The sequence below is a fragment of the Dasypus novemcinctus genome, chromosome 3, assembly GCF_030445035.2.
Source record: "Dasypus novemcinctus isolate mDasNov1 chromosome 3, mDasNov1.1.hap2, whole genome shotgun sequence".
NCBI lineage: Eukaryota > Metazoa > Chordata > Mammalia > Cingulata > Dasypodidae > Dasypus > Dasypus novemcinctus.
In genome coordinates, this window is record NC_080675.1 from 183,119,071 (window position 1) to 183,263,249 (window position 144,179).

The 144,179-nt window shown below is 43.9% G+C and overlaps 1 protein-coding gene across 2 annotated transcripts; it reads right to left on the reverse strand.

The window, feature by feature from the left end:
* Positions 1-1,788: 1,788 nt before the first annotated feature.
* CHRNA7 (cholinergic receptor nicotinic alpha 7 subunit) lies at positions 1,789-120,873 on the reverse strand. 2 transcript variants are annotated; one of them, XM_071214398.1, is made up of 10 exons: positions 120,731-120,873; positions 120,067-120,206; positions 53,856-53,900; positions 44,915-45,024; positions 19,946-20,025; positions 15,876-16,043; positions 15,110-15,304; positions 14,091-14,177; positions 11,446-11,555; positions 1,789-5,100 (listed from the first exon to the last, which is right to left on the reverse strand). In XM_071214398.1, exons 2-10 carry the CDS (start codon positions 120,073-120,075, stop codon positions 4,585-4,587), a joined length of 1,320 nt encoding a protein of 439 aa, XP_071070499.1. In that variant the 5' UTR covers positions 120,076-120,206; positions 120,731-120,873; the 3' UTR covers positions 1,789-4,584. The 2 variants fall into 2 exon arrangements, with proteins under 2 accessions (XP_071070499.1, XP_058150804.1); XM_058294821.2 differs by lacking the exon at positions 120,731-120,873 and adding an exon at positions 120,440-120,586.
* Between the last annotated feature and the right edge of the window lie 23,306 nt (positions 120,874-144,179).

Here is a 144,179-nt window from a genome sequence, read left to right on the forward strand (position 1 = left end):
TGCTTCCGAGGTACAAGAAAGAAAGAGAAAAATCACATGCTTATCTGTAGTTCTGTTAAATAAAATAAGTTTTATGGTTTACAAAAAAACCTGAAATTATACAATACCTAGAAAATAAAGGTAAAGAAAATACAACAGACCAAATCATATGATATGGGGATCACAGTTAATACAAATTCAAGAATGTTCCTCTCTTACGAGGTGTTAAAAATATGGCAATACATGGGGAAAATTCAACTAATGTAATTTATAGATTATAGTTAACACTAATATTGTAATATTTTTGTAGTAAAGGCTAAAAAGGTACTATAGCAATGCTAAATGCCAAAAAAAAGTATGGGACTTAGTTTTATGAGATATGAATATGATCAAGCATTTTTTTTTCATTTTCTTCATTAGCAAAGAGAACTTGGTTATGTCATTTAACTAATCTGTGCACATTAAGTCATCTTTTGGAATACTGGAGAAACAACTGAGTTTTTTTTTAGGATTAAATAAGATAAATGTGCCTAGACAGGATGTTTTCCCTAATTTGTTAATGTGATTTTTGTCAATTATTTCAGTTTTTGAAGTTGAAATATAGTTAAAAAAATAAGGATAACTGCTAAAGCTTTAATCAGAAGAAAATTCAGAGCCAAAAGTACTTCTGCATTAATAAATAAGAATAAATGGAAATAAATGAATTAGGCAACAATTGAGAATTTTAAAAAAGAACAAAATAAAACTAGAAGAAAGGAAACAAAATATTTAAAATAAAGGCAGAAATGTAGGAATTTCCTAACAGTAGAGTCTGTTGATGGGCAGTACTTCCTAGAAGGTCAATTCACAGCAGAGGAGGGAGTGACAACCAGGTGGTCAGCAGAAATATTAGACCTGAGAAAATCGTAAAATTTTTAATGAGACAATGCAGAGAGACCAAAGGGTGAAGAACTGGACAGAATTGTGGGACATTTTGCATTCCGGCGATTCCCGAAGTGGGGCGTGCTGAGGACAAGAGGGCATTTGACCACAACGGGGTCCCCGAGCCTGGAAGAGCAGGCTCCACCCCCCAGGCGCCATGGCAACGCGCCCCCTCCCCAGTGGATGACAACTGAGGCTGTTAGCACGTGGAACCCACGTGGAAGGGAGGTGGCGCTCTGGTTACCGTGTGGCCGCCTTTCCTCCTCTGGGCGGTGGTGGTGAGTGAAGTGACCGGCCACGTCCAACACGCCTGTGCTGTCTTGTCCGCCGTGAAGCTGTCGGCAACAGGAAAAGACTTCTAGAATTTAACAAAAAGGACTGTGTAGCTCTTGGCTGAACACAACCATGAGACTTCCTGAGTGATGCACGGTTAGCCTTGCATCAAACCTAGACTGCCATGTTGCTAAAAAAGACGACTCACCTATTTGAAGATGTCCGTTTCCCCCATATTAATCTACATGGCTTCACTGTTACCCCAATTTTAAAAAAAGATGTGTGTGAGTGTGCAAGTGTAAGTTTTAAGGGGAACATCTACTTGAAAATGTCCAATAGTAATATGAACAAAGCTACAGTAATTAAAGGCATGTCTAGAGAGATAATCAATAAAATAGAAATAGACCAAAACAGCTTAATTTACAAATAAGGTAGTATTTTGAATGAGTAGGGGAAGATTATAAATGTACTGTAGGAAGTCACTATTATGCATTTTGTTAGGAACAATTGACCAATTGTTTGGAAGAAAGAATTAGCTATTTACCTCCATTTTCTATAGTAAATAAATTCCAGAGAGCTAGAAGATATAAAGCTAAACAAATGACACCTAGAAAATTTTAGAAGAAAATATGAGAAATTTATTTATAATCTCAGAGTGGGGAAGGAGCTACAAAGGAAAAATAAATTAATTAATTAATTAACAAGATAAAATTTAAAATTCCTGTATGCCTATAAAGAAGCAAATTAATAAATAACATAAAAAGACAAATGATCAACAAATAAAAATATTTTCAAGGCAAAGGACAGAAATGTCCTAAAGTGCACAGGCAAATTAATTACATAAAGGCCAAATAACCTAATTGAAAATTTATGTAAAGGATAAACTTACAAATTACTTAAATTTATAAAAAATAGACATTACCAAAAAAAAAAAAAACATTTGAAAGGATATTCAACTTCATTCATAATGAAAGAAAGTAAAATCAAAACAATTTACAGTACAATACCAGTTTTCACCAGTCACATTGGAAAGAAAGATACATTTGATAATATCAATATGTGCTGAGAAATTTTGAGCAATAGGCCCTTTCACTATATTCTTGATGGTTATAATGACTGATCAGTTTTTGGAGGATAATCTTACAACAGCTATCAAAAATTTAAACGCACATAGCCTTAAACCTGCAATTCCATTTCTAAGCTAGAATTTATACCAAGATATAGTCACAGAAGTATGCGAGATACATGTATGTATAAGGTTGCTAAATTACAGATTTGTATATAAAAATAAAAAGTGGAAATGCTCTGTATGTCCACCAACAAAACAGCAATCAAATAAATTATAGTCCGTCCAGACAAGGAGACACCAAGCAGCTCTTAAGAGGAATGAGGTAGATCTTTATGTTACTATGCAAAGATCTCTAAGGGAAACACTGGGGGAAGCAAGGCAGCGTGTGCTGTGGACAGTGAGTGCCAGAAAAGCTGGTCTGTGTTCCTGCCTTCCCCTTGCCCCGTCCCTACCTCGTTCCCTTTCTTTCTTACATTCTTTCTAGAAGGGTCCCCAGAGAGGACAGAAAAAGGGGTGCAAGAGGCTGATGTTTTTAGCCTTCATACTTTGCCAAACATACATGCATCCATTCCTTACTATTATTTTTAATGACAGACTATTTGGGTGGTCAAAATATGAACTATATAAGCATTTTGCTTGCTTTAAATATATAATAAAAAACACAAAACTCAAAACTTTTTCAAGCAGAAGTCCGGTAGAGAGCCATTTTTAGATAACTATAAGAAATGAAGCATTCACTTTACAGATCAAAATGCTTCTACTAGTATTCTCGACACCTCAATACAAAGCAGAGAAAGTAGCGTGTGCCTCGCTCGCCTGTACCATGCGGCATAGGTGAGCTCCGCCGCTGAGCCTGCTCCGGGCGGGACACTGAGATGCCGTGATTGCTTCTCTTTGAAAGCAAGGCACACACGCAGGTGCTCACTCACAGGCACACACTCATGCAACCCCTACCTTAGTGCAAAGGAATTCACGCGCATGGCCTAGAAATGAGCAAAATAAATGGCTGAAGAGCTGTGTGCAGCGTCTTCTGCTCTGAAGGTCTAACTCCTCTTCCCTCCTGATGGACCCATCTGAGTGTCAGCAGCAAGTTGAAGTCCCTTAGCAGCTCAGGAACCTTTTGCAGTTTGAGCTCTACCCGTTGCTGGATGACACAATAGAACAGGAGAGCTTTTCTTGCTGTATGACCCTCTGATCTTGTTAAAATATAAATATGGGAAGGTGACTATTATCAGCAAGATAATCTGGGCCAAGAGCTGATCACTGTAAGTTTAGAAATTAAAGTTTCTCTTTCCCTGAAATCACATATTTCCAGTGAATCTACCTACCCATCCTGAGCCAGCTTTCTGAGCTGAAGTTGGGGAGGGCGGGCTGTAGGGCAGGAGATCCCCCAAACCAGAACGGGGTTACTGGCTGTGCTAGCTGTGAGCTACTGGCTGCTACTGAGCTGCCACCCAGCAAGTCGGCGGCCACCCACAAAGCCAGGAGAGCCCTGGCCCCAGGTCCCTGGCCCTGACAGAGGGAGAAAAATGCCAAGGCATGCTTCCACTTTTTGCTGTGCAGGGATCTAAAAATTTCTAAGACTCATGGACCCCAATACATTTGAAGCATCTAGTGCATTATTTTTTTTTTTTTAACACATCAATGGTTAATTTAACTTTAGCTCTTATTTTGGGCTAGTAATTCTAATAGAACTCTATTTGTCCTTTGGGTTTTGCAGACTAGAACAGACTCACTCAAATCCCCAGTGCCCAGGGGTGGCCCCGAAGGCTCTAGAATTGACGGGGGGAATTTAGGAGAATGACTAAAAACCCGCACCCACCAGAGTCCCTCCTGATCCCCTGGACAGGGTGGGTGTGCCAAAGAGAGTTTGCAAGACCAGCTATGTCTTTTGTTAATGGAGAAATAGCATAAACCTGTTCCTCTTTCCCACCTCTCTTTGGAGGAGAAAAAAAAAAGTTGATTTGCAGGAAAGCCAGGTATCAGGCTTTTAGTTTTTAGATTTTCTTCCCCTTCACCAGTCAGTTAAGTGAATGCAGCTAGTGTTTGGTTCACTGTCATCACTCCACCTAGGTTCACACAGGCTAAAGCAGGTGCTGATTGGAACGCGGGTCTTCTCGGCACAGGAGGCACAGGCGCGCGCCCCCAGCCCCAGCGCCCACGCGTGCCTCGACCCCCTCGGAGGGAAACGGGCAGCAAGACCTGCCCCCAGGCATCCATTCACCCAGCGGGGAGGGGGTGAAACAAAACCCGGCTGCTATCCTACCACGGAAAGTCACAATGAAACTGCCCCATCAAACGCCAGTGGGGTGGGCGCCCGCGCGCTCCCCGGCCGCGCCCGGCTAGGCGAAGTCCTTGGACACGGCCTCGACGAAGTTGGGGGCCGACATGAGGATGCCGATGGTGCAGATGATGGTGAAGACGGAGAAGGCCATGAGGCACAGGCGGTCCACCACGCAGGCCGCGAACTTCCACTCGCTGCACACCGCCTCGCTCTCGTCCTGGCAGCGGAACCGGCTGGCGATGTAGCGCACCTCCTCCAGGATCTTGGCCAGCTCGGGGTCGCCGTCGGGGGCCGGCGCGGCCCGCAGCAGGGGCTCGTCGTGCGCGGGGGAGCAGGCCACGCGGCCGCACACCACGCCCGAGTCGGGGGTGGGCGCGCAGTGCAGCGCGTCCAGGCCGCGGAAGCCCAGGTAGAGCAGGTTGCCGTTGGCGGCGGGCGCGGGCGGCGCGCTCAGCTCCACGCTGGCCAGGCTGCAGCGCCGCTGCTTGTGCTGGCACGCCGGCCGCACCCTGTCCTCGCCGGGCCTCTTCATGCGCAGGAACCAGGCGCACCAGTTCAGGAGGACGATCCTGGTCTGGGGGGCGACAGAGGGGGAGCGGGGGGCGAAGCTAGGTTAGCGCGCCTCCCCGAGCGCACCGAGACCCTGTCCTCTGCGGCTGTGCCGGCTGGTTTCAGCGGGGGAGCAGCGCCCACTCGTGAACACGTCAAATGCGACGTGAGAATAAAACCAGTGCAACAGACCACCCGGGGAGAAACTGTCCTGGGGCCAGGGGCCCTGGGCCGTGTGCACCGGGCCAGCCGCACCCCCTCCCAAGCCTTTCTCATCCGAGCTACGGGGGTGATAATGCCTGATCAGCCAGTTCCAGGCTCTGTGTTGCGCTGCCCCAGCTGCCAGGGTGCCCTGGGATACCCTAAATTTCCTAGGGAAATGCTGTGGCTTCCGTCATGCAGCCCACGACCGCCAGCTTGAGATAGCTGAGCGTTTCTACATTGGGTTGTGCCTCCCCTTGATCAGGTCCCAGCTTTCCAAAGCTGGTCTTTGCAGTTGTCCTGACAAATCTCAAGCACCCACGCAAGTCAGATGGAAACCTGACCCCAAGATCTGAGATCCGGTGCTGTGCCCCAGGGGACAGTTAGAGCATATATGAACTTAGTACGCTGTTTTGACCTATTTAATAAACCCGCCTGTTGGGTATTACTTTTGGTCTAGGAGTTCTGTGGAAAAATTTCTGAGAACCTAATGGTGCCACGAATGGAGAAAGTTCCAGAAGCTCTAACCTAATGCACTAAGCTGCAATGAGGAGGGAATAAGAGCGTGTTTGCGGAAGTGCTCTGAAAAGTGTAAAGCAGGCAGAGGCAAACTTGCTGCCAAGCGCCAGAGAGTAAATAGCGCAGGCTTTGCAGAGCACACAATCTCGTTACGACCGCTCAGCGCTGTTGTTGTAGAGCAAATACAAGCGCAGACGTGCGCCGTGGAGTGGGCGTGGCTGGGTGCCAATAGCGTTTTATTTAGTAAAACGTGACAGGCTAGGTTTGCTAAAACAAGTGGCAGGCTGTGTTTGGCCCATGGGCCGTCATGAGCAGAGCCCTGATCTAAAGTGTTTTATAAATGCAGTGCATGGAGGAGGCTGGGGAGAAATAACGGCGATGGTCTAGAGCGTTCTGGCTTCTAATGGAAAGCAGTGAAAAACCTGAAGCAGCCATCCAGGTCAAGAGGCATTCTTCAATTCCTTTCTAGATGTGTATTTGCAGCACGGCCCTTTCCCTGAAATTACACAGATACGAATTTCTTTTCAATTTTGTTTTACGATTCTAGACAAATTCCATCAGCAGCATGGTAGGTCCGCTCCCCACCTCTGAGTACAAAGAGGGGGCTGTCTGGCTCGTCTGGGCAGCGCCTGCATTCCTGGTGACCGTTTTTATGACATCTTATCAGAGACGCCTGCAGTGCACAGGCCGGGTCACAGGGGACGGGAACAAAGAACGCGCCGGGGGCGTCCTTGCTGCTGTGAAGCTGCCCTTTGTTCCGCGGCCCTCAGGAGAGCAGATGGCGCCCCACACACCCAGCCCCGGCCCCACGGCGGACCCCAGGGTTCTGCTGACCCCTGCAGGGCCTTCCATGGTGGATGTAACCGCTTGAATCGCAAAGTCCTGTTCAGGCCGTAACCTCCAGGCCCGTGGAGGCAAAGTTATCTGTGTCTAGGACCTTTGAAGATATCAGGCTGGGTGAGAGTGGGCCCACTGGGGTCCTGATGAGCAAATTCAGGCACAGGGTGAGAAGACAGGCAGGGAGAGAGGCTGCGGGACAGAGGTGACTGACTTAGGGACTGCTGAGGCCCCCCAAAGGGCGTGGCCCTGCGACCCCTGGAGTTCGGGCTTCTGGCCTCCAAAGCTTTGAGATAACAAATGCCCGTGGGTTAAGGCAACTAGCACTTTGTGACAGCTGTCCTGGCAAACCAGGGTAAGGTGCAAGGACACGTGGCCCCGTGAGTCCTCAGGCCAGTTCTGCCCCCCACACCAGGCGCACCAACCACGCCCTCTTAGCCCCCAGGGTTCTGTGAGGTGGGCGTGGCCCCCGCTTTACAGACAAGGAGGCTGAGGCTCCAGCTCTCACTGCAAGCGGTTCGGTGGCCGCACATGCTGAGACTTCTGTGGCCTCGAGCAGGAGCGCCTCTGCAGCGTTCTGGGAGGGCCGGTGGTGGGGGAGCACGTGCCAGCAGCACGTGCGCCCAGGCCCGAAGCAGCGGCCCATGTGGCGGGCCGGGCGGGGGTCCAGCGGTTCTCCTCCCACCTGGCCCCCATCGGGCCGGCACTGGCCACACAGCCAAGCCCGTTTTGAATTTCAGGGCCTGAATCTATAGCTCTCAAGGCTGAAGAGCCTCAAAGGATGGAATTATCTGCTCGGCACTTACACTCTCTGCCCGTGACCCCTTCTCTTAGGCGACGGTTTGCTTCTGGCTGTGTAAATGTCACGTAATACCACCACACCTGAGAGGAGCTTCCTCACGACTGCAGGTCAGAAGCAAAGGCCCTCGAGGACGCTGATGTTTCAGATACCCATGGAAAGGAGGAAAAAGGCAGGGCCATATAAAATGACAGGGGTGTTCCAGCTCCATGTCTCATTTGAGCCATCGATTTGAACATGCTCTTACGCTGAAAGGTGCGCAATTAGCATTTCCTCAAGATTTCCCCCAAAGAGCCAAGTGCTACCAGGTCATTAAAAATGGCATCATTTCTCCACATCTTCTTTCCTTTATCTTTAGTCAAAATGTGCATCAGAAGTAAGAATATGTGTTTATATTTTTTGTACTTGCATAAATAAGCATGGGAAGGAAAAGAGGGAGCTCATAAAAATGGTTATCTGTCATAAAAATAGGGCAAGGAGCAGGAGAAGGGACAAGAATTCCTTAGGAATAACTTCTGATTTTCTTTTGACTTTCAAAACATGTCAACGTATGACCTATTTCAAACAGATAGAAGGATAGAGAGACAGAAAGGCTTACAAATAAACAAGGCCCCAGCTCTCACCCCTGACTTCTTGACATCTTTCCTCAGCATGCCATGGTTATAAGACAGCCAAAGAATACAGGTGAACATGTGCAAATACATCCTAGCTCTTACAGGGGAAACGAACCCTCTCAAGTCTCACGGAGGTAGTATCGCCGACAGCACGTGAGGCAGAGCCTTCAGCTGGAGCTCATGCTTCCACCAACAAGAGGGCTACAGGAAGAGTCTTTATTAAGTTTATGAGGGGAGCCTGCCAGGGGAAAGAATCTGATGGGAGAGAATAACTTTGTAAAGCAATCTTCCCCAATTTAACTTACGGGTAACTATAAATTATCTCGAAAAATGATTATTTTTAGAAGGCCTGGAAACTTCTTGAAATTGGGAGGGAACTAAATATATCTCACAGCTTGCATTTAGCATGCTGGTGACTCCCAGTCTCTCTTCTGAACATGAATGCAAGTTTATGGCTCGCCAAAGGGCTGGTTTGGGCATGAGGGGCGTGTTTAGTTTCCCACCATCCCTAGGCCATCTTCTCTGGACGGGGAGATGGGAAAGGGGTGCAGGCCGAGGTGAGGGAGTGGGCCAGCTAGCCCTCCCCTGCCATGGCCTTTGTCTGCTGAGGTGGGTAAAGCTCAGATGCAGGTCAGCCCAAATCGCAGTTTCCTGACTTCAGGGCGGGGGCTCTTTCGGTGACTGGGGACCTTCGGCGCTGGACCCAAGGGAGTTTGGCCCGTGGATGTGGCAGAGTCAGCAGACATCACCCAAGCGACTGCGCAGCAGGTGTTGGGAAGGTCTGCTGGGGCCTTGGCCAGGAGCACAGGTGAGAGCAAGGAGGGAACTGGCAGGGCCCCTCCCCACGAGAAGCTTCAGGTCTTAAAACTCCCCTGAAGGGAAAAGGTTTTGTGGTGGATGTGTGGGAGTACTGTATATTGTATATATGAATTACCGTGATCTAGGGCTCTTGTGAAGAGAAGCTCAATAATTAGGAAAAAAGAAAAGAAAAAGATAGGATGTAGAATTTTTCCAAATCAATATGTATTCTATATCTAACCTTTAAACTCATCCCTATATTCCATTTTACTATTAAGGGAACCTGGCATTATATTGAGCTTCACTTTTCAGGAAGTTTGGATCACAGAGAGGTTCAACAATGGCGGCGGAGGAATACTGGTGTGGGATGTCATTGACAGGGGACATATGGTTGACAGGGAGTTATACAGGGCATGTGTCCAGGGTGCATGGAAATGTTTGGATATACTCACAGTGGAAACAATTAAAAACAACAGCTGGGGGGGTACTGGGTTCCTGGCCAGGGGGGACTCTGTTGTGGTCCCTAGGGGAGCAGCAGCAGTCCCCCAGGTGCAACGGCAAGGACCAAAAAGGAATGAGGGTCCAATAGTGAGCCCCTGATACTAATGACTATGCTTGTGAGCCTATACACCTGAAATAAGAACAAGGCCTAGAGCAGCACTGTGCCTAGGAGTTACCTCCTGACAGCCTCCGTGTTACTCAAATATGGCCAGTCTCGAAGCCAAACTCAGCATGTAAACGCACTGCCTTTCCCCCAGTGTGGGACATGACACCCGGGGATGAGCCTCCCTGGCACCAAGGGATCACTACCAAGTACCAGCTGATGATGCAACTAGAAAATGACCTTGAATTAAAGGTTCAATGCGGACCAGCAGAATATCCCTGTCTACATATAATAACAGGAGTTAAAAATGCTGTTTGACCTAAGTAAGGGGGAAATGGAAAGGACAAATGAGTTCATATGGCTATGAGTCTCTAAAAAAGAGTCTGGAGGTTGTCAGAAGGATTGCCCTTATGCACACCCGAGCAGAGTCTCAGAGACAGATAAAGTAGATACAACCCCAGGTATTGGTTCTTTTGAGGGCTAAAGAGACCCACGGGTTTTATGGTCAAGGCAGATGGAGTTCACTGCCATGTCAGTTGGCCCTTCTTTGGAGTTGGTGTTTCTGCGTGATGGAGCTAGACTCAGATGTGATCTCTTTTCACAAGCCTTTCATGCTACTTTACTGGAATTGTAGTTGGTGCTGGGGTTTAAGATATATCTAGGGGATTTGAATCTCTGGACTGACAATATGATAGCCAGGCCCTGAGCCTCAACAGACTTCAGCTCCTACACTCTGATTTATTGGACTTACCCCACTCAGCTAACATGGAGTTGAAGAATGTCAACCACCACACCATGGACCCTAGAGTACCTACAACTGAAAGCAGGAGGATTGCATCCAGTATCCATGTGGAATCTAAGCCCCCTCTTGACATAGATGTGGAATGGACACAACCAAGCCAAGGTCCACAGGAAGGAGGAATACAGTAAGGATTAGAGTGGACTTAATGATATCCTATTCATGAACTATTGTGGTTAATAATTGAGAAAATGTGGCACTGGTGTGGAAAAAGTGGCCATGGTGGCTGCTGGGTGTGGGGAATGGGAGGAAGAGATGAGATGTGGAGGCATTTTCGGGACTTGGAGTTGTCCTGGGTGGTGCTGCAGGGACAATTGCCGGACACTGTATGTCCTCCCATGGCCCACTGGATGGAACGTGGGAGAGTGTGGGCTATGGTGTGGACCATAGGCCATGGGGTGCAGCGATGCCCAGAGATGTACTCACCAGATGCAATGGATGTGTCATGATGATGGGGGAGAGTGTTACTGTGGGGGGAGTGGTGGGGTGGGGGCGGTGGGGGTGAATGGGGACCGCATATTTTTTGAATGTAGTATTTTTTAAAAAATGAATAAATTAAAATAAAAAAAAACACAAAAAACAAAACTCCCCTGGAGCCATGCTTCATTCCTCCATTCGCTCACTTCCTCCCCCGCTAGTGACTATTAACATTTATCCCACAAGGCCACACGAAACACTTTCCTACATGTAGTTCTTCCCTCTTTTCATTCCTTATTATATTTTGAATATCCAACCATGTTGCTATGTGTGTATCCAGTTTGTGGTTTGCTTGCCACTGCTGCAGATACTCCATGTGTGCATTCAAATAAAGTTTTTAAAACACTCTGCTAGAAAAATACACAGAGAAGCCAATTTGTAAGCCCTGCTCTGGAATAGCAGATGAAAAAACAGTGCCATGGTATACCGAGGAGTATGTTTATCATAACTGTACTCAATACAAAGAGAGGTGAAGTCAGATAAAAAAAAATACAGCTCTTTGTCTAGGAAGTGTAGGTTCTTATGTGATTTTAAAAATGGATAATTTAATCATTTTTCTTTCATGATAGAATATTCTATTTCCTACTTGCAGAATCCTTGAAACGAGCCAGCCCATTACCATGGCAGCGCACCGTCTGGCTGCAGTCAGCCCCGGGCCAGCCTGCGCCCCACGGGGGTCTAGGGAGGGCGCTGGCCACGGGAGCGGCGGGGCGGGGACGTACCCACTTGGGCATCTTGCCGCCATCAGGATCGTGGTGGTGGTACTGCAGCACGACCACCGTCACGACGACGGAGAGGCCCACGATGATCATGGTGCTGGCGAAATACTGGGCTGCAGAGAGAAGAGACACAGGTGAGGCCCGAGCGGGGCCCCTGCTGGGGGTCCCCAGGACAGCGACCTGTGCCGAGGCCTTCCCTCCAGCTAGGTGGCCTGGATAACTAATTCTACATCCGTCTTTTGGGTAACAGTGCCTGGCTCTGTGATAAAAGTCATTCCCATGAGAAATCATGGCGTATGTTTTCTGAACAAAAAACTTGGGCAGAGATGGTGAGGTCGCAGCATGATTACAGAGGTTGTGCTTGGGTAAACCTGCATGTCGCCAGCCCTGGACACAGAGGGTATCAGACGTGGAAAATAAGAGTCTGGCGCCATCCATTAGACGCTGGGGGAGACCAGTTGTCCGACCTGAGGAGGATGTCGGCAGCAGTGACTTTTCAGAAGGACGACATCAGATTCACCCCTAAAGGACCAGGGTGAGTCTCTCCACAGGCTCCACCATGCAGGAGAACCTCGACCCAGCTGAGAAGCAGCACGCTGCATCTGAAAGCGACTCACCCTGGGCTGCGGCCGGCCACCTGTGTGAGCTTGGACAAGGTAACCAGCCCCTCCCGGGCTCAGATTCCTCACCAGTTAAACGGGAACGGAAACCCCTTTCTTGCAGGTTTGATGCAGGAATTAGAGAATATAGGGGCCAAGGGTGCAGCATGGAGGAGACATTCCATAATTGTCAACTATGACAATGAAAGCTTTGCCGTCGCTGTCCTCCTAAGGATGCTGAGCAGACGCAGCCTGGAGGCTCAGTGCAGGCCCAGACACCTGGCTGAGAGCACGGCCTGCTGTCAGGCCAGGCAAGAGCCCACCACCCTCCTATAGGGACCACGCAGCACCTGTGAACATTCTGCCAGTAACAGATCCCTACCAGAAGGGGAAGGTGAGTGGACCAAGCGGTGGCTCATGGAGGGACCCAGAGCCAAAGGATCCCACAGTTAAAATTCCCTCGGAATAGGGCAGCCCAGCCAATGTCATCATGACAGCCAGTGTCCATGTGGCCAACAGTGTGGCCTCCTTCGAGGTGTGAGCTGTACAACAGCCACGTCCTTCTGGGGGCTCTGTAGGTAAGGACAGCACCAGCAGCAAGGGGCTTCTGTTGCACATTTCCACTGAAAGCAGCATGTGGAAAGGTGGAAGGCATGGGCTCTGATCTGACGGTCAAGTTGAAAGGTGGTCTCTCGCTATCTGGATGGAACCAAGAGAAATACGACACGCCCAAAGGTTTCTGGTTTTTTATGCTCATAGTTCCTCTTCTCAAAACAGTACACATTCATGGAGCTCCACAAAGCAAGGCTTCTTGGCTCACTATGCTGGGAGTATCTAAGTACGACTCCCACCAGCCCTACCCAAGCCTAGTTACGCAGAGGATGGGTATTCAGGAGACGTGGGCCAACCAGCGTATTCACAGATGGATTCTCATGCCTGACCTTCCCCACTCGTGGGACTTTCACATTAGACCGACTTCCCACAGCAGAATATTTCCTTTCCAGCCTCATGGTGCTGAGCTTGGCTGGCTGGTAGTCTTGGTCCCCTGAGGAAGCACAGAAGCCAGGCTGCAGGCATAAGAGCCCTGGACCCTAAACCACTAGCCCACCCAGCATCTCTTTGAAGACTTCTATTTATTCCAGCCCAGGAAGGCGCTTAGTAACAAGCGATACTCTCCTGTTTCTGTCTTCCTTCCCTGGGTGGAAAGCCATGCCTTATATGTCTCCTGGCAAAATGTACTTGCCCATGTCACATTCCCTCAAACACTTTTGTTTTATAAGGAGACTAGTTAGGCTGAAAGCTAAAGTGTGAGTTCCCCATTTTATCAAGGGATGTGTGGAAAACAATATCTGTGACAGTTTGAAGCTGTACGTTCTGAAAGCTAGTTCATTTCCCTGGGTGAGAACCATGGCAAGGAGGGCCTTGCGATGAGGTCACTTAAGGTGTGGCCCAGGGTCACTCCTAATCCTCTAACTGGAGTCCTTTATAAGAGAGAATGAAATTCAGATGGAGAGAGAGAAAGCCACCGAGCCAGAAGCTGAAAGCAATGAAACCAGGAAGAGGTGGGAGATGCCGCCATGTGCCTTGCCATGTGCCAGAGGAGCCCAGGACGGCCAGCAGCTGGTATCCAGGGAGAAAGCATCACCTGGGAAGGCCTTGATTTGCACATTTCCTGAACTGTAAGCTTGTACGCTAATAAACCCCATTGGAAAAGCCAACCCACTTCTGGTCTATTGCCTTTGGCAGCCTTAGCAGACGAAAACCATGTCTTGGACAGAAATAACAAATCTCTACTGTAAAATCTCTGGCTCTAGTGCAAGCCTGAGTGGGAGATGCACGGGATGAAGGGGGCATTTCTGCACCTTAAAACCAAACCACCAAGGAGTCCTTTCCTGTCACGGCTGAGCTGAGGCCCTGGGTCACCTGCTCACAGCAGGAAAGGGGGCAGCACCACTCTGGATGGTTGTGGGGGACCCGTTCCTGCTCCCGCAGGCACTGGGGAATACCGGGTAGTCCCAGCCCGACCGAGAGACGCCGCTCGCGCCTCACCTATCAGCGGCACCGAGTCTGACGTCGCAGGCATGATTTCAGCTACGAGGAGCATGAAGACGGTGAGGGAGAGCAAGACGGTTATCCCTACGGCACAAACACATGGCAGGTCGTTAGGCAGAGGGGAGGGGAAAGCCTGTGACAACTAACCGAGGTTCCGACCTGAGCTGCAAAGAGCTAGGCACGGTGGGAACATGGGAAGTCCACGAAACCCCGAACGGGGTGCGTGATTTTCTGCTCACAGAGCTGCGTGCATTTTCCTGGGGCAAGTCCATGCCATTTACCAGAAACCCAAAGGTGTCCCTGGTGAGGACGAGCTTAGGAACCAGAACCTGATAGAATCAGTGCAAAATGATCGTTCACTGTAGCACAGTCATTTCCCACTTTTGGGATGAGGTTATAATTGAGGGGCAGCTCCGTGAAGCAGAAAAAAGAAAACAGAAGGCAGAATGACCTTGACTTTGCTATTTCCATGTGGCTCTGGATGAGTCGTCTAAGCTTTCTGAGTGTCAGACTCAGAAGAGATGGGTTTGACGATGAGTTCTACAGACACTAAATAGGATCTCTAGCAAAGCTTTGAGACCCTGATACTGAGGAGCTCATCCCACCATTCTAGATCTTGTACTGGAGCTCTGGTAAGGACAGACACCGTGTAAGGCACAGCACAAGGACAAGCTGACGCTGAGCTGAGCTGCCTTCTGTCTTGAACGAATGCTGGCCGCTCACCACCAAGAAGCAGGGCAGAGGGGTGGGGGAGGAAGGCAGGACCTTCAACCCAGGCTCCAGCCAGGCCCCTCTGGGTGTCCCCTCCTCCACGGCAAAGGGCCCCACATGCAGCTGCCGAGCGTGGGGCCCCAAGGCAAGGCAGTAGGCTCAGGAGGGCACGGCCCCGGCCCCGAACCTCACGCAGGAGCTCCTGCTGTCGTGGAGACGGATGCCGGCCACACGCCTTGTGCCCTGCGGTCAGCGCGGGGTGAGCCGAGCGGCTCGGCTGGCCACGCCCCAGGGGAGGCGCTTACCCAGGGAGATCTTCTCCCCGGAGTCGGCGGGCAGCAGGAACACCAGCAGGGCCAGGGCCGAGATGAGCACACAGGGGATGAGCAGGTTGAGACCGTAGTAGAGGGTCCTGCGGCGCATGGTCACGGTGAAGGTCACGTCGGGGTAGGGCTCCTTGCAGCAGTCGTAGAACCGCTCGCTCCTCTTGCCCGGGATGCCTCGAGGCAGAGGAGCAGAGCGTCAGTGCCCGCTCGGGGAACCGCCTGTCTGTGTGCTAATACCCGGGGGGCCGGTGTTTCCAGATGCCCCCGCCCACTTCTTAGGGAGCTGTGCATTTTAGTGAGGGCTGAGCACGCTGGTAAGTACTTTTGGACAGATTGGAAAATCCATTTTTACGAGTGCATTTATCGTTATTACGATATTGTAAACACAATTTTTGTTTTTCCATTTAAGGTAATCAAGCAGAGGCCCTTACCCAATTGAAATTTGCTCTCCAACCTGATTTTAGGGACAGAGTAGATTGACTAATACAGGGATTCCTCTGCTAGCACAGTCTAGTGTAAAATCAGTCCTCACCATAACTCAGGTTCCTCACGGACAGCACCGTGCTTCCTAATTGTTTTTGTTCCTCATCCTAGAGCTCTCAATAAATTACGGAAACTGCGTCAGAGGTCCCTCAATGATCCAGTGAAATGGGGAATGGAAAATCACCGCCTTTTCACGGGAGCACGAGGGTGACACAGCACTCCTCCGGGCCGCTGGCCGTGTGTCTGGGCGTCATGGCCTTACCCACAAGATCCCACTCTCCATTGGGGATGTAGCCACTGATATCTGCCTCCTGCATCTGCAAGTCCAGCGACCACCCTCCGTAAGTCCAGGACCCGAACTTCAGCTTGCACTGCTGCACGTCGAAGGGGAACCAGCGCACGTCGATGTAGCACGAGCTCTTGAATATGCCTGGGTGGGGGCGGAGGCGGCAGAGAACCGAGGGGAAGCTGCCTGGAGGGGTGGTCACCACACACGCAGCCCCTCCTGGCGACCCCCTCCCCTCCCCATGGTAGGCAGTGCCCACGGCACGGTGTGCCCGCCTGGAAAGGGCGCGAGAGCCCCGGGTGACAATGCAGGGCCGCTCTGCGTGTCCTTTCAGCCGTACTGAGGGCTCCCCTGCAGGTGCAGTGAAGCGGGCGGGCTGGCAGGTGCAGTGAGCCAGGACCTCTGCACTGGGAGCAGCCGGGCTTCCTGCCCAGTCCCTGCCCTCCATCCTACCACTAAGCCTGTCCAGAACAAGCAGGATTTTGTTTGTTTTGAAAAAGTATCTAGAAAAGCAGCTCGGCTGCAGCTTCACCGTCTTTTGAAATTCAAACATAACCCTGACTCGCTCTGTTGAAGAAGATGGTTCTATCGGCGCCCTGTGCAAACGTGCGAAGCTCTGTAAACTTCCATTTACCGTGTGCATCTTGAGTCTCCAAATAATGAGAAAAAAGTTGAGAATGGAAGCAATCTCAGGGATGTCAATAACCACGATGATGGGGCTAAAAAGAGAACCTGCAATACACAGCTGCATGTGAGTGTGGGTGTGTGTGTATTTGGTGGGGAGAGGTATGGTATTTTCCTTGGGTTAAAAATTGAGAAAATGCTTGGTTATCAAGAAATGTAAGTGGAGGGGATAATTTTAGCTAGCTAGAACAGAAAAGAACGGATGGCATTCAGGTGACGCGCTCTTGCCTGGATGTCTTGCCTGTCCTGGCTCCGGCCCAGACAGGTTGTAGGTGAGTTGCCCGTGAGGTCACCCAGTGGAGAATGGATATGCCACCGCAGTCACCGATGCCAGGGTGCTCCTCCCTGCCCACTGGCCCACCGGGACCCCCTGGAAGCAGGAGGGGCTAACGGCCCAGTGCTAGGTGGGCAGGGCAGGCTGTGGTGTCCTGGGGCTGAATGACAAGAAGAATGGGTGTGGGAACCAGGAGGAGAGAGGACTCGGGGGTCGTGCCACCACGGATCCTCACTCCACCTGCACCAAGTCGAGGAAGGGTCACAAGCTTCTTTCCCCTCAAGTTCCTTTACATACTTGAGAGCGTTCTACTGACGGTTCAGGGAATCTGAAGTCAGTACAGGTCCCGCCTACTCAGGAACAGGCTCCGGCCGCCAAAACCCACCGTGCCGGTTAGTTAGGACGCGTGACCCTGTAACTGTAGGATTCCCTTTCTGGGAAGAGCCAGAGAAGAGTCTCCAGGGCCAGCGGGCACAGCAGTGGCCGCCTGGGGCTGCAGGCGAGTAGGACTGACGCAGATGAGCAGAAGGGACGTCCTTGAGGGAGATGGGAATGTTCCCAGACTAGAGGATGGTGATGGTTTGCACAGCCCTAAATTTACTAAAAATCAGAGGTGAATTGCGTGGTGGTAAACTAGACCTCAATAAGGCTGGTAAAACCTCAACATGAATGGGAAAAAAAGTCATTTCATAATCACTGTCTCTATTTCCAAGTTGATATCCTCAAAACACTCTTTTAAAAAACTTTTAGCTGTACTTTTAATTGTAGTAGCATATATGCAATTCAAAAGTTCCCATTTTAACCACTTTCAGGAGTGATTCAGAGGTATTAATTCCATTCAGCAGTGTGCACCCATCACCAGCTTCTACTGCCCAAACATTTTCATCACCTCAAACAGACCTGTGCACCCACTAAGCACAGCTCCCATTTCCCCCTCACCCCCAGCCCCTGGCAGCCTGGAAACTGTTGGTGTCTCTATGAATTTACTTCGAGGTATTTTTTTATACGTGAGATTATAAAGTATCTGTCTTTTCGTATTAGGCTTATTTCCCTCAACATGATGTCTCCAAGGTTCATCCGTGTGTTTTACATGGATCAAACGTCATGCCTTTAGGAGGATGACTCTCTGCCATGGGCTGTATATACACCTTTTTGTTTACTCCTCTGCCAAGGGCAGAGCAGCCTCCCAGGGACAGTTCTGCACTGGCCCAAGCCAGACCCCTCCAGTTTTCCTCCAACATCAAAGGGGATGTCCACAGCCCTTCAGCCCAGTGAGGACTCCTGGGGGTGCTGGGCTGGGAATGTGGACGGGGGCTGCGGACACAGGCGGCTGGAGAGTCAGGGACTGAGGCTCTCAGAGCCCGTCACCACCCACCGCACCACATCCCTTTACGACAACGGCTCCTGGCCGTGTCTCCTGGAGCAGCCCTCCCGATAGAGGCTCGGCTTCCAGGCCAGGTGAAAAGAGCCTGCGTGGGACCGAAAGGTCCAGTCTGCTGGGGTGCTGGGAGGACAACGTGTGCCGGGGGGTGGGGAGGCGGGGGAGATGCCGCCCACAGAACCTGCGGGGCCAGCACCCTCCCCCTAAAAGAGCACTACTGGGAGGTGCTGGGAGCTGTCTGCTTTGCCTGGTTCGCTCACCCCTTCATTCACAGGTAAGGGTTCTTGAGCAGGCAGCGTGGGCCAGGCGTAGGCTGGCCCGGCGGTGATCCTCAGGTGAGTAAACAGGTTCTGCCCGTGGGAGGCATATCGTCTGCTAAGGGACGGGGAGCACGCAGACAAGCTCAGCGGACACAGGCAGCTTGGCTTCGTGCCGTGAGATGAACCAGAAGGAGCGGTGTGAAGACGGGCAGGGCGGCCAGAGGGGTTAAACATCGGATCTGGGGCTGTGGGGGGGGGGGGGGCGCAGATTGCCTGGGAGCAGGAAATTAAACCAAAGAGCTCATCAGGCCTCCTGCACCAAGCAGGTGAGGCACAGTGGGGGGTGGGGGGGTGGGATCCTGAAAAAGCATCTGTTTTAAAAAGCACTAATAGAAGAAACTGCATCACTGACGGGGTGAAAGGGGCCACAGGAGTTGCGGAGGGCAGGGAGAGGGAAGAAGAGGTGTGGTGTGGGGGCATTTTGGGGACTTTGGAGTTGTCCCAAATGATATTGCAGGGACAGATGCTGGACTTTATATATCCTGCCATAACCCACTGAATGTACCAGGGGAGAGAGTGAACTACAGAGTAAACTATTATCCAGGTGGTGCAAAAAATAAAATAAAATAATAGAAAGCATCTAAAAGATGGAAAAAGCAACCTGTTAAGTTCCAGGTGAAAACACACCCACTGTGCCCAGAGGTCACAAAACTGGTATCCCACCCTGCCGCTCACTCGCTGAGCACCAGGGCTAAAAGATGGAAAAAGCAACCTGTTAAGTTCCAGATGAAAACACACCCACTGTGCGTGTCCCACCCTGCCACTCACTCGCTGAGCACCAGGGCTCCAGGGCTGTGATTCCCACTGCCAGGCAGGACACGTGTTTCCCAGGACACAGGTGACAGTTGGGTCAGTTGAGAGAGGAGAGAGAAACTTTCAGGATCGAGCCCCTTCTCAGGCCTTCTTTACGGCACGCTGAGCGGTCATCCGCCCACCCCAGTAGAGGGTCACAGCCTCTTAGCGTCTTCCCCGCCAGCCTGCGAAGACTCTGAACCTACCCGAAAGGAAACGCTGAGCTGCAGCGACACGCGCGTGGAGAGCCGGCTGCCGGCTGCCAGGAGAGCTGGAAATCAGCCGAGGAGGGCAACAGTCTTTACTCCAGGCTCACTCCACAGAACACGCGGCAGAAACTAAGAGCGCGCCGTATATTTTGGCAAAGGCAGTTTGAGCCGTGATTCCAAGACAGAGGGGGAAGACAGCATTTTCAATTTCAGGAAAAACAAGGAAGCCCAGCGGAGAGGAGAGCAGCTCGGAAGAAATGAGGCCGGAGAGAGTGAAACTCAGCGCCGCACTAGGCGCCACTCGTCTGCGCTGCGCCGTCGGGACTGGCGCCCTGGACGCGCTTAAATGCTCTCAGTTCAGGAGGACAGACGGAAACGGAGCTTACCTGGTGGGAGGTACTGACAATGCCCGGTGGAATTCACTAGAACGTTGGTGTGGAACGTGGCATCGAATCGCTCGTCAGCGCTAGAAAGAGCAAAAGGATTTCATGAGCCAATGGCGCCCGGCGCTGTGATTTCCCAGGGCCCCGAGCCTGTCCCTTCCCAGGCGGGCCCAGGGCCGCTTCCGGCCTGGGTTTGTACCTGGGCAGCCCAGCCCCCTGCACCTGCCTGGGGGGTTTCCTCGACCACAGCCTGGAAGGGGCCAATGTCCAACCACCACCCTTCCCACCCCACCTCCATACGATTTCATAAGAACCCTGTTTTTTTTTCATGTGCCTATGAAACAGAACTCTTAACCAAAAAGAGCGACCAAAGTAAAATACTTAGGGCACTGCAGATGAGAAATGTTGAGATATCTGAGGGAAGAGTAAGGAGCTGGCCGGCCCCGCGAGGGCAGGGCTTTCGGCCACTCTGCTCGTGACTCATGTTCCATCCCCCCGAAGGTGCCTTCTGCGGGGCTGGCGTTTCATCGACACAGTGCCGAGGCCTGAAGCCGCGGGGCGCGGCGGGTGCCGGGAGGGGCGCTGGGGCTCCTGGGCTCCACCACGAGAGGAAGGGATGGAGGATGGGGACGGCAGAGCCGGGCACCCCTTTATGTGCACGAGGCCTGCCCTGCGCCAGCCTCCCATCCACCAGTGTGGGTGAGAAACACACCCCGAAGGAGAAGCAACACTTCACAGCTCTGCACGCACAGGACGGTCCCACCACCTAGAGCAGAGAGCTCAGGGGCAAGAGAGCTCCCCTTGTTTTGGTCCCCGGGGTCTCCTGGCGGCAGAGCTGCCGAGGGTCCACTCGCCTGAACTGGAGTCCCTGCCCACCTCCCAGAGCCTGGGGCAGCTTCTGACCTCCTCTAAATGGGAAACTTGGAATCACAAGATATTGGAGCAAGTTTGTAGCCCAAGAAACACAGCCAGGACAGACACACACAAACAATGTGCACACATCCACAGAGAAACGGGCAGAGAATGAACAATTACTTCTAGGAAACAAGCACACTCTCCTGTCTTCATAAAAATCCAAGAGGGTAACACACTTAGAAGGGAGGACTAGGTAAACCAAATATGATTTATGAAATAGGTTTTTAAATATCGGTAGGATGTTTGGCTCCCAGGACCCCGTGATATGTCCGAGGACGCGAGTTGAAATGAGGACAGAAACGTGAACGCCACGGAGCCCGAGGGAACTCCCTTCCCCAAGGGACGCTCCATCAAGACACAGCGAGAAAAGTGGGAGGAAGACGATCCTCAAAGAAATAACAGAAACGTCCTAGAGCTGGAAGAAGCCTCACAAGATGAGGGCAAAGAAACGCACTTTCAAGGCTTCAGAGAGTTCGTTCCCATGTTAATTTAATTTCTTGGGCACGAACGTGAGCATGTGCTCCAGAAAAGTGAGAGTGAAACCCAAGAAGGAGGAAATAAACTATGGGACTAGCCCTGGACACCAGTAAAGTGGGTTGCCGTGAGGGGCTCTGCGGTAGGCATGCAAAACGGGGATTGTCATTAGAACAAGAAACTTGTTTTTGAAAGTCTTAAACCATAAAGATGGAAGGCAACCAGAGTTTCTAGGAAGAAACCGTACGAGAAAGTCATGGTTTGTGTGTGAAAGGAAGAAAGCCATAGTGAACCGGGAGGGAGGCTGGGCAAGTGAGCTGTGGTGAGGGGGCCGGCTGCGGCAGGAAGGAAGACACGGCACTCCCTCCCCCGCAAAGACACGGAGGGCAAGAGAGAGGGATGCAGGACCAAGACGCAAACATTATTTTCGACGGCAGTCTATACCCGTCTCTCTTACTGAGTCAAATAAACTGGGACTCAGGACGAAACGGCTGAAAAGGAGACCTTAACTGGCCCCTTCCCGGTTCCCTTGGGACACTGCTCCACTTTCTAGACAAGGTTCTGTGGAGCCCTGAGTTAACGGTGGAGTTTCAGGGTTTCTGCAAATGCTTGAGTCCAATATTTTTGTTTCTTTGTATTTAAATTGGCAATAAGTCAACACATGCTCAAATGTCTTCTTAGGAAATTTTTAACTCTTCCCAGACTACCAATGTAGAAATTTATGGTGCCTGGATGAACTCCTTTTTGGGTGCAAACTAAACTAAACTTTCTCTTGCCATGAATGTGCATGAGTGTGAACGTCTAGTAAATGAGTCACCAAATAAGATTTCAGCAGGTTTGTACTCCTATTTTAAGGAGTAAAACCAGTGCCTATGAGTACACCACAGTCAGCCTTCAGCAGGCTGTGACGTCGTCAGTGGTAGCCTGCGATGATGCGTGCATAGAACACTTCTTTTTTGGCTTAAGTTTGGGTTCTTTTACTCTCACATTTGTAATAGAGACTATGATTATCAATTAGATCAGTGATTAAACTCTGAAAACAAAAACAATTCCTAAAGCTCTTCTTCAAAGCATTTGGACCAATTTAACTGAAGAGGCTCTCAAGACTATAAGCAAATGGGTCAAAACAAAATAAAAAATCGGTGCCATTAGCTACCTGGGTGATATTTTTAACCAAAAGCAAATGTTGAAATAAATGGCACTATAGCACTGCGGCTACCAGCGAAATTCAAGTTTAGTGTTCATATTGGCAGGTTTGTTGTTCTTTCCAATAGGCAAACTAATTTTATAAATAATATCTACATAAACTCTTGTAATAAATTTCTGATTAAAAAAACACTTTATCTCGACTATTAATGTTGGAGAAGGTGGTGCTGCAGGGACAGTTACTGGACATTGTATGTCCTCCCATGGCCCTCTGGGTGGACTGTGGGAGAGTGTGGGCTATGGTGTGGACCATTGACCATGAGGTGCAGCGGTGCTCAGAGATGTATTCACCAAGTGCAATGAATGTCTCATGATGATGGAGGAGGTTGTTGTTGTGGGGGGAGGAGTGGGGAGAGGGGGGTGGGGGTATATGGGGACTTCATATTTTTTGAATGTAATATTAAAAATTTAAAGCAAAAAAAAAAAGGACTCTGCCCCTGAAACCTGAGTCTGAAGACAGCTCTCCGAGGCGGGAGGTGGATCCCACTCCAGGGACTGCAGTGAGAGCAGTATCAGCACAGTTTCTGAGCAGCCCAGCACCATGTATACAGTAAATGCCCAATGCATGCCACGTGGCACTGACCACAGTGCCCCATACAGCTATTAAAAGCGGGATGGGTCCTTGGGGGTTGAGTTCCCTTTTCTGTCTGCTCAAGTGTGCATTTGAACCTTCCAATTCAAAGAGCTTGCTAAAAGGACAAATATGTATTTTTCCCCGGTGACTAGAAAATAAAACATATCCGCAGAGGTCTGAATGACACGGCCCCTCTACCCCCTTGAGCGCTGCCTTTCTCTGGTCAGGGATTCTGGCTGCTCTCCAGGGCGATCGGAGCTGGCTCCTGGTGTGGGGAGAGCTGTGAGGCCAGCTCCACCACCGGGCGGGGAGCAGGGGTCAGGGCGGGGGGCCTGGCACTAGAGCCTGCCCGTGGAGAGGAAGGACCGGGCTAGACTGCCACAGTGGACGCGAAGGGCGGGTGCCCCGGTGGCATGCCGGCGAGACCTGGGGACCCGATCTTTACTGGATTCCAAGCGGTGGCAGCACGGGCGGGGTGAGCCCGCCGGGCAAGGTGGAGCCTGCGGGACTGCCCCATGCACGCTTGGTCCCCCTGGGAAGGGCTCCTGGGAGCAGAGCCCAGAGATCCCAGCCTCTGCAGAGCGGGCCCCTAAAGCTGAAGACGGGGTGACAAGAGGCTAAACCCTAAGCCCAGAAAAGGGAGAAGTGTCACCCATAAAGCGGAGAGCCGCGGACCCAGGAGCCCAGCTGTCTGCGCCTTGGGGGGCCCAGGCATCGGCCAGATCACCCCCTAACAGGGGATGGCGTTCCCCCAAGTGAGACTCCGTGTCCAATGAAAGAGGCGGCATTAGGAAAAGTGCAGGCCCCTGGCGCTGCTGCAGAGAGGACACTGTGTGCCCCAGAGCTCTAACGAATAAGCTTTCATTTCCCAGCTGAGCCCACTCCATCCCAGAGAGGGGAGAGGGAAAGAGGAATACATGAAAAGGACATCTAGCTAAAAATGTCACGGACGACGACGACAGCGATCTACGGTGCACTTTAAGTTAAGAAAGAAAAAAGCTGCCAATTTCATCAATGACACAATGTTCAGATACTACTGATGGAAGATATCCCGGATCTCAGAGGAGAAAGATGTCTGCTTAGAATATACGGATTCTCCTAAATGAGAGAGAGAAGCCCTGCCGTGGATCTTTTGATTTAGTCTGTATTTCATTCTCAACCAAACGTTATGGGTATACAACCAGCCACATGGACTGTGACAGATATACAGCCAAAAAAATCCTGAGGAAAACCAAATTTTCATGGTCGTTTTTATCTTCGAGAGATCCCAAGGCAGATGTTTGAGATATCAGCAGACTTCCAGAAGAATCCGTTGAAAACCCAAATTTATTGACATAAACTGGCTCATAATGCTCTCAGTATTTAAGATAATTCTGTCTATAGTTATAAACCCCTTTGTATCTAGTAAATGTCTGAGCCTTCTCTATTTTCTCGATAATTACTCCCTGAGGTGTGTTTATTTTATTAGGTCTTTTATGCCTGCTTCTCCTTTATGGATCGTCTCTATTTTTCTTATTTAATACATCTCTACTCTTAGCTTTATTTTTCCTTACTTTTATTTCCTTTGACTTTAATGTTATACATTTTCTAACTTCTTCTCTAATATAACCATGTAAGGCTCTCTCACTCTTGAGCTCTCTCTGAGCTAAACACACACAGAAATGTCAAAGATTTTTCATTCAAATTTGGATATTCATGTCTCCTGATAATTATTTTTTAGTGGAACAAGGTTACATCGAAGTCCATATCTGTACATGTCTTTATTTGTAGCTGCATGTATAATGTGGATATTTTTTTTTTTTCTGGCTTCTCTTGTTGCCTTTAAATGGTATGCAATCCTAATCGTCATCTCTTTGCAGCCAGCTATCTTTTTTCCTTAATTATTTCTAAGATCTCCTTGGGCTTTGGGTATTCTGAAGCTTTTAGCACAGAATACCTAGGGAATTATTTCTTATGTATCATTCCTAAAACTTGCTGCATCTCCTGATGCTCTTTATCAATATAATTAAATAGTCAGCCATTCATTTGGAATATGACTTCTGCAGGGGAAAAATGTGTTTCAACAGAAAGCCCCATTTTCTTTATAACAGTATCTTGGGAGTTACGGTGTTCTAGCCCTTTGCATTGTCTTTGAGCTGTTTTGCAATTAAGTAACTGAGAGATGTGTAAATTCTGTGCTGAGTGGTAGTGATTTAATTGTTTCCCACTGCTGTGGATAAACAAATTTCCTCTCCATTTACAAATCACCTCATCATTTTTCTACTCCATTATAATTTTGTCCTGTTTTGTCTTTTCCCTGGTACCAGTTATAACATACCCGGTTCCCTCATACCAGATGTGTAAAATAAATTTTTGGACATGTTCATTTGTATATCTGTATGCAAATCATGATTTTACTTTTTCTGAAATTAATCTACCACTTCTCTCTCCTTTTCTCTATGATTTTCTTCTACAAGTACCAGCATGTATGTAGACGTGTATCCTGTGTCCGAGAGGAATCTGTCCTCCCTGCATGCGGTACAGACCACTCCTGTTCCCGCTCTCATGTGACCTCACATGCACTGCCTGTTTCAACTTACCCAAAAGGTGGTTGTATACATGTGTACACGTACGTATAACTAAGTAGGCATTTAGTTATAACTCTCAAAATTTCTTGGCTCTGCCTCAGCGTCCATCTTACTTTGGCTCAGCCCCCTGGTCTCGATCCTGCCCTTTGACTTAGTTACTAGGTGGCTTCCAGCCTGCGCCCAAGCCCACGTCTGCAGCCACCCCCCACTTCCCCCACACCCCTCACCCCAAACCCAGAGCTGGTCCCAAACGATAAGCTCGCCACGCTCACCACTCTCAGACTCCCAGCCCCTTTTCCAAAAGGCACCTGTTTGCTTTAAACTGACCAATCCTTGACTCCATGGAAAATCCACTAACCCCCCCCCCCCCCAAGCAGGGCAGTGAAGGCACAAGCCCATGGGGCCATCTCGCTCTGCATGGGTGCCCCCCCTCGCTGGCCGAGCCCCCCCAGCCAACTGCGCTTCCCGCCAGCCCCTCGTCCACTCCTCTCTCTGGGGCCGAGTTGGAAAGAATTTTTTCTCATACATTATGGTCTCAGCTGCCCATTGTGCTGCAACTGACCTCCTCCCAAAGGAGGTCAAATTTAAACTCCAACTTAATTAAATGCTATACACATATCATTTGGAACAGGACCTGCCACACAGAAGCACTGTAATTGGCGTTGGAAATCATTACTAGGGTTCTTTCATATTTTCCATCTATTCCACTGCCTATGGTTCATCCCGGAAACTGGCCCCATTCCTTTCCCTGAATTTAACCCCTCCTCTGAGTTTTAGAATTCCGACGACTATAATGCTCATCTCTATTAATTTCACTTGATTTTTCCCAAAGGTACTTTTTTAAAGGGAGCTTGCTCTTTCCCACCGTTATCAACTCTGACTCTGCTTTAATTATAATAAAATTATTCATGAGTTTCTTTATCGTGTTTAGAGGCCCAGATTTGCCCTCTGCTGATGCTTGCTCACATGAGCTGTTTTTTTTAAAAAAATACGTTTTGTGTTTTTAGTTTTGAGCTTATCTTCAGGCTTTTTTTAACTGAGCTATTTCACTCCTGATTCATTTCTGATAGCGTCTTCTTCTAACATTTTCTGTAAAACCTAGTGAAGGGCTCCCAGATCAAGAGTTTAGAAGACACGAACGCAGGCAGGAGGCTGGGTGGGAGGAGCAGAGAAAGCGCGAGGAGAACCCTGGAGGAAGAAGAGTGGACTCCGTGGCCCGCCTCTCATGGCGTCACAGCCCCGGCGCACAGACGCATTTGCTAGCCCCAAAGGCAGATTCACTGCCCGAGGCGCTCGCTCCTGGCCTGCACGGAGCGCACGGGGTGGAGCTGCCTCCTTCACCAGCGGGGCGGGCTGCTGCAGGTTTCAGTGGGACTCCGGTGGGCCTGGCTGGAGATCTTCTCCCCAGCATGCCCGGCGCGCGTCTCTGCCCCTCGCTTCCAGGGCATCGCGACATGACGCCCCTTTGCATGCTGCTGTCCCTGGAGCTGGAGTTCCTGGGTGATGCTGGTTATAGAAAATAAAGCCTGAGATCCTCAACGCACAGGCCTGTTAAAAGCAATGAGCCCTCTCCTGGCACAGCCTCAAACGGCCATCTCCAGATTCCTCTTGCCGTGCTGCAGAGGTGATTTTTTTCCCTAGTCCACCTTTTCCACTGGCTCTTCCATTTCCAGGACTCCAGAGCTCTCCTTCCATGGAAACAGGGGCCTTCATCATACCTGGGAAGAGAGGCGGCTCTGTGCCCCAGGCCTTGGGGTGATTTTTTTTTTTTTTTAAGGTTTTTAAAGTAACATTTATTTTTTTTCAAACTTTTAATTGTGCAATATAGAAAACTGAAAAGCACAAGAAGCAAAGAACACAAAAGTCATCCAAAAGTCCTCTTGCAGCCTCCTCATTCCTTCCAGCTCAGGGCTTCCAGGTGGCCCATGCAAATCGATGTGCTGGTGTTCATAAAATAAAACAATTATTTCCAGTCTGAAATTATCCTCTTTCTGGCTCTAAATCCATGAAACAAAGAAAATGTAGAAAGCAGGTCACTGCCGCCAGGGGGAAAACGTTTTGCTACTATGAGTATGCTGCTCATCATACACGGGCATGACTGTAAGAATAAATGCTCACTCCACTCATCTAACATGGAGGTGAAGAAGGTCAACCACCACACCAGGGAGCCAAGAGTGCCTACAACTGAAAGCAGGAGGATTGCATCCAGTATCCATGTGGAATCTAAGCCCCCTCTTGACATAGATGTGGAATGGACACAACCAAGCCAAGGTCCACAGGAAGGAGGAATACAGTAAGGATTAGAGTGGACTTAATGATATCCTATTCATGAACTATTGTGGTTAATAATTGAGAAAATGTGGCACTGGTGTGGAAAAAGTGGCCATGGTGGCTGCTGGGTGTGGGGAATGGGAGGAAGAGATGAGATGTGGAGGCATTTTCGGGACTTGGAGTTGTCCTGGGTGGTGCTGCAGGGACAATTGCCGGACACTGTATGTCCTCCCATGGCCCACTGGATGGAATGTGGGAGAGTGTGGGCTATGGTGTGGACCACAGGCCATGGGGTGCAGCGATGCCCAGAGATGTACTCACCAGATGCAATGGATGTGTCATGATGATGGGGGAGAGTGTTACTGTGGGGGGAGTGGTGGGGTGGGGGCGGTGGGGAGGAATGGGGACCTCATATTTTTTGAATGTAATATTTTTTTAAAAAATGAATAAATAAAAGAAGAAAAAAAAAAGAATATAGATCAATGGGAAATAAAAAAGCAAATGTCTGTGAGGTCCCCTGGGGCTGATGCACCCCCTCCAACCTGCCCTCCCGTGAGGCCTCTGACCCATCTCCTGGGCAACCTTGAAAGCCCTCTACCTAAAGCGGGCCAAAGTCCATGCCCAAGGCCAATCTGTAAGTGGCTGAAAAGTTACCACGCTAATTGTATCTTAAAGGGAGCTTTTCCCTTCAGATTGAGTATAGTTAAAGACAGTGATCAACATTAATCTGAGTAAAGCCTAAATAAGCTAAGAATATGTTTTGAGAAAAATACCACTTACTGTAACAGTATAAATAAAAGAAAAGAAAAACAAAATGGAAACATTGTTTTTGTCCTCAAGGAGCCAACCTCAGGAATTTGTGCCCCAAATTATACAAAGTAGATCCACCAGAAACGGAAGCCGAAAGGGTAGCGATGAATTATACAAATTTAACTTGATTCAGATTGGGGAACATATAATCCAGGATTAAATTTCCTTTATGAATAACCCAATTTGGTATAGTCCCATGTTTTCCCTGGAAAACTATTTAAGAGTAAAACAGCTACAGTCACGAATATGTTGTTAACATTTCTGATGCAATAAAATTAGGTTCAGACTTTTGGTTATAGAAAGATAGAAATGACACACTTTTCCCTGTTCCTCCCCCTAAGAACAATGAAAACGTAGATACCATGTACGTAAATGAACATAAGGCAGGCTCTGAAAAGTCGAGAATAAAAGGCGGACCAATCAGCGCCAACAGGACCCAGGGAAAGTGGAGGGAGTCGCCAGGAGTTTCTTTTTCTCTCATATATTCCAAACTGGGTGCTGAAGAAGCTGGAAACCTGTAAATACTAATGGGTTCAGATGAAAAAAGCCCCCCCAAAAGCCTGCTTTCTCCAGTCAAAAGGCCAGGAAAGGGGCAACTTCACAGACAGAAAACTTCTGGACACCACCTGCCCCCACTGAACACCCAGGCCGGGGGGGTTGGAAATGAAACAAACAGGAGCCCCCGCAGAGACCGGGCAAGCACCTGCACTTCCACCCCAGCAAGCCACAAGGAGCTGGGATTTGATCTTCTACTTGAACTGTCTCCCGGGGACACAACTCAAACTATAGTAATAATCTACTTCATTAGCAGACTAAAGAAAGAAAAGGCACGTGATGCTATCAATCGATTCAGAAAAATCATCTAACAGTATTCAGTATATATCCATGAATAGAAGGGAGATTTTCAACCTGATAATAACATCCACAAAACACCTGCAGCTGACATCATGTGTAACGATGAAAGACTACATGTTTTCCCCCTCAGATCAGGAACAAAGCAAGAATTTCCACTTTTGACTTTCTTATTCAACATTATATTAGATGTCTTAGTCAGGTAAGAAAAGGAAATGAAAAGTATAGAGATCATAAATAAACAGAACTATCTCTATCTACAGGTGACATGATATTCTAGATAGAAAATCCCAAGAGATCTTAAAAAATAAATAAAACCTCCTACAACAAATGAATTCTGCAGTGAAATAGGAAAAATATCAATATTAATAAAATGAACTGTATCTATGTATACTAGGAATGAACATGTAGAAACTGAAATTTAAAATATAATACCATTTATAATCACTCAAATTAATTACTTAAATACAAATCTAACAAAACAAGGATAGGACTTGCATACTGAAAATTATAGAATGCTGGTGGAAGAAATCATAGAAAACTTAAATAAGTGAGACCATACCATATTCATGGATTGGAAGATTCAATATAGAAAATATGTCAGTTTTACTGAAAATGATGGGTAGGTTTAAGAAAATTCTATCAAAATGTGGCTCAGTCAGTTGGGCTCCCGTCTACCATATAGGAGGTCCAGGGTTTGATGCTCAGGGCCTCCTGGTGAGGGCAAGCTGGCCGACGTGGAGGGCCGGCCCATGCAGGAATGCCACCCTGCACGGGAGTGCCGGCTGACAATGTGAGCTGGCTCAGCAAGATGATGCAACAAGAGATACAGAGGAGAGAAAATAAGAAGACGTAGCAGAACAGGGAGCTGAGGTGGCGCAAAAAGAGTAATTGCCTCTCTCCCAATCTGGGAGGTCCCAGGATCAGTTCCTGGAGCCAACTAATGAGAACACAAGCAGACACAGAAGAACACACAGCAAATGGACAGAGAGAGCAGGGGTGGGCGGCGTTGGGGGAGTAAATAAATATTATTTAAAAATTTAAATTTTTAAAAAATTATATAATTAAAAAATAATTTAAAAAATATTCTAGCAAAGGTTTTTGTAAACAGAGAAGCTCAATCTGAAATGGAAATGTGAAAGAATTAGATTAGCTAAAAACAACTGAAAAAGTAAGAATAAAGTGGGAACTTTATTTTATAGAATAATTATATAATAATAATATATTATACTATAGTACAGTATAATAATAATATAGTATAATAAAACTTTATTTTATAGTATAATAATAGTATAATAATAATATAGTATGTATTGGTAGAGGGATGGACCCATAGATCATGGAACAAATAAAGAATCCAAAAGTAGGCCCACACAAATATACTCAGCTGACCTGTGCAGAGGGACTAAGCATTCAATGGTGGAATATAGCCTTTCCACAAATAGACCTAGAGCAATTGGACATTTATAGGGAAAAAGACTGACTTCTACCTAAACCTTACACCTTATGTAATCATTTAAAAAAATAATTCAAAGAGAATCCCAGAATTAAATGTAAATTGTAAGTCTAGAGTAACTTTAGAAGAAAACAAAGGAGAACATCTTCTGTCCTTACATTTGTCACATAAAGCAAAATCCACAAAAGGAAAATTTGATAAATTGTACTTCAATCAATTTAAAAAAACAACAAAAGAAACAAACTTTTGCTCTGTGAAAGCACCTGATGAGAGGATGAAAAGAGTAGCCACAGAAGGGGAGAAAGTATTTTCAAAACACATGTTCAACAATGGGCTAATGTCTAGAACATATAAAGAACTCTCAAAACTTAACAGCGATAAACAACCAATCCAATTAGAAAATGGGCAAAAGACATAAACAGATATTTCACCTAAGATTATAAGCAGATGGCCAATAAGCACATGAAAGGATGTTCAACATCATTAGCCAGTAGGGAGATACAAATTAAAACCAGAACGAGGGAGCACAAACTAGTTAATGCCAGGGAGGCGCCGTCACCTGGTTTAAACCAAGTTCCGCTGGTCTCTTGCGTAAGGCGCCCCTGGCGAGAGCGTCACTGCACCGTCGTTCGGTCAACATTTCTCAGGACAGGAGGAGCGAGGCAAGAGGGTAAGGGCTGACACTGATGACGCCCAGGCACCAAATCCTTCCCAACTTCTGCCTCACGGAAGGACGGCAAGCGGGCGCCCAGCCCGGCAGGGAGAGCCTTTGACAGCTCGGGCGCGACCGGGTGGCAGATTCCTACCTGCTCCCGGGCCGCTGCCTCGACGCTGGGGAGCAGGAGCGTCCTGGCACAGCGGTCAGTCAGGGCAGGGAAGTCGGCACGGGCAGCGGCCTCGAGTGTCCACGCTCGTCCCAGGCGCTGCAGCAGCCAGCGTGCCCGGGGCCTGCCGGCTTCCTCAGGCCAGCACAGGCCCCGGTGGGCCTCCTGGGAAGGCCCCTGGCCGCGCCAGCCCCGGCTGGTTCAGGGCCCTGACCGCTGCCCGGGAGCCCCTCCACCTCCCAGGCCGGTGGCCGCGGGCAGAGCGAGGGAAGCACGGGCCGCGGGCTCCTGCCCCAGCCGCCGGCGCCTGGGTGAACGTCCAGCTTCCCCACCAGGGTCCAGGGGTGCCTTGGTACCGGGAAGGCCCGCAGGCACTTATGCTTATCCAGCCTGTTGCGAGTCCTTTCCTACTTCACCTGACTCCTATTCACCGACATCAGCAATTCATTTTTAACTCTCTGATCTCGGCTTCCTCACCCCTCAACTCTATTAGTTCAAAGGTGCCCGGGATTCTACGTTAGATAAATAATCAGCAAGAGGGAATGACAGTGCCTCGCTTCCTCTGTAGCATTTCCAGCTCTGAATTATTTTTAAGCAAATCGATTTTATCGATACACAGCAATAAAGCAAACAATTCATCCAAAGTGTACAATCAATGGTATCTGCTGTATTCACAGAGCTGCGCTGGATCACTTCAATCGTTGTTGGAGCATTTTCATTACTTCAGTCTCTCTGGATTTTAGTGGGCACTCTGGCTGGGGTGTGCATCAGACAGCCACGGGGCAGGGCTACGCCGTCCGGCCCTGACGGAGGGGAACCGGCTAACTTGTCAGCAGTTTCACGTGTGCTGTGGCTTTCCTGACGACAAGAGTTCTTTGATTAGGAAAGTTTTCTTCTTAGTTTAGAACATGTTTAGACCAGGAATTGTCCCCGAATTTCATTTTTCAGTGTCTATTGAGAGTTTGTCTGTTTCCTTTCTAACATGGATATGTAGGAAATTCCATTAATAAAATCTGCCAAGTTAATCCATCCTTGCATACATGGCATAAACCTAACTTGATATGTTTCATTTAAGGCACCACTGCCTTTCATCTGCTAGTATTCTATTTAGGATATCTCGATCCATATTTAAATGTAAGACTTTTAATTGAAATATCTTTGCTGTGTTACCTTTGCTTTAAAAAATTGCCATCTTTAATCCATGTTTATATAATTTATATAACAGATTTATCTATTCCTTGATGATGTGGTAAAATTCATGTGTAAAAATGTACCTTTTAAAATGTAAATCTTTGGCTATACTTTCCATTTTGTAATGTATTTTTAAAAATAGATTCTGATTTTCTACCTCTTCTTACATACATTTTAATAATTTGTATTTCCCTAGAAAATCATACATTTCCAGTAGGTGTTTCATTTATTATTTATTCCTTCATTTATTCATTTAGCTTTTTGATTTAAATTACTGATTTCCTTGTTTTTAAAGTAAAAATGCATTTGTTTCTTAAAATTATTTATATTTGTGTCTTTACTAAACCCTTCCCTTTATTTTATTTGGCTTTATTTTGATATTCATTTTCTAACTTTCTGAGATATAGTCTTAACCAAATTTCAAATCAAACTCTTTTGTTTTCTAGATTATAAACTTTGTTTCCATTTAAGCCAAGATTAACTTTAGAGTGTTTTTGTTTAACTTTCAGAGTGAAGATTATAGATACATATATACCTGCATCACTCTATTGCTATCCTTCTGTTATTAATTTCTACTATTATAGCATTGTGGCCAAAGAATATGAACGATATGATACCTATTTTTTGGAATACAGTAGATATTTGTGGTTCAACAAATAAGTGTTGTCTGTGAAAGTTTCAAATGTGTTGAAAAGAAATGTTTTATTGGGTACAAATCTCTTTCATCTCTTGGGCCAGTTCTACTGAATGTTTTATTCATCTCATCTTGAGTTGAGAGAAAATGCTTTGAGAGTCCTACATTTGGTCCCTTCCAACATTTTCTTCCGCCCTCCCTCTAAGAGCCGTGAGTCTCCACCTGCCTCACCTGGTTGTCCTAGCCTCCCTGGCGCCCGGCCTTCACCTAGCTGCGTTCTCCATGGAGCCTGCCCGCCCTAAGGCCAGGGGCCACCAAACCAAAGTCCAGCCCAGGTGACTCCCAAACGTGAAGGGGCGCGATGGGCAGTCAGGCCCCGTCACCTGGAATAAACCAGGACGGTCTCGGGCGAGGCAAGACATCGGGCCGCCCTACCAAGAACAAGTTGCCCCCCCCTCCCGTTGGGTGGGGAGCTCTCTTTTCCCCGTGTTTCAATACGCCGCAGCCCTGCCGCACGCCATCTGCTCCGGGCGATGTACTTTTGTCTTACAGCCAGGAGGACGGTGCCAAGGGCTGCGGGAGGCGTGAAGGGTGGGGAGTCCAGCCCCTGTTCCTCGCCCTGCAGTCTCTCCCAGAAACAAGCTCTTCAGCTGTGAACAGTCAGATGACTCCACTGACTTAGGAAACCAGATCAAAGGAGATGCCCAGGCTACAGTGACTGTCCCCAATTATAAACTCCTGAGGACACGGATCTGTATCTTCCCCTTGAACACACAACATCCTGATTCCCACGAGAGGGCCGCAGAAAACACCCCTGGGCTGAGCTGACAGCATCGGCTACCCATGTCCAAGGCCTGGACACCCATCGGCGAAAGCCCCTTCCCTGCAATCTGCCAAGCTGAGAACGGGGGCAGGGGACAACTATCCCCTTCTCAGTGTCTTACCCATGGACCACAAGCCCCTATTTGCACATCTCCTTGCTGTGGAAACACACAGGGACCCCCAGAGCTCGTCCCGGGAACGACCTTGGCTCCCACTGTGGGATTCACTCGCCCCACCCTTCCCAGGCGGCCCGCGGTGATGAGTGGATTTCCAGTCGAATTCTTGTCTCAGCTATTTATTACACAGGCACAATCGTGTCGGTGCCGCGTCGACGCGGTGGAGATCAGTACGCTCACCGCCAGAGGCCGTCCTCCCGGGCAAAACGGGCCTCCCAGCCCTTGGGTGTGGGGGTGGGGGCTGCTCGGTGGACTGACCGGGTGCCAAACGCAGGCTGGGGGTTGGCCGGCCCAGGCATGGGGGCACGGCCATCGCCAGCACACTCCGCTCGCGCAGTGCCTGCTCCTCTGTTTGAAAAGCGGCTCGAGCTCGGGCCCGAGGGGTCTGGATTTGGTCATTCTGTGCCCTTGCTGTCAGGGGACTGGCTCAAAGAAGAGGCGGAGGTCAAGTGCTGACACGAAAGGGAGATGTGGAAATCCCACAGCAGCTCCGAAAGAAAAGAGACCAGCTCCCAGAAGGTACGAAGCGAGAGGCAGAGGTGGCCTGTGACGGCAAGCAGGTCAAGCGAGGAGAGAGCGAGCAAGAGGAATTTTTATCCTCGTTTAACTTGCAGGAAAATGAAATGCAGGCAGTGTTCAAGCCACACTCTTCAGGCGTGAGCAGAGGCAGCGGCCCGAGGATAAATCACAGACCCTGCACTCGGGCAGGTCTGGGCTGCCCAGCTCAGGGCCTCAGGCAGGTGACCTAAGCTCTCTGAGCAGCAGTTTCCTCCCCTGGATGCCACCAAGTCTAGAAGAGAGCAGTACCCGGCACTTGGGGCACTCAGCGCAGGAATCTGGGCTCCAATTGGCAGAACTAACGAGCGCTGCAAGCTGAGCCCACCTGTGTGGGACACACGCAGCCTTTGGGCCCTTCGCAAAAAGAAGGGAAGGAGGCGGGATGCTAAAGGCTAGCAAGCGAGTCTGCCCTGGCACAGCCTCCAAGCTAATCGAAGGCAGACACATCGGCTGGGCTCACAGTGGCTGCCTGGTGACGCGCACTCACTTGTCATCCCGCCCACATTTAATCTGAATTCTCCACTATTGTCAACGGGGAAGAGTGTATGGGCAAAGAACAGAGAAGAACTCCTGGACAAAATAACCAGATGGAATCTGTTAATGGAAAGGCAGGCAGACAACAGAAGTAAGTAATTTTTACAATTATTTAAAGCCAAAAGGAAAGGATACAAAATTAAAAAAAAAAAAGAATCAGAACCCCTCCCATCCGTGCCACGGCCAAAGCCAAGACCTCCAAGACGTGGTCTGCAGCCCCCTTCTTCCTGCTGAGTCCTTGCCCACTGCTGCCCCCACCCTCACTCCAGGCACGCGGGCTTCCCCTTTCCCCAGGAGAGAAGCATTGTGTGTTTAAAAAGATAAGATCACGGTGCCTGCGCAAATATCAGATGGACACACGCCAAAGATTTTATTTAAGCTATTAATTAATTCATTGCTAAACACCAACTCAGAGGTGCGTCCTGAAAGCAATGCCTGCGCAGACAACCAGGGGTGCTGAGCGGAAGCTGCTCACGGAGGAATCCACCAGCCAGCAGAAAGCAAGCTTTTGCTGCTCCGTAGACCTGGGATCATTTGCATTCCTGTCAGTTTTCCGGAACCTACAGAGTTTGAAAAACAGTTCAAGACAACAAAAGACACAGAGGCAGCCCAATATAAGATCAGATAGCCAAGAAGGCACATGCTCCCAGGTACTAGCTGTCCCCACCTGCCCAGGAAGCAGTCTTTGCTTCTCCTCTTCCACCACCTTTCCTAGCAGGTCTTCTGCACAGGCTGCCCTTTCTGTCCAGATGTCTCACCTCCCAGGTAGCACGCGCCCTCTTCTTTCCCCTCCCAGGTAGCACACGCCCCGTTCTTTCACCAGCTTGGAGGCTTTGTTAGTTTCATCGCCTTCCTCTGGCTCTAGTACTCCCTGACCCCTGACCCAGCCTTATTTTCCTTAGAGCATCTATGATCAGTCAATCGCTACATTCCTCTCCTGTCTGCTCTTTGTCCCTCTCTCTCAAGGGCTTAATTGCCGATGTATCCCGAGATCCTAAAACAGTGCGGGATAAATATGTAAAGCTGCACCAAATACTGGCTGAATGAATGAGCAAATTAAATAAGAGACAGCAGAGGGGTGAAGTTTGACGGGCGGTTCAGAGGCGGCTTTGGGAGATGCGACCATAGATCGACTGCCTCCACTCACTTCTTGAAAACAGGCTCCTTACTGCACCACCCCCTCTTGCCAATACGCATTTCGTAGAAACAGCCTCTCCCCAGCATTCGGTCTGATACCTGACAATGAGGGGGACTCAACAGCACATCCTAAAAGCTCCTTCTCCGAGGTCCACAGCAGCAAAGCTACCTTTGCTCGCCTGAGCACTCCTCCCGCATCCGAGAGCTGCTCCCGATTTCCTTCCTCACGGTCCCATGACGGCCCCGTGACTGCACGAGGGCCCCTGAGCACAAAGGTGCTCCTTTCAGCCAGGCCCCTGGAGACCACGGCCCCAGCCGCCCTTAGGGGGGTCAGTGTCAGCGCTAGGGACCGCTCCCTGCACTGCCGCTCCGCTGGAGGACGGGCGTGAGCCCACTGCCCGTCCACACGTGGGCAGCCTGGGCTCCTGGGCAGTGCGCCTGCCGCTGTGAAGGAGAAACCTCGCGAGCTGGGACGGCTCCCCAGCACCCCAGCACCCCAGCACGCGGCGCCGCTGTCCTCCCCTGCCCGCTGGCTGCGATCCTGCGGGGGTGAAAACGCTGGGAAGTGCTCGCCTGCGGGGCAGCAGAGCACATGGACGGCCACGCTCCCCAGGCCGGGGCCTGCGGCTTCCTACCCACGTGTCCGTGGCCCCGTGAGCCTCTGTCCTCAGCCTGAGCGCGGGGCGGGCACGGCAGGTGCAGGGCACGGGCTCCTGAGGGGCGGCTTCCCACCTGTGCGCAGGCGACAGGCAGAGAAACGCGCTCCAGGTGGCCTCCTGGAGGTCCCTGCGGGAATGGGCACCGCCTGCCCCCCGGGACTTGCTTTCGCACCCTCGATGGGCTTCCTCCCCTCCCTGTCCCCGTCCTCTGATGATGCTCCGCAGATCTCCTCCCAACAAACGACTTACACTGACATCCCTGCTTTGGGGTTGACTTCCAGGGAACCCCGACCTAAAGCCCGGGGGAAGGGAGTAAATGATGTCGTTCTGGCTAGTCACTGATGAGCACAGCTGTGAGCCCTTAACGCTGGATCATGTTGCGCTCAGGGGTGTCGTGCACACGTCCCTGCCCCCGCGCCCAGGCTTGGCCATCAGCCGCGCAGTCACAGATATCTGGGAAAGAAAGAGCCCTGTGCCCGGAGAACCGCGGCTCCAGAGCCATCTGCCAGCCTGCAGACGTGCCAACTCGGTCTGTAAAAAAGGATGATTGGTACCTAGGCACTCCTAAAACTCCAGAGCCAATAAAAGTACCTTCACATAGCGTAATGGGATTTTCAGAAACGGAGCAGCTCAGAGAGGGGGACGCACTTGCCCGCAGTTGCAGAGTGCCGAGGAAGTACAGGCAGAACCGGGATTTGGGAGCGCACTGCCGACACCAGCGAGGCCCGTCACTGCAGCCAGAGGGGAAAGTCGTGACCGGCCATCCACCATGGCTACTCACTCTAAGAATATGACTCTGTTCAGAAAGACCCTTGAGCTGCAGGCTTTAAAGGAAAGAAGAATAAAGCAACCAAGAAAGCACCGGGGTCAGCATTAAGGCGGCGGTGCTTTGATTAGCGTCCCGTCTTCTCCTCAGAGCACACAGGCCAGCTGGCCGGTACCCCGGTAACTTGTTCCCCATCCATCAAGGCAATACAGCCGCCTGTCCCAGCAACGAGGCAGACACAGCTGCTCTGCAATGACCCAGCCTCTTCGAAGCACAGGAAACACATCATATCTCAAAAGCCATTAGTGACTCACACATGGACCCTAATATCGAAATGGAATAGAGCCAGGGCCGAGACAGGCATGTTTGTGATGCTTTCCCCAACCATAAATCACTGCTCCTTAAAAAAAAAAAAAATGACTAATACAGAATAACATTTCCCCCTCTTTAAAGAAGACTCCCCCTTCTACACACTAATGAGCCTTTGAGAGTAATGCATCACTCTGAGTGCCTGGAAGCTGGCAGAAATTTCTAAGCTCGGTATCTCTCAACAGCCTCAATAATGAATATCAGAAGGTCAGGATCATACTAAATTCAAACCTATTTTTGCTGCAGCCCATATCAATTTTTTGGCTCAGCCACAGTATTTTCTGTGTCGCCGGTATGACTTATTTCCTTTCGTTTCTTCCTGTTCTCAGCAACACTGACATTACACTGACCTAACTCCAGTTCCCACACCCTCCCTGTCATCAGGCAACCGCTGCGAGCCCAACTCACTTGTCACCTTCGATTATTCATAAAGTGCTGTGCTAGGCTCCCAAGAGTGAGGACAGACACCAGGTGTCATGATGAAGGACGGGGGCGCCTCTCCATGGGAGCGGGTGACAGAAACACATCCCAGACCCGGCGTCAGTGGGTGCATCATAGGGACTTCCCTGGAAACAGAGTTCAGCTGAAGTCAGGCGGATGAGAAGAAGGGGTGAGCTTTCCATGCAGAGAGGGGGCTCAGGACATGGCCCCCTGGTGGGAAAAACTCAGAGAATGTTCGTGAAATGGAAAAACAAACACAGGGGTTGGAGGGCTGCAGGTGGAAGGTGTGGCTAGAGGGGAAGGTGAAGGCCACGGCATACAACAGGTGGACAACAAGGGGAAACCAACAAGTGGCCTTCGAGCAGGGGTATGGTGGGCCAGGTTTCCATTTGGAAATTATGTCTTCCTGCCCGTTCACCCCCTCTCCTGCTTCCACCGGCCCTTATAAAATGCACTTAGCTTCATGTTCCTGTTGACCTGATTCCTCCACTATGTATGTTCATTCTGGTCTTTCATTTCTCCTCCGATCCCTCCAAGTCTTTACTCTGACCTTGGCAGTTTTTACCACTTTCCTTTCTGGTCTTTGAAAGTAGAAGGCTCATGCCCCATCCTCTTTGAGATATGTGGGTTATTTCCCTGTCCTCAAATCTGGGCTGGCCCGTGACCACTTCGACCAACAGAATGTGGGGCAAGTGGTGTTTTGGGACCCCCATGCTTAGTCCTTAAGAGGCGTGGAAACTTCCACCTCCTTCCTCTTGGATCCTCTTGGATCACTCTCGGTGGATTCCAGCCTCCACCCTGGGATAAGCCCTGGCCTACTGAGAACAGTTGCATGGAGGAAAACCAGGTACTACTGTCAACAACCCAGCAGGGAGCGAGTCCTCTCGGCACCCCTGTGTATCCAGGTCCCCAGAACACTGCCATCCACCTAACATCAGGGAGGACAGAGAAACAGCCACATGGGCCTGCTTGATCCAGGCAACCAGGAAAACAATAGTTGTATATTTTTTAAGCCATCAAGTTTGATATGTAGTAATAGACAATCAACATTGCATATATGACCGGCACAAGTATTTTCTGTAATGTGTTTATTATAAGCTGACACGCAAGCCAACTATTTAACAGTTTGTTCAGAACAGAGTCCTACATCCCCTTTCTCAGTAAAACTAAAGCAGAAAACAAGGCTGCCCACGTAGGCTACATGAGTCTGGTGGACGTGCCCATGGAAATACGGTGAGAAATGCAGAGACCATGAACAATAGCCCAGGGGGACCATGAGAAGAAAGGGTTTCTGCAGCCGTCAGTGGCACTAGAACGGAAGGAGACACTTAGCCCGAGAGCTGGTCCCTGGTGACATTTGTCAGAGCTATAGCTTTGTTCCCTGAATGCAAATCATATATAGAATACTTGTGCGTCCTTAATTAGTCAGAACAATGGAATGATCAGACATTTTATTTATTTACATGTAAGCCATAAAAGCCATCTATTATGGCCTCATGGTTAAGAGAGTCCACCATATTTATTAATTTCAGATAAAAAACCAAATTGGGAATGTTTTAGTGCCCTGGGTTGCTCAAGCAATACCATTCCACGGATTAACTTAAACAATGGGAATTTATTAGCTCCCAGTTTTGAGGCTAGGGAAAAGTCAAGTCAAGGCATCATCAAGTGATGCTTCCTCCCCTAAGACTGTGGCATTTCAGGGCTGGCCACCAGCATTCCTTGGTCCTGGGCTCCTCTGTCACATGGTAACACACACGGCAGCTTCAGCTAGGCTCTCCCTTCCCTTCCAGGTTCCACTGATTTTAGCTTCCAGCTGCCCCTAGGAACCTTGTAATAGGATTAAGACCCATCCTAATTGAGGTGGGTCACACCTCAACTGAAGTAACCTCGTCAAAAAGCCCCATTTACAATGGATTCACACCCACAGGAATGAATTAAGTTTAATAATATGTTCTTCTGTGGTACAGAGCTCCAAACCATCACAGTCCACCCTCTGGATCCCAAAAAGACATGTTCTTTCTACATACAAAATACGTTCATCCATCACAGCACCCCCAAAGCCTTAAGTCATTTCAAAAACAATGCTCAGTAGAAACTCAAATCACAATCATTTATGAATGTGTGATCTGTCCCAAGGCACAAGACCCCTCTGTGGACCTGTGAAATCTAGAAAACAAGTTATCCGGATGCCAATACACAATGAAGGGACAGGCATAGGATAATTTGTCCCATTCCAAAGAAATTGGAAGGAAAACAGGGGACAAGGTTGTCAAACAATTCTGAAACCCAGCAGGGCAAATTCCATTCAATTTCAAGGTCTGAGAGTCAACTATCGAGCAATGTTCTGTCATCTGGCAGCCCCACCCCTTGCAGGTGCTTGCGCAGGAGCCGGGTTCTCCTTAACTACTGGAGTGAAGGCTCCAACCTCTCCGAGCATCAGTGAGGTAGAACATCTGCCCCCTCCAAGCCCAGGGGTGAACCTGTCCTTTCCATACATATTTGTGTGGAAAATCACACAATTCTTGGGCCAAGGGGATATCTTCAGTCCAGAACATGGCCAATTGAAGTCATTCTCCCTTCAGTTTGACCCCTCTCTGCCCCTTTCTGTCCAGGCTGGCAATGGTTCTGCTTATACAAATTTCACACAAAAAATGTGTCAGCTATACAGGCAATTCACTGGGTTCCAACCCATCAGAGAATAGAGATTTTCACAGCTCTTTTCTGCCTAACTGAATTTAAATCCTGACTCCCACAGAAAGGGCTGACTGGATCTGTGTTCAGTTGAACACTCACAGGGAGCTCTTTGCTCCGGGACTCACTTCTAGAAGCTTAGGGAGGTCCCCAATAGAGCGCTTCTGGCCTTAGTCTCACACCATACTACCTGGACAGATTCGGAATTCTTTGAACCATAAATTACTGGTTTCTTTGTGTTTAAGAGGTCATTTCTCAGCTTACCCCTGTCCTCTCTCATTTTACAATAAGCTGCAAGGAGAAATGAGGCTGCTCCTTCCACACTTAGCTTGGAAAGCGCCTCAGCTAAATATGCAAATTAATCACTTTCAGGTTCTGCCTTCCATACATCAGAACTCAATTTTGTCATGTTCCCTCCCACTTTCCAACATGGATTTCATTTCCTTCACCTTCCAATAACGCATTCATCATTTCCCTCTAAGGCATCATCGGAAGAACATTTAGGATCCATATTTCTACAGTCTCTTCAAACCAAAGGCTTTTTCTGTCAAGCAGCTCACAATTCTTACAGCCTCTCCCCATTACCCAATCCCAAAGCTGTTTCCACATTTTTAGGTATTTGCAATAGCACAACCCCACTCCTAGTACCAAAATCTGTTTTCATTTCCTTGGATGCTCAAACAAATATCATGCGACGTGTTGCCTTAAATAATGTGAATTTATTAGCTCATAGTTTTGAGGCTAGGAAAAAGTCCAAATTAAGGCATTATCAAGGTAATGCTTTCTCCTAAAGACTGTTGCAGTCTTGGGCTGGCTGCCAGTGGTCCTTGGTCCTTAGTTTATCACATGGCAATGTACATGGCAACCTCTCCTAGCCTCTCTTTTCTCATCCAGTTTCCGTTGATGTTCAGCGTCTGGCAGCTCCCTCTGTGATATTCTCTTTCTCTCTCTGAATTTCATTTTGCTTATAAAGCACTTCAGAAATAGAATGAAGACCCATTCAGTGAAATTGGGCCATGCCTTGCCTGACATAACCTCATTAAAAGGTTCTACTTACAATGTGTTCACACCTACAGGAATGGATTAAGTGTAAGAACATGTTTTTCGGGGGTACATAGCTCCCAATCACCATAGGGAACTATGAAATATATTCTTGCTGTTTCTTTTTAAAGTGTCCTACCATCCTGCTCTGAGCAGAATCCTCATGATCATGCCTGTAAACACCCAGCTGCCTCTCTGAATGTTTACTCTCTAACTAGCCCCACACTAAACTCACTACATACATCTGCACAGTTATCCTCCCAAACTCTGTGATGCTGGTATTTCCCCCATTTTGAAAGGAAGAGTCTGAAACTCAAAGGTTACAATGGACAGTAAATATTATGGTTAAGATTTACACCCAGACTTGTTCAACCCTAATCTTTTACACATGCACAGTCAAGTGTAATGCCTCCAGGAAGCATGATCCCGAGTCCAGGCATGGAAACTTATTTGCTTTACCTACTCACTCAGGGACCAATTACTCTGACATTAGAGATCATTTACCAAAGCTTGTCTTTCTGAACTAATTTATGAAGAAGAGTGGCAGCAAATCAGAAGGGGATATAATTCTAGAGACAGGCCCAATGATTCAAGTAAAATGTGACTTCTAGCAGCAAAGACAGAGAAAGAATGAAAAGTCAATACATGAAATTGAATCACCCAGTGTAGGACAAACACATCAATTGTCTGGGAGGGGGGGAGAGGGGAGAGGGTCACTGGGTGACCATCAAGGGCGGCGGCTGATGGTTGCACTGTTTCACTGAGTCAGGGAGACAAAGGCTCCCTTCTCTTCTCTTTATGGGGCGAAATGCAGCTGTCATCATTAGTAAATGACTTTCTTCTGTGTTAAGCTGTTTACCACATTTAGACCTTATTGGAAGGTGATGTACTGGATTCCTTTGTTTGACTATGTCGCTTGATGAAGGATTTTACTGCTTCTAGAAATTTACCCTGCCTACACACTTGGCTTTTGGGGGTCTGGTTTACTGAATAATCTCTTCTTTCTTGACCTCAAGGGAAGCATTAATAGAAAATGACTCTCCTCTTCCTTTTTTTTCTGCAGGGAGACGACTTGCACTGCCAGCTTCTGTGTGAGAATCCTCATGCACTCACTCACTGCCTTTGCAGCAGAACTCTCCCACTGCACAGCGGGTCACATGTCAAGTGTGCACCTGTATCAAGACGATGGACTCCAGCAGCACCTCCCACTAGCTGCCAACTTCTAGTGCTGTTGATTGCAACTGCAGCTGTCCTGTGAGCATAATGACTGCCCCATGCAGGGATGCCTCAAGGCCCAAAATGCAAAGACCATGCTACACACCTTTAATGTGGGTATATGTGTATATAGTCTTAGGCAGTATGCTGGGAGACACACAAGACCGAGAACGCTGGCACAGAGGGACAGAGCTGCTTTTCAAAGGACTAGCCACTTAGAAAGCCCCGTGGGGGGAAGCAGACTTGTCCCAGTGGTTAGGGCGTCTGTCTACCACATGGGAGGTCTGCAGTTCAAACCCTGGGCCTCCTTGACCCGTGTGGAGCTGGCCCATGCACAGTGCTGATGTGCGCAAGGGGTGCCCTGCCACACAGGGGTGTCCCCACGTAGGGGAGCCCCATGCGCAAGGAGTGTGCCCCATAAGAGAGCAGCCCAGCACGAAAGAAAGTGCAGCCTGCCCAGGAATGGCACCGCACACTTGGAGAGCTGACACAGCAAGATGACGCAACAAAAAGAAACAGATTCCCGTGCCGCTGACAACAACAGAAGAGGACAAAGATGTAGCAAACAGACACAGAGAACAGACAACCGGGTGGGGTGGGGGGTGGAAGGGGAGAGAAATAAATAAATAAATCTTAAAAAAAAAAAAAAGAAAGCAAGCCCCGTGGGGAGTAACAGTCCCAAATAATAGATCATTTATCCAGCATTTCTGGAAAATACTCCGATGGTCTTGATTGCTAAGGGTATGCAAGCACAAGGTTATTTTGTCTCTTGTCCAGGGTGCTTACCTGTTATAGAGAAGAATATCTGGTTTCCAAATCTGGCCGTCTGGGAAACGAACGGTCTTCACTCCCGGGTACTCGGACACATTCCATTGTAAGTAGTGGTCTGTCCAAGACTGACACACAGACGGGTCGTTAGCTTTGCTGTGCCACTTAATATTTATTGTTAAGAGATTATTAGGTAAGTTTAAGCCCAAACAAGTTCTGGACACTTATTTATATAACTGAGTTGTCATCTATAAAATAAAAGGAAACTGGAATTTATAATCCTTCCAAAATGACTGTGAATAGCATAAAAATCACACTTAAGTCTCTGTTGTCTCCACGACCATGACCCCAGGGTGGCAACAGTCAATACTGCCCACTGCGTGCCCAGAAGCTTCTACTTCTCAGCTGATGGTTTGGTCTAGCCAAACAAATAACTGCTTTGCTTTCAAAGTTTTCGCTGTAAGAAGACTTAAAAAAAAATTGCTTACTTCAGTCGGAATAAGAGACATAATGGAGAAATGTAGATGATTTATTTCCCTGAAACAAGACTGTGCAACTGCATGGGAAGCACTTACAGCTTCTAAGGAAAAGCTTTCGGGTTTGAAATTTTATGTTGTTGCCGGGGCAGGGCATCTGATGCCAAAACCGGATGGCGCAAACCCTCGGCCGTCAAACGCTGCATCTGGACACGGATGCTGGGGAGGCCTCAGCAGGCGGGCAGGAGCAGGGGCGGGGCTCCTCGGCGTCGGGTTCCCATCTCGGTTCTCAAATGGACCTCGCCAAGAAAGGCCAGTGCCTGTGTCCTCCCTGCCAGGCCCACCGAGCCCTCCAGAACCACACTGCCCGTGGAGAGCCCCTGGTGGAGTCATGCTGCAGGTTCTGCAGAGCTGGCACCACCTCGCCAGGGCCTCAGACCAAGAGGCTGGGACTTCCCTGCTCCCAGCCAAGCCCCCTAAGCAGGCTGGACCTAGGGGCAGACCCCATCCAGACCCAGCACCTGCTCTTTATCACCGTCTTATACCTCACCCTAGAAACTCCTCTGGGTCTGGTAACTCATGATCCCAGCACCTGCCAGGTCCACGTGGCTGACTGATGAGGGCTGTATGTCCTAAGACTGGCCCATGAGAGGGGTGTGGTGCGTGCTGAAACAGCGGTCACGGGCATGCCCCCTCCACGGGCCAGCTGCAGGTGCTTCCCCAACAACATCCCGCTCAGCTGCCCGCACCCTGGCCCGTGGCACAACCACTTTGCTTGCTCAGGGCTGTGCATATTTTTACCAATCCACAGACGTCAGCATTATCCTTGTTCCTCTTTCCAAGAGGAGGTGGAGGCACAGAGAAGCTAGATCTTTTCCTTATGCCCCTAGATCTGGGCTCGGTCACACTACTTGAGTTCAGGCAGAGTGATCCGGCTCCACCAGAACCGGCCCTTCCATCCCAGCCGCCCCCTGCACGCAGGCCTGCCACAGCATCGGCACACGGGCCGTGTGTCCTCCCAGGGCGCTGCCGGGCTCGTCGCTGTCTTCCCCGACTCCAGAGCGGCGGCGTCTCTCCCCTTGCTCCATGCAGAGAGGTGGGCTGCGGAGAGCTTTGCAATCAGACAGGGGTGGTTTGCACCGAAGCCCCCGCAGAGCTAGCCGTGGGAGCCCGAGCAGTGAGTTAACCTCTCTGAGCCAGGCGCCTCAAAGGGCAACGCTGCAAGGATGAAATGGGATTGTGTGTGGAGCAAGCAGGTAATAACACGGCATGCAGTAAAGGATGGCTTAAAATAAGAGGGGTTCCTTCATTCTATGAAATCCTGCAGAATGCAAGAGCTGTCTTAACCAGCACTGCCTGAGGTGGTGAGACAGCAGCCCCTTGGTGGCAGGCGGAGGCACCTGCTGTGCATCCCCCTCCCCGCCCCTCAGAGCTCTGAGCCCTCGGGCCCTGCCAGTACCCCACCCCCAGATTTCCATAAAGATCTCCTAACAAGCCACGTGGACAAGAATCTGTAAACCATCCAGTCCTCGCTCCTCGGACTGCAGGGCCAAGGGGCAGAGGGCACCCTCATGCTTCCCCTAAGGAAGGTACCTAGAAATAAGCACTAATTACCAAAGAAGCCCCCGGAAACGCCAGGGCTCCCAGGCCGCCACGGCTAGAAGCGTCTTGCCTCCCCGGCTCTCCCTTCCAGGCCTTTGTGATTCCTTCTCATTAAATCTTCAAGAGGGGAGGGGGCAGGTTGTCAGGGGCCAGGCTAGGGAGAGGGGCTCAAGGATCCAGAACACACAGTGAGAATCCCAATTCTGCCAGTGGGTGAGAGCTGGGCCCCTGCAGGGCCTGTCTGGAGCTACTTGAGCTGCAGGAAACTCTTTAATTGTGTGGAAGTCTGTGTAGTGAAGGGGAGGGGAGGAGAATGACAGAACGGGGGAGGGAGAGAAGGAAAAAGAAGATAGGAATAAATACGATTAAGGCAAGAAGGGAAAGTTTTCTTTGCTTTTAAAAAGATAGTTTTCAAAACTTCTTCTGTCAGCTCTTTTGATCTCAGGCCCCCTCTGCCTCCTGCACTTTTTTGTCTCCCTCAATGAGGCATAATCCTTAACCAGGAGACGCTCTTCTGGCCTGAAGAAAGCCACCGGCTAATCTATAAGCATAAAGTACAGCATTTCTGTGTGTCAGAGATGCAGCGATAAAGAAAGCAGAAAGTCCAAGGTAAGCATTGTTAAAATAAAGAAGGTTTAGAATCTAAGATTCTATGATGTGGCTGTTGTTAGCCCCATAATTAGAATCAGAAGGCACCAAAATAGAGACTAAACACGAAAAGGCTGGAAAATCTCAAACCAGAAGAATGGTGAGGATTCCAAAATAAGACAGATTTTTTAAAAGAGCAAATGCAGATCTCTGCGTAGCTGAAATGTCTCTTCAGAAACTTAGACGAGTTCTGTCATCGCTTCTCGTGGGTGAAATCAGATCACGTCTGACAGCCTCTCCAAATCATAAAACTAATGGGCAGAGAAAACACGCTAACTGCTTCTTCCTAGGAATGCGAAGAGGTACACAGGGAGATCAGCAGCCTTCTGTTCTTTCAGGTTATCCCTGTCCTCCAGAAGTCCTCCAAACCAAGGGTAAGAGAGAGGAAGGAAAACAAAATCAACAAGCTGCAAGTCAAAGAGGACTTGAAATTTATTGCTTTTTTACCTGTCTCTTCTATTTTCAATGAATAGAAAATCTATCCTTTGCAGGGAATCGACCTGAAAGTTTAAATTCCCTGAGGGAAAAGATTCCGTGGATTCACAGACTTTCAGAACAGAAATCCAGCAACACGAAACTCTCTGGGAGACAAAAGCCAACTGCTGAGAGCAATTTTCTTGGCTTGCTCTCCACCTCCTGCTGCCTTTCTTCGCTGTGCTCAGAATCACGGCCGGTCAGCCTTCAGCGTCAGCTTCAGGCTGGGGTCACACCAGGACGGGCAGGGACCAGCACAGGAGCCCCGGATGGCCATCCAACAGGTGGCCGCCGGTGGCTTCCCGGGGCCGGAACTTGGGAACAGGTCAGCCCAGTCCGTCCCCCATGTCCAGGCTGAAACACTGAAACGCCGGGCAGGAGAGAGAGCACAGGAGAGCCCAGGTCTTTATTGGCTAACTCCTCAGGTGTGCTTTAAATCCAAGAGAGTCCTTACTGTTTCAGTTGGGGGATAACATTACCAATTTGATGAGCTACGGGTGCCACTTTCCAGCTACATATATCACCCCAGATTTATAAGGGCACCTGCGAGAATCTTCCACCTGTGAGCCCCACTGTCCACGCTGCCAGCCTACCTCCTACGGCAGCTCTGGTGAGCTGCTTACTTGGTCCTGTAACTTTAACATTTTAAAATGTGTAAATGACACAGCCTGAGTGCCAGTGGCTTAAATGTAGATAGAAACTGGGTCTCGTACATCACTCAGCCTAGCCCAATGCCTTCCACAGGTTGGTGCTGAAAAAGATGTGGTCAACAGAGATAAGTGATAAAAGGTGAGTTTCTAAACAAACGCAGCTGCAGACACTTCTGTAAATGCAAGTTTAAAGTAAAAATAAGCTGTGTTTGAGTGAACTTTAGAAGTCTCTGGTGATATCCTCCAAAGCGAGGGTGTTTTATTTATAGAGCACCTGAACTTGATGCAGTAATTAATAACACCGTTACAGTTTCCCCCTGTAGCTTTTTTTTTTCCTCAGGAGGCACTGGGGATTGAACCCAGGATCTCATACATGGAAAGCATTCAACCACATTGGGATTATTCTGCATGACATTGCAATGACGGCTACAGGCCATTATAAATTTTGTCAAAACCTACAAGTGTATGGTTCAAAACGTAATCCATAATATAAACCATTGACCATTGTTAGAAGCAATGCTTCAGTATTTGTTCATTAATTGTAACAAATGCATCATACTCCTAAGATGTTATCATTAGGGGAAAATGTTAGAAGGGGAGCGGCGGGATATAGGGGAATCCCATATATTTCCTATGTGACTTTTCTGTAACCTAAAGCTTCTTTGAAAATAAAGCAAAAAAAAAATTAAAACACCAGAGGAACTTATAGAAGAAATAATGAAAACTTATTGTTTCACTTTTTATTTTTGTATTTTGGTTTTTAATTATTATTTTTTTATTTTCATTCATTTTTATTTTGGCTTTGTTTCTTGGGGGAGCTTTTGAATTGCAGAAAGGTCACAACTGTTGCAGGGGAGGCTCACTAGTGCGGGTGTCAGTGATGGGGGGATGTGTGGGGAGGGGCACACCTGAGGCATGCCTTTATGGAATATAAATATGTTCAAGTGGTCATGGGGTCTTGGTGGGCAGAAACCCACACAATAACTGAAAGAATATTAAATTTCCATCTGGGGAACTTCTGACGTATTCTCTAAGAGAGCAGCAAGAATCCCCAAGTACGTGGGCAGTGCCTAGGGAAGGAGGACAGACCAATACATGAAGCCCTTGATGCTGATGGTTGTGCTTATGAACCTTGTTCTTGTGAAATTGAAACTTAGCCTACTAGTATATATTGACTAAGAGTTAGGAGTTACCTCCTGAACACCTTCTTATTACTTGACTATGGCCTCTTTCTAAGGCAAATTCAGTATATAAACTCACTACCTTCCCCCTGGCGTGGGACCTGACTCCCGGGGATGAACCTCCCTGGCACTGAGGGACTATTACCAAGTGCTGACTAGTGATGCATTTTGAAAAAGATCTTGACCAGAAGGGGGAAATATTAAATACAAATGGGTTTATATAGCTAAGAGATTCCAAAGTGAGTTGGGAGGTCATTTCAGAGGTTACACTTGTGCAGGTCTCAGCAGGATCTATTTGACTGTCACAGTAAACAGTGCCTCAAGCAGGGGGTCCCCTGAGGGCTCTTGAGACATCTGGACACTATAGGCAGGGAGGACAATCTCAAGAATTCAGTGGGCCTTACCTTGGTATACATGTTCCCCATTTTAACAGCATTAGACTCATTTATAATTTCCCTGTACATGGTTCATCTGCCCCTTTTATTTGAACATATGATTAGTACTATACTCATTAAATACATATACCAGAGACTCGAAGCTTTGCTCTGTTCATATGCTGGGCGAGTCCTGAATATCAGCAGAGTTGCAGCCAATACCTACCCTCCAGTTCACTGGATTCACCCAGGACAACTAACAAAAGGATGATGATGGACAACACCCATCCCAAACAATAGAGTATCTACAACTGCGAGCAAGACAGTTCCATCCATCTGCCCATGGGATCTAAGCCCTCTCTCAGTCAGCCACACAGTGGGCATCACCATCCTAAAATCCTCAAGATTGAGGAAAGAACAAACCTAAGGGGAGAGGCAACTATGGACTAAAGGAGACTTATTATTAATCTAGCAATGCAAGCTCTTACATCATTCATCTAAAGCCAGTGGTCACCAGAGGTTCTAAGGGGACAGAGAGAGAAGAATAGGTGTAACATGGGGCATTTTGGAGACAGTGGAATTGTTTTGAATGACATTGCAATGAGGGATATAGGCCATTATACATTTTGTCAAAACTTATAAAATTGTGCTGTGAAAAGTGTAAATTACAATGTAAGCTACTGACAATGGTTAGTAGCAATGCTTCCACACGTGTTCATCAATTGTAACAAATGCACCCCACGAATGAATAATGCTGTTAATGGGGGAAAGTGTGGGAGGGGGAGGGGTGGGTATATGGAATCCTCCTGTATTTTTGATGTATCATTTATGTAATCTAAAGTTTCTTTAAAAATAAAATAAATTATTTGCAAATCATCTGTGTAGCTGAAGATCTATCACTTCATTAGGGAATCTTGGTGCCATGGAGACAGACCTGTCCATGACATTTGCCTCCCTCTACGTAAGAAAAACATCAAAAGTAGTTCTGTACCTTAGAGGGCACTGGAAATGGGTAGTTCTGTGTAAAAAAGGCACGCCTTTGTTTCATCCCCAGAGTTCCCAGGGTTTGCGCTTACGTAAAGCACTCTAATGTTATTTGGGAGCTGGCTTTACTTTGTATCACGATAGCTTCGTCCCTCCTAGAAGCACCTTGAGTTTTGTTTCGGGCAGTCACTCAACAAACAACATTGCAGCGCCTTCAACGGGGAGCCAGGGGGCCAGGCCTTGGGGTGCAGCATGAAAACTCAACCTGGAGCCTGCCCTCCCGACTGCGGGAAGAGCGGAGGGAGAGAGGCTCGGATCCAGGGATAAAAAGCCAAGTAAAGACGAGGATGCCGGGGAGTGATGGATGCTTTGGGGGGAATGAGGCAGGGTGAGGAGGAAAACATCAGGGGAGAGGTGGGGAGGTGGGGAAGTCAGGGAAGACGTCCCTAAAAGACGATATGAGGAAGGTACCAGTGAGAAATGAAGGAGCAAATCTAGTGGCTCTGGGGAAAGAGCCATCCTGGAGAGGCACGGGAGAGGCACAGGCCCTGAGGTGTGTAGATACCTGGGAGATGGGAACGGAACTCAGGAGGGCAGTGAGCAGAGCAGGCAGGGAGGAAAGGAGAGGAGGCAGAGACTCCAGAAGGAGGGTCTAGATGGGCCGGGCGTCGAGGCCCGGGGGAAGCAGGGGCCGGACCTGCATTTTCTGTCCCTGGAACCAAACGGGTTGCTGTGTTGAGAAGTGACCGGTCAGGGAAGGGACAAGGGACGGCTGAAGCAGGAAGCCTGGGGGGGAGGCTCCTGCGAGGATCAGGGTGAGAGATGACGCTGGATTAGCCGAGGACGGGAGCAGGGGAGGTAGAATCGGCTCCCTCCCACTGGCAGAACTTGCTGATGATCTGAGGTGGGGTGTGAATGTCAAGAGTTAGGGGTGACTCTGAGGTTTCTGGCCTGAGCAAATGGACAAATGGAGCGGCCATGTGTCCGCACAGCAATGGGAAGGGATAGGAGGAGACGGCTTGGAGAATATTAGGTTTTCAGGGGCCTTTCGGGCACCCCTGTGGACACTGCAGGGAGTTCTACAACTGGTCTGCACACCAGTTACGCATACCCCGGGAGCAAAGAGCTGATGGCTGTACGCGAATGGATTTTCTGTCCCTCCGCTCCCATGTATTCCCACGGAAAGAAGCCTGCCCAGGAACTGCCTGGGAGAGCCTCTGCGCCCACTCTAACTCCACCCACTCTCCCACTTTACAAAGAAAGATGCATCTCCTTCATCCCAATTCTTATCTGGGGACATAGCTCTAAGACCCAAACAATGGTTTGATTCAAGAAATGAATAACTGTGTCTGTGGGAATTATGACAATGATTAGGTAACAAATACTTTTACAGGTCAGGTGGGTTTTAAACATTTTCTTTGCTTTCAACAAAATTGAAGGAGAAACAAATCAAGTTATCAGCTGATACATCTTGATAAAAACTATATTACATTTAGCATATAATCTGGAAATTCAAAAAACTGAATACTAGTGTAACAAAATGCCTTTCATTACTTACTACACATCTTACTACCTTTATTTTTAAAAACACAGAATTGATGGCGAAACCAATATCATTTTCTTATTTTTAGTAAGAAATACGCATCTATTAATACATAAGTTAATTTAAAATAAAGCCCATCCTTGCCCAAAAGAGATGAATTTCCCATATTTTTGTTAGATAATTATTTTATCAAAATTTATAATTTATGTTGCCTTGATGGATTATGTTCTAATAGTCACTATCATACTAAATCATGTAGGGAAAAAAAAAAACTTTAAAACTTATGGACCAAAGGAATAATTTTTATGTAAACATTTGCAATTGAGAGAACCAAGATGGAGTGATTAATAAAAGACTTCCAAAAATAAAAATTATATTACATGAGGATGAAAGGTGCAGAAAAGTGAAATTCAAATGCAAGCACAAAGAGAAAAGGGACCTATGTAAAACACTTGACAAGGAAGGACTTCATATATCTTTCAAATGAATGCTATAGGTATCAAGTTAATATTGTATTCAGATTTCACTTAAAATAGAGATTGACAGTTCTATTTTTTAAATGCCAATATTGATTTTCTGGAAGTCACGTCGTTTGCAAAGAATTAAATTTAGTTTAGAAATGTAGATGTCCAATTAAAAATGTGAATGGAGTAGAGTGTTTCGGATTTCTAGAATCAGCCTCACTGGTTCAGACAAACCCTGGGTAGGACAAGAGGCAAGGCAGGGGCTGCATAGCCCTGGAGGCTGGGACGGAGGGGAGTAAATTATGCGGTAGGTTAGGAGCTAAATACAGCCGTGCAAGTTACAACTAGACTTGTCCCGTGTGAAGTGTTTTTGAAATGACCCCAAATAACCTTGCCATAAAATACAGGCATGTGCCAAGCACTGCAGAACGAGGGCCATGGGGTGGCAGGTGGTGCAGGGGCAGGGGGCGGTGAGCCCTGGTTTGCTCTCGGGGCCTCAGCTCTCCCTGCACATCCAGCACCAGCACCGTAGGAGCGAGAGGACGGCCACTGCCTTGACTTACCATCTGCAGCCAAATGTTGGTGGTCAAAACCTGGTTCTTCTCATCCTAGAAGAAAAGAGAAGCAACAGTAAGACGCATGATGCCTGGGAATGGCAGTGGTTCCTACCGGGATAACTGCTTGTTGGGATGGGTGGGGCCGGGGAAATTAAAATGCACCGAATGCTTCCAAACTACGCAAGCAGCTAAGCCTTCTGCTTCCCGTATTTCTTCAGAAAGGGACACACGTTTATTGTATGCATTTACAAAAGACAGATGCATTTACAAAAGACAGAAAAACGTAAGAGAATTAAGATCCCGAAGATGATGCCTGCTCACATTTAAGTGTATTTCTTCATACATTTTGTATAAGTTCTCTACTTTAAAAATCCCAGAAAAGAGGGTACATATTTCAATATTTTAAAGAGTCTACGGACTTTGCCATCAATATTTTACCCTTCCCTCCCCAGGCAAGGGGCGTAGCCCTGCCCTGAGCTGCCGCGCCCGGGGGACCGCGCTCTCATTCTTTCATGCCATTCCTGTTGACTTTTCTGCCTTCTTCCGTCTGCGGGACACACGGACACCCTGCAAGGGAAGTCTGTCCAGGTGAGTGAAGAAGGACGGGAGAGGTGAAGGTGCTTCCCAAGGGCAGAGGGCCTTGGAGTGCAGAACCTGGGACTCCAGCTTGGCTCTTTTGCACTCCCAAATCCATCTTCCCACTGCTCCAGAATAAATGTGGGGCCCAGCAGGACACTGACCCTATGCTTGACGCCAGGAGCTTAGGACAGACCTGAGTGTAGAAGAGCTGCGAGTCAGATCTGCCTTCCAGCTGGAGAGCAGCCTGCGTTCTAGCACGGCCGAGCCAAAGCCGGCTCGAGGAGGCCTCTGAGCGAGGTGGAGGCAACAGTTCTGAGAACGAGTCCTCCGTGCTCAACCTTCAGTGCCAGCATACGGCACTCTGCGGATTAGCAATTGCCACTACTCCGGGAGAAGTATTTGTCAACGCCACTAGGGAGCCCTGCCCTGGAGGTGACACCGGGAGCTCCTCCAGCAGGGGAAGTCCACCTGGTGCTCAGGGCCATTCCCGAAGGAAGCCGCAGTGACGGGAGCAGCAGGGCGTCGCGGCCTGGACAGAGGGCGGGGATGCAAATGAGAAAGAGAGTGTGTGAGCCGTGGACCCCACTGGCCCTGGTACCCTGGGCACCTCCAGGGTGACGTTGGGTTGGAGAGTCCTTCAGAGAAGATAAAGCTGCCTGGGGAAAGCAAGGGACAACGCCCCCCGGGGTCCCAGGTCTGGGAAGAAGCGGCCAATTCAGCGCCAGGAAAAACGCATCCCGTTTTCCCAGCTAAAGCGTGCCAGCATTTTCTCAGTGGAAGACGTTCCAGAGCTCACGGCTCTCTGCACTGAGCAAATGACCCCCGGCGGGGCCATAAATTGAAATCGCACGAGTGCTCTGCTTCCAGTTCCGGCCCCGATTTCATTTGAAAGCGCTGATCAACCCTTTCAGGACAGATATCAGGGGCCTCAACGTATCCAAGAGTTGTTGTTTTTAATGGACTTACCGTCAGCAACTGTTCCGTTTGGGTGCCTTCCCTTCTTTTAATTGCATTTGCATCTTTATCTTCTGAGAGAAAGGCTTCTGTGGTTTGGGATCTCAATTACTACCAATCTAATTAAAAGGCTTTCTTTCTCTGCCACGTTCCAACTAAAACCTCATTAGAGCGACACTGGGTTCGGAGGTGTGCGGCAGCACGGGGCCAACGCACGGCGTTCGAACTGTAATCAACGAGGAGACGCAGCCCGCCCGCACCAGCAGGCACAGAAGGGCCGCAGGGGAGCCCCGCCTTCCGGGGGGGCACGGCGGGTGAAGGGGAGCTCCCTTGGCCCCGCAAAGGAGTCTCCCCGCCGCTTCCCACGGTGTGCGGCCGCCCCCAGGACCCCGCACACTGCCCGCCCCCACCACACAGCCTGTCCTCCCCCCTGTCTCCAGATGGGGCTAGCTCATGTCCATGCCAGCCTATCACCTTCCTGTTTTTAACACTCTGACCTTTCTCCACTGCGCAAAGCATCACGTCAAAAGTCCTTCGACGCAGCCCCCAAGCCCTTCCTGTGGCAGTGTGGTCCAGCCTCCGGCCACTCATTCAGTCAACTGACACTTACAGAGCACTCCCTGTCCCCGGCACTGGGCGGAGGGAACGGAGCCTAATGCAGGGGAGGGAGGACTGCACTGGCCACCACCGTCCAGCTATGAAACGGCGCTCCTGCACCACGAATGGTGACGGAGATCAGCTATGGGGAAGGACGGGGCAGCAGGGAGGGAAGGGCAGTCGGGCTCTACCCAGTGAGCCGAGGCACAGAGCCGGGGGCCGGGCAGCCGTGACTGCGTGGCCTCATAGCCCCAGGGACGTGGAGCCCCCACACCACCGCGGGCACCCAGCCCCCGGCCTGCCCCAGGGGTGTCCGCCCCAGCCCCCAGCCTCCGCCCCGCTGCCTGCCCCAGGGGTGCCTGCCCCAGCCCCCAGCCCCAGCCCCTGGTGCCCGCCCCAGCCCTGCTGCCTGCCCCAGGGGTGCCCGCCCCAGCCCCCAGCCCCCGCCCCACTGCCTGCCCCAGGGGTGCCTGCCCCAGCCCCCAGCCCCGGCCCCTGGTGCCCACCCCAGCCCCCAGCCCCAGCCCCTGGTGCCCGCCCCAGCCCCGCTGCCTGCCCCAGGGGTGCCCGCCCCAGCCCCCAGCCCCAGCCCCTGGTGCCTGCCCCAGCCCCGCTGCCTGCCCCAGGGGTGCCCGCCCCAGCCCCCAGCCCCGGCCCCTGGTGCCCGCCCCAGCCCCCAGCCCCGGCCCCCAGCCCCGGCCCCTGGTGCCCGCCCCGGCCCCCAGCCCCGGCCCCTGGTGCCCGCCCCAGCCCCCAGCCCCAGCCCGCTGCCTGCCCCAGGGGTGCCCGCCCCAGCCCCCAGCCCCAGCCCCGCTGCCCGCCCCAGGGGTGCCCGCCCCTGCTTGGGGAGGCCTCACCGGGGCCCACCTTGCAGGGAACCGCAGGGAGGGCCAACGTCTTCAGGCCTCAGTGTCCTCAGCTGCAAAACAGTTCTTGGCCGGGGGTCCCTGGGAATGCCAGGAGGCTCTGGCCGTGAAGTCTGTGTGGCACCTCTCCTTCCTGCACCCGCACCTGGAAGGGACCCCCGAGTCCCACAAGCTGCCCGGCGCTCCACGCCCCCAGTCCACCTGCCTGTGCAGGACGCCCGGTGGCTGTTCCTTCCTCGTCCCCCTCACGTCCAGCCCCAGCCCCGCCCTCCCCAGCTGCGCTCAGACCCCACCTCCCCCTTCCTCCCAGGCTCTGGACATCCTCCTAACTGCGGCCGACCCCCGTCTTGCCCATTGCCGCACTCCTGCCAGCACGATTCCCAAAAGTTCAGCAGAACGATGCCCCGGCCCCCCGACTCGGCCGTGCCTTCGGGTTCGTGGGGCTCATGAAGGCGCCCTGCCTGGCTGCGGCCTGGCCCCCCGGGGACTCTTTCCAGGCGGCCCTGCTCTCTGCTCGCGAGGCCTTGGCCAGTCTGCCTCCAGATGCCCTTCCACCTTCTTTTCCGGGCTCTTGTCTCCAGAACCTCCCGGGGGCCACCAGGGCCGCCCCAACCTTCCCTGGAGTTCACCAGATCTGGAATGCACCTCCCTGCACGAGATACCCACATACCTCGGAGGAACAGCAGGCTGGTAACAGACCCCTGCGAGGGTCTTTCGGAACACTGGAGGAGCAAATGAATTTGTTTTTAGGATTAAATAAGAGAAATGTGCCTGGACAGGATTTTTTGAAGTAATGCTTTCATAATCTGTTAAGCTGCCTTTTGTCTGTTATTTTACTTCCTGAAGTTGAAATAAAGCTTAAAATTTAAACTTAAATAAAGCAAATAACGCACTTGTTGTTTCCCAGTGCATATAAAAATTATGTCCACACTATAGTATATTACGTATGCAATAGCATTATGTCTAGCAAAAAGCACATATCTGAATGAAAAACACTCTATTGCTAAAACGTATGTTAACCGTCATCTGAGCCTTCGGCGAGTCGTAATCTTTTTCCTGGCAGAGGCTCTTGCCTCGATGGCCACTAACGGATGAGGGAGATGGTTGCTGAAGGTTGGTGGCTGCGGCCAGTTCTTAAAACAAGACAGCAATGAAGCTGGTTACATCAACTGACTCTTCCTCTCACAAAAGATGTCAATGTTGCATGCGGTGCCCTCTGATAGCATTTTACCCACAGTAGGACTTCTTTCAAAATGGGAGTTGATCCTCTCAAACCCTGCTGCTGCTTTGTCAACATATTTACATAATATTCTAAATCCTTTGTTATCATTACAATTCACATCATCTTCACCAGGAGTAAATTCCATCTCAAGAAACCATGTTGTCTGCTAATCCATGAGAAGCAACTCCGTCCCCTTTCAAGTTTTATCATGAGATTGCAGCAAACCAGTCACATCCTCAGGCTCCGCTTCTAATTCTAGTTCTCTTGCTGTTTCCAGCACCTCTGCAGATACTTCCTGCCCTGAAGTCTTAAACACTTAAAGTTTTCCATGAGGGTTGGAATCTACTTCTTCCAAACTCCTGTTAATGTTGTTATTTTGACCCTATTCCATGAATCACAAATACTCCTAATGGCATCTAGAATGGTAAATCCTTTCCAGAAGGTTTCCAATTTACTTTGAAGGTCAATCAGATGAATCACTATCTATGACAGCTAGAGTCTTATGAAATGCATTTCTTACACATTAAGACTTGAAAGTCTAAGTGACGCCTTGATCCATGGACTGCAGAAAGGATGTTGTGTTCTCAGGCATGAAAACAACATTCATCTCGTTGGAAGTGCCCCTCAGAACTCTGGGGTGACCAGATGCATTGTCAATGGGCAATCATAATTTGAAAGGAATCTTCTTTTCTGAGCAGTAGGTCTCAACAGTGGGCTTAACATAGTCAGTAAACCATGCTGAAGACAGATGTGCTATCATCCCAGCTTTGTTCCATTGATAAAGTACAGAGTACTCTAGCATAATTCCGAAGGACCCTAGGATTTTCAGAACAGTAAATGAGCGAGCCTTGACTTCAACTTAAAGTCACCAACTGCATTAGCCCTTGTCAAGAGAGTCAGTCCTTTTACGCTTTGAAGCCAGGCATTGACTTCTCCTTGCTACCCATGAGAGTCCTAGATGGCATCTTCTTCAAATAGAAGTCTGTTTCTTCTACATTGAAAATCTGTTGTTCAGTGTAGACACCCTCATCAGTTATCTTCATGATCACTTGCAGCTTCACCTTGTACTTCTATGTTACAGAGACAGCTCCTTTCCTTAAACTTCATGAACCAATCTCTTCTAGCCTCAGACTTTTCTTCTGCAGCTCACTAACCTCTCTCAGGCTTCATAGAATTGAGAGTTAGGACCTGGCTCTGGATTAGGCTTTGGCTCTAAGGAGCGTTTTGGCTGGTTTGATCTACTCAGACCACTAAAACTTTCTCCCTAGCAGCCGTAAGTCCATTTGCTTTCTCTCATTTGTGTGTTCACTGGAGTAGCACTAGCTTTTGGCCCATCCATGCCTTCCTCACTAAGCTGAATCATTTCTACTTTTGACTGAAAGTGAGAGGGCTGTGACTCTTCCTTTCACTGGAACACTTAGAGCTATTGTAGGGCGATCAATCAGCCTAATCTCAACATTTTCGTATCTCAGGGAATACAGAGGTACGAGGAGAGGGAAAGAGATGGGGGAACAGTCAGTGGTGGGGTAGTTAGAACATACACAACATGTATCAGTTAAGTGTGCTGTGCTCTCTTGGAGTGGTTCGTGGTACTCCAGAACAAATATAGTAGTAGCATCAAAGCTCACAGATCCTTGTCATCATAACAGATATAATAATAACAGGGCTTGGAATACAGTAAGAATTACCAAAACATGACACAGAGACGTCACGTGAGCACACGCGGTTGGAAAAGTGGCACTGATGGACTTGCCCTTTGCAGGGCCGCCACAAACCTTCAGTTTGTAAAAAGGGCAGTATCTGTGACGTGCAATAAAACTAGGCAGACCATGGTTCCTCACCTCCTTCTTCCTCCATCCCAGTCCTTACGGACTCCAGGTGGCTTAATTCAGCAAAGGAAAATATTTGGAACCAAGTGGTCCTAACAGCAACCTCTAAATCACTCACCCATCCCAGTGATCAACCCCACCCCACTAGCCTCCAAACCACTCCCAACTCTTAAAAACGTGCTGTCCTTTAATTCAACAAAGTGAGTTCTACTCTTTCTCCGCTACCAGGGCAGCTGTGAATAAATCCACCCTTGTCTGTGTCACACTGTCAGTGAGACTCATTTTTCGTTGACAGGGGCCTGCCCTGCCCCATTCTCTCCTTTATCCTGCTCAAGCCCAAGGCCAGGGTATCCACCCTTGGCTGAGGGTGTCTCCTGACTTATGAGGGGATCCCTAGAAGGCAATAGGGAGCTGGCACCTTAGGGGTGTGCTGGATAAAGGAGTGAAGGTTTAAGGAGAAGCTTGGAGCTGGTTCTCCCAGGGAAGAGAAACGCCTGCACACTGGGAGTAAAGTAAGGGGACTGAGGAACGGCCGACCAAACTTTGAGTTTGGAAAGTCTACAGACAGGGCTGTGGTTTACAGATGTTGCAGCACATGTGTGTGTGGGGGGGGGGGCAGTGAGGCATACTCCAGTTCCTTACCCCAAAAAGAATTTGACTCAACTCTACCAACATTGCCACCAACCTCCTGTGCAGCACTCGAACTTGTTCAAAATCATGAACCCGAAGATGAACCAAACTCAACCGTCCTTTCATTGACATGTCCAAACCTGGGATCAGTGGCTGGGGGTGGGGTAGGGTGACGAAATCTAAGCCCTGCACCCGGGACCACTAAATAGACAGCCAGGTCCCAGCCCCGAAAGACCCCAGGCCTGGTGAGAAGCAAGCAGCACACAATCAAACTGGGCCTCTGTGATTCCAGACCCTCAGGCCACCAGCCAGGCCATTACCTCTCTACCTCAAGAGAGCAGGACGGAGGAGAGGAGCAGCTTCCTGTCGGTAGAAGACCGAGGCTCCCATCGCAGCTCCTCAACCCTCAGCCTGTTGCTTTTTCGGGTTCCAAGTTCTCGTTAGGGAAGTGGGGTGATAGCAGCTGTCCTGACCACTCTCTAGAGCTGGTGGGGAGAGGCGCAGAGTCATACAAACCCCTAAATGCTACTCATGGCCAGAGGCTGCTGCTGTGTGGCTGCTTGCGCACACATGTACACAGGCACACACGTGTGACCACATACACATGGAACATCCCACATGACTTAAGCTGCTTTTCACCTTTGGAACAAAGACAGGAAACAGGATCCACATATTTAATGGAATCAAAGTGTCCAGGCTAGCAAAGCACACCCAAAGTCAACTGGTCTACCACCCTTCATTTTTGCAGAAAAGGAAAACCACAGAAGGTATGTTGTTTTTTCTTATCTGAATACTTCAGTTAAGAATACACTGGTTTAAGTGAGCAAACTTTTAAAAATCAATGTCTCAGGATCATTATTTATTTAAAGTACGAATGCTCTCATGATAAGTAATGAGCTACTATAGCAGTGGTTCTTTGGGAAGTTACAGAGCAATCTTATTCAACATTATTTTACAGAACTCCCATCATACATTCTTTGCTTTTGTGCAGATGCTGAGAAAAATAAACAGATAAGAAGAGATCTAAATGTGCCTAAATTCATGTTTGCAGAAAAAAATAATCACTGGACAAGCATAAATTCGTATTTATGCAGCATACTATCAGTTATAATGGAGATTACTTCTATTGTCTACTTTAATCTTCACTCCATCTATATTTTTAACTGCATTGGTCTGTGATTTCTCCCTGAGTCAGACAGCTATCAGGTCTGACAAAAGACTCATATACAGAAAAAGAAATAAACTACTACAAAATCAATAAGAAAAGGGCAGACAATTCAATAAAAAATCTGAAAAAGATGAACAAGTCCTTCACCACAGAGGATATCAGTAAGTGATATATGTGATAATAAAATAGCTAATCCTTAAATAGAATTTGCCTTCTTCCAAAGTCACACATGTGTGTAAACACACACATACACGCACACAAACTTCAACTCATTTAGGCCTTGGAACAAAAATCCAGCAAGTCAATACTATTATTATTAATTACAAGGATTAGAAGGGAAGTTCCAAGTTTATCTTTACATATCTCTGTTCTATTTGAATGTTTTACAGGGAGCAAAAGGGGAGGGGCATAAAGATATCGATAGTGAAACCAAACAAAATGAGCTCCTGGCAATAGGTCACGCAGCTAAGTATAAAAGCTGAGATTCAAACCCTTATCTGGGTTGGGTTTTGAATCATGTCTCCCTGCCTCCAAAAAAGAATGGACAAGACTAAACCCTGGCCCTGTGGGAATGAGCCCATTTATAGATAGGACTTTGAAGATAGTATTAGTTAAGGTGAGGCCAACTCGAATGAGGGCAGATCTTAATCCAATATGTCGTAAGTCCTTAAAAGTAAAGGAAATTGGACACAGAAGTAGAAGCCAGAAGTTAGTGGAAAGGTGAACAGGCAAAGGAGGGAGAGAGGCATGTTGGGGGAAGCTTGCTAGATGCCACAGACTCCAGAAGAAAGCAGTTGTAGCCTCCAAACCCACAGGTGAGACAATAAACTGCTATTGTCTAAGCCAACCCGTCCTGTGGTGTTTTTCTTAGCAGCACTGGCAAACTAAGACAGCTGTCACAGCTGTGTTCTGAATCACATTCAGATACTTGGAAACATGAAGCCCCTTGGTGATGACAACAGAAAATAATTCACTTTGGTATTCGTGTAGGACGGAAGTTCTCAATGGATGATCCTGGAATCCTTGGAATTTCCATGATTCCTTGAAGAGATCAGTGAGGTCAAAACTTTTCTCTTAATAGTTACAATCCATTTGCATTTTTCATCCTCATTTCTTTACAAATATTCAATAGAACATTCCGGATGCTATAAGGAATATAATATCAGCATTTTAAATGTACTGATAGATAGAACCAAAAAAAAAAAAAAAATTGGGGGGGATCCTCAATAAATTTTAAGAGAGTAAAGGGATCCTGATACCAAAAGTTTGAGGGCTGCTAGCACAGGGCTCGGCATGACTAAAACAACAGGTGCTTGTACCTCGGGGCTTGGCCATCGCAGATGACAAGTCCTGCTTCACCTCTGCTGCCATTTTGTGGTTGCTCAGATCTACATCTTGGGGATACCATGTGGTGCACGAAGTTAGACATCACAAGCAGAATGGGGATCTGCTACTCACTAGCTGTGTGACTTGAGGGAAATATTCTAAGACTTCATTTCCTTATTTATAAAAACAGGGGAATATCTTTCTGGAATATTGCAAGGATTAAATAGACAGCACAAGGAAAAGTGCAGGAACTGAGAAAGGTTCGCAATCTTTCAAGTACCAGAAAAAAGTTCTCCGGAAGCACAGGTGCTGAAAAGGCCTAGAGAATTGCTCCATGCGGTAAAACCTCCTCTCGACCCTGACTGCCGACCTTTGGGGGTGTCACATAACTACATGGATTTCAGATTTTAAAAACGTTTATGTGTTAGGGAAGAAACATTCCTATTTATTTGTACTGAAACCATGGCTTAAATGTTATTTGTCTAGTTGTCAACATTTAACTTTATTAATGGATATTTTCGTTCTCCAGGCTGCTTGAACAAATGCTAAGTAATGAGTCAGGTTCAACAATGGGATTTTATTCACTCCTGCTTGTAAGGCCAGGGAAATGCCCAAATCAAGGCATCATCAAAGCAATGTTTTCTCCCCAAACACTGCGGCGTTCTGGAGCTGGCCGATGGTGGTCCTGGGCTCCTCTGGCAAGGCACATGGGGCATCTCCAGGTCTCTTCCTTCTCTTCTGGGTTCCAGTTCAGCTTCTTGCTTCCTGTGGCTTTATCTTTCTCTGTGCCTAAATTCCATTCCCCTGTAAGACCCATCTTAATTGAGCTGGGTCACACCTTAACTGAATTAACCTCATCAAAAAGTCTTATTAATAAAAAAAATAGAAAAAGAAAAAAAGAAAAAGAAAAAGCTTCTTCAAAAATAAATAAATAAACAGAAATGGAAACCTACTAAAAAAAAAAGTCCTACTTACAAGGGACTCACACCCACAGGAATGGATTACTTTTAAGAACATATTTTTCTGGGGCCCATGTAGCCTTGAACCACCATGATGGGTATTATTAGTCAGCTAAAGGAGTACTGATGTAAAATACCAGAAATCTGCTGGCTTTTATAAAAAGTATTTATTTGGGGTAGAAGCTTACAGTTACCAGGCCATAAAACATAAGTTACTTCCTTCACCAAAGTATTTTGCCACGTGTTGGAGCACGATGGCTGCCAACGTCTGCCAGGATTCAGGCTTCCTGGGTTCCTCTCTTCCTGGGGCTTGCCTCTCTCCAAACTTAGCTGCTCTGGTATCTCCACAAGGTCAGCTGTAGATTATTAGGCAAATGGCTTATTTCTCTTCCCAGGACATTCTCTCTTTCCTCACGACCCAACTCCTCTGCGCGCTTATTTCCCGGGGCCCCAGGTCTAGACTTCAGCCTCCCCTCTCGGCCATGCAGTTCCTCCATGAGCGCCTGTCCCCTTGGTGCGCAAGGTCTCAACATCCTACTGACGGGACCCAATCAAAGCCTTAGTCATTACTTAATTAACTAAAAGTACAGCCTCTGAATCCAATACACTGAGAGGAAAAGACAAGTTTACAAAGATAATCCAAAATGTCTTATTGAAATTCATCAATAATATCAAACTGCTACAATGGGTTAATGGTTATTTTGTGATATATGAATACACAGATGTGAATCTTTTTGCTGTGGAAACTGATCCTTTAACACTCACCGTTCATCTTGGCAGAGGGCTCTCCAAGGAACTTTGTTATTTTCTTTGTAATATTCTGGAACTCCTTAATCACAGCTGAACTGTTAACAGATATCTACTTATTTCTTACTGTACTGTTATATGCTGACAAATTAAGGAAAAATTACTCTATGATCCTCTAAAGCACAGCGTGGGAAAAGCCCTGGCACTGCAGACTTGGCACCAAAGATCTCTACTGAAGCAGAAATTACAGTCCTTGGAAAAACTTCTGCACCTAGATCACTTTAAATTGAGTGACTTTTTAAACTTAATTCTATTTTTAACCACCAAATTTAATCCCAACCAGTTCTAGAATGCAATTTTCTATTCGGGAAGGTTGTTTTCAGGAGAAGTGCAAAGAGAAAGACGAGATTTTAAAAATTCAGAGCAAAGCATAGCACTTTTTGTCTCAACAAAACTGTGTGTAATTCCTTACTGACATATATATAGTAAAGACATGTCTTTGCAAGTAGTGGAAGGTTGACCAACCAAGCTGGCTTCTTTGAGAAGTACAAAGTATCAGTTGAACAACAAGGGGTTGATATGTCTTACTAAGCATATCAAACTAATTTTTCTTTCTTCTATGAAACCCAATGCACAATTTCATATTGAAGGTAAAGGGAACTCATCCCCCTCTCCCTCTGGCCATTTGGTTTCTTCTGGGTGGACCCCACCCCAGTACAAGGGAATAGGGAAATTCAAACATACACTTTTAACAATGACAGGGCTCCATGGACTGGAAGCTTTTCTTTCTACTTCTATAAGAGGAAGGGCTCTCTCTCTCCCAAGTGACCCTACAACTGGGAAGCCTGGGGAGTGGAAGCAGCCATCTTGGAAGTCTGGGAAGTGGAAGCAGCCATCTTGGAAGTCTGGGGAGTGGAAGCAGCCATCTTGGAACTACGGGAAGTGGAAGCAGCTGTCTTGGAATCATGAGAACAGAACCAGCCCTGAGTTAGCAGGGGAGGAAGAGGGTTCAGAGGACTTGGTTGGGAGAAGAGAGTAGAATGCAGGAGAGAGACCCGCGAAAGATCCTGGGTTCCAGTCATATTGCGGAACCATGAATCACATCTAACATATCCCTGGAGAAAATCAATATTTTCTATTTTATGCTTAACCTATCATCCTAACCAAATCAATTACCAAGCATTTCCTTCATTGTTTACAACAAACACAGAACATGGAACAAGGTATGTCTGGCCAGACTGAAAGAAAGAACTGCACACACAGAGGCACCCACCCTCACGTGCCTGAGTCACTGAAATCCATGTGTGGCGCTTCAGCATCGGCCCCACTCCTGCTTTGCCAAGGAAGTCCTGGAAGTCCCATGGATCATTCACTCCTACGGCATGTACAAAGCATCTTCTTGCTCTTGGAGCAATATGGGTGTGGATGGTAGGAACATGATTTAAAAGCAGCAACTTCTCTTTTTCTATTATTTGAAGCTTCTAATATTTCTACAACTAAATGAGAAAGAATAAATTGGGCCACAAACAAGGAGGGAAGGATATGAAAAATAATTTATCCCAATTGCACAGAAAATGAACATTAGATGTGGGCAGACTCTCCAGAAGCATAAGCAAGGTGAAAAAAAAATTGTAGTGACAGCTTCACGAACATGGTTTGGCTGAATGATTGGATGGATTAATCAAGTAATGAACAAATAAACAAATAAAGCAAGCAAATACAATGAAGGAAGCAAGACAGGCAGGCAGGTACCACTAAAGTACAGATAAAATATTCTGGAAAACAAGAAGTGCATGTTTCCCATGAGTTCTCGATGCTATATAACTTAGTTAAAAGCCTTGGATATATAACACATGATCTCAAAGACAGGATTATAAGCTAACAGAATGAAATAAAAGGGAAGATTACAGAACTAAACAAACTGAGAACCAAAGCAACACTATTACAAAGCTAATAAATAAAAATGGAAAGGAATAAAACAGACGCAGCTGAAAATTGAGTTACTGGCATGAAGGCAAGGCATGAGATAATCAAAGTTTGTGCAGAGGAAAAACACAAAGAGATTAAGTCAATTAGAGAAGGGGTTGGAGATGGAGGTGAAACAGACAGTACAAGCAGGGACGAGATGGAGAACAGACACATGTAAATAATAAGCATTCCAGGGAAACACTCAGGAGACCTACTCCTGGTTCTAGCAAAACAACAGTCTATAACCTGAACGCCACCCAGAAATGCTGGAAGAAGTCAAACAGAGTTTAAATACACACTTAAGCTCACAAGAAAGTCAGGGAAATTCTCAAAAAATAAAAATTAAAAAAAAATTTCCAAAGGACATTAAAAATAAAAACAAACAAAAACTATAAAACATGAGTTCACACTAAGGCAGAGCTGGGGACAGAGTTTGCACAATGCTTAAAAGGGACTGGATACCAGCTGCGCTTCCCCAGGTGCAGCGTCCTTGAACCACCCCACCCCACAAAAACACCTGACACTGGGATTGTGCAGATCCCACCAGCAGAGAGGAACAGAAAGGAACTTTGTCTTGCTCAGTCTAGGCTGGGGGGAAAAAAAAGGAGTTCTGTGATTTCAAATGTAAACTACCCGCAAAGACCCTTACCTCCAGGCCACTGAAACTTCTGAGGCCATGCTGAAGCAAAGAGAATAGGGAGGCAAACAAACCAACGTGAAGCCCTGCCCAGAAACCACAGGGAAGAGTATGCCCTCCTGATGCAAAGTATAAATAAATAAGTGAAAAACCTCCCATGCGTCAGAGATAGAAAATCTTATCAGCAAGATTAAACCCCAAAAATTCCAAATAAAAGTGAAACTTCTCTTACTGAAATGCAAAGAGAAAAAGAAAGAAACAGAAAAGGGACATTAGGCAAAATTAAGGAGATCTGAATAAAGCATGGACATTAGTTAATCTTGACATATCAATATGGATTCATTAGTTGTAGCAAAAGTATGTAACAATGTAAGATAATAATAGAAGGAACTAGTTAGCAGGTAGGGTTTTCTTTTTATAAAGTATCATTATTTTTGAAAAATAGACATATATTCATTATAAACGATTTAAACAACACAGAAAAAGTACAGTGAAAAAAGCAAAAAATCATCCCATATCCTACTACTGAGAGTTAATCATCAGTAATGTTTAGCTTACATCCTTCCAGACATCTGTGTGCTTATAGACACATTGTAGGTCTATTATTATTTTTTTATTACAAAAGTATACATGCTTATTGTTGACTGTTTGGAAATATGGGAAAAAACACAATAAATAATTTATAATTCCACCACCCAGAAATAAACACTATTTATATTATGCTAAATATTAGTCTTAGATATAAGTACATGTGTGTATGTTTATTTAGTGTTTGTTTTTCAATAATTTGCTTCATATATATACTATTTTTTCACCTAAATTTAGAAATATAATTGGATTTTTCATATAATACATGGCCATCTTGGTACAACTAAAAATGTCATACATTTGTTATAACTGATGAGCCAATATTGTTACATTATTCTTAACAAAGTCCATAGCTCACATTTGGGCTCCCTCTTTGGGTTTTACAGTTCTACAGGCTTTGACAAATGCATAATGTCCTGTTACCACCAATACAGTGTCATACATAGTTTCACTCCCTAAAAATGCCCTATGTCCACCTTTTCATTGCTTCCCCTGGAACCCAGGCACTGTGCTGGCCTTTTAACTTCCTGTATTGTTTTGCTTTTGCCAGAATGTCATATCTTTGGAATCAAACAGCCTACACACACTGTTTTTAATTTAAGATATCTTGAACATACCCCCCAATATTAATTATTCTTCTCCAGAATCAATTTTATAGATAGATATTATTAAAGCATAACAATTCATGCAAAGTATACAATCAATGCTATTTGGTATAATCACATAATTGTGAGTTCATTACTTCAAACATTATTAGAGCATTTCCATTTGTTCAATAATAATAATAATAATATAATAATAAACAGAAAAACAACCCCCAAAAAAACCAAGAAAATTCTTCACCACTCAATCTCTGTTTTCCCTGCTATACTTAGCTGCTATTTCTCACAATTTTTGCACAATTATTTATTTATTTATTTATTTATTAAGCAGTTTTGAGATATAGTCACATATCATACAATTATTTCCAATATAAACGCACTTTTGTACATTCAGCACCAAAAAAAATTTTAGAACAATTTCAGTAGTCCAAAAAAGAAAAACTCCACATCCTTTGGCATTCCTTCTCCAGCCCCACCTAACCACTAATCTAATTTCATCCTTATAAACTGATTTATATTTACTTTTATATAAATGGAATCATACAAAATGTAATACTTTGTGTCTGGTTTCTTTCAATTAGCATAATTTTTGTCTGATGTTAACATTTTATAACATTAGCATACAGTTCAGCTTCAAAGAAAAACAGACATATATGTAATTTTACACATATTCATATTTCACATGTGGTTTTACTCTGCTATACAGTTCCATGTTACATTTTTTAGCTTTCCTTTTAGTAATATACATATCCTTAGATTTTCCCTTTAAACCACTTTCATACACACAGAATAGTACTGCTAGTTACAAACATGAAGTTGGACTTTCACCTTTTCTATTCATTTCCAAAGATTAACACATTCTATTTACCAATTCTTCACAAGTAAAACCTCAGCTTTCCATTCTCTAAACTCGTTCTATTTTCTGGTGGCCCATATTCAAGTTAGTAATTCCATGAGTTTAAACAATATATATGTAAATCATAGTAGTGCAATTATACAAATTTGCCCTTTTGTGTCTGGCTTGCTTTGTTCAAAATAATGTCCTCCAAGTTCATCCATGCTGTCATATGCTTTGTGACTTCACTTCTTCTTACAGCTCCGTAATATTCGATTGTGTGAATACACCCCAGTTTGTTTATCCATTCACTGCTTGATGGACACCTGGCCTGTTTCCAACTTTTGGCGATCATGAGTAACGCTGCTATGAACATTGGTGTACAGATGTCTATTCGTGTCACTGCTCTCAGTTCTTCCAATTATATACCCAGTAATGGTATTGCAGGGTTGCGTGGAAAATCAATATTCAACTTCTTCAGGAATTGCTGAACAGTCTTTCACAGTGGCTATACAATCCCACATTCCCACCAACAGTGAATAAACATTCCTATCTCTCCACATCCTCTCCAACACTTGAAGTTCTCTGTCTTTTTAATAACAGCCATTCTTTTGTGTTTGTTTTTTGTTTCATAGTGGCCATTCTAATAGGTGTAAAATGATATCTCATTATATCTCATTATAGCTTTGATTTGCATTTCCCTAATCACTACTGAAGTTGAACATTTTTTCATGTGTTTTTTTGCCATTTGTATTTCTTCTTTGGATAAATGTCTTTTCAAATCTTTTGCCCATTTTTTTAATTGGGTCATTTGTCTTTTTATTGTTGAGTTGTAGCATCTCTTTATATATCATGAATATTAAACCTTATCATATATGTGATTGTCAAATATTTTCTCCCAATGAATCGGCTGCTTTTTCACCTTTTTCACAAAATCCTGTGAGATGCAAAATTGTTTAATTTTGAGGAGGTCCCATTTATCTATTTTTTTCTTTTGTTGTGCAAGCTTTGGCTATAAGGTTCAAGAAACCACCACCTACTACAAGGTCTTCAAGATGTTTGCCTACATTTTCTTCTAGAAGTTTTATAGTCCTGACTTTTATATTTACATCTTTTGTCCATTTTGAGCTGATTCTTGTATAGGGAGTAAGACAGGGGTCTTCTTTCATTCTTTTAATTATGGATATCCAGTTCTCCCAGCACCATTTGTTGAAGAGACTATTCCATCCTGTCAACATGGACTTAGTAGATTTGTCAAAAATGAGTTGGCTATAGAGATGAGGGCTTATTTCTGGGCTCTTAATTCTATTACAGTAATCAATGTATCAATCTTATGCCAATACCATGATGTTTTGACCATTGTAGCTTTGTAATATGTTTCAAGATCTGGCAGTGAAATTCTTCCCATGTCACTCTTCTTTTTAGAATGTTTTTGGCTATTTGGGTGCGCTTTCCTTTCCAAATGTATTTGGTATTTTTGTAAAGTAGGCTGTTGGAATTTTTATCAGAATTGCCTTGAATCTATAAATCAATTTGGGTAAGATTGACATCTTCACAATATTTAGTCTTCCAATCTATGAACACAAAATGTCTTTCCATTTGTTTAGGTCTTCAAATGATTTCTTTTAGCATTGTTTTGTAGTTTTCTGCATATAGGTCCTGTACTTCTTTGGTTAAATTGATTCCTAGGTATTTGAGTATTTTTGTTGCTATTGTAAATAGAATTTTCCCCTGATTTCCTCCTCAGATTGTTCAATACTAGTGTACACAACATTACTGATTTTTGCATGTTGATATTGTACCCTGCCACTTTGCTGAACTCATTTATTAAGTTCAAGTAGTTTTGTTGTAGATATTGCAGAATTTTCTAAATATATGATCAGGTCATCTGCAAATAGTAAGAGTTTTATTTCCTCTTTTCCTAATTGGATACCTTCTATTTTTTTTTTCTTGTTTAATTGCTCTAGCTAGAATGTCTAACACAGTGTTGAATAACAATGGTGACAATGGGCATCCTTGTCTTGTTCCTGATCTTGGAAAACTTTCAATCTTTCCCCATTGAGTGTGATGTTGGTTCTGGGTTTTCATATATGCCCTTTATCATATTGAAGAATTTCCCTTCTTTTCCTATCTTTTGAAGTGTTTTCATCAAGAAAGGATGCTGGAATTTGTCTAATGCTTTTTCTGCATTGATTGAGATGATCATGTGGGTTTTTTTCTCAATTTATTAATGTGGTATATTATGTTGATTGGTTTGTCTATTTTGAACCACGCTTGCATACCAAGAATAAATCCCATGTGGTCATGATGTATAAGTCTTTGGATATGTTGCTGGATTCTATTTGCAAGTATTTTATTGAGAATTTTTGCATCTGTGTTCATTAGAGAGATTGGTCTGTAATTTTCTTTTCTTGTAGTGTCTTAATCTGGCTTTGGTATTAGGGTAATGTGTCATTAGGTAATGACACATTCATAAAATGTGTCACATAAATTTCCTTCCTCTTCAATTATTTGGAAGAGTTTAAACAGGTTTGTTGTTCATTCTTCTCAAAATGCTTGGTGGAATTCACCCATGAACTCTCTGGTCCTGGTCTTTTCTTTGTTCGGAGATTTTTGGTGGCTGATTTCATCTCTATCTCTTGTAGCTTCTGTGTAGGTTGTTTGTGGATTTCTAAGAATTTGTCCATTTCAACTACGTTGTCCAGTTTGCTGGCATACAGTTTCTTACAATATGCTCTTATGACTCTTTGTATTTCTGCAAGGTCAGTTATAACTTTGCCCCAATGATTTCTGATTTTCTTTGCTTGTATCTTCTCTTTTTTTCTTTGTTAGTCTTGCTAGGGGGTTGTCCATTTTATTGCTCTTCTCAAAGAACCAGCCTTTGATTTTGTTGATTTTCTCTTGTTTTTGTTGTTGTTGTTCTCAATTTCATTTACTCCTGCTCTAATTTTTATTATTTCTTTCCTTCTGCTTGCTTTGGGAATGGTTTGCTGTTCTTCTAGTTTCTCTAGTTGTTCAGTTAGATCTTTGATTCTAGCTCTTTCTTCTTTTTTAATATAGGCATTTAGGGCTATAAATTTCCCTCTCAAGACTGCCTTCATTGTATCCCATAAGTTTTTATAAATTGTGTTCTTGTTTTCATTTGTCTCAATACACTTACTGATTTCACTTGCAATTTCTTCTTTGACCCACTGATTATTTAGGAGTGTGTTGTTCAGCCTCCATACATTTGCTAATTTACCTCTTTCCTGCTGATTATTGATTTCCAGTTCCATTCTACTATGACCTGAGAAGCTGCTTTGTAGAATTTCAGTCTGTTTATATTTATTGAGAGCTGCATGTGCCCTAACATGTGGTCTATCCTGGAGAAAGATCCATGGGCACTTGAGAAGAAGGTATAACCTGCTGAGTTTGGATGCAATGTTCTGTATATGTCTGTTAGGTCTAGCTCATTTATCATGTTGTTCAAGTTCTCTGTTTTCTTATTGATCTTTCGTCTAGTTCTTCTATCTAATGATGTGAGTGGTGTGTCGAAGTCTCCAATTATTATTGTAGAGATGTCTATTTCTCCCTTCAGGTTTGCCTCACATACTTGGGGCACCCTGGTTATGTGCATAGACCTTTATAACAGTTATTTCTTCCTGGTGGATTGTCCCTTTTATTAATGTATAATGGCCTCTGTATCTCTTACAACTTTTTTGCATTTAAAGTCTGCTTTGGGGAGGGAGCTGTCCAAAGGCTGATACCCTGAGGAGTTAGGTGAATTTCAGGGATCAGACATTCAATATAGAATTCGCGGATCTGGCTTCCCCCACGGGGCAGGCACCCAGCTACGGGGATCCCTGAGGGCTGTGTTGCACTGCGGGGCTCCTAAGCTTTCTGAGGACCAGATTTGAGGTTGCCAGGTCTGGGTCCCCTAGACTCTGGGGGTCCACACCCCAGACTCACACCTCTTGAGTCTTCAGTGTCTCAGACTTTCCACCCCTGAATCCATCATGCCCTGGGGTCTACCTGGGGTCCTTGAGTGCCCTGGACCTTAACGTTTGCGTTTTATCTTTATTGGTTCATATTGTTTTGTTTTTATTTTCACTTTATCTTATTTTTTACTCTTTTTGACGCCCTGATTGCTAATATTGCATTATCCCCTAGTCTTTTCTCCTAGCGTGTCCCCCAAAGTCCTTTTTTTTTTTATACAGTTATTTAGGGGTTTTTTTGGTTGTTGTTTTAGATAGTGTTGCAATTGTGACACGTGTATACCTGTATCTCTCTTCCCCCTATCTGTTCCCCACCGTTTGCCTATCCTCTTTTTCTTTCTTCCTTTCTTCTTGTCTTTCTTTTTTTCTTTATTATAATTAATGTTTTTTTTTTTCGGTTTTCTCTTTCCCTCTTGTCCCTCATTTTCCACTTATTTTATTTTAATTCAAGTACACAATAGGTGCTACAGGGAACACCTCACATTTGCTGGGTTTTCCCATCTTCCACTGCCTCATTTCTGTGTGAACTGATTTAGGCTACCTACACTATCCCCCCTCCCCTGCATCTTGATATCCACTATCATCTACTGTCTCTCCTATATTCCACCCCCCACCTCCCATTCTTTGATCCACAAAGTGTCTAACTCTTAATTTCTAATACCTTTGTTCTGTTTTCTGTCTGTTATCCACTCTTGAAACTATTACCTTTCTTTTCTTTTTCCCTCTCTCATGAAAACAATAGCTTTGTAGTTCATACCATATTCCGCCCATATTCAGTCATCTACTTCATAAAAGGTACTCTACCTACAGCTATAACTCTATACAATCTACATGAATCTAACCTCCATCCTCCCAGATCTCATATTCTTGCTTTGTTAACATACATTACCAATACTATTTTACACTTTTCCCTTGCTGACACAATTGCCTTTCCCCAACACTAATACTTTCTTCTAAAGTGAACTTAACCAACAACAAGTAACTTGAGTAAGAAGAAAAAAGTGACAAAGAGAAGATATAACACCTATGCAAAAATAACAACTAATTAACCTCCAAAAGCAGACAAAGAAGCTAAGGAACTGATTAAATTCGTCAAAATAAAGAGATGACCAGAAAGCAACAAAAATCTACAAACCAAACCAATAATCAGGAAAACATGACTGAATCCAATCAACAAGCCAATAATCACGAAGGGGAGCAAAACTTGGCACAAGCAATGAAAGAACTCAGAACATTTATCACCGACAAATTTGATGCAGTAATGAAAGAGGTTAACAACATGAAGACATCACTTGGAGGGGAAATTGCAGACATACGCAAAAACATAACAGATATGATGGGAATGAACACCACAGTTCAAGAAATCAAAAATATACTTGCAGCAAATATCAGCAGACTAGAAGAGACAGAGCAGAGAATTAGTGATGTGGAAGACAGTACATCAGAAACCAAACAGATAGTAGAAGGGGTCAATAAGAAGATAGAAAAAATCCAATTAGGATTTAGGGACCTGAATGACAATGCAAAACGCTCAAACATATGTATTATAGGCATTCCAGAAGGTGAAGAGAAGGGAAAGGGGTCAGAAGGAGTGTTGCAGGAAATAATGGCTGAAAACTTCCCAAATCTACTGAAAGAGACAGATGTACATATCCAAGAAGCACAGCGCACTCCACAAGTCATAAACCCCAACAGGCCCACCCCAAGACATATACTTATCAAATTATCCAAGGCTCAAGACAAAGAGAAAATCCTAAAAGCAGCAAGAGAAAAGAAAACCATCACATACAAGGGAAGCTCAATTAGATTAAGTGCTGATTTCTCTTCTGAAACCATGGAGGCAAGAAGACAGTGGTATGATATAGTCAAGGTACTAAAGGAAAAAAACTTCCAACCAAGAATACTCTATCCAGCTAAACTAGCATTCAAACATGATGGAGAGTTCAAAATATTCACAGACAAACAGAAACTGAAAGAGAATACCAACAAGAAACCTCCCCTTCAAGAAATTCTAAAGGGAGTTCTGCAGGAAGAAAGGAAAAAACAGGAAAGGCAAAGTTGGAGGAGAGTATAAGACCAACAACAACAACAAAAAAGACAAAAAAAAATATACAAACAAAATATGACAAACACAAATCCAATCAAAATATGGCTAACACAAATAATTCCTTGATAGTAATAACACTGAATGTCAACGGATTAAACTCACCTATCAAAAGATTCAGACTGGGACAATGGATAAGGAAATATGACCCATCCATATGCTGTCTACAAGACACACATCTTAGACCCAGAGACGCATGGAGATTGAAAGTGAATGGCTGGAAAACAATCATACAAGCTAACAATAACCAAAAAAAGGCAGGAGTAGCTATATTAATATCAGACAAAATAGACTTTAAATGTGAAACAATTGTGAGAGACAAAGAAGGATACTACATTTTAGTGAAAGGGAAAATCTGTCAAGAAGATCGAACAATCATAAATATCTATGCCCCTAACAAGGGTGCCTCTAAATACGTCAGGCAAACGCTGGAAAAACTAAGTGAAAGAATAGATACATCTACAATTATAGTGGGGGATTTTAATACACCACTATCAACTCTGGACAGAACATCTCAAAAGAGAATCACCAAAGAAACAAAACATCTGAATAGTATATTAGAGGAGCTCGATCTAATAGACATATATAGATCGCTACACCCAAACACAGCAGGATATACATTTTTCTCAAGCGCACATGGATCATTCTCCAAGATAGATCATATGCTAGGCCACAAAGAAAGGCTGAACGAATTCAGAAAGATTGAAATCATACAAAACATTATCTCTGACCACAGTGGAGTCAAGCTGGAGATTTGCAAGGGACAGAAGCCCAGATTTCACACCACGATTTGGAAATTAAACAGCACACTCTTAGAAAAACAGTGGGTCAAAGAGGAAATCTCAAAAGAAATCAATGACTACCTTGAAACAAATGATAATGATAACACAACATACCAAAATTTATGGGATGCAGCAAAAGCAGTACTGAGAGGGAAGTTTATAGCCATAAATTCATATATCAAAAAAGAAGAAAGAGCAAAAATTGAAGAACTAACTGCACATTTGAAGGAATTAGAAAAACAACAACAAAGTAACCCAACAGGAAGAAGAAGGAAGGAAATAACAAAGATAAGAGCAGAACTAAATGAAATAGAAAATAAGAAAGCACTTGAACAGATAAACAAGACCAAGAGCTGGTTTTTTGAGAAGATTAACAAAATTGACAAACCTTTAGCAACACTAACAAAGAAAAAAAGAGAGAAGATGCAAATACACAAAATAAGAAATGAGAAAGGCGATATCACCACTGACCCCACAGAAATAAAGACTATCATAAGAGGATATTTTGAAAAACTATATTCCAACAAAAATGACAATCTAGAGGAAATGGACAAATTCCTAGAAACACATAAGCAGCCCATATTGATGAAAGAAGAAATTGATGATCTTAACAAACCAATCACAAGCAGAGAGATAGAATCAGTTATCAAAAATCTCCCAACTAAGAAGAGCCCAGGGCCAGATGGCTTCACAGGTGAATTCTACAAAACATTCCGGAAAGAACTGACACCAATCCTGCTGAAACTATTCCAAAACATCGAAACGGAAAGAACATTACCCAACTCCTTCTATGATGCCAACATTACCCTAGTACCAAAGCCAAACAAAGACATCACAAGAAAGGAAAATTACAGACCAATTTCTCTAATGAACCTAGACGCAAAAATACTTAACAAAATACTTGCTAATCGTATTCAACAACACATTAAACGTATTATACACCACGACCAAGTGGGATCCATTCCAGGTATGCAAGGATGGTTCAACATAAGAAAATCAATCAACGTAATACACCATATAAACAGATTGAAGGAAAAAAATCACATGATTATATCTATTGATGCAGAAAAAGCATTTGACAAAATACAGCACCCTTTCTTGATAAAAACACTCCAAAAGATTGGAATACAAGGGAATTTTTTGAACATGATAAAGAGTATATATGAAAAACCTAAAGCCAATATTGTTTACAATGGAGAAATCCTAGACTCCTTCCCTCTAAACTCAGGAACAAGACAAGGATGCCCACTGTCTCCGCTCCTATTTAACATTGTCTTAGAAGTACTTGCACGAGCACTGAGGCAAGAACCAGAAATAAAAGGCATTCAAATTGGAAAGGAAGAAGTCAAAATTTCATTATTTGCAGATGACATGATCCTATACATAGAAAACCCTGAGAGATCTACAACGAAGATTCTAGAACTCATAAATGAGTTTAGTAAAGTCGCAGGTTATAAGATCAATGCGCAAAAATCAGTAGCATTTCTGTACACCAATAATGAGCAAGATCAGGAGGAAATCAAGAAACAAATACCATTCACAATAGTAAATAAAAAAATCAAATACTTAGGAATAAATTTAACTAAAGAGGTAAAGAACTTATACAACGAGAATTATACAAGATTGTTCAAGGAAATCAAAGAAGACCTAAATAAATGGAAGACTATTCCTTGTTCATGGATAGGAAGACTGAACATTATTAAGATGTCTATCCTACCAAAACTGATCTACACATTCAATGCAATCCCAATAAAAATCAACGCAGCATTCTTTAAGGAACTAGAAAAACTAACTATGAAATTTATTTGGAAAGGAAAGAGACCCCGAATAGCCAAAGACATACTGAAAAAGAAAAACGAAATTGGAGGAATCACACTACCTGACTTCAAAACATACTATAAAGCTACGGTGGTGAAAACAGCATGGTATTGGCATAAGGAGAGACACATAGACCAATGGAATTGAATTGAAAGCTCTGATATAGAACCTCACATATACAGCCACATAATATTCGATAAAGCCACCAAACCCTCTCAATTGGGAGAGAGTGGCCTATTCAACAAATGGTGTCTGGAGAACTGGATAGCCATATGTAGAAGAATGAAAGAGGATTACCATCTCACACCTTATACAAAGATCAACTCAAGATGGATCAAAGACCTAGATATAAGAGCCAAGACCATAAAAACCTTAGAAAGCAGTGTAGGGAAACATCTACAGGACCTTGTAATAGGAAATGGATTTATGAATATCTCACCAAAAGCACGAGCAGCAAAAGAACTAATAGATAAATGGGACTTCCTCAAAATTAAAGCCTTCTGCACCTCAAAGGAGTTTGTCAAGAAAGTAAAAAGGGAGCCCACACAGTGGGAGAAAATATTTGGCAATCATATATCTGATAAGAAACTTATAACTTGCATATATAAAGAACTCCTATATCTTGAAAATAAAAAGATAAACAACCCATTTAAAAAATGGGAAAAAGACTTAAACAGACACTTCTACGAAGAAGAAATACAAATGGCAAGAAAGCACATGAAAAAATGTTCCAAATCTCTAGCTATCAGGGAAATGCAAATCAAAACTACAATGAGATACCATCTTACACCCATAAGATTGGCAGCTATGAAAAAAACAGAAGAATACAAGTGCTGGAGAGGATGTGAAGGAAGGGGAACACTCATCCACTGCTGGTGGGAATGCAGAAGGATCCAACCATTCTGGAGGACAGTATGGCGGTTTCTCAAAAAACTAGCCATAGATTTGCCATATGACCCAGCAATACCACTGCTGGGTATATACCCAGCAGAACTGAAAACAAGGACACAAACCAATATATGTACACCAATGTTCATAGCAGCATTGTTCACTATTGCCAAAAGTTGGAATCAACCCAAATGCCCATCAACAGATGAGTGGATCAATAAAATGTGGTATATACACACAATGGAATACTACTCGGCTGTAAGAACAAACACACTACAAACACATGTGATAACATGGATGAATCTTGAGAACCTTATGTTGAGTGAAGCAACCCAGACATTGAAGGACAAATACTACATGACCTCAATGATATGAAATAAACAAGCTGCCCTAGATAGCAAGAGACTGAACGATAGGCTTACAGGAAATCGGAGGGTGGAGGAAGGATATGAGCCGATGTCTGCAGGGGTGGAATTTAAGACGAGATGGTGGTAAGTATGAACACAAAGAAGAGATAAAATGGGGGCTTTGGTTGGGGCTTTACGGGTGTGAGGGTGGCTGGGGAGGGACGGTTGGGTAACATTGCCCAAAAGTGGGGGGAGGGAGGGGTAGCATACGAACACAGGAGAGGGTCAGGAGGTGGTGGAGAGTAAAATGCTGAGAAAATCATATCAAAATATAATAAAGAGGGTTACCTGTTTAGAATGCTCGGAGGGGAGGATCTGATGCAGGACGGGCTCCTGGGGAATGTCTAAATGCTCATTCTGCCAGAGTGGGTGACACCATGGGGTAGAATCCCAAGTAGTGAGAGTGGGGGTGGACCCACATCCTGGGGAGGACTAATGCCACCAAATAGAGGGAACTGTATCCCTCGAGAGAAAGGGTGGCTCCCAGGGCATTGGGGCAGTTGAGCAAGTTAGGCCCTGAACACTATTCCATCTATCTCTGGAAGTGGTTCCTCAGGAAATGGAGGTTGGCTGTCACGGTGGGCACCAAGGTGGAAGGGAAAATGGACGTTAAATGTGTGGAACCAAAGTAAATGGGGGGCAAGAGAGGAGTTTCTTGAAAGTACACAAGGATGGATATAAAACATGTAATATTACACCATAACATATAGGAGATGACAGACTGATAATGTAAACCATAATGTAAAACATAGGATAACTAAAAATGTAAAGAACTGTGTATCCTAAAGTATGCACCATAATGTAAGCACAGATATTACCTTGTTAGAAAGCTAATATCTCAGACTCTGTACATCACCTTAAGTAAATATGATGTGAATAGGGTGTAAGAGTATCGCTGTGGAAGGAAAAAGGTTTTGTGGTGGATGTATGGGAGTGCTGTATATTATATATATGCATTGCTGTGGTCTAGGACTCCTGTGAAGAAATGCTGAATAATTAGGGGGGAAAAAAAAAAAAAAAAGGATAGGATGTGGAATTTTTTCAAGTCAACATTCTTTATCTAAGTTCTTTATCTAACTTTATCCAAGTTCTTTATCTATCCTTTAAACCCATCGCTATATGCCATTCCCTAGTAAGGGACCATGACATTATATTGGGCTTCGAATTTCGGGGAGTTCTGGATCACAGAGTGTTTCAACAATGGCAATGGAGGGATACTGGTATGGGATACCAATGACAGGTGATATATGGCTGACAGGGAGCTGTACAGAACATATGTCCAGGGTGCATGGTAATGATTCGATATACTCATAGTGGCAACAATTAAAAACCACAGCAGGGGGGGTACTGGGTTCCTGGCCAGTGGTGCTCTGTCGTGGTCCCTAGGGGAGCAGCAACAGTCTCCCAGGTACAGCGGCGGGGACCGGGAGGGAGTGAGGGTTCAACAGTGAGCCCCTGATGCTAATGACTATGCTTGTGAGCTGATAAACCTAAAATAAGAACAAGGCCTAGAGCAACATTGTGCCTGGGAATTTCCTCCTGTCAGACTTCATGTTACTCAAATGTGGCCAGTCTCGAAGCCAAACTCAGCATGTAAATGCAATGCCTTCCCTCCAGCATGGGACATGACACCCGGGGATGAGCCTCCCTGGCAACGAGGGACCACTATCAAATACCAACTGATGATGCAACTGGAAAAGGACCTTATACGGAAGGTTCAATGCGGATCAGCAGAATATCCATGTCTACATAAAATACCATGACTTTAAAATGCTGTTTGACCTATAGTAAGGGGGAAATGGAAAGGAGAAATGAGTTTATATGGCTACGAGTTTCTAAAAAAGAGTCTGGAGGCTGGCAGAAGGATTGCCCTCATGCACAACTGAGCAGAGTCAGAGAGACCGATAAAGCAGATACAACCCCCAGATATTGGTTCCTTTGAAGGCTAAAGAGACCCATGAGAGTTATGGTCATGGCCGATGGGGTTAACTACCAGGGCAGATGGCCCCTCTTTGGAAATGGTGTTTATGTGTGATGAATCTGGACTCAGATGGGATCTCCCTTCATAAGACTTTCATGCTAATGTGCTGGAGGTGCAGTTAACGTTGGGGTTTAAGATATATTTAGGGGATTTGAATCTCTGGACTGACAATGTGATAGCCAGGTCCTGAGCCTCAACAGACTCCAGCACCTACAATCTGATTTATTGGACTTACCACACTCAGCTAAGATGGAGTTGAAGAAGGACAACCACCACACCATGGAGCCTAGAGTGATTACAACTGAAAATGGGAGGATTGCATCCAGCATCCATGTGGAATCTGAGCCTCCTCTTGACATAGAGGTGCAATGGACACAACCAATCCAATGTCCACATAGAAGAGGTGGCATTGGATTGGGAAAAGTGGACATGGTGGACGATGGGTATGGGGAAAGGCAGGAAGAGATGAGAGGTGGAGGCGTCTTTGGGACGTGGAGCTGCCCTGGATGGTGCTTCAGAGGCAATCACCGGACATTGTAAATCCTCACAGGGCCCACTGGATGGAATGGAGGAGAGTATGGGCCATGATGTGGACCATTGTCTATGAGGTGCAGAGGTGCCCAAAGATGTACTTACCAAATCCAATGGATGTGTCATGATGATGGGAACGAGTGTTGTTGGGGGGGGCGAGGGGGGGTGGGGGGGTGGGGTTGAATGGGACCTCACATATATATTTTTAATGTAATATTATTGCAAAGTCAATAAAAAAATAAAAAAATAAAAAAAAAAGAAAGGAAAAGTCTGAGGACATGTATATCACTAAAAGGAAAGCTAAAAAATGTAACATGGGACCGTATAATATAGTAAAACCTCTTGTGAAATATGAATATGGGTAATATTGCATATATAAGACTGTTTTTTAAAAATGTAATTACAAATAAACTAGAGAGATGGAACAAGAATAGTAGCTATGTAAGGAAGGGAAGCACAGAGAGACTGAGAGGTGATAACTTTTTGTTTGTTTGCCTGGTTTTTGTTTTTTATTACCACTATTATTGGAGTAATGAAAGTGCTCTAATAATGATTGAAATGATGAGTGTGCAATTATGTGATTATACCAAATACCATTGTTTATACACATTTAATGAATTTATGCTTTATTAACATATATCAATAAAATTGATTTGTTAAAAAAAAATAAATAAATAAAGTCTGCTTTGTCCGATATTAGTATAACTACCCCTGCTGTTGTTTGTTTCCCTGGGTCAAAGGTGAGTTTCTTATAAGCAGCACATGGATGACTCATGTTTTTTTATCCATTTTTCAGCCTCTATCTTTTCCTTTTTTTGAGTTACTGGGGCTAGGGATTGAACCCCAAACCTCCCAGGTGGGCACTGAACTGGTTGAGCCACATCCATTCCCAGCCTATATCTTTTGATTGGGGAGTTTATTCCATTCACATTCGATGATATTACTGTAAATGCATTATTTACTTCCATTTTATTCTTTTGTTTCCATATGTAATATCTTATTTCCACCTGACTTTTTACTCTTTTGGTTATCTCCTCTGTGATTCTTTCTTTTATACTATCCTCCAAGCCACCCTCCTGTCTTTTTCTTTCAGGCTGTATGGCTTCCTTTACTATTTCCTGCAAAGGTGGATTCTTTGCAGAATCTCTTAGTCTCTGTTTGCTTCTGAATATTTTAAACTCACCTTTGTATTTGAAGGACAATTGTGTTGGATAAAGAATTCTCAACTGGCAATTTTTCTCTTTCATTATCCTAATTGTTATCATACCACTATCTCTCTCACTGTCCATGGTTTCTGATGAGAAATCTGTGCTAAGTCTTACAGGGCATCCTTTGCATGTGATGTTTTGCTTCTCCCTTGCTGCTCTCAGAATTTTCTCTTTATTTTTGATGCTTGATAATCTGAGTAGAATGTGTCTTGGAGTAGGTATATTAACATTTATTCTGATTGGAGTATAATGCACTTCTTGAACATATAAGTTCATTTCTTTGTGAGAGTTGGGAAATTTTCAGCTCTTATTTTCTCAAATACTCTTTCTGCACCCTTTCCCTTCTCTTCTACTTCTGGAATACTCATGACATTGTGTTGCATTTAGTGTTATCATTCAAGTCTCTGAGCCCCTGCTCTATTTTTCCATTCTTTCCTCTCTTTGTTCTTTTCTCTTTTCAGTTTCAGCTGTTCTGTCTTCTGCATCACCTGTTCTTTCTCCTATCCTTACAAGTCTACTGTTGAATAACTCTAACGTGTTTCTGATCAGATCTCACCTATTGTGTCTTTCATTCCCATGAGCTCTTGTTACTTTTCTATTCAGGCTTTCAAATTCTTCTTTGTGCTTGCTCAGTGTCTCCATGATGTCCTGTATCTCTTTAGTCACGTCTCTTTAGTCATATTGTCTTTCAGCTCATAGTATGATTTTGGAAATTTATGTGCATCTCATTGATTAGTTGTCTCAAATCTTGCATCTCTTTTGGGCAGCGAATGTGGCTCAGGCAATTGGGTTCCTGCCTACCACATGGTCCTGGGTTCAGTTCCCAGTGCCTACTAAAGAAGGCGAGCTGACATGACAAGCTAGCATGGTGAGGTGACACAATGAGGAGATGTGACAAGGAAGACACAATGAGGAAGACACAACAAGAGACACAGCAAGCAGGAAGTGGACATAGCAGGTACCAGGTTCAGTTTACATTGCCTCCTAAAAAAAAAGATGAGGAGACACAGATAGCATACAACTAATACAGCAAGTGCAAACAACATTGAGGTGGGGTGGGGGGGATAAATAAAATCAATAAATCTAAAAAAAAAAATCCTGCACATCTTCTGGGGCTTTGATATATTCCTTTTGGTGGCTATTTCTTCCATTTTCTTAATATGGTTTGTAATTTCTGCTGATGTCTAGGCAGCTGATTAGGTTGGTGAGTTTACTCATGCTCAAATTCTCTCTCTTTTGTAGGGTTCTAGTAGAAGCTGTGTGTGTGTTACTGCTGTTCTTTGATTCTTGGTTCAATCTGTTCTGGGTCTTTAGGCTTTTCCCTGTTAGTTTCTCAAATCTGGGCCCTGGACCCAGTAATAGGCTGCAGACACACATCCTAGAGCCTTGGGAAGGGAGGTTGTAAAGGCCAGAAAAAGCCTCTCTTACTTACTGTTAATTTCCTCACATGCACTTCCTTGGTCCATCAGAAGGGGGCGCTCTTAGGCAGCCCTTTCAGTTCAATGCCTGGTCAAAGGGAGTTTGCTGCAACAGGGACCTGATCAACCATCCTGCCTGGAGGCTAAGAGCCTTGTAATTCAAACTCTGCCAGAGGCAGTTCTCCAACCTTTACCAGCAGCCCTCCCTTTACAAGGGTAGGAAATAATTCCACTTCCCTCTATGTCCTCAACAACCAGCCCTGGTCAGTAAAGAGGGAGGCTGAGAGGGTCAGATCTCTTTAGCCCTGGATCTCCTTAGTGTGGTCCTGAGCAGGACCCCAAGGCAAACAATGGTGCATCCCACCTGGCCTGGAGGGGCTCATGGACACAACAGACCAAATTTGCGGGTCAAAAGCTGAGTCAGTCTTAGGCTGAGCCCCTCCTTCTCCCCTTTCCTGGGGACATGGATCCTGAGGTCCCCTTTGTCTGCTGCCACCAGCCCTAGCTGGGGGAGGGTGCCAGGAACCCTGGTGAGTCACAATTTTAAGGATGCGCTCTCTACCCTAAACTACAAACCCCTGAGGGAGTCGTAGGAGCACCCACCTTTATTCGACACTGCTTCAGCCCTCTAGGGAGCCCCATCCATCCAGCCCTGACCCAAAGGGGCTCTGCCACGCCCAAGGGGTTGATCTGAGTTTATGTTCTCATGCATGTCGCTACCAGGCAGCCCTCAGGGCTAAATTCCAGACCTAGAAACACAGGGCAGGGGATGGCAGGGGAGTCTGAATTTGAAGCACACCCCTGGTTTTTGGTTGCCTTGGAAACCTGGGCGGGAAGAGGTCTGCCCAAATCATTTACATCTACAAAGAAAAGAGGAACACCAAAATCCCTTCTTACAGACCCCCAGTTCACATTGTTACCCTGAGGGTTTAAGAAGCCCCAGAGGACAGGATCAGACCTGCAGTTCCCAAATATATTTACAGAATCCTATTTTATTTTTTTCCAGAAATTTATACCTAGTGACTTCCCTCCAGGTCTTAAGTCTCTATTCCTTCTCTTATGGACTTGTAAAACACCAAAAAACTACTGAAACCCAGAAATAACTTTGCCATCAATTCTATCTAATCATTGCAGAGTTCTAACACTAAGAAAAGTCTGTGCTTCTCCTTTCCCAGCTCAAAATTCCACTTCCCATCTTATCTAGAACATATTCTGATGTCCTCTTTTATATGTAACAATAAGCAGCTAAATACATCAAATTCAGACTATTCACAACCCTCTTTTCTTCTTCTGAAAAGTACAATGAAGTGATGCATGTCATAAAGCACACTACATCAATTACTAAGAAAAACGCTCCATCATAAGATCAAGAGAGGAAGTAATCTCCATTATGCAAACGATTTAATCTTCTGAATTATGAAAAAGTTACAAAGTAATTCTTTCCCTCGGAAATAACCTCTTATTATGCATGAGCTAGTTATGATGTCTGAGATTGTTTTGTTTTTTTTTATAAACCCTGAGCTGCCTCGGAAGAAATGTACTGTGCAGGGAATGACCTACACCAGTTGAAATATACACAATAGCTGTCCTGAATTCCCATGACACAACTCCCCACCTTCCCATGTTAGCTTCGACTGTCTCTTCACATGTAGACTGAAATAAATTTGCACCTACTTTTATAATCATTATAAACTACAACAATTGGCAACAACTGGTTTTGTTTCAATATAACAACAACGACAAAAAATGCATTTTCCCTAACTCAGATTCACAGGCAGTCAGATTATCACAGAGTATTTGGTTGTGAAATAAGAAGAAATTGCCAGGGAAGGAAGTGCCCCCTTGGCAACCAGCCACATAGAAACTGCACTTTCTCTTTGCCTTCTTAGCCTTAACCAACCCTGACCAGCTACACTTCCAGGCCACAATTACTCACACACCCCATCAGGAGGCGCTTCTCAAGATCTCATCCACATTACTGTGGTTGGAGGTCAAGACTGTCCCCGGTTCTTGTGTTCCCAGGAACTCTGAGAGGGGACAGCTCCCTCAGAAAGGCAGGGCAGGGGAGAAGGACGTCACCATGAGGGAGAGAACACAGCCTTCTCTTCTGGCCCTTGCAAACTGAACACCCTAACAAGAATGAAAATCTTGTCCCAAAAACTCACAAAAGAAGAGGAAAGGAATATTACAAAGATTGTGAATATGTATTTCTCCTTTGGGAGGATAAAATGAAGCATTCCAAAGCAGGCAAATGGAAAGAAGTGACAGATTGCCCATTAATACGTTTGCCTTCTCTTACTTCACTAGATTAATTCTGACATCAAATTTGTAAACACTGGACACAATTACTAAATACTGCTACATTTCCACACACCAGACTCTCTCTTCTGGCTATCGGCTCATGACCTTTTCACCACACACAGCAGGAAGTGACCTGAGAAGGACTGGCTTCCGTAAGGGAAGACGGTTTCCTCACGTCTACTTAGACACAAAGGGGTGTATTTGTATGTAAAACAAACTAGTTGCTTATCACATCAGAGTTTAAGGTGATAAGTCCCTTCACTGATGAGGATACAGCCAAATGGCCGTTTCTGACACTGTGGGTCATTTATAAACGGGTACATACTTTTGTCCAAGTAACCTTGCAATGTACCAAAAGACTTAGAAAACTTCTTAAATTTTTAAGCTAGTAATTCCACATTTAAGAAACTATCCTAAAGAAATAATCAGATATGACAACAAAGATGTGGATTATGATGGCTTAATGCCAAAAATACTATAAACAAGTTATATGTACACTAATAAATTATGGCATATACAAAATGAAATCTAATTATTAAAAATTACAGCTTCTAAAGATTTAATCACTTGAAAAATGCATTAAAATATAAAGTGGGAGAAAAACAACACGTAAAATACATCTCATAGCATCACCCAATCACACAATTATTTTAAAAAGGATGTGTGACTCTGAGTTCTAACCTGTGACCCTCATGTTTTCTCATCCTTGGTTTAGGCTGATTTGACTGATGATTTAAATATTGAACTTCTGTTTGAAATCTTCTCCTCTAACTTCCAGCTTGCTTTGGAAGAATTACTGCACCTCTCGTAAGGAAAATACACACATTATTGCACATATATATATTACTGTACATATACAATATGTGATGCTGACCTTCAAAATATATGGATGTAGGAGTTGTGATTTTAAATGGATTGACATCTAATTTTATTTCACTTCTTATATTTTTACTTAATATAGAATAATAAAATTTCAAAGCAATAGATTAAAAACATATGAGTTCTGGGAAGATGGAGTAGATGTACTTATTCCTAATATTATCACTAAATACAACAAAAACCTTGGACATTATATATATTTTAAAAAAACACATAAGATTCTGAAACATTGAGAGCAGAGGGCAGACTAGCCAGGATTCTCAGGACCCGATGAGCAGCGCAATGGTGAGTGCCCTGGATTTTCTTTTTGACTCATATATCCTGGTCTTAGAGATGAAGAAGATGGCAACCCAAAATGCCAATGGACACAGACAAAAAAGCCCCAGAAGGCCTGCTTTCTTTAGTCAGAGGAGCAGCAAAGAGGCAGCCAAGAAAGACAGAATACCTCTAGACAACCATTATTCTACTCTAATGAGGCAGTGACCGTGTTCCCCTGAAGAAGCAGTGTAGGAGGAAGTCAGCTAAACAGATCCTCATGGGACAGTCATAAAGCATCCAGAGTCCAGTCTAAAATCACTCATCATGCCAGGAAAAGCCCAAACTGAACTGAAAATATCAGTAGATGCAGACATGCACCAAGATGACAATCAAGAAATGCTGGCGATATCCAACAAAAATTTTAAAGTACACATACAATGTTTCATCGAACAATTCCAAATATGATGGAAACAAATGAAAAAGCATGAATCTTAAACAAATAAATAAAATGTAATTAAGAACCAAATGCAAATGTTAGAACTGAAAAATAAAATAATCTAAACAAACAAACAAAATATTTTTCTGTTGCTGATAGACTCAACAGCAGAATGGAGGGGACAGAGGAAAGAATGGGTTAACTAGAAAAGAAAACAATAGGAAATCACTCAACTTGAAAAACAGAGACAAAATACACTAAAAGCAATTAGGGGCTTCTGGGACTATAACAAAAGATCTAACAATGTAACTGGAGTTTTCGATAAGAGGAGAAAGAGGGTGGGGCTGAAAAAGCACAAGAAGAAAGAATTGCTAAAACATCCCAAATTTGGCAAAAACACAAACCTACATATTCAAGAAGTGAACAAACACCAAACAGGATAAATCCAAAGAAATCCACCTGAGATACATCTTTGTCAAATTTATAAAAATTAAAGAAAATTAAAAAGCCTTGAAAGCAATGAGAGAAAAATGATACCTTATATAGAGAGCAAAATCATTTGAATGACAGTATACTATTCATCCAAAGCCACAGAGACCAGCAGGAAGTAGCACAACATTGTCAAGTGCTGAAATCCAAAAAGGTCAACCCAGAATCAATCCTATGTCTAGTAAAATATATTGGTCAGGAATAAAGGGCAAATCAAGACATTCTCAGATAAAGGAACTAAGGTAAATTATCTCCAACAGATCTACCTCTAAAAGAATGGCTAAAGGAATTCTCTAAACAGAAAGATATAATAAAGAAAGAGCTTTGGAACTCCAGCAAGGCTGGGAAAACACAGGGAGCAAATGTGGGTAAATAACAATAGACTTTCCTTCTCTCTTGAGTTTCCTAAATTTTGTTTGATGGTTGAAGCAAAATTTATAAAACTGTGGTTTTAAAAGTATGTAAAGGAAATACATATAAGGCACTTGCAAAAGGAGCTAATGTCCCTACACCCCAAAGTATCTGCTTAATTGACAATATCAGTAGACTGTAATAAGAAATTTATATAATATGTAATACCTAGAGCCACCACTGAAACAGCTATACAGAGATTCACTCAAAAACACTACACATAGATCAAAATGGAATTCTAAAAACTATTCAAGTAAATTACAAGAAGTCAGGAAAACAGAAATGATATGAGAAACAAAACTTAACCCCTAATACAGTAATAAACACATTAAATGTCAATAGTCTAAATACAGCAGTTTTAGACAATACTTGACAGAGTGGATTAAAAAACATGACCCAACTATACCTTGTCTACAAGAAACTCACTTCAAATATAACTGCAAATAGAGCCCACCTTCCCCAAACATCAGAAAGCAAAAGCGCTTCCCTTTTGGACCAAAGAAATTTCTTCTGGTCAAACCTCTGCTTCCGCTGTCCCATCATTGCTGCCATTCTTTCTTAAATTCATCCTCTCTCTGCCCTTTTAGTTCAGTGTGTCTGCCCATACAAAATTCTCAAAAATGCTGTCAGTTTTTTGTTCAGTTCGAAGGGGTTCAAGCCATCAGAAAAAGATATCTTTCACTGACCCTTTCTGGATTTCCAGTCCTGACTTCCTCTGAGATGCCTGAGTGGACCCATGAGTCATTCACCTAGTCTCCTCAGCAAAGGGCTGCTCTACCATGCCATCACATGGAGGCCCATTCTCTCAGAACTCCCTCCAGGAAGTTCAAAGAGGGCCGTGATAGAGCTGCTACTGGCTCTACCTTCAGACCCATGCTATTGGAGAGGTTAAGAATTTTCCAAATCACCAACTGCTGATTTCTTTGTGCTTTATAGTTCACTGCTCAATTTACCTCTTTCCTCTCACATTTACAGCAAGGAGAAACCAGAAAGTATCGTCCACATTTTGCTTGGAAATCTCCTAAGCTAAATGTCCAAATTCATCACTTCCAAGTTCTGCCTTCCATTGAACATCAGAACATAATTTCACTAAGGTCACTGCCACTTTATAAGAAGGATCACCTTTTCTCCAGTTTAAAATACACATTAGTCATTTCCATCTAAGACCTTTAACATCTATATTTCTACCAACATCCTATTCATGCCAATGTATGGATTTTCTGAGACAGAAACTTTCTCTACATTTTTACTGAGCCCTCACCAGAAACGACCTTGATAATCACATCTCCACCAACAGAATCTTCAGAGAAACTGAGGAGCTCAAAATTCATCCAGCATCTAGTCATTACCCAATTCTAAATGTACGTCCACATTTTTAGATATAAAAGCAGTACCAGATTTCCCAGTACCAAAAATTGTCTTTGTTTGACAGGGCTGCTGTGAGAAATACTATGTACTGGTTGGTTTAACAGCAAGAATTCACTGGGTCACAATTTTAGAGGCTAGACCAAACTCGAGCTCTCAGCAGGCTTTCTTCTGGAGTCTGCACTGTATTGGTGCTGGCTTGCCACAATTCTCGGGGTTTCTTGGGCTTGTGTCTCAGCATCTATCACACAGCAATCTGCTTCATCTTCTTGATTCTTCTGACCTTTGGCCTCTTCTGCTTATAAGGACTCCAATCGTGTGACTTAAGACCCACGCTGACTAATTTGGCCTCATCTAAATAGGAAACTTGAAAATCCTGTTCACAAATGAGACCACGCCTTAACTGATGAAAGCACCTTCTCAGGTCCTATTTACAATTGGGTTCACACTTAAAAGAATGAGGATCAAGACATGAACATGTCTTCTGTGGGATATGTCATTCAATCCTGAACACAATAAAATTCATCGTTTTAAAGTATAGCGTTCACTATTGTTAGGCATACTCACGAGGTTTGGCAAATATCATCACTACCTAATTCCCAGAATATTTCATTATCCCCAAAAGACGCCTGTCTCCATTAGCAGTCACTCTGCGTTCCCCAACTCCCAGCCCTAAAACGACGAATCTACTGTACATTTCATTCAAATGGAAATATATATCAGTGGTTTTTGTGTCTATCTTCTTTCACTCAGCATAATGTTTTCAAGGTTTGTCCACATTTTAGCATATATCAGTGCTTTATTCTTTGTATACCTGGGAAATAATCCATTGTCTGGATTTTTAATCTCTTCTGAGTTGACGGAAATTTAGTTTTTTCCCACTACTTTGATGGTATAAATATTGCTGCTATTAACATCCATTACAAGTTTTTGCATGAACATATGTTTTCGTTTCTCTTGAGAATATAGCTAGGAATGGAATTTCTAGGTCATATGTGGCTCTATGCTTAACTTTTAGAGGAATCACCAAAGAAATTTCCAAAGTGGTTACACTATTTTACATTACCACAAGCAGAATTCCTGTCTTTTTTATTACAGTCATCTTGGTATGTATAAAGGGGTATCTTTTTTGGGTTTGATTTGCATTTCTTAAAAGACTAATGATGTCAAACATCCTTTCATGTGCTAATTAGCCATTTGCATATCTTTTTGTAGAAATGTCTATGCCAATCCTTTGACAATTTTTAAATTGGATTATGTCTTTTTATTATTGAGATTTTTAAATTAATTTCTTGAAGTATATCACTCATACATAAACAATAAGTGTATAATAATAGTTGTGAACGTACAAAACAAACATATAATATCATACAGGACTCTCATAACTCACCCTACCACCAGTAATTTGCACTGTTATTAAATCTTTTTAACTAATGATTAAAAAGCATTCTCAAAATATTACTACTAACCAAAGTATTTTCCCCCAACCAATTCTATTATTATCTTTATATCATATATGTATGAACAAACATAAACAGTTAAGTGTATAGTAAAAGTTGTGAATTTATAAAGCAAACATGCGTAACATCATATAGGGCTCCCATACATCAATCTTCCAACAACACCTTGCATTGTCGTGAGACGTTTGTTACAAATTATGAAAGAATATTGTCAAAATCTTACCGTTAATCATAGTCCTTATCTTACATTTGGTGTGTTTCTCCCCCAACCCACCCTATTATTTTTTAAACATTTTTTTTTATGACAGAAGTCATAACTTATAAAACAATCATGCACATGTGCAGAATTCCCAAACAACACCCCTCCATCAACACACCACACTGTGGTGGAACATTTGCTACAGATAAAATAATATCATCTGATTGTTACCATGTCCGTAGTGTACATTTGATTCACATTTTGCATACAGCCTCAGTATCAACACAGTACATCTTTCACAGAGATGAAAGAATATCATACTGTTACTGCTCATCTCTCTTCCTGGGGCTGCAGGATCCTCTGTGTATCTTCTCTGTGTCTACTTCTCTGTGAAAGTCAATTTTATCTCCACCAAGGTGGTGGGGACTCAACCCCGCAGGCCCCAATGATGTGGTCAAATCAAAGCCTGAATCTTAACATAATTTAGTAGAAGACATCTCAGTTGAATCTAATAAAACCAAAGGGTATCACGCCCAGAGAAATAAACCAGCTTATGGGAAACGGACTTTGGCCCAGTGGTTAGGGCGTCCGTCTACCACATGGGAGGTCTGCGGTTCAAGCCCCGGGCCTCCTTGACCCGTGTGGAGCTGGCCCATGCGCAGTGCTGATGCCCGCAAGGAGTGCAGTGCCACACAGGGGTGTCCCCCGCGTAGGGGAGCCCCACGCGCAAGGAGTGCACCCATAAGGAGAGCCGCCCAGCACGAAGGAGGGAGCAGCCTGCCGAGGAATGGTGCCGCCCACACTTCCCATGCCGCTGACGACAACAGAAGCAGACAAAGAAACAAGATGCAGCGAAAAAAGACACAGAAAACAGACAACCGGGGGAGGGGAGGGGAATTAAATAAATAAAAATAAAAAAAATAAAAAAAATAAAAAAAAAAACCAGCTTATGAACATAATCAGTATTTCTTTTTGGAATTCATAAATAATCTCAAACAGAAGAAGAAGAAACATTTTCTCTTATTTTGCCTCTTAGCCTTTAAAGTCTTACATCTTTTTTGTTCTTCATTTCTGTTAATGCCTACTTTAATATTTATTGGCTTTTCTGTGTTGTATAATATTAAGTGCCCGCTCTTTGTTGATATATTTTCATCTATTTTTCATGTGGTTACCATAGGGTTAAATTTTATAAATTTATAACCGTCACATTTGGTTTGCGGTCAGCTGAACGTCAGCAGCAAGCACACATGCATTTCCTTAGTTCTCCGGCTCCCCGCCATGTGCTCCTTACTTTTTACCACTTGTATCTTTGTACATTGTAGGTCCAAAACATAGATGTATCATTACTTTTGTACATCTGCATTTTAGAACCTGTAGTAAATAAGAAGTAGAGTTACATACCAAACACCATGATGCAGTAACACTGCATTTATAATTACCCAAATGGTTACCTTTGCTGAAGGTCCTTACTTCTTCTTGCTCCTTTGAACCAGTCCAGCATCCCTTCCTGTCCCTTTAGAACTGCATGTGGTGCAGGTCCAAAGCTGCTGACTCCCTCACATTTGTTTACTGGAGAATGTCTTAATCTCGCTCTCATTTTTTAATAAAGAGTCTCACCACGTATAAAATTCTTGACTGGCTGTTGTTTCCTTTCAGCACTTTAAGTATTTCAACCCCTGCCTTCTTGCCTCCATGGTTTCTGATGAGAAGACAGCACTTGTTCTTATTGGGATCCCTTTGCATGTAACACGTTGCTCTTCTCACGCAGCTTTCACAACTCTCTCCTTGTCCTTTGCATTCAATCGTGAAATCACTACGTGATGGTGTCTATTTTTCTTCATTTTTATCCTGTTTGGTGTTCTCTGAGCTTCTTGGATGTGCATAACCACATTCAAGTCTTTTGCTAAGTTTTGGGAGTTTTCTGTCATTATTCCTTTGACTATTCCCTCTGCCCCTTTCTGTCTTTCTTCTCCTGGGATTCTCATCATGTGTACATTGGTGTGTTGATGGTGTCCCAGAAGTGTCTTAGGCTATTTTTACTTCTAATATTCCTTTTTCCTTTCTGCCTAACTACTTCCAAGTGTCTTTTCTCCCAGTTCACTGATTCTTTCTTCAGCCAGCTCCAATCTGCTCTTGACACTTTCCTGGGCATTTTTCATTTCAGTTACCGTGGTCTTCAACTTCAGTAGTTCTGTTCCGTTTGTTTTTAAAATTTCTATCTCTTTACTTAGACTTTCAAAGTGTGCATTCACTCTTTTCCTGATATTTTTTATTTCCTTCTCTGTATTTTCCTGCATCTCCTTGAGCATTTTTAAGACTATTTTTAAAGGCTTCGCTTAGTATTCCACATCATTGTCTTCTTTGGTGTTTTCTGGATTTTTACCTTCTTTCTTTGGATGGGCCATAATTTCCTGCTTATTTGTCTTGTACTCTTATTTTGCACCCTGCACATTGTAATATTCTAAAATGTTAACTCTGGGATTTATTCCCTGAGAAGTCTGTTTCTTTCTTTTTTGGTAACCAGCTTTTGTTAAGGTAGAGATTTTCTTGAGCTTCAGCCCCTCCAGCAGGAAGATCTGCCCAAGGCAAATCCAGTGTATGGGACTTCCCTGTCTTTCTGTGCCTCTGTACCATCCTGGGACTTTGCTTGTTGGCTGTTTTGGAGTTCTCCTGTTTACAGGAGTTTGGTTGTCCCCTTTCCCAGGAGACAGAACCACTTGCCCCGGGTGTTTGAAGCCAGGAGGCCTTTGTCCCCAACCATCTGCCTCCACAGTTTTCTATACTCCTTTCATTGTCTCTAACTGCTTTCTGCTGGAAGGCAAATTCTGGGAAGAGGGTCATCCCAGAAGGACTGTCCCAAGTCAGTCTTTCCCAGTGAAAAGAGGACCAGGGACCCACAAAGGGGGTGCAGCCCAGCTCCCAGGTGCCCCGGGGAGGGGTCAGGAAGGGCACCGAGAACTTCTCCACAGCTGCTCACGGCGGAGCTCTCCTGGCCTGCCCAGCACACGCAGCCCTTCGCCCGACTGTCCTCCGTGCCCCGAGGGAAGTGCAGTGTCTCTAAATCTCCATCACCTCCACCCAGGCCTGGGCTTGTTGAAACAATGGCTGCCACCGCCTTGGTAAAATCTGCCCTCAGAGCCAGAGCCCAGTGATCCAAAGTCATCAACCAAAAGCTGTGCACAGCGGCCGGCGTCCTCATCTGTTCTTGGGGAAAAGGATTTCTATGTTCCCTTCTGTCACCAGCAGCTGCCCAGGACCTGAGCCCCACAGTGACCTGCCACAAGAACCTGGGATGGGCACTGGGAGCCACCACGGGAGACAACTGACATTCTTCACCAGAGCTTACCAGCCTCTTCCTCCCGCTCTTCCCTGGATGCCCTACGGTGCTCTCTGGGCCTCCAGGGTTTCAGAGTTGCTGTTGCGGGCAGCTCCTGCCTGTTTCACAGCTGTTTGGGGGAAGGACTGGGTCCTGGAGCTCCTACCCCGCTCTCTTCCTGGAAGTCCTGTTGTAGGTTTTCAATGCTGTTCTTATGATTCTAAATTTTGTGTTTTCCCCTGAATCTTATCCCAGGAGCAACTTGTAAATAGGTAAAGTATTTCAGTATCATGAGAGTGAAAAGATTAATCCTGACGGACAGGGATACAGAAGTGTCTTTATGGAAAGTATCATTTGGAACAGGCTTGAATGAGCTCAGGTTGTCCTCTGTGAACAGGAGAGCCATTCAGACTTCTGTCCCTCCTTCTCTCCTGCTCCCTTTACTTGCTTCCTCCAGGTCTGGTCCAGGTAGAGGACAGAGCTAAGTGCAGTCCACTGCATGGCTTCTGATGCAAGCATTTCCTGAGCCCACAGCTGAATGCCGCTGGGAGTTCCTTGGTGCATGGTGGCTATACTAGCATGAGTTTCATGGATTTGGGCCAGTTGTGGGTTCCAATCAACAAAATAAGGTATTGAATGAGGTCACACTGACCTAGGGACTGGGCATCCCACTGGCTGAGGCTGTTACGCCATGGACCTTATTTGACCCCCAGGGCTGCTGGGGATGCTCCCCCATGCCTATCGCCCCTCAGCATGTGGGCTCTCCCTCCCACTGGACGTGGTGCCTGCTTCAAGAAGGTCCTCCACCCTCCCAGGCCAACCGCAAAGGCTTTTCTCCATGAGGCTGCATTATAGCAATGCACAGCGCGTTTATTGTTGATGCCTACTGGGGCTGATTTTCCTGTCCATCACCTATCTATTTATCTACTTTCATGCCTTTCTGAGTGTTATTGATTTAAGTCTATTTCTTAAAAATTGGATGTAGCTGGAATTTTTAAACTTAATCTGGGATCCCTGGGTTATTTTGTGTTGTTTTTTTTTTTCATTTTTATTTTGAAATTATTTCAAACTTGTAGGACAGCTGAAATTAATACCAACTCCTTACAGAGAACTCTAACATACCCCACTCAGATACCTACACCCACCAACTTGTAATGTTTTGCCTCATTTGCCATATCATTCTATCAATCCCTCTATCCATTTATCTATCTATCTACCTCTCTATCTCTATTTCTTCATATCTTCTATTGTCTAAACACTTGAGAATAGGTTGTATGCATCACGCTCCATGAACACTTTCATGTACATTTCCTAATAATAAAGATATTCCCTTAAGTACAGTTATCAAGTTCAAGAAATTTAAGGTCAATATAAAGTTTACAATCTTACTGCAATTTTTTCATATGCCCCCAAAATGACCTTCTTGGCATTATCTGGTCCAGGAATATGTACTGCCTTGAATTGTTATTGTCTCTTTAATATCCCTCCCTCACCTCTTCAGTTGTGGAAGCATAAGTACAACAGGAAATTTCCCATCTCCACCACTCCCTAGAACTCAGTTCAGTAGGATCAGTCACACTCACTGTGTTGTGCTACCCTCACCTCCATCCGTTACCAGGACTTTCCCTTCACCACACACAGAAACCCTGCACCCACTATGGATTAACCCCCCCTTTCTCCCACTGCTACCCCAATTACCTACACTCTACTTGCTGCAACTATGAATTTTCCTGTCTAGCTATTTCATATAAGCTGAGTCATATACTATCTATCCCTTTGTGCCTGATATATTTCACTCAGCATGATAATTAAAGGTTCATCCATGTAATAGAAAGTATCAGAATTCCATTCCTTTTTAGGGCTGCATAATATTCTATTGTGTATGTATAAGATATAGCCATTCACCTGCTGACAGAAGTTTGGTTTGCTTCTACCTTTTGGCTATTGTGAATGATGCTGTTATGAATATTGATGTGCAGATACCTGACTGATGCTTTCAATTCTTTTGGCTATATACCCCCAAGTGGGATTGCTGGGTCATATGGTGGTAGTATATATATATAACTTTTTGAAGAACCACCAAATTACTTTCCAAAGTGGATTCTCCATTTTACATTCCCACCAACAATGTGCAAAAGTTCCTATTTTGCTGCATCCTTACAAACACTTGTTATTTCCTATTTTAAAAAATAATAGGCCATTCTAATAGATTAGGTGATATCTCATGGTTTTGACTTACATTTTATGAATGGCTAATGATATTGAGCATCTTTTCATGTGCTTATTAACAATTTGTATATTTTCTCTGGAGAAATGTCTATTAAAGCCCTTTGTTCATTTTTGCATTGAATCCTTTAGAATCCCTTATCATCTTTTTCTGTGCAAATTTTTGTAATGTTTTCTTTGTATTTACCATGGGGATTAAATTTAACATCCTAAATCTATAACAACTTCATCTGATTTGATACCAACTTAACTTTAATACCATACATATGCTATATTTCTATACCTCTCCATTCCCCTATCTTTATATAGTCCTTGTCACAAATTAAATATTTATACATTATAACTCCGAACCCATTGACTTATCATTGCTTTTTATACATTTGCACTTTAAATCCTATAGGAAGTAAAAGGTTGGGCTACAAACCAAAAATACGTTATTACTGGTATTTATATTTACCCTTGCTATTATTTTACCAGAGGTGTTTATTTCTCATGGAACTTCTATCTGTTGTCTAGTATCATTTTCTTTCTACCTGAAGAGGTCTTTTTAGCATTTCTTACAGGGCTGATCTAGTGATGACAAATTCCCTCAGCTTTTGTTTGTCTGACAATATCTGAACATTTCTGTAGTTATTGAAAGACAGTTTTGCTGTATATAGAATTTTTGGCTGCCAATTATTTTTCTTTCAGCATTTTCAGTATGTTATCCCACTGCCTTCTTGCCTTCATGGTTTCCTGTAAGAAATTGCTACTCAGTCTTTTTGAGGTTCCCTTGTACATGACCTTTTATTCTCTATCTTATGACTTTTAGAATTCTCTCTTTATCTTTGGCATTTTACATATTATCATCTATTTCAGTGTGGATCTGTTTCGATTTATCCTGTTGGAGTTCATTGAGCTACTTTGATGTGTATATTCATGTCTTTCATTAAATTTGGGAAGTTTTCAGCATTATTTCATCAAATATTCTTTCTTGCCATTATCTCTCTTTCTTTACCTCTAGGAAACCCACAATGCATACGGTGGTATTTATATGTTGTTTGACAGTGTCCCACAGATCTCTCCGGCTCAGTTCACCTTCCATCATTATTTTACCTGTTTGTTCCACAGAATAACTCCAATAGTCTTAACTTCAAATTCACTGATTCTTTCATCTGCCAGCTCCAATCTGCTGTTGAATCCTGTAGCAGTTTGATATTATTGATGAATTCCAAAAAGAAATATTGGATTATGTTTGTAAACTGATTTTTACCTATGGGCATATTAGATTATATTGTATTCATAGATTTTCTTGATTAAGTAATTATGTAAACCTCTTGTGCCAGTAGGGCGTTGAGTCCCCACTGTTTGGTGGGTGGGTTCTCACAGATAAAAGGCATGGCAAAGGACAGAGTTAAGGGTTCTTAATGTTGGAGTTTTGATCTCGGAGCTTGATGCTGGAGCTGGAGCCCTGGGAAGCAAGGAACCCTGAACCCAGAGAGAAGCAAGACCCTAGAAGGGAGGAACCAGGGAGCCTGAACCCTTGCAGATGTCACCAGCCATCTTTGTCCAACAGGTGAAAATAGACTTTGGTGAGGGAAGTAACTTATTCTTATGGCCTGGTAGCTATAAGCTCCTACCCTAAATAAATACCCTTTGTAAAAACCAACCAATTTCTGTATTTTGCATCAGCATCCCTTTGGCTGACTAATAAAAACCCCTCTAGGGAACTTTTTGAAATTTTATCTGTTACTGTGATCTTCAGCTCATTAAAAGACATCTTTTAATTATGTCTATCTCTTTGTGGACATTCTCTTTGTGTTCATCTATTGTTTTTATGATTTCCTTTAGTTATTGCCCATGTTTTCCATTAGAACTTGTACATTTTTGGAACCACTTTTTTTAAGTCTTTGGTATATTCAAGCCCTAATCATCTTCACTGATGGTTTCTAATTCTTTATCCTGCTGTTTTACATAAGCCATCATTTCCTGTTTCCTGGTATGTTTTGTAATCTTTTGCTGCAGCCTGGATATTTTGAGATTTTAATGTGTCATTTCTGAAATGTATACTCTTAGGCATCTGCTCCTTAAGTGTTTTTTTATTTTTTTATTGAAGCATATCATGGATACATGAACACACATAAACAATGTGTATAGTAAAGATTGCAAACTTACAAAATAAACATACATAACATCACACAGGGGTCTCATACATCATCCCTCCACCAACTCTTTGCATTGGTGTGAAACATTTGTTACAAACTATGCAAGAGCATTGTCAAAATATTACTACCAACTATATTCCTTATCTTACATTTGGTGTATTTTTCCCCAACTATTTTTTAAAACGTATTTTTGTTATAGATATTGTGAACTTGCAAACCAATCATACAGATGTGCAGATTTCCATACAACTCCACACCCTGGTGGACCATTTGTTACAGATTATGAGATAATATCATCAGACTGTTACCACCAGTCATGGTCCACAGCATACATTTGGCACACTTTTTCCATACACCTCCATTATCAACACAGTATAGCTTGGCATTAATGCAAGAATATTACAGTATTACTGTTAACCACAGTCTTTAGGTCACACCGATTGTAGTTTTCCCATGTTTCTCCATATTGCCATCACCCTGCAATAGTGATGTACATCTGCTCTAGCTCACAGAAGGACCCTTAACCACAATTCTCAACTGCCTCTGGGTTCCTGTGTTATTCAGTCCCTAGATTATTCTTTTGCTTACATTCTATTGATGTTTACTTCCCCAGACTACCTTTTTCAATCACAATCCCATTTATAAACCAGTTGTTACTCACTATAATGTTTTACTATCAACTCTACCCATCTCCACACTTTTACAGTCAAGACCCTCACATCTATGGCCAAGTGATTCTTGAAAACCTGTCAAACCCTCCCAGTTGGGGCTGAACAGTTTATTCAACAAATGGTGTTGGAAGAACAGGATATCTGTAGCCAAAAGAAAGAAGGAAGACCCCTACCCCATACCTTATACAAAAATTAATTCAAAATGGATCAAAGACCTAAATATAAAAGGAAGTACAATAAAGCTCCTAGAAGAAAATGTAGGGAAACATCTTCAAGACCTGGGGGTAGGTGGTAGATTCTTAAACCTTACACCAAAAGCACAAACAACAAAAGAAAACATGGATAAATGGGACCTCCTCAAACTTAAACATTTCTGTGATTCAAAGGACTTCATCAAGAAGGTGAAAAGGCAGTCCGCTTGATGGGAGAAAATATTTGGAAACCACTTATCTGATATGGGTTTGATATCCAATCTATATAAAGAGATCATACAACTCAACCATAAAAGAACAAGCAATCCAATTTAAAAATGGGCAAAAGATTTAAATGGACATTTCTCCAAAGAGGAAACACAAATGGCCAAAAGAACATGAAAAAATGTTCTATATCACTAGCTATTAGGGAAATGCAAATTGAAACAACAATGATATCATCTAACACCACATAGAATGGCCATTATTTAAAAAACAGACAACAATAAGTGCTGGGGAGGATGTGGAGAAATAGTAACACTCCTTCACTGTTGGTGGGAGCATAAAATGGTGCAGCCTCTGTGGAAGACAGTTTGGTGGTTCCTCAGGAGGCTAAATATAGAACTGCCTTATGATCCAGTAATTCCTCTACTAGGAATATATCCAGGAGAGCTAAAAACTATGACACAGACAGACATCTGCACTCCTATGTTCATAGCGGCCTTGTTCACAATTGCCAGAAGATGGTAACAACCCAAGTGTCCATCCACCAATGAATGGATAAACAAAATGTGGTATATACATATGATGGCATACTATGCTGCAGTAAGAAGAAATGAAATTGGAACATATGTGATAACATGGATGAGTCTTGAAGACATTATACTAAGTGAAGTCATACACAAAAGGACAAATATTTCATGGTCTCATTAATATGAACTAAATACAAATAATAAACACATGGAATTAAAATCTAGAGTATAGGTTATAAGGAGATAAGAAGAGGGATGAGAAGAATTATGGATGCTTTTATGTACATAGAAGTTTTAATTAACTTGACTGTAAAAGTGTGGAGATGGATAGAGTTGGTAGGAACACATTACAGTGAGTAACAACTGGTCCTTAAGTTTTTATCCAGTTAATGTTATGACAGATTTCCTCGAATGTTAGGAGCGGACCAAAAAAAGAAAGAAAGAAAAACCACCTTATCACCTTCCTCAGGCTTTGCAGATTGGGTCTGCCAGAGCTCTTCTTCAGAGCTTAGCTTTTCTAACATAAATTTAGATTATACCCTGAGGCAAAAGCATAAGGTCTGCCCTGATCTATTCAGCATATATGTCTTCTCCTGGGCCCACACATGTGGCCATAGGAAATCACACATTTACACAGATCCAAATGCCAACTCTTCCCCAGGAATTCGGCCCGAGGCAGCTGCAATTTGACTGCTCTGAGGGGCGCCATATGCAGGGCAAGCTCTGGGATGCTGAGCCCAGGGCAAGTGTCCTGGTTTAATCCTCCAGACAGAACACACAGTCATGCGTGCTCCCACTGTGTGCGCGAGGATCATCCCACCCTCTCCGGAGCTGGGACCAGGGGCCTGCGTGGCAGCAGGTGCCAGCGCCACCTGAGGATGGGGGAGGGGCCAGCCATTTTCTCACTTTCCCTGAATCCCCTTAATTGTTCTCTGGGGCTTTGAGAAAGACGGTTCTGCCCACTCATGTTTGTTCCTTAGAGTTTCTGCGGGGGTCTGAGCCCTAGGACGGCTCCCTCCACAATCCCGATGACTGGAACTCCCCCTAGGTTTAAGTATTGTTTCTGTCCCACCCAGAATATGCCATTGCAGATAATATTGGGCTCGTTTCTGTCATCATCATGTGTTACTTACTTACTAGAGTTTTGGTTGTGCTTTCTAAATCCATTTCTTAGTTAGATTGATCGAGTTCCTTTTTTTCCATATTTTCTCCTTTAAGGGTTGAAAATTTTATATCCTATTTCAATTCTTTTTTAATTTTTTTTAGGGACCAGGGACCAGGTATTGAACCCAGAACCCTGAATGTGGAAAGCTGGCACTCGACCTCTGAGGTACATAGGATTCTCTGAATTGGTTTTTTCACTTGTTTTCTTTGTTGCTTTGTGTTTTTTTTTTTCAGGGAGGCATTGGAATCAAACCCAGGACCTCCCGTGTGGGAGGTGGGCACTCAACTGCTTGAACCACATCTGCCCCCATATCCTATTTCAACTCCTATGTGGTTATTTTTAGAAGTTGAAAACATAATTTTACACAGATTTTTTTCAATCTGTGCCTGGATAAATACGTGTTTGTGTGTATACATACATAAACATACATATATGCCAAAGACACATACATGTACACACATGCCTACATAAATTCATACATATACATTATACACACGAGGAAGGGAGGAAGGGAGGAAGGGAGAGAGGGAGGGGAGGGAGGGGAGGAAGGGAAGGGGAGTGGAGGGGAGGGGAGGAAAGAAAGACCTTAGGAAGTATTCCTTTTGATATAACCCCACCACCAACCTTTCAACATTTCAGCACTGCTTTTATGGTGAGAAAGCCTACAATTTGGGTTAAAGATTGTTATTGTTGTTTCAGGGGTTGTTACTGTTTGAAAAGTGAAATTTAATTAGGTTTAATGAACAATACTTCTGGTCTCTAGGCACTTGCATTTCTCCCATAACCCACTTAATCCAGCTAAGAGTGTAGTCCTGCTTTCGCATAACTGGGATACATTATCTAGTAATTTTTCCCAATAGTTTGTGGGTGATAAACTTTGAGTTCTTACATCTTAGAATTTTTTTTTTGCTCTTCCATTTGGTTTTGTACAGATTTTTAGGATCATAATCAGTTTCTTATCTGAGTTTATTTCTCTCACTATCTTCTCAAATCCCAGATTTTCCACTGTGAACACAGATGCCATTATGGCATTATTCTTTGGTGGATAATTTTACTCTGCTCTTCTGGAAGAATTTAATATTTTTTCTTACTTTTGGTGAACCCAGTGGGGCATTTTCATCTATGTATTTATGTATTCCTTCAACTCTAGAAGCTTTATTTTCTCATTTTATTTAAATTTGTGTATTTTCCATTTATTCCACTGTCTCTTTCTAATATTAGACTCAAGTCAAAATTTATTCTAATACCTACTGTCAAACAATGGTTTCTAAGTACAATTATTTGAGTACGGTCTCCTTGATAAAGGCAGATCTCAGGTCTGGGGTGGCAGGTACACATGCTGGAGCTGGAGCACCTCATTTTATTTTTGGCCAATAAAATCAGAGATCACAGGTATCATACCCAAAGAAAGCAGAAGCCAACCTGACCATTTGAGCATCAGAAAGAATTATTACTGCAGTGGATCAAAACACATCAAACACAAAATAATTTCACTAATTCAAAATGATAGAGAAAAATAAAACCTCATTGGTCATGTATTTAAATATCTTGGATATATCTTCATAACATACTTAAAAATAGACAAAAATATCCTGAAAACAAAAACTGCAAAGACAATCTGGGTTCCAGACGACAAGAATGGTCAGCATAAGAACATCTATTTCACGTGACCATTAAAGAGATAAAAATAGCAAGATGTACTGAATGCAGCTTGAGAACTTAAAAGTTATATACAGGGAAATGGATGTGGCTCAAGCAGTTGGGCGCCCGCCTAACACATGGGAGGTCCCAGGTTCAGTTCCTGGTGCTTCCTAGAGAAGACAAGCAAGACAGCGAACTGACGCAATGGGCAGCACAGTGAGCTGACACAAAAAGAGGACGCAACAAAGAGTCACAGCAAGGAACCACAGTGAGAAACACAATAAACAAGAACTGGAGGTGACTAAAGCCAATGGGTACCTCCCTCCCACATGAAATGTCCTGGGTTCAGTTCCTGGTGCCTCTTAAAAAGGAAGACGAGCAGACAACGAACAAACACACAGAGAGCAGACAGCGAGTGCAAGCAATGGGCGGGGGAGTCAGGGCAGGGATAGATAAATAAAATCTTTTTTAAAAATATTATATACAAACAGATGATGTTATTTTAAGGCCCCTTTTCAAATATAGAAATTGAAGTACAGACTAAGTAAGAGGTCAGCCAAAATCACAGTCAAAGCTACTTATCAGTGGGAGACAGGTCCCAAATCCCGAGCCACCCCAGCTCCTCAACCACAGCTCTTTCCAGATTTCTGGACAGAGCTTTACTGATTGTGCCTATTTCAAAAATGCCATTTTTTTTTATGGAGGAAAATAAGCCTTCTTCTTCCTCAAACTTTTCAGACCTAGCCACGGCTATTGAATGTAACTTTTGCTGCTCATTTTCTCTATTTGAGACTAAGTTTCGAGCACTTTAAAAGTACCTCTGTCTAATTCAGTGTACCTTTACAGTGATTTTTGGAAAAATACGGTAACTAATAAAAATGAAAAGAGTTTAAATAGTTGTCTGCTGGCCTAGCGACTCCAAATCCATCACCAGCTGCTTCCAGCAGATGCAAAACACGACTAGAAAGAAAATACACTTCTTGCCATGAATATTTTTTTCTATTTTTTTAACTTTAATCCACTGTCCCTAATCTTCCAGGACCCAAACACTGTTGTTTCAATGCGTCCCTGATGGATATTGTCAAGGAACTGCCACAGTCCTCATTCTCATTGAAATCTACGAAAAAGAAGAGAATAAGAAAACCGTCGTGGAAATTTAAAACAGGTTTGCAGTAAAATAATTCAATAGAAGTTAGGAAGACAAAAGAGAGAAAAATCTTCCAGTAAAAGAACAAAAGGAAAAAAGGAAATTGAAAGAGCAGAATACATGTATTTTCCAACATATAAAATGAAGAAAACTTTTCCACTCACCCTTGCCTAGGGATGTACTTGAGCGTACACTCCAGCGAAGCAAGACAACACAGCAGCCTCTAGGAAGACACAAGCTCCAGGAAATTGTGAGTCTAACTCCGGAAAGCAACGAGGGAAAGGAGGGCAGCTGTGTAATGAGCTGAGAGAATAAGGAAGGAGGGTCCACAGAAGAGAAACAGGACTGAAGACTTGAACAGAAAGGTGTGATAAGATCTGGTGTGGGGTATAAAAATCATTTGAACTTGGCCCCAGGAACCCTCCACCCCATTTAGCGGCACCTACGCCACACCACGGACGCCTACAGAAGCAAGGTCAGCTTTCTTAGTGGCTACGCATAGCAGTGTTTACGTTGTCATAAAATCATAAGGGCTGCTTATTTTTACTTTTCATCTCAGGCCACAGCCAAATTAAAGATGAATTATATATGGCAACAGAAGAGAATTTAAATACTACCAACATGGACGGGGAAATAAGTACAGAAAAGGAGGGGCAGAAGGGGCTTAGAGGAATCCAGGAACACCGTGTCATGGTTACCAGCAAGGACTTGGAAGATGCATAAGTGGCTAGCGGAGGAAGGGAGGACAGAGGACTGGCGTGGCTGCAAGGACCAGAGGAGCCACTTTCACATCCACCCTAACAGGAAATGAATGGAAAATTAGTAAGGCTGATCAATCAAGGAGTAGAAATATAAGCAGAAGTTCGGAAAATGGGAGGGAACAATAACCAGAAATAGACGCCTGTAAATGACGTCTGTCTTTGGGGGAAATGGGATAGCAAGAACAAAACTGAGGCTTATTATAAACCCTTCTTTACTTCCAGTGGCTCTGTAAATAATGTGTGTGTGTGTCATTTTGCCATTTTTAAATATTTTTAAAATGCCCAAGCTAATACATTTTGTCCCAATTATAGACATAATAAATAACTGAAAAGTCCATTTGGGGACAGACATATTAGATAATATGATGTCCAAATGAGATATGGTTCAGTAATCATGCAGCTATTATACCAACAATCCTTTAACTGCACTTGAAAAATAAATTAATCATCAGTCAAGATTACCATAAAGGTGATTGAAATTTATTATCTTCAAACCATACACCCAATTCAAGTCTAGGGATTCTAGATATAAATGTGAAAGGCAGAACAAAAAAAGGCCCTAAATGAAACTATAGGAAAATATCTTCATGAGCTTGAGAAAGGGAAAGACTTTCTATACACAACAAAATAAGCCTTAAATATAGAGGAAAGGAGTTATAAAGTGGATCGCAATAAAGTTAAGAATTTCTGTTCATCGAGAGACACTGGATATGGCCACAGTCGCACCGGTTCATTTGCAATCTGTGGCTGCTTTCACACCGCAAGGGCAACGTTGATTGGCTGCCAGAGACAATATCGCCTGCAGAGCCTAAAATACTTATTTCCACCGGGCGTTTGCAGGAAGAGTTTGCTGACCCCAGTCTACATAAACTAGAAGCTGAGTCCAGCCTCCAGTCGCGGCAGGTCTCTGTTTCCCAGAGCTGCTCCAAGGATGGATCAGCCAGGCAGCTGCCAGTGACTCAATGTATGAGAAAAAACGTAAACGTAGTATCCACTAGCTCAGTTTCCTCAGCAAAATCCTCTTCTAACTGGGATAACATCGGAGACTGCACCTGCAGGTGGAAAGTGTTTTAAAGTTTGTGGCCAGCACCACGTGCAAATGCCTGATTCAACTGGGCCATCTACAGGAGGTCAGGGAGGTGATGGCCTTCACCTGAAATTTAGAAAGTGAATATCGCAGGCGGGAGATAGTTAACAAGATAAGACTTTCGCATTTATCTAACTTTAAACTTTAAAACCCTTTCATGAGCTCTCCAAGAATTTATGTGGTTCAAAAAAGAGCAAAGGAAAATCGTTAAAAAGAACTTTAAAACAATGGATCAATGTACCAACATAAAAGCCAGAAAAAATAAATTTAAACAGATTGGTTATCTTGTCCCTGTAAGTCACTTCTTATCTTGATGAGTATAGAGCTGTGCTGGTCAATGTGGTGGCCGCTGGTGCATGGGGCATTTGAGCACTTGAAAGGTAGCTAACTGGAATCCAGATGTGCTTTAAGTATAAAAAGTACACTGAATTTCAAGACATCAAACAAAAAATGAACGCAAAATATCTTAATTTTTATAGTGATTACATTTTATAGAGTTCACAACAGTTTGGACACATTGGGTTAAATAAAATATATTATTAAAATGTGAAAAAAGAGACAGACTTGTTTTAATCTGCTAGGCTGCCAAAATGCAATATACCAGAAATGGGTTGGCTTTTACAATGGAAATTTATTTTCTTGCAAGCTTACAGTTCTGAGGTCAAGAAAAATGCCCAAATCAAGACATAATCAGGCAATGCTTTCTCCCCCAAAACCTGCTGCCAGGGACCCTGGGCTCCTCTGTCACATGGCAGGCACATGGCGGCATCTGTTGGGCTCTCCTTTCTCTAACAGGTTTCCTGCCATCAGCTTCAGTTTCCTGGGGCAGTTTCTCTGCTCCTGTGGGTTTCTCTCTGTCTCTCTCTCCATATTCATCCCATTTATAAAGGACTCCAGTAAGAGACCCACCCCGGGTTATGCCTGAAGTAACCTAATCAAATGATCCCAACAAAAATAGGGTCACACCCACAGGAATTGATTCACTTTACGAACATGATTTTCTGGGGGCCATGCAGTAACAAATTGTTACAATATTACTATTGTATTTTACCAAGAAAGAAAGTATACTTCACTTAAAAGTTTAAAAAGGAGAGAAAGAACATTAAAAGAGTGAAAAAGAAGTCAAGCAAAAAAGTGTAAGATATTTGTAAAACATACCATTAAATAAGGGCCCAAATAAATAAAATAGAAAAACTTTTAACAATCAATAAGGAAAAAAATAAAAATAAAAAACAGAGCACCAAAGAGAAATATAGACAAGAGACACAAATAGACACTTCACAAAAGAAGATAATCAAAGAGCTATTTAGAAACCTGGAAACGTGTTCAACCTCATTAGTAATCTGGAAAGTGCTAATTAAAATCACAAAATATCACTTCACATCCACCAGAAGGGTTAAAATTTTAAGTCTCAAAATACCAAGTGTTGAGTATGAAGAACAAGAATTTTCATACACTGCTGATGAGAATGTTAATTGGTGGATCCATTTTGGAAATCATTTGGCATTATCTGCAAAAGTTAAAGATATGCCACTCTAATCTTACAATTTCACACCTATGTCTATACCAAATAGAAATACATAAGCAAGTGCATCAAAAGACATGTAAAATAACAATCTCTACAGCAGTTTTATTCATAATAGACAATATCTAGAAGCAAACTGAAGATTAATAAAATAATAAATTATCTTATATGTAATAAAAATGAATAAACCACAGCTGCATGTAACAACCTGGGTGAATCCCATGAAAATAAAATTCAGGAAAGCAACCATACACAGAAGCATGCAGCTGTGTGATTCCATTTACACAACATTCTGAAGTAGAGCAAAACTAAACTCTGGTGGTAGACGTCAGGCTAATAGTTTTCCTCTGGACGGGGAAGAGCTGAATTGTGTGATGGTTACCTGAATGGGTTTACTTGGTGAAAATTCATTGAGTTAGTTTTGATATTGTCACATTTGTGTCAATGTGATATTGTCACATTTGTGTCGATGATACCTCAAATGTTTAAAATAGATTTAAGAATAACTTCTGAAATGAAACTTGTATCTCTCTGTGAGCTAACCAGTGTGTTAAATGTTGCTTCAAACATTGATAAAACATATTAATAGAGAACAGTGAATGAACTAATGTTTCCTGGCTATTATTTCAAATGTAGATTTTATCAGTGTGGGCTTAATCAAATCTATTCTGGCAGTCAGTGATAATTTGCTTACTCTAAGCCGCCAGACATCATGCATAGTATGTGTGTCCTTTTTAATACAGATACAGTAGATTAAGAAATCCTTTTACAATTCTGAAATTCCAAACCACACTTGCCTTCTCTCTACAAAATGAACACGTTTTCCTTCCTCTATATTCTTTCTCTCTGGAATAGATATAGTGCCTCTTTCATGTCAAGACAGGATTTTTTACCTACAATTTATTTTCAGTCACCTAAGACTAACTTACCCATTGTGATGGCGTGAAGTTGTATGGACCCCAGGAAGGTGTGTTCTTAAAGTTAACGCACTTCTGTGGTGTGGGCACATAGGATCTTTTGGTGAGTAGAATCTTGAGATGTGACCCTCCTCACTCAGAGTGGGTCCTAATCCAGACAGAGAGAGAGAAAGGCACAGCCATGGAAGCACGAAGCTGGAAGCACAGAACTGGGAACAGAGGGGGAGCGCAGCAGCTGCTGCCCTGTGCCTAGCCGTGAGCCGGAGGAGCCCAGGGCAGCAGCAGCAGGTTTTCAGGAAGAAGGTATGGTCTTAAAGATGCCTCGATTTGAGACATTTTCACAGTGTCAGAACTGTGAGCTTATAAGCTAATAAATTCCCACAGTAAAAGTCAACCCATTTCTGGTAGATTGCTGTCAGCTGCCTAGAAAACTAGACCACCAGTTTTCAGAACCTCGCAGGCTGGGCTCGTTAACCATGCCTTCTAGACTCTCCAATCCCTCTGCCCGCTCCTACCTGCAGGTGAGACAGGTCAGCCCCTTCTACTACCTGGCATGGAGCCGGTGGCCAGCTGTCCAGCCAGGCTTTTCCCACAGCCTGTTCTGCAGTGATTGTTAACCCACAGTGCAGCATTTTATATAATTCCTTATTTAATTTCATATTAGTTTTAATCAATTATTTTGGCTTGGCTGAAACAGTGAGTCCACAGCTTTTGCTGTAACTTGTAGCTGTATGTTTTGGAAACTTAATAAACATGTTTTTGAGGTTTTATTTTGCGACATTAAAAATAAGCAAGAAAGAAAGTTAACATCCAGGTAAAATGGGCACGTAGGGTGCGTGTGCACACAGAGAGTGCTTACACGCGCATACGAATGTGTACTTAAGATGTTAATTCACAAGAGTTCTGAATTTTCCTTTTGCCGAAATAGCTCATAGTGTGTGTAGCCTGTGAATAAGGACACCACTGTGATAAACAGCATGGAATTTGCTATCGGGAAGTACCAAACGACTGCCTTCTTCTCCGTGGAGGAGTAAAACACTACCTAATCCTGATTTAAAAAATAAATCAAAATGATAGCAGGGATTTTCAGCAGCACCCCTCCGTAGCAAGATGATTTTTCTTCCTGTAACAGCATGTCAGGATGAGACAGGAGCTCTGAGAGAGCTGAGCCCTTTGGGGAACATCTTCAGAGACAGACTGAGGTGGCACTTACAGGAAAGAGTCCTTTAGTAAAAGTATCCATAATTCCAAGGCTATAAAGCCGAAAGAAATTTTCAGATTTATGTTCCAGTGCCATAAAGAGGTTTGAGAGAGAGAAAATCTCTACCATAATAAATCTGAGCCAATTAGAAAGGTGCACTTTAAAGTAAACAAGCTTTAATTTATAATGTAAATTTTGCTACCAGCAATGACGCACTAAGTGTTTTCCACTAATCCTCCAATGAGAACAAGTAGAAAATCTAGATAAAACGCAAAGATCACGTGCATAACAGTGAGGAATTGCAGGGCCAAGAAGAAGAAGGGACAGTGGTGGTGAGAGAACACCAGGGTTCAGGGCCACTTTTCCAGAGGCACGTGTTGATTCTGAAAGCGAGGTCTAGGAAGCTAAAATTAGAGCAGGCGACGGCAGACAAAGGAGCTGGGGGATGACATAGGAATCGGCCCAGCAAATACAGGAAAACCTCGTAAGGGTCCTAGATTTAAACCCTAGAGGGTACATGCAAAAACGAGAATCAGACCCGGAAGCAAAGCCCACTTCTCCATTTCTCAATCCCCAACTGAATTAAGGTAATTTGGGATTGCTAGTGCCTATAGCCCAGCTGCTGGCCAGAAGCAAACACAATACGAAAGCAAGAGAGTACTCAGGACCCTCAAGTTATCTCCACAATGTTTCACAGATCATGCTTGGGACAAAATGAAGAAACAGTCTCAGAGGCAGCACAGACCATGAGACTGAAATCAAAAGTGAAAGGAGAGAAGCAGCTGTCGCCCAATCAGTTGAGCTCACGTCTACCATATGGGAGGCCCTGGGTTCGTGTCCCGGGGCCTCCTTGTGAGGGCAGGCTTGCCCACACGCTGCGGAGAGCCACCAGCCCGCAAGCACCACGGAGCGCCGACTCAGCAAGATGACGCAACAAAAAAAAAAGGGAGACCAGCAAAAACACAGAAGAGCGTGCAGCGAATGGACACAGAGAGCAGACAGCATGCAAAAAGCCACAAAGGGAGGAGAGTTTTTTAAAAAAATGAAAGTAGCCAACAGGAAGCGATGCACAAGGTACCCAGAGAATGGCATTATTAGACAGGGGTGGTAAAATAATTCTCATTAATAAACAAAATGAAGAGAGAGCTTGTGGACTGAACACAGGTCAACCAAAAATAGCCTCAATAAAGCAAGGATACACAAAATATTGGGAATTGTAGAGAAAAAAGAACATGAGACAATGCAAAAAGTAAGCTTTTATAATCGGCACTGTTGACATTTTGGTCTGGATAATTCCCTGTTGTGGGAAACTGTCCTCTGTGTTGTAGGAGGCTTAGCAGCAGCCTCCGCCTCTACCCACCAGATGCCAGCAGTGCTGCTCTCCCAGTATGAGAACCAAAACCCTCCAGGCACTGTCAAATACCTCCTAGGAGAGAAAACCGACCTGGCGGAGAACTACTGAGCAAAAGTAAATGTCTGTGGTAAACACTTAATTACAGTCCCAAAAGGAGACAGAGAAAATGGAGAAGTCATATGTAAAGAAATAATAGATGACAATTTTCCAAAACATACCAAGTAGCAGGTTAAAGAAGATTGGATCCCAAGCATGTTAAACAAAACAATCAAATTATATATATATAGCTGAAAACCAAAAGTAGAGCACATTTTAAAAGCAGCCAAAAAAAAGTAGAGTACACTCAATGGAGCTTACTTCTTTTACTTCTTAGGAGAAGTAGTAAAAGTCAGGAAAGAATTGAGTGATCTTTTAAGATGCTTAAGGAAACTAATTGCTGGGAAGTAGACTTGACCCAGTGGTTAGGGCGTCCATCTACCACATGGGAGGTCCGTGGTTCAAACCCCAGGCCTCCTTGACCCGTGTGGACCTGGCCCATGCACAGTGCTGATGCGTGCAAGGAGTGCCCTGCCACACAGGGTGTCCCCCACGTAGGGGAGCCCCACATGGAGTGCGCCCCGTAAGGAGAGCCGCCCAGCGTGAAAGAAAGTGCAGCCTGCCCAGGAATGGCACCGCACACACGGAGAGCTGACACATAATGCAATAAAAAGAAACACAGATTCCTGTGCTGCTGACAACAACAGAAGTGGACGAAGAAGACGACGCAGCAAATAGACACAGAGAACAGACAACTGGGGCGGGGGAAGGGGAGAGAAATAAGTAAATAAATAAATCCTTAAAAAAAAAAAAAGAAACTAATTGCCAACCAAAATTCCATATATTCTGAACTATCTTTCAGAAATGAAAGCAATATAAAGATATTTTCAGACAAGCAAACATGGAAAAATTTTGTCACAGGCAAACTCACTTGAAAGAGAACATGGAAGGGTAGAAGAAAAATAATCTCAAATGGAAGCGAAGAGATGCAGGAAAGAATGAAAAGCAACAGAAAAGGGAAAACATGGGAAAATAAAAAATATCGACTGCAGAAAATAATGACAATCTCCTGAAGTTTAAAAATATAGAAATAAAATATATGGCAGTAATGGCATGTAAATTGGAATTATGGAGTTAAAGTGTGAACAGAATTAAAGTATTTTAAATTTTTGCCTGTTCAGAAAAGTAGGTGACTTGCACTAGACTTTAATTAGTCAAGGATCCATGTAGAAATCTCCAGAGTGCTCACTATAATAAAAAATGGGAGAGTGTTTTACTAGCAAGTAGAGAAGGGAGAAACTTGAAGAGTGTAAAATACAGAATCAAATCCAAAAGCACGCATTCAAGGAGAGAAGGAACACAGAAGAGGAAGGGCAATTAAGAAGCAAATAGCAAGGGACAGAGTTGAACCCAAGCAAATCAGTAAGCATATTAAAGACAAAAGACAAACGCTGTAGTATTTATTTTTTAAAACAATATGTACTACTTGCAGGAGACATCATGATCATTTCAACAAAAAACTGTAAAAGCAATTTCTAAAGTTAAATAGGAATAGGGATTGAATATGCAGCGATGGTTACATAATACAGGGAGAGAATAAAAATATATTTTAAAACTCATGTTCATTTACTATTTGGCATATCTGTATCACTTTAAAATGAATACTTGTTAATATTTTTAATATCATTTAAGGCACCATACATGGTGTGATACCATTTTAATTTTTAAATAGATCTCTACACAACTATGAAAAACATAAAAAAAAAAAGATAATGTGAACTACAGCAGAATGCTTTCGGTAATGGTGATTTGGGTGATATTTTCCCTGTCTCCTCTCCTTTTTAATTTGGTTTTCTTCACTAAATATGTCTTACTTATATAGTTTTAAAAAATAACATTTCTTAAAATATTACCAGAATAATTACCTAATTATTCCTTGGGCATTTCTTCACAGAATGTGTCCTAGGTGTCTTGTTCTTTATAATTAATAGTTGATAATACTATTTAAATTAGGGTTTGAGTATTTTAAATAATGCCTGATAAATGCAATATCATCATTCTAACAAACAGGAGCAGAGAGGCACCATAGGAATTTCAAACAACACGCAAACCTTGAGGATAGTGGATTCCATGGCTGCCATCCACACTAGCAAACCCCAAATGTCCAAACACTTTGTTCCACTCTCGTGTGACTAAAGCTTCTACAAAAGTAGAAGCTGCAATCCAATAAAACTTATAATACCAAAACTCACTGATGCATAATTAAATGATTTGTACTTCATCCACATGAAAAACATGACAATCTTCTGAAGATTGTTAATTCATATTATTCATCTTCAAACACTGCCTTCTGGACATACTTTCCTAACTGTACAAATTTATTCTACGCATATCAATACTGCAAAAATCATTTAGGTATATGTGCAGAGGCAGCTGATAAATTACAGGAATAAAGGAGAAATGTCATGGAAACTCTGAGCTGCTCTGAACCTTGCGTTTGTACCGTTTCAAAATGATTTTTTACTTATTATCTCATCCCATGTCCCATTACAAGTTCATGAAGCAAATTAGCAATCACAGGTCAGAGGATGCATTTAGGAATAATCTGCACATTTTCCTTTAAATTTATGTATGCAGCTACATGGAGTTTATATATACAACAGTGTATCACAGACAGCCTATAAAGAACATCTCCTCTCCCACAGCAGCTATCCAATTTAGTCTTCCTCATCCCTTGCCTACACTTTGCCTCCTCTCAAATATACCCTCTCCACTCCCACATACAAACTCTATCTAAACACAGCTCTAGGAGCATCCCGTCCTGTTTAAAAATCCACCGCACCTTCCCACTTTCTATCTACTTTATTGATACATATTAATAAAGCATAAATCCATCCAGTGTACAATCAATGGATTCGGTGTAATCACATGGTTGTGCTTTCGTCACTTCAACCATTTTATAGCATTTTCATTATTCCAATAATATTAATAATAATAATAAAATAAACAAAGCATCACCTCTCAATCTCTGTGCTTCCACTGCCATACATAGCTGCTCTTCTATTTCCTTCTCACTAGTCTCTTTGTATTTATATTTTGTAGAAACAGTCTTATGTTTACAATATCACCCATATTCATATTTCACATGAGGTTTCACTATGTTACACAGTCCCATGTTACATTTGTTGGCTTTCCTTCTAGTAATATACATGTCTGTAGACTTTCCCCTTCAACCACCGTCATACCCATAAAATAGCTCTACCAGTTACACACACTATGATATGTTTTCACCATTTCTATTCATTTCCAAAGATTAGCAAACAACATTTTTACCAATTCTGCACAGATTAACCATCAGCTTTCCATTCTCTACCCACCTTCTATTTCCTGGTGATCTATATTCTAATTATTAACTCCATGAGTTTACATAATATATTTAGTTCATAATAGTGCAGTCACACACTATTTGTCCTTTTGAGTCTGGTTTGCTTCACTCAATAATGTCCTCCAGGTTCACCCTTGTTGTCATATGCTTCACAACTTCAATTTTTCTTACTGCTGCATAATATTCCATCATGTGAATACACCAGTTTGTTTATTCATTCACCGTTTGATGGACACCTGGCTTGTTTCCAACTTTTGGCAATCATGAATAATGCTGCTATGAACATCAGTGTGCGGATGTCTGTTCGTGTCTCTGCTCTCAGTTCTTCTGGCTATGTACCTAGTAATGGTATTGCTGGGTCACATGAAAAGTCTATATTCAACTTTCTTAGGAACTGCCAAACAGTCCTCCACAGTAGTAGCTGTACCATTCCTACAATCCCACCAACAGTGAATAAGTGTTCCTATCTCTCCACGTTGTCTCCAACATTTACAGTTTTCCGACTTTTTATTAATAATAGTTGTTCAGTCTAATTGGTATGAAATGACATTTCATTGTGGTTTTGATTTGCGTTTTCCTAATAGCTAGCGAAGTTGAACTTTTTTTCATGTATTTCTTCACCATTTGTATTTTTTCTCTGGAAATTGTCTTTTCAAGTCTTTGCCTATTTTTTAATCAGGTAGTTTGTCTTTTCATTGTTGAGTTGTCTGATCTCTTCATATATCATGGATATTTAACACTTATCAGATATGTGATTGCCAAATATTTTCTCCTTATATCATATCTTCCACCTGTGTATCATATCTTCCACCTGTGTTTCTTGATGATGATACTTACAAATAGTGTCAGTAAGAAAAATAATATGTGTGGCAGATACTACATTTCTTTCTTACAGATTCTCAACAAAGCAAGTACATTATATTTTCTGGGAATTCTTGCAATAAAACCTACAGCCATCAGCCAGTAATAGATGTTCCTCAGAACATACCTTGTGGAAAGCTGTGCTATCCTCCACCATGAGTTCAGCCATTCCTCACCTGGTTTCCATTTTCTACACAGCCTTTCCCATGTTCCCCAACTGGCAAACTCCTACTCAGTTTTAAAAATCTAACCACCTCCTCTTTGGAACCATTCCCAGCTACCTTACATGGAAATAGATGTTTTCCCCTGCATCACTTTGAACAGACATTTATGGTGAATTTCATCAAGTGGTAACCTTAGGTTTACCTGTCAGTCTCCTGAGCCAGGCAGTGAGCTATCTAAAAGTAGAAATCATCTCTTAATCATATATGAATCCGCAGACTCTAGAAAACTTTGCCATAGGAATTCAGAAAGTATTTATGGAATAAACTGATGAAAGAGGAAAGGACCGTTTACAATATAACTTCCCCCGATAGCTCCAGCCAGGGAATATCTGCTGGCATAAAGGAGGAACAATAACAATATTCGGGGAGAAATAAACTACGATCTCTAGAATGGCCTAGTCAGAACGAGCAACGACCACGAGACCTGAATTGGTAAAGAGAATTTGGACCAGTCAAGACTGCCCGCATGAATCGATATGAGCGCGGCGGTGCCTCTGTCCATGGTGCTGAGATTCCAGCTGGAAAAACCTGGCTCGGCTTCAAAACCAGAAAGAGCCAAGTCCAGCTGGAATACAAATGTTTGCATATTTCATTATTTCTGATATAGAGACTGCCTTTTCGTCCAGGAGCTCAGCACAGCCACATTCAATCAGTTACAGTTCAGCCAGTTTAAATAGATTAAGCTGACTCTGTTCTGCAGAAGAAAGTTATCAAATCTAAGGGAAGCAGTCGATGCAGCGCGAAGGACTTTCAAATCAGGAGATGTGGATACTCTTTGAAGCCAGGCCTCTGACCATGCAGTGACCTTGGACAAGTGGCCACACCGTTCAAGTCATCGACTTCTTTCCCTTTCAATAATTAAGACTGAGCAAACCGTCAGTGAATGCCCACTGCCTGGCAAGGACTGTCTCTTAGTTAATCTTCTCAAAGCCCTGTGAAGTAGGTATTACTATTCTCACGTTACACAGGAGCAAACAGGGCACAGAAAGGTAAAGTAATTCGCTCAGCTCCACCCACGAGCAAGCAGCATCTCCTGGTTGGGGAGTTCAGTGAGCTTCTGGCTAGTTCCACCGCCAACTTGACATCAAGCAAGGCTTCTCCCCTCTTCCACCTGTGCACCCGAGGCTGTTGACCACAGTCCTGACACGGGTTTCCCCTAACACAGGGATGTCGATGACACATAGTGCTTATGATTTTTGTTGTGTTTTTAAAATTTTATAACTTTATGGAAGTTCTTTTCTCTCATTGTCATACTGTATAAGCCAAGCTTGGGTCCAACCACATCATAAAATCCACAGTTCTTTATATTGATGTGATTCCTTAAGACACCATGAAGAGGCTTGCAGCTTCTTCGTGAGTAGTCTCTCCCAAAGGGGCTGTGTCAGCCCTAGGGGGTCTCTTGTCATGCCCACACCTCCTGCTCCTCAGGTAGGTGGCCACTGCACCATTATGCCCTATCTGGAAGAAGGACCCACTGCCGGAGACAGCTGTGGGTCAGACACACTGTGAGGGAGTCTCTCTAGCTGGAGCTGACCCTGGGTGGGTGGGGAGGTTGACCTCACTTTCTCACTCTACTGGGCAACCCTGGTAGAGTGCGTTCACTGAGCCGCCTGGTCCTTTCGCATGTGGCTTTTCTATGAAAATGACCCGTGTCCAGGGTCTGGCTTTGTGTTCACTTAATCATCAGTCTCTTTAGCTATTGCAAGGACAAGTAAAGTACTATCTTGCCCATTTATTAACAGGATATGTATGACTCAGAACACTTAAGAAACAGAACCAACAGAACCAGAACTCACACCGGCTCCAGAAGCTAGCAGAGCTCTGAACTCCTTCTAGTAACAGGAAGAGCCTTGTGCACTGTCCCCACCCTGACCCCTGCCTCCCCAGCTCCATTTCCCACTGACGTAGCTTGGGTCAACTCCTAGAGCTTCTTTGTCAGCTTCTGTTCCTTTCTCCTTTCCTGTATTTCAAGCTCTCTAAACAGCAACTTTTGATCTTGTGTGCCCCACACGACAGCACCTGTGTTCCTTTACAGCTCTTCTCTCCTGAGAACTTTCCCAGCCCATTACAACACAGTCTTTATTTTAAGGCATGATTCTCCTCATAGGAGAAAGCACATGTTTAACACAGGCATAACGTGGGGAAAGATGCCACTCACCAGAGCAGTTTTAACTAGGTTAAGTGATGCAACACGCACCAGCGATTAACGTGACAAATGCTGCACCTGTAGGATTATGGACTGTCACCTCGCTTCCTACCCCCCTCTATCTAAGCCCCCCTGGTGGCTCTTACCGAGTGTGTTCTGCCGAGCTGTGGCTCATCTCACAGCTTTCTGACCACATTCTTCCTGCCTCCTGAACACCTCCCACTGTGCCACACCCTGACCCCCTCCACGCCCCCCCAGAACAGACCCCAGCACCTCGTATAGACAAGCCCATTCTTAATGAAGTAAGCAGTTCTGTTAAACATCTGTACGGAATGAAGGCTGTAAAAATGCAAAGTGAATATCCAGAACAGTCTAGAAGGGCAGAGGAACAAACTTACACAACTATTACACCGATTGTGCCGGTCTAAGTTGGCCATGCTAAGGCAAGAGGCTCTTGGGGCAGGCAAGCTTGCCTGTGTTAGGAGCCTTGCTGGCCCTTAGAGTGCTCCAGCCCCTGCCCTCATCGACCAGGGGGGGCGGGAAATGCCCATTACTGGAGTCACGGGGGTTGGTGTGTTCAAATCCCACGGCGGCCCTCCGGCTGGACAGATTCGCCAGCCACAGAGCCAGGCCCCTAGCCAAAGAAGTTACATGCCAGGGGCAGCAGAAAAGCCGACGACAGATGGGTACCCCCGAATGCCAGTGCCTGCCTTACAGAAGACTCACGGTGGCGTTGGCACCTGTTCTCGCTCCTGATTCCTGGATCGGGATACTTTGTCCTGCGTTTCTGAGCTGAGCGAAAGCGGGTGGGGGACTGAAGTGCCCCCGTGCACAGGTGGTCAGGGCGGTGGCACAGTCTCACCCTGTCCCTCCTAGGCGCGGAGACTGCGCACACTGAGGAGGCATACCTGAGCGGGATCGGAGCACTGGCCCACCTCGCTCAGGGCCAGCCTAGCCTCTGGGCCGAAGGAACAGCGCCCGCCGCCCCACCCCTCAGGTGCCCTGGGCCCGCGCGCGGCGGGGAGAGGGGAAGCCCGCGGCCGGAACTCACCACGTCCATGATCTGCAGGAGGCTCAGCGAGAAGTAGACGGTCAGCGGCTGCGAGTCGTTGGCCACGGGCCTCTCCAGGGGGTTGTAGTTCTTGACCAGCTCCCTGTAGAGCTTCCTCTGGAACTCGCCTTGCAGGGACCCTTAAGGAGAGGAGAGCGCGCCCGGCTGCTCAGGGACGGCCGGCGGCGCGGGGCCGCACGCCCACTTGCGCGCTCCGCCCGCGGGTCGCCCCGGCTGCCCCTCGCCCGCGGGGAGAGCCCGCAGCGGGCCCCGAGCCGGCTTCGCCGAGCCGCGCTCCGCGCCCCGAGCCGCACGGCGCCGCCGGGGACCCCGCGCCGGGGCGAAGGGGAGGGAGCCCCGGCGGCGGCTTTACCGTGCAGCAGCGACGCGGCCACCGCCAGCCACACGCCTCCGCGCCAGCCGCGCATGTCGAGCCCCGGAGCTGCGGCGCGCGGCGCCCGGCGTCCCCGCGCTCGCCCCGGCCTGCGCCTCGGCTGGCGGCGCCCGCTCGGCCCGCCCGGCTCGCGCCTTTAAAGAGCAGCGCCGCCCCGGTGCCCGCGCGCCCTCCACGTGACGGCGCTCCGCCCCGCACCGGCCCCCGGCCGAGCCCGCAGCTCCCGCGGCGGCCGGGGGAACTGCAGCCCGGGTGGACGCGGCCGCACACCCCGTCGCCGGCCTGGAGCCTCGGGGCGCCCGCGGCCCCGTTTCCACCGAGCGAGCCTTCCGTTCCGCGTCTTGGCGCTCGCCGAGGGCTGCCGGGGCGCGCTCTGCCCGTCTCCTCGGTCCTTTGTTCCCACTCCCTCCTTCCCGCTCTCGGCCCGAAGCCGCGCCGCGCCGTGGGGTGACAGCGGACAGCCGAGGGGCCGTGCTCCAGGGCCCTCCCTCCGCCACGGCCGGGGACACCCTACGGTTTGGGAAGTCCCACCAACCGGACCAGACGAGATCGGCCGGGGAGGAGCCCGCGTCCCGTTCCCCAGCCAGACCCGAGTGTTGGGGTGTGGGGTTTGGGGTTTGGTTTGTTTGCTTTTCAGCTACCATTTGCTGGACATCCCCTGCCGGTTTCTCTGCAAGGTTCTGGAAGTGCCGAGAGGAAGGCGAAATCTTTTCCTGGGTGCACTGTGGGGAAAAGAGCTGCTTGCCGCGTGTGCGATGGGATTCCCTGCAGAAATCCCGATTTACGCTTCAGTCCCTTTTGAAAGAGACTCGGGAGAATGAAAAGTTCGCTCTCATCCCCTGGCTGAAAGACAGACAAAACTTGGTGTTCCGACGAGGCCTGCTTGAGCCCCGGGAGAGGCGGTGGGCCAGCGAGGCCCGGAGGAGGGGTCAGGGCGGGCGGCCGGCCTGGGCGTGGGAGGGGCGCGGCTTCTGGACCCGGAGGAGGGAAAGGAGGTGGAGCCGCGGAGGGCTCGGCATGGGGGGGAAGCTCAGCCCCTCTGCGCACAGCGCGGCGTGAGGAAGGCTGGGTGGCGCGGGGCTGGGTGGCGCGGGGCTGCGCGCAGCGCGGCCGTCCGCCTCCCAGCAGGTCCCGGCGGCTCTGACTGTGCCCGCAGCGCCCGCCACACGGCTCCGGGCTTCAGCGCCTCGCCCGCGCTTCTGGAACGCTTAAGATACGGGCTTCTTGGATGACGCCCAAAGTGACTGAGCCTGAATGTACCCCGGTGGCAGGCAAGGGGAACTGCAAAATAAAGGAAAAGCCGAGAAATGAGTGTCTTGAAGCAAGTGCGTGCATGTTCACTGCTACGTGTATAAACAAATGATCAATACAGGCTTTGATGACTGAGATAAGGGCCTGGAAAAAGGAGGGAGGGTTCTTTCTGGAGAAGGGTGGATGAAGTGGTGACACATGGCCCGGGCTTGGCTCAGAGGTCGAGCAGATCTTCAAGAGGCCAATAGGACCCAGGCGCAGGGTCCCAGGTGAGCAGGTGTGCGCTTAGCTTCTCCTGGCGCCTGAGTTCCCACTCCCTGCCGCCCAGAGACTCACAGAGCAGAACCTTGGTGAGGAACGAGCGGCAGGGGCTGGCTGCTAGCCAAAGGGGAGTCAGAGAAGGAAACCCACAACAGAATAGAAGCGCCCAGCACATCCAGGAGAGTCTCACCGCACACCCACTGCGGTGGCCATGCAAACGCCGCACTCTGTTACACGCTTCCTGAAAGTGCCTGAAAGTTCTGCCTTCCAATCTGGAGGAAGAGGACTCCCCGGGGGCCGTGGGAATTCATCCAGAGAGAGTACCCCAACTGGAATCATGTTTCAGAAGCCAGCACCTCTTCCTTCCGTCCATCACCCTCCAGGTTATTAGAAAACCTAGAAATAGACTCTTTTCATGTTGGACAACCAATCGATGAATAGTTATTTATGCCTTATGTTCTGCAAGGCACCTGGTGGACCTACAAGTACAATCCACACACTCCGTTTACACTTTAGAGCTGATGTAAGTGTGGAAAAATAAGTGCCAGCCTTCCCTGTGCCAACAACTAAGTCCGTAAATTTGGCTCTATCCACATGGCATCTACGCAAATAGATACTTTCATTTGTAAAACCCCGTTTCTTCATTTATTAGATGAAAAAAGGAGGAGGAAGTTCTGGGAGTGGAGCCGACTAAGCTAGTGCAGGTCCCACTCTACTCCCTGCCATGTCATAAAGAAATGATAAATATAACAAAAAAAATATAGCAAGCAACTGCAGACCGGAGTAGTTACCATTTGTGTGGGTTTTAAACAAATCCAGAGTAGTCACCCACCAGCTGATGTTGCTGCTCAAGACAAGTTCACACCGAATTCTCCAACTCTGTGCCAGCATCACAGGGACACCTGCAGCCTTCTCCCCTGGTTTGTTTGTCCTACTCCAACAGTGAGAAACCTGGCTCTGCTGTCTGTCACGCACTTAGTTGTCCAACTGCATTATATGTCTTTAAAGTTTTCAGAGTTGTTGACCTCTACCTTGATGGGAAGCTACACCTACAGTGTAGTTTTGTGTTGGTCCCTTTGGCCTTCAGTCTTACAGTTTCCCCTCATTTCCGAAGCTACTTAGTTCAGCACCTCTGTCCCCACCCTTCCGCTGAGTCGTTTCTCACATGTGTAATATCGTTAGATTCTTCTATCACATTCTGCTTTCCATCGTGGGAGCCCCTGACCTTCTAAATGATCTTTTTTTTAGATTGCTTCTAGTGAGGTTCGCCTTTTTCTGTAAAGTTCTATGGGTTTGACGACTTCATTGTATTATACTCCATCATTAAAGCAACCACTGAACCATGTACCATCCGTAGCATCTTGACTTTTCCTGAATGTCATGTAAATGGAATCACACAGTATATAGTCCTTTCAAGCTGCCTTCTTTCACTTTGCAATATGGATTGTTCCTCCTTATTTTTGATAGATCATTCCTTTATATTGCTGAGTAGTATTCCATTATATGGATAGAGCACAATTTCTTTACCCTTCACCTATTTTAGGACATCTTGGTTGCTTCCAGTTTTGGGTGATTTATAAATTTGCTATAAACATTTGCATACAAGTTTTTATGTGGTCATAAAGCTTCAAAGAGTTTGAGCGAATACCTAGAAATTTGATTGCTGAATTGTATGATCAGACTATGGAAATTTAAAATTGAAACTGCTAAACTGTCTTCCAAAATGGCTGTAAGATTTTTCATCCCTTCTTGCAGTGAATGAGAGATCCTGTTGCTTCACAACCACATCCTTGCCAACAAGTAGTACTGTCAGGGTGGTTGTTTTTTTAGTTTTTTTTATTGTTTTCTTTTTTTTTTTTACACCATCCTACTAGCTGCATAGTAATATATCATTATTGTCTTTAATTCAATTTTCCCTTGTGAAAAATAATGTTGAGCATCTTCTTTATATGCTTATTTTCTATCTGTATATTTTCTCTGGTCATGATCTATTTCCATCTTTTGCCTACTTATTAATTGGGTTGTTTTCTTATCATTAAGGCATAAGAATTATTTTCCTTTTTTTTTTTTTTTGATATATATCCTCTAACAGACATGTAATTAGCAAATACTTTCTCCTTGCCAGGGATTGGTCTTTTCATTCTCTTATCAATCATTGTCTTTTGCTGAGCAAATCTTTAAAATATTGTTCAACTTACCAATATTTTTCTTCCATGGAAAATACTTTTAGTATTGTATCTAAAATATCATCTCCAAACCAAAAGTCATGTAGATTTTCTCCTATATTATCTTCCAGGAGCTTTAGTATTTTTCATATTACATTTAAATATATGACCTATTTTAAGACAAGTTTTCTGTAAGGTGTAAGGTCTGTGCATAAGTTCATTTGTCTGTACATGGACACCCAATTGTTCCAGAACCATTGGTTGAAAAGATTATCTATTCTCACTTGAATTATCCCATCATTTTCCTTGCTCATTTGTCAAAGATAAGTTGAATATATTTGTGTGGTCTATTTCTGAGACCTCTATTCTATTCTGTCAATCTATGCATTGAGGCTTTTGCCAAAGACACACTGTCTGGATTTTGTATCTTATATAAGTCTTAAAATCTGGCTTGTACATCATCTAAATTTATTTGTCTTCTTCATTGTTGTGTTGGCTATTTTAAATCTTCGGCCTTTCCATATAAACTTTAGAATCACTTTTTTGATACCTACAAAATAACTTGCTGGAATTTTGACTAATGATTGTGTTCAGTCTACAGACCAGCTTGGGAAAAATTGGTGACTTAAGAATATTGACTCTTTGAATCCATGAATATGAGGTATTTATTCACTTATTTCGATCTTCTGTGGTTTCTTTAATCGGTTTTATAATTTTCTACATACAGCTTCTGTACATATTTTGTTAGATGTATAGCTGAGTATTTCATTATTGGGCTACTGCTGTAGTTAGCATTTTTTAAATTTTCAAATTCAGAATGTTCATTAGTGGTATATTGAGATTGAATATGCATCCATACTATACTTGCTTTTTTGTTTCAGAAGGCTTTGAGGTTTGTTTTCATATTCTTTGGAATTTACTACACAGAAAGTCAAATCTTGTTATCTGACAGCAAAGATAGTACCATTTCACCCTTTCTAATGAGTATACCTTTTATTTCTTTTTCCTCTCTTTTTGTACTCGCCAGGAATTACATTTTGATGTCGATATTAGCTATAGGTTTTTTCATATATTCTTTTATCTTGTTGGGGAAAATTCCTTCTATTCCTAGTTTTCTTTCTTTTTTTTTTCAAAGATTTATTTTTTTAATTTATTTCTCTCCCCTTCCCTGGCCCCGCCAGTTGTCTGCTCTCTGTGTCCATTCGCTGTGTGTTCTTCTGTGACCACTTCTATCCTTATCAGCAGCACCGGGAATCTGCGTTTCTTTTTGTAAATTTAATTAAATTTAATTTTTTTTGTCTTTATTTTTTTAATGTTACATTCAAAAAATATGAGGTCCCCATATATCCCCCACTCCTCCCCCCATAACAACAACCTCCTCCATCATCACAAGACATTCATTGCAGCATTTGAGTATTGGATTTTCTCAAATGCAATTTCTGTGTCAATTGAAATGATGATATTTTTTCCTTCATCCTATTAATATGTTGTATTACATTACTTGATTTTCTTACATTGAACCACCCTTGCATAACTGGGATAAATCCCACTTGATCATAGTTTATAATTATTTTAATGTACTGTTGGATTCAGTTTGCTAGTATTTTGTTGAGAAGTTTTGCATCTATATTCATAAGGGATATTGATCTGTAATCTTCTTTTCTTGTATATCTTTATCTGGCTTTGGTACAAAGGTGATAGCTTCATAGAATGAGTTAGGGAATATCTTCTTCAATTTTTTGGAAGAATTTGAGCAGTGTTGGTGTTAACTTTTTTGGGAATGTTTGATAAAACTCACCTCACCAGTGAAGCCATCTGATTCTGGGCTGCTCTGTGTTGGGACGTTTTTGATTACTCTTATATTCTCTTTATTACTTGTTATTAGTCTTTTAAGATCTATTTCTTCTTTAGCCAGTGAAGGTAGTTTTGTGTGTTTCTAGGAACTTGTCCATTTCATTTAGGTTATCTAATTTTTTGGTGTACAGTTGTTCACAGTAACCTTTTATAATCACTTTTATTTCTCCAGGGTTGGTAGTAATTTTTTATGCATCCTTTCTCTTTTTTACTTTGTCAGTCTAACTAAAGGTCTATCAATTTTATTGATCTTTTCAAAGTACCTTTTGGTTTTGTTGATTATCTCTATTGTTTTTATTCCGTTTCATTTATCTCTGCTCAAAAATTTGTTGCTTCCTTCCTTTTGTTTAGGTTGGGTTACGTTTACTTTTCTTTTTCTAGATTCACCAGTTGTGAAGTTTTCACAACTTAACAGAGACCTTTGTTATTTTTCATTGTAAGTATTTAGAGCTATAAATTTCCTTCCCAGCACTGCCTTTGTTGCATCACATAAGCTTTGGTATGTTGTGCTTTTATTTTCATTTTTCTCAGGATTTTGCTAATGTCAACTGTTATTTCTTCTTTGATCCACTGTTCACTTAAGAGTATTGTTTAATTTTCGAGTATTTGTGAATTTTCCAGTTCTCCCTGTGTTATTGATTTCTTGCTTCATTCCATTGTGTTCAGAGAAGACATTTGGTATGATATCAATATTTTTAAATGTATTTCAATTTTTATTATGATCTAACATATAGTGAATCCTGGAGAGTGATCCATGTGCACTGGAGAAGAATGTGTATTCTGCTCCTGTGGGTAAAATGCATAGACCTATACATATCTGTTATGTCTTGTTGATTAACATTATCACTCAACATACAGGCACACCAACATGTGCATGAGATGTTCTTTTCTCCCCTGGAACTGGGAAGGGACCTGCAGTTGGGGTACAGGCTGTCTCCCACCGTGCCAGTGAGGGATGGGAGGAAGGGCCGGCAAGGATGCCACAAGTTTCTTCAAGAGATTTTATAGCTTCATTTTCTTGATTCAGCACTTTCCCAGTTATTACCAACCTAAACTCTTTTCTGGACTTTTGATGAAGATGATTCTGTCAGTTTTTGCTATTTATTCAGAGTCTGTGGGAAAGAGCACCTTGAGACATCTTATGTTGCCATCTTGATTAACTGTTTAATATACAAATTTAAGATGATGAATGAAAATCCTAAAAGATTAGATTGTGAAGCCTTATGATCTGATCCTAAACTTCATGTGGATGTGGAAAGGAATAAGGAGCTTCCAGTTCTTGTACTGGCGGAACTGATCATTCAGAAAAACTTTTTGCTGAAAAAAAACTAGAGAAATTATTTGAAATGAACTTTAAAATTTGTTTGACACTATACTTATGAAATAAATCATAATCAAAACTATATATACCATATGGCCTCATTTCTCTGAAATTCTAAAAAAAGTAAAAATTATCTTCCGTGAAAAAAAAAAAAAAGAAGCAGAGCAGTATCGCCAGGGGCTAAAGGGGATTGTTGAGTTTACAGAACGGTAAGGACGATTTCCTGCTGACCGAAATGTTTCATATCCTGATTTAGTGGTTATAGGAATATGTACATTTGTCAAAAGTAATCAAACACTATAATACTTTGTTATATAAAATTATTATTTATTAAGTTTGTCTTGAGAAAGTTCTGTTTAAAGATGTCAGAGAGTGAACAAAATAGTCAAGCACAAAACAGTGTCCAGCAAGGAGGTGGCTCCCCAGAAGGGAAGAGACTTGGAAACTTGATACCACAATTGGAAGAAGTTTTTCCCTGGTGGCATTTGCCAATGACAGCAGAGGTAGCTGAGAGGGGTTGAACAGACAGCCTCATGGAGGCTGGAAAGGCAGAAATTGATGGAAGGCCAAAGAGGAGGAGAAGGCTGGTATTTGTACCGGCTGAATCATAGGAATAAGTGTGATTCAGGAACAGAGAAGACCTCCCAGGGGATGTGTCTCAGCTTTGAATCATCTCAATTCTGCAAATTCCTGGAGAAACAATTGAGTCTGTTATTCCGATTGAATAAGGGAAATGTGCCTCAACAGGATTTTTTTTTTTTATGTACTGTTTCCATGATTTGTTAAGCTGCTTTTTGTCTGTTATTTAATATTTTGAGGTTGAAATAAAGTTAAAAAAAAAAAGAAAAGAAAGAAAAAGAAATGAATCCAGATTACTAGAGATTCCAAGTGCTGGGTGAAGGCAAATGTAAATCATTTATGTGGATAATAATATTATTGTAATCCTCCAATTATTTTTACTAACAATTTTGCAAGTATAATGCCTAGCATATAATAAAATCATAACCAAGCAGCATTCTATTAAGAGATGACCAGTGTTCCTCAAAACTGCCAAGGGAACTGATAAGGAAAGTCTGAGAGTCAGCCACAGTCTGAGGAGGCTAAGGAGAAGGACAACTAGATGTAATTTGGTATCCTGGATGATATCCTAGAACAGAAAAATAGGAGGGTAAAAGTAGTGAAATCTGAATAGAGTGTGGAGTTAATAGCAATATACCAACGTTAATTTTGTGGGAATTGTTCCACAGTGATGGAAGACATTAGTACTAGGAAAATTAGGTGAGGGGTCTACAGGAATGTGCTGTCCTAGCTTTGCAACTTTTCTGTAAATCTAAACTCACTATAAAATAAAAAGGTTACTTAAGGAAAAAGTAACTGGGTAAATGAGGAGACAAGACCAGTTAGAAACAACCAGGGGCAATGGATGGTCAATAAGAGTAGAGCCAAGATGTCGGGATTAACAGGCACAGACTTTAAAATGACTGTAGTTGATATATCAAAGAAACTAAAGACAAAGCCAGGTCATTAGAAGAAAACCGAAACTACAGAAAAGAATAAAATGAAATTCTAAAGCTGAAAACTAAAACTAACCCTACGCTAAAACTAAGAATTCACTGGATGTAAAGAGCTTGTTAGCCATCACTCCTGTCCTTACAATAAAAAAAACCGGGGCAGACAGAATATCCATGACTTTTCTTGGATCCATTAAAGAACTGGGGTCATACTGCAAATTGCTCCCCCGATATCTGGAGAGTCATGAACAACTAGAGGAATACACCAGTTGAGGTTTGTTTAGCTAGAGCAGAAGTGGCTGGATGCCACAAGCTGGTGAGAATATTTACTTCACTAGTAATTTTCATGAATTCCTGGAGGCTGAGTGAGGACTAACTTGAGAACGATATTGAAGTCCTGGGGGTTACATTCACAAAGGGCCCCCAACATTTATGTGTGCTTCCCCTCCAGGATCCAAACCAGATTCTCAAACTGAAGATCAGGAAAGATTCCCATGTGGTCCTGAGAGAAGGAAGGAAAAAGTAGCTCTTGGGGATCTTTCCCAGACCCTTTTCCCTAACAAAAGCCTACTCCCCTGGGGGAAGGTCTTTGCCAGCGGGCAATACTGAAACTTTATCCCAGTAATAGGAAGGGAATATCACCTTTCTCCAGCCTGCTCCAGTCTTTCTATCTCACCTAAAAAAAAGAAATCATAGTCAGCAGGACATCATCAAAATAAATTGGAATTCAGCAGAATAGCAACACCTACTCTCCATTTCAATGGACTCACCCGGGATAGCTAACAAGGAGAGGATGATGGACAACCACCATACCTAGGAACAGAGAGTGTCTGCAACTGTAAGCAAGACAGTTTCATCCATCTGCCCCATGGGATCTAAGCCTCCTCTCAATTAGAAGCAAGTGGGATATCACCATCCCCAAATCCTCAAGATTGGGGAATGAACAATGGACTAAAGTAGATTTATTATTATTCTATTATAGACTTATTATTATCCAAGCAATGGAAGAACTCTTATCATTGCTATAAAGGCTGTGGCCACCAGAGGTTCTGAGGAATGGGAGAGAGAAGAATAGGCGTAATATGGGGGCATTTTCAGGACATTGGAGCTGTCCTGCATGACGCTGCATTGACAGATACAGGCCATTGTACATTTTGTCATAACCTATAATATTGAGCAGGACAAAGTATAAGCTATAATGTAACTGTAATCTGTGGTTAGTAGCAATGCTACAATATGTGTTTATCAATTGTAACAAATGCACCACACTAATGAAGGATGTTGATGTGGAAAAGTGTGGGAGGGGGAGGAAGGGGACATATGGGAATCTCGTATTTTTTATGTAACATTTATGTATTCTAAAGCTTCTTTATTAAATTAATTAATGAATTAATAAACAAATAAATAAATTGGGAATGCTATAGCCAGGGAAGGGAGTATAGGGCAGGAAAGAAAAAGCTTTACCATTGAAGGAGAGATGGAAATATATGTGAAGGCCACATGCCAAAAAGAGAAGAAATAGTTGAAGTAAAAATAGCTGAGAAGTTTCCAGAATTAATGACAGACAACCAACCACAAATCCAGGAATCTCATAAACTGAGAAAATCTTGAAGGCTACATACAATGAACAAGGTTAACAGTAGATGGGACAAAAGAAATGCAAGGAAGACAAAAAGAAATTGACAAATATGGAGAGGAAAGAAACAAATGGGGAAATCAATGATCAGGTTTAACTTTCATCTGTCTTTTATCCCATTAGAAGAGGAGAGAGAACAAGGGGAGGTACCAAGTCAGTCACAGGAGAGATTCTGAGAACTTTTCAATACAGATGAAAGACATCAAACCACAGCTTCACTAGGTCATGGATCTCATTAATACAGGATTTGATTTATTAACAGATTGTTAGGGAATTTTTCATCTAAATCCATGAGCAATTTCTTTATAATGTTATTTTCTTATATGCTATTGTCCAATTTTGGTCGAATTCTGATGTACTTACAAAACAAATTGAGAAAATCTTCCTCATCTATTTTCTAAAAAAGTTGTGCAAGATTGATATTATTTCTTCTTTAAATGTTTGCTAAAACTTCCTATTAAAATTACCTGTGCCTGGAATTTGTTGTGGGAAGGGTTTTTTTTAATATAAACTCAAATTTTAATATCTATTTTACAATTCAGAGTTCATTTCTTCTTGGATAAGTTGCTAAGTTGCATTTTCCAAGGAATTTGTTTAATCTAAGTTATTGAGTTTTGGGCATAAAGTTGTTTATTATATTCCTTTATTACCCTATTTATGTCTATAGGGCATGTAGTGATTCTTCATCTTCATTCCTGTTTCCAGTCATTTGTATTTTCACTTTTTATTCTTGATTACTTTTTATAGGTTTCATCAATATTAATCTTTCCAAGAGCCAACATTTGGAAAATTTATTTGCAGAATATATTTCCTGCATTTGGAAAGTATATTTGCAGAATATATTTTCCATGATTTTAGGGGGGAGTATCCTTAAAATATCCATTAGGCAAGTGAGTTTGTAAGTTCTATATCCTTACAGACTTTTTAAAAAAAGATCATTACTGACTGTCCTAATTCTTTTAGTTGTCAGTTTTGTTTCATTTTGGAGCCCTGTTGTTAAGTACATACACATTAATGATTGTTATAAATTGCTGGTGAATTGACACTTTTAACATTATTGGGTATTCCTCTTTCATTCTAATAATACTCCTTTTCTTGAGTGTAATTTGATGTTAATACAGCCACACTAGCTTTTTATGCCTATTGTTTACATGGTACATCATTCTTGTTATTTTACTTTTAATGTGTCTTTATATTTAAAGTAGGGGTTCTTAGCCTTTTTTGTTCCATGGACCTCTTTGCCAGTCAGGAGAAAACCATGGACCCCTTCTCAGAATATCCTGACAGATAGTTTTATGACACTCAGCATTAGCATGGCTTTATTTTATTTTATTTTATTTTATTTTATTTTATTTTATTTTATTTTATTTTATTTTATTTTATTTATTAACTGAGTATTGCACTGGGGGTTTGGGCTTCTGGTGCTAGATTTTTTTTTTTTTGTCTTTATTCATTTTTTTAAATATTACATTCAAAAAACATGAGGTCCCCATATACCCCCACCCTCCTCATCCGACTACTCCCCCCATAGCAACATTCTCCTCCATCATCATGAGACATTCATTGCACTTGGTGAATACATCTCTGAGCACCGCTGCACCTCATGGTCAATGGTCCACATTATAGTTTACACTCTCCCACGTTCCATCCAGTGGGCGATGGGAGGACATACAATGTCTGTTAATTGTCCCTGCAGCATCACCCAGGACATGGTTTTTAAATTAAAGTTTAAGATTATTCAAAATTACATTTTACAGTTTCCCATATTTCAATACCTGATAACCTAACATGGTTCCACATCTGTTCAAATGGTCATTTTTGGCAACGATTTAGAAATTCAAGTTTTCCCACAGTGTCATGAAACCATTTCCAACATCTTTACCAAAATTTTTGCAGGCAGTTATCCACTGCATTCAGAACACCCTGCATCAAAATAAAAACCATATGAAGTCCACACTACACTCTGCATTATTTAGTGAATATATCACACTCACACCAACACATTCCCACAGAATGATGTTTTAAAATGATAAGAAAAGAATACTACTATAATTTACTGCATACATTCATAAGTGAAGGAAATGCTGATTTCAGTTAGAGGTCAGAAAATAAAGATAATAAGGTAATTTTTTTTTTCGATTCACGTTCATGAACCCCCAGAAATCATTCCATGGACCCCTTTGGGGTCTGTGAGCCCCTGGTTAAGAACCCGTGATTTAAAGTATATCTTGGAGAGTTCTGAGAAAATAGTAGATAGGCACTGTTCAGAACTTTTGCAAAAAAACAGCAAAGAAGGGGCAAAAACCTACACTAGTGAGCTGTTTTGGGAATCCACAGAGCAGGAGGCTGCAGGGAGCTGGACAAAGCGATAAAGAGCCCAAGGGAAAACCGTGAGCTGCTCACGCCTGCGGCTGGAAGCAGAGGCCAGGTAAGCCCGGCCCGCAAGGCGAAGAGCCTCCGGGGACCCCCTGGCTCTCACCTGCCACCTGAGAGGGCGGGGTCTGGTGAAGGGTGGAGAGTGGTTTCCTGTTTGTGGATTTGGCCACCTGAGCCCCCTTTGAATCTCAAGGAGGACTCCAGCCAGCCCTGTGGTGGACTGGGGGAAAGGAGAAGGAGGAATCTGCTCGGGAAGATGGCACACCCAGCCGCCCTGGGAGAGAGGAGCTGGGTCAGGGAGGGGGCGGAGACCAGCACCTAACTAGCCCGGCCCCGGAAAACTGTTATTAGTCCAACTCACCTAAGGGAAACGGGGGACAGGAAGCGCCAGGTAAGCTTCCAACAGCCCACTTAGCCTGTAGAGCCGCTGTAGCACAGTGGGGAAATTCCTGTCTTGCATGTAGAAGTTCTGAGTTCAAGTTCTGGTACTTCCTAAGAGAAAGGAACTGGGGAGATATAAGGCGCAGAGCTAGAACCTTATGATAGGGAACTTACAGACTGAGTTTCTGTAATTTGTTACATGGTTTTGTGTTGGGGGGGGATTTTTCCCCCTTTTTCCTTTACTTTATTCACTAAAACTGGATCCATCACCTGCAGAGGGCAAGCAGCGGAGTGATTAATTGATGAACACCAGCAGCATGGGAAGGCTGTTTTTCCTGGGTTGTTCTTTGATGCTGTTTTGTTTCTTGTTTGTTCTTTGCCCTTTCTTTGTTTCCTCTTTTTTTTTTTTTCTTTTCTTCTTTTTTTCAACCTACTTTATTTTTCCTCTTTCCTTCATTATTCTGGCTTCTGGCTTCTCTTGCTTTTCTTCCATTCCACCACTTCTTGTTTGGTCTGCATTTCTTCTTTTTCTCTCTCTCTCCTTTTTTCCCCCCATTCTATTCTCCTCTCATCTGTCTGGCCTTTTAATTAATTCTATATTTTCACTCTCTACTTTGTTTTTTGTTTTATGTTTTTTCTGCTCATCTGTCTGACCTTTTAATTCATCTATCTTTTCTCTATATTTTGTTTCTGGTTTTATTTTGTCTGTTCCATCTCTTTTTATTCTTATTCCTTTGTACTTAAAATTTTTTTTTACTTGTATTACTTAATTTCCTAGCTCTTGTATGGTTTCTCTCCAGCAATTTTGTATTATTATTATTATTTTTTTCTCTTCTTATCTCTTTCCTTTTCTCTGGTCCTAATATTATTTTTTCAAGAGAACACAGACAACTGCAGGGATATAGAAAAAGAGGAACCAAGTATTAAAAATTAAACTTATCTCCCACAAACAACCAAATAAGATTCTAGAGTAGAAAGAGAAGCTAACCAACCAAATAAGCCCATCAAGATAAACAGATGCCGAGATGCCAACAAAAAATTACAATCTATACTAAGAAACAAGAAGACATGGCCCAGTCTAATGAACAAACCAAAAAAACAGGAGGAGATGCAGAATGCAGCTAATCAGAGATGTCCAAACAAATATCATGAATCAACTTAATGAAGTGAAGGAAGAGATTAAGGATATTAAGAAGACACTGGAGGAGTATACTGAAGAAATTGTAAACATCCATTTAAAAAATTGATATGATGGTGATGAATGGCACAAGGCAAGAAGTAAAAAATATTCTAGAAGCATATAATAGCAGATTTGAACAGGCAGAGGAATCAGCAATGCATAAGACAGTACAGCTGAAATCACACAGATGGTAGAACAGATAGATAAAAAGACAGAAATGATCCAGCAGGGACTTAGGGATTTGAATGCCAACATGGAAAGTGGGCAGAAGGAGTACTGGAGGAAACAATGGCTGAGTATTTCCCAGCTCTTTGGAAGGACATGGACTTACATGTCCAGGAAGCACAGCACGCCCCAAACAGTATAAACCTTAACAGGCCAAGACTTACACAAGCAGCGAGAGAGAAGAGATCCATCACATCCAAAGGAAGTTTATTAAGATTAAGTGCTGATTTCTCTTGTGAAACCGTGGAGGCAAAAAGGCAGTGGTATGACATAGTTAAGGAGCTGAAAAAAAATATTTCCAGCCAAGAATTCTCTATCCAACAAAGCTGGCATTCAGAAATGAGGGAGAGTTCAAAATACTCACAGATAAACAGAAATAAAGAGAGTTTGTCAAGAAGAAAACTGCCATTCAAGAAATATTTCCATAACCTACAGAAATGAGTGGGAGAGAGTGTAAACTACAATGTAAACTATAATCCATGCTTACTGGCAATGCTCCAAATGTGTTCATCAATTGCAATGAATATACTACACTAATGAAAGAAGTTATTAATGTGGGGAAAAGTGGGAGGTGTGGGGAATGGGGCATATGGGAATCCCTTGTATTTTTTTATGTAACATTTAAAAAAACAGAATTACAATGACTAACCTCGTATATACAACATTTCGTATATATACATACAGTTTCCTAAAGGGGGGGTTCCTGTGACTTAGTGCAAATGTATAGTGCAAATACACATCTAGTTTGGGTAAATATACCAAAATTTTTCTCAAAATGAATTATACCATTTACTTTTCTCACACACACACAAAAATGAGTCAAAGTGTGCGTCCCCAAGCAAGTTCAATAAAGTATGTTTCCAAAAAAGAAAGAAAGAAAGAAATACTACAGGGAGTTGTGCAGGTTGAAAGGAAAAAACAGGAGAGAGTTGGAGGAGAGTATAAGAGTAACTAAAAAGATAAAAAGAAATAAAAACAACATATGGCATATGTACTAGTCAGCCAAAGGGGTGCTGATGCAAAGTACTAGAAATCTGTTGGCTTTTATAAAGGATATTTATTTGGGTTGGAAGCTTACAGTTACCAGACCCTAAAGAATCCAACTCAAGGTACCATAAGACATATGTTCTCACCCAAAACCATTTGCCACATTTTGAGCAACATGACAGGTGATGTGAGGGTTCAACCTTCCTCTTCTCTTAAGGTTCCATGGTAACCGTTTCTTCAATCTCAGCTGCAGGCTGGGTAAGCCTCATCTCTCTCCCGGGGCTCATTTCCCTTTGGGCTCAGCTGCAGCTGTAGGCTATCAGGCTCATTCTCTTCCCAGGGCATCTGCTTTGTCTATGGAGCTGTCCCTATTACTCTGTATTCTTCTCCTGTGTATTTACTTCCTGGGCTCCAGCATCAAAACTCAAACTTTCTCCTCTGCAGTGTCATTTTCTCTGTGACACCACAGGGGCAGGGACTCAATGTCCTACTGACATGGCCAAATCAAAGTCTTAATCATAATTTCATCAAATAAAAGTGAAACCTTTGAATTTAATACAATATACTATGCCCAAAGGAACAGACCAGTTTACAAACACAATCCAACATCTATTTTTGGAATTCAGAAACAATATCAAACTGCTGTATCACATACACCTAAAGAAAAAGGTCGCTAATGTAAGTAATTCCTTGATGGTAATAAAATTGAATATTAATGGCTTAAACTCTCCAGTCAAGAGATGCAGATTGACAGAATGGATAAGGAAATATGATTCATCTATATACTGTCTACAAGAAACTCATCTTAGATCCAGGAATGCAAGGAGTCTAAAAGTAAATGGTTGGAAAATAATTTTACTTGCAAACAATAATCAGAAGAGGGCAGGAATAGCTATACCAATATCAGACAAAATAGACTTTAAATGCAAAACTATTGTAAGAGACAAAGACAGAAACTGTATATTAATAAAAGGGATAATCTATGAAGAAGAAAGAACAATCATAAACACTTATGCACATAACCAGGGTGCCTCAAAATATATGAGACAAACACTGGAAAAACTAAGTGGAGAAATAGATGCCTCTATAATTATAGTGGGAGACTTTAATACACCATTATGACTATTGGACAGAACATCTCAACAGAGGATCAATAAAGAAACACAGACCTTGAATAATACATTAGACGATCTGGATCTAATAGACATATACAGAATGTTACATCCAAATACAGCAAGATATGTTAATACATTCTTCTTGAGCACATATGGATCATTCTCCATGATAGACCATATGCTAGGCCACAGAACAACTCAATAAATTCTGAAAGATTGATACTAAGTAATTTCTCTGACCACAGTGAAATGAAGCTGGAAATCAGTAAGGGGCTAAGAAGCAGATCAGGTACAAAGATAAGGAAGTTAAACAACACACACTTAGACCTTGGCCAAAATAGGGAAAGGGTAAAGACAAATGAGTTTATACGGCTAAGAGACTTCAAATTGAGTTGGGATGTCATTCCAGAGGTTACACTTATGCACATCTCAGCAGGGTCTCCTTGATTACCATGGTAAATAGTGCCTCAAATAGTGAGGCTTCTGAGGGCTCTGGAGACACCCACACAGTACAGGCAAGGCAGACAGCTCAGGAGTTTGGCATCCAGCCAGTGGGCCCTTCTTTGGAATTTATGCTTCCCAGTGTAACAGAGTTGGACTCAGTCGTGGTTTCCCTACACATGGCTCTTCTGCCCCTTCTATTTGAACCTATAGTTAGTACTAGACTTGATAGGTGTATGTCCAAGAGACTGAATCTCAACAAACTTGCAACACCTATTCTCCAGTTCATTGGACTCACCCAGGACAACTAACAAGGAGATGATAGTGGACAAAGCCCATCCCAAGGAACAGAGAGAGTCTACAACTGCAAGCAAGATAGTCCCATCCATCTGCCCCATGGGATCTAAGCCCCCTCTCAATTAGAGATGAAGTGGGCATCACCACCCCAGAAATCTCAGTATTGGGGAATGAATAATGGACTAGAGTAGACTTACTGTTATACTACTATAGATTTACTCTGATTCTAGCAATGGAAGAGCTTTTTTCATTGAAGTGGAGACAGTGGACATTGGAGGTTCTGAGGGGAGGGAGATGGAAAAACAGGTATAATATAGGGGCATTTTCAGGATGTGGGAATAGTCCTGAATGACATTGCAATGACAAATACAGGCCATTATATATCTTGTCATAACTTACAAAATTATTTGGGAGAGAGTGTAAACTACAATGTAAACTATAATCCATGCTTAGTGGCAATGCTCCAAAATGTGTTCATCAATTGTAACAAATGTACCACACTAATGAAGGATGTTATTAATGTCTGAAAATGTGAGAGGGTAGGGAGTGGCATATGGAAATCCCGTATCTTTTTTTATGGAGCATTTATGTAATCTAGTATCTTTTTAAAAAAACTTAGAAGTATATTTTTTTAAAAGTATATCTTGGTGGTATCATACGTTTCTGTCTGGTCTAAATAGCTCAGATATTATTTGGAGTGTTTAGCCTATGACATTTAATGTAATGGTTTATTTGCTTAGGCTTAGGTCTACCATTTAGATATATGCTTTCTAGTTGTCCAACTGGTTTTTGAAATTTAATTGTTTAGGTATTTATTTTTTGGTATTTATTCTACTTGGTGTTCTCTAAGGTTCCTGATTCTGTGGTTTGGTGCCTGTCAATAATTTTGGGAAATCCTCAACCATTGCAAATATTTTAAATATTTTTTTCTTTTCCATTATCTCTTTCTTCTACTTCTGATAGTCTTGCTACATGTGTCTCACACCATTTAAAATTGTGCCACAGTTCTTGGATAGTCTGTCGTCTTGTTTTTTCATTCCCTTTTCTTTCTGTTTTTCAGTCTGAGAAGTTTCTGTTGATGTACTGTAAGCACTTTGGTTATTTCTTTGCCATGTCTAGTCTCCTGTTGAGCTTATCAAAGGCATTCTTCATTTCCCTTAGTGCTTTTATTATTTCCAGTGTTGCCAGATTTTCCTAGGTTCTTGGCTGTGTTACAAAAAGTAAATTTTAAGCACATGCCAGTTTAGTTAGGCCAGTGGTTTATTAAGAAAATGAGAGAAATGGGGGAAAATAACAGATTATGGGTCCCAGGTATTCTTGCAGGTTGGTCTAGGCAGAGAGGAAAAAGGCTAAAAAGGGGTAAAAAGGCCTGATTTACAGACTACAAGTCCCCATTACAGATGACAAGTTCCCAGGTGTACTTGCATGCTCCGGGCAGGAAGAGAAAGGGCATAACAGGCTGAGCTAGTTTCCATGCTTGCTTTTTAAATCATTAAATATTCCACCCCTTTGCTAATGTTGGGAGGAATCCCAGTTGTCTGCTGTTTTGATTGGTTACCCCACCCATCAATTCCTCTGGGGGCCCAATGGCAAGTCCCCTTGAGACTATCCAGGGCTTTTCCTTGATCCCAGATGAAATCCCCTTCTGAATGGGGTCCTCCCAGGTTCTTCCTTCAGCCATCTCGTGGGCTCTCCATGGCCACGTGTTTCATGGCCCCGCTTTTCTGCCATGTCCCAGATCCGTCTTTTTATTCTCTAATCTAGACTGCCTTAACTCCCCCCTCAGAAGGTTTACACCTTTATTCTTAAAGGGGCGCTGAAGGGCAATGGTCATTCTTCTGTAATTACTTCCTGCTGGCTAGGGGCAGTAGAGCCTACCTGACAGGGTGCAAAACCCTCCTGCTATTCTGTCATGGTCGGGGGAAGATGGATCTGGCACCAGGGGTGAAGCTGGATGAAGTCCCCATATGGCTAACAAGATGTTGATTCTGGAAGAAGTAAACGTAATTAGAATTTTGGGGATACATGGTCCTACTGAAAGGATACTGGACCACAAGAGTAGAAAAGGCCGCAAAGGCTGCGTCTTCCTGAAGTTGGTGGGCCTCATCTTGCGGTTTTGAATGCTGCTTAGGACTATTTCAGAGTTGTTTACACGGACAGCACTCCTCCTTAAGGAACAGGCAGGTTCCTCCCTGAGCTGCTGTCAGCATGTTAAGTGCCCTGTGATTTTACAGCTCCACGGCAGTGAGGAAGCCTGTTTGCTGTCTCAGAGCTTCTAAGACATGGCTAGTTTCTTCTATGCTGTTAGTTAGCTTTAGGGAAAGATTGCAATGCACAGTGGGGTTTGGCATAAATTACCAATCCCAGTTTTCCATGGTGGCGGCTACACTAAGAGGGGGTAAGAAGAGGCATTGCCTTTTTATTATACAGGGAGAAAGTACAGGAAATGAAAACGTAAGATTTCGTAAGGGGTGTCTGGCTTGTCCTCTCCCTAGCAATGGGCTAGAGTTGGAGGGGCCAGCTGGCTTTGACAGACGCTACTTAGGTTAGTCTCTTGAAGATGTATTTCAGGCTGTTCAATGATTGGCCCTCGTACGTTCTGTCAGGTGCTTCTGGGGAGCTGGCACTTCCTTGGGCAGCTGGCTTCACTTGAAATAAGTTCACAAACTGGCAATTCCTTTAACTTTAACAGCTGTGGGAGTGGTCAGAACCACAGAATAAGCTTCCGTTCATCTGGGTTCTAACTGAGAGTGAGGCCTGTGCTCCTGCCAGGTTTTTGATCATCCAGGTCCTGGGTGAGGAAAGGCCACCTGTGGACCACCTTGAAGGGGCTAAGCTGAAGTGGGGCCTGGTCACCTCATGTGCCGCTTCCCTCCTGGTGGGAAAATGCTTAGCCCTGGCAGGACGGCATGTGGGTCTGTCAATCCTTCCCAGGGTATGAGTGGAATAAAGGCTGGGAAGGAGACACGGGCTAAACATGCTCATTAACTACTTAGAACATGAAGTTTACCAGGACTTTTGACCTGTTCAGTATCTCTCTGCATATGATCTAGAATAGAGAGCTATATTCATCAAGCATATAGGTACAGTACTTAATAATCAATGTGCTAACCAGGGCATTAGTTTCTCTTAGAGCTGCAGTGAATAAACCTAAGCTCCAAGTCTGCAAAACCATACACGTTGTCTCTCCATGGGAGCGGGCCACAGTGGCAATTGTGTTTAAGTTCTACTCACAGTCCTTGGTGACTATTGCTCCACTTGGTGTGTCTTTCACACCTTTTACACCAGCATGCTGCACACTATTGATCCTGGAGAGAACCTAGGAAAGTAGTTTCCAGGGTTTCACCGGCATAGCTCCCTTTGGCACTATGAAACAGTGCCAGTCTGGGGGCAATGCCCACTGTACCTCTGGCCGTATTGAGCCATGGCCTACTGCTGCAGGAGTCCAAAACTGCAGTGTACTTTCCATCCACTTCAGGAGCACAACCAGAGACAGGGCAGATAACATTTATTGTTTTAAGGGTCAGTGACCAACCTAGCCAATAACTCAAATGGAGAGGTAAAACGCAGTCATTGAGGGCCTGGTTGGAATGTACAAGAGAATTTGTCAGTACTGAAGTCTCTCTATCTCTTTTGGTTTTTACACACTTTCTAAGCACTACCAATGCAATGTATAACATACCAAATGAACTTAACTATTTCAGTACTCTGTTTTTTACTTTTATACCTTTACCATGGTGATGGTAATTAACAGGTATTTTACTTTAGCAGCACAGGAAAAAATTACTTTTGCCATCATTTTATGAAAATCTAAGATTCCCAATGGAATCAAGATTATCTTTCTTTGCCACTACTTGAATATACTGGCTCCCAACAGGTTTCCCTGCTATGAAGTTACTTTTTTGCCATTAATAATAATTTAGGTTTCTAATTAATAATGGCTACCTGGAATTAGCCATTTAATGCTTCAGCTTAAAAGAAAACTCCTTATAATTAACCATAACCACATAGACTGGTTTCTTTACCTCAAAATAAGTATATTAAATTACAACTAGCAACCAATGAGATTTACTTTATCCATTTAAAAGAAGACAGATCTGCATTTCTTTAAATTTCATTAGACATGAACTTAACAACTTTTATCACCTTAAAGACTAATACATAAAATTCTTATTTATATACTGGGTATTTTATAGCCCTAGGGAGATAATACCCAAGCTAAATGAAATTGGAACTGTGAATAATCTTAAAAGCATACCGACGTCTAGTTTCTGGAATAATTGTAATTGTTTATTTTTTAAAATCTTTCCATAGCTTTCAAGAACTATTTTACTTACTGAAATTTGGTAATAGGATTATTAACCACCTTTATTTTAAGGCTGTTAAAATAAATTAATTCCCAATTTAAATTGGGAGTTACAGGAAAAACTATGATTTTTAATTCCCCAGCTTAGAAGATAGAGTTTCAATCTGTTGCACCTCATCCTTCCTCCCACAGCTCTTGCAAAGAGTCTGGGCAGGTTAAAGAGCTTAGGAAAAATGCTTTCCTTTCCCAATAGTTTCTATGCCCAGATTTCTATATGACCTTTCCATTCTGCTCAGCCTAATTTGGGCTCCAAAAATAGTTATTCAAATGTACAACCATGTATTTTATTTTATAATTTGAATAGAGCTCTTTTAAGAATTTTCCCTCATTAATTTGATATTATCATCCCAATGTATGAAGTCATATATTGAACAAATAGGCAGACACACTAGAGGGTTTGACACAGAATCACAGAACTCACTGTTATAATTTTCATTCTCTTACAACATAAGTTTAACTGTAAAATAAACTTTAAAAGATTTCTTTGAAGGCTCTTCTCAATTACTCTAATTTGTACTGCACTGTGACCATGCAGTTTTGCACAAGAATTTCATTCTTTTTCATTACTGGCTTATAACCAAAATGTCCTCAATGCTTTAAAATACAATTTCCCTTTACTTCAGAACTTTGCTTATTTCCTGCTTTGACTTTGGCAGACCCTACATGAAAAATACTAATTCCAGTACACACTCACTGAGGTCACTGAAGCCTCAGGGAAACTGGTTTCTCTCATGAATTGCTGCTTTTAGGAATTCTAACACTAGGGTCAGGAGGTCTCCTCCATTTCCCAGTCCTCAGAGACAACAGGACTCTAGCCACCTCTGGACTGGAAGAGAGGACATTCAACCCCGAGGGTCAAGAATTCCAGAGGCAGCAAGTCAGTCCACACTTGGAGCCACGAGAGAAAGCAGGGGCACTAATACCAGTAGGACAGGAGACAGGGGTGTCTCAAGTTTGCTTTCCCCTGAGCCATAGGGGGCAGAAGTTGTCATTAAATAACCATAAGCAAAGGCAAAGGGTAAGGCTAGACTTGAAGTGACCATAAATGAAGGCAAATTCAGTTTACAATTACCAACACAATAGCTAGCACAAGCAACGGTGTGGTTAGACCTGAAGTAATCAAAGGTAAATTAGTCTAAGATTACACTTCCAAAAGTAGGTTTAGGCTAAATCTACCCAGTTACAATTTCAGTTATTATCCTTCTGCTGTTTTGTAATTTAAAGGCATCTATAAATGATCTCCTCTTAGTTACAGTTTCTAGTACATTTATACTTTAAAGTAAATTGGGTACTTTTATTAACTACGCCACAAGAATTCAATAGTAACTTTGCTAAGTTTTTCTACTTTACCAGCAGTTGAACGAACTGCACTTGTGATTTATACATCAAATCCAATCGCAAGACAGTATTGACATTTAAAGAGTCATTTAGGTTATCTTTCACTGTTATCCAATTGGTAACAGATGAACCCCAAATTTGATTTCCTAAGCACAAGCAAACCGGCAGAGTTAAACACAAAGTTAAGCACAGATTAAAACAGAAGAGAGAGTTTCATATCTGTAGCATTTTCTAGGAGGTTTTTGATCTTAGTAGGTCTTAGTAGATGGCACATCTACTTTCCTGGAGAGGTTAGTGACCAGCCTGAATCTTGATCTCTATTCACTCCCCTTACTAGGTACAACCGAGTTTAAAACTGAGAAGGCTGTTTCCAAAAGGGGGTTCATGGGAGTCTGAGGCGCATTTCCACATCTCTTTAAGGAGGCATGACCGTGTGGTTTCTGGCCCTCAGCTCTCTCTCTCCTGTCCTCTCTTACAGAGCTTTAACTGAAATTCAGGGTCCTACACTGAGGCTGCTTTAGACTATCCTGTGGCCACGTAGACCAGCACTAGGCAAGTTTTCCAGATTCCTTAGAAAACACTCTGATGGGGAGTCTGCCGGTAGGCTAGAGACTATGCCCATTATTATAAGAGAAAAGAAGCGCTTTTATTAACCAAACAACTAGAGCAATTTTAACTAAACAGTTCTAACCAAGCAACTAAAACCATTTTATTAGTCAACTGACCTGGTGTCCCAGGGTCCAAGTCTGACTAAAATTGTCACCACTCCAAACCATTTGGAGCCACTGCTCTGGTCTCAGCACCCCGAAAATTTAATCCAGGTTCCTGCCAGTGGGTGCCCATCCCCCCATGGCCAGCCTGGGTCTTGGGAGATGCCAAATCCCAGATTCAGACCAAAGAAACCAAGCCGAGTCTGTGGGAGACGTTTGCAACAGCACCTCCTAAATGAAGCCCCCAGGACCCAAGATTCTCAGAGCTGGGGAGAGGCCTGGCCCTGAAGTTCAGACCACAGAC

What these genes read in the sequence shown, in the direction of transcription:
- CHRNA7 (XM_058294821.2), bottom strand. Translation starts at nt 120,494, where the DNA reads ATGCGCGGCTGGCGCGGAGGCGTGTGGCTGGCGGTGGCCGCGTCGCTG. An exon ending in CCAACATTTGGCTGCAGATG is followed by an intron (nt 45,025 to 53,855) that starts GTAAGTCAAGGC and finishes TCTGTGTGTCAG; the next exon opens with TCTTGGACAGACCACTACTT. An exon ending in TTGTCAGTACCTCCCACCAG is followed by an intron (nt 16,044 to 19,945) that starts GTAAGCTCCGTT and finishes GCCCCCACCCAG; the next exon opens with GCATATTCAAGAGCTCGTGC.